A 144,179-nucleotide genomic window follows, 5' to 3' on the forward strand; every position below is an offset into this window, starting at 1 on the left:
ATCTGCGTTCATGCCTGCGAGAGATGCCACCGTGGTTTTTAATGGTCAGCGCGCTGACCAATCTCGTGTTGCCGAGTTCCTTGAACCTCCCTCGCCTACTGACCGATTGACGCCACCCCATGGGCTCTGATGATGCAGCTACTGCGCCACTTGCAGGAGGCTCACGCCGATGCCACACTGAGCAGTCGTGACCCGCGCCAGCCAAACATGAAAGAGCCGACGCTCTGTGTGATGTCGAATGTGCCACGTAATGAGCACGCGCGCGCACGCCCGTGAGGACATCTGGTGCCATTTCTATTACGGTATTGCCCGTTCCAAACTGGCAGTTTGTGAGAGCCCTTTGAAGCCACCTTGTTAGTGTTTTATTTTATATATATATATATTTTTATTTTCGTCATCAAATATTCGATTTAGAGTCTTAATAATCACAAAACCATGAGCCCCCAGCCTCCGACGAAAAAAAAGTAAGTTGAGAGCAATATGAAGAAAATCGATGCTCGCCAGACTTGGCTTCCAGTCACTTCCTCGCATTCCCACAGTCTGTATGTTGAGCTTCTTTCGCACCGTACGTAGCCAACCTTGCTAAGCGGGGGGGGGGGACAACAACTCCAAACAAAAGCAGTTATAAATCCGTTTTCAACATCGATTTAAAAGTGCCGAGCTCCAGTGGCTTCCCAATATCGAAAGGAAGAGCATCTGAAAGCGCGCGATGCGGTGACCGTCTTTGTTCGATGTACAGCAAAAAAAAGACAATCACCTGTGGGGTACGGTGATGATAGTGTGGGACGTGCGAATGAGTGGTTTGAAGGGCGAGACGAAGGGTTCTTTCACGCAATTCTCGTAACATCGACCAACCAAGTGCATTGCGCTTCAAGGTAACGGTGCAGAAAAACAACAGTTTTTATTTATCAAGGTCACTTTAATTGAGGCCCTGAGACATCCAAACAGGGATGGGATCTTAAAGAATGGGCCTCGTGCCGACCTTTGCTTCTAAGCCTGTGCCATTAAATGTCATCCTTACCTCACCCGGTCACCTGTAAGACATCGACCAAGGTCACCAGCACAGCTGTACCGGATATTCGTAATGGGAAGATACATCAATGGCTCTGCAGGGGGGAGCTTGGAAAAAGGATGCAATGGGCTGCTGCAGGCTGGATTATTGTGCGGTGCAAGACAGCGGCAGTGTTTTTCATTAGGCAGCCTTCTCAGCGGATGCCACATTTGTGTGACTTTGCAGCGCACGGTTTTGCATTACGCCCGACGCAGCAGACACAAGGGCACGGAATGTCACGTGGCTCAATTAAGTGCAAAACGTGTGCGCAGCGTACAAGATGCCGCCGAGGTGTGATGGTCGGCACACTGGGCTTGCAATACAGAGGTTGGGTACCGCAGAGGCAATTGTCAGGCCGTGTGTGATGGGGTAAAATGTGTGTACTCCAACCCTTTTTCAATATTTTTGGCCAGCGTGGAAGAGTAGGCCAAACACCCACTACACGGCTTTGTATGTATGTATGTTGAACTTCTTTCGCACCGTACATAGCCAACTCGGGTAATCGGAGGTGCGATTAGCATGGTTGGTGGAGGGCTTTCTGCTAGGAGTGGCACGAGAAGGCAATTGCAGAACTGCACCTTTACCTTGTAGATATGCGTGCCGACTCTGTTGATGGGGTGGCACTCATCTCTGGCTTCGAGCCTTGTGCCACTGTCAGAACAATCAACATTCATATGGCGGGGGCCAGTCTCACTTGAGAACAACTCCTGTTGACTTTCCAGTGAGTGGTGCTCATCTTATTGACTTCAAAATAACATCTCAATGCCCGTGTTACTCAATGATTTTAAAACACCCATGTAGTCAAACCAATATATCATACTCTCACATAAAGTGCCCCGCAACGTATGTTTCTAGTCGAGCGTTGGAATATTTTGCTATTTCTCATTACAGTATTTCACAATTGTACGATTAACTTAAAATCCCAGTCAGGGACTGACTTTGTGCCTAGGAAACGGACGTTCAATTAAGTAGTTTCTGCTATAGGAATGTGGAATTTCCAGAGAGATTAGCAATGCCGCAAAGGCTAATTCAAGCATGAATACAATTTGCTTTTCAGATAATCCGAACAGGTCCCCTTACATTTACTTTATTAATGTAAGGGGACTACTTTCTTTAGAACTGCTTTTTGCATTCTCCCGTACCTCCGATTAGCACGGTTGGCTACGTATGGTACGAAAGAAGTTCAACATACATACTGTGCATGAAAAAATCCCCCCGTTTATGTGGTTCTCATTAACCTTCCATTGAGCTGGCCGGGTATTATGCAATTAGCTGCCAGTATGACTCTCCAAGTCTCAGGTGGCATGGGTGTGTGCGTGTCGCCGCACCCATATGATGCAGACGGGTTGGCCAGCCAGATTACCCTGAAAATCCGCTGTCTGTCCGGGCATGCTTGGGACACGCAGACACAGTCCTGGCAGTTACACTGCATTGGTGTTGCTGGGGGCAGAGGATGGTTGGTGATCTTTAGAAAACAGTAGTTCATGGATCTCCATCGATTATGTAATGTTAATAGGAGCAGGGAATATGTGGTGGATATAGGAATGCCCAGAAACTCAAACAAGCCTGGTTTTATTTCATTGCCTTTGAAGTGCAATTTTCTATTCATACGTTGCAGAGTTAGTATTTTCGCTATGTTTAGACTGGGTCCCATCATAGAAATGGCGAATTTTCACCAATGGCTGCAAACTACAATTGTCACCGTTTCCACAGAGCAAACCCGGATATATTCCTCAGTCAGCCGAGTGTTATCAAAACTGTGCAGTGCGCTGTTTATAAACCTCAACACAATACCAACAAATCTTAGCACAAATCAATTCCTGCCACCCAGACAAAGGTGACACTTCCCATTCTGTCCGGGACAGGTGGCAACCCGACTACCGATGAAGATAAGTTCAATCCCACTGCTCATATGAGCAGGGAGCCATTCACCTGTGTCACTAGAAGTTGGGATTGTACCCACATGGGCACACTCGGCAGTTGCCTGGGCAAGATATCACAGGCCAGCATTATGCATTTTGAAATGTCAAGGGTGTAACCTGTAGCTCACTGATTATTCGTTAAATTAAGGGAATTACAGCTTGCAATTTTGGCTCATGAGAAGAGACTGTGTCATTCCACAGCAGAGAAATTACCACGGTTTAAACATATTTCTGTGATGTTTCCAACACAGTATATTCCAACGGTGGAAATGGTGCCATGCCCTATGATGAAGAATCCGTTGGGAAATATCATGGGGCAGTGCACCCTTGTGTTGGAAGATACGTCTCAAATAAATAAAAACAAAATCATTCAAGTGGCTTTTTAATCCTTTACACAGTAGGCGAGACAGTCAAACGAATATTTATGACCACTACACTATTTTCATTGTCAGGGCTGCAATTTATCCAACTTTAGTGCAGAAGCAGCTGAGATGAGATAATCAAATCACCAAAGTTGAGAACCCAATTTAACCATGAGTCACAACCTGGATTTCAAACCAGGAACTCGGCAGTGCCAACTCAGCTCTCTGACTTTCGAGCTGCATGACCGCCTCAAACTGCTCTGCGTTTTGCATGAACCCCATTCTCATACGCAGGCCTAAACACTCGGGACTCAAGATTACGAAGTATTCACGACCAGCGTCGCTGATATCACCCAGCACTACTCGCCATTCATTCGTCTCTTCTGTCAGACTGCAATTTTTGTGCAGTTGCCACCAAATCTCCAAGGACTGCTTCCGTAGCATCCCCACCAATCAGGTTTTGGCTGCCAACCTCTGGATGTCCGCGGCGTTGCCTCTTTCAATCGAGATTTTTTTCGCTTCAGAACATCGCTTGTTTGATGAATAGCCTTGCCCATTGTTTCACTTTCTGTGCCGGAAGATAGAGTCGAACCAGCGAATTCAATATTGTAAGTCCATTAGGATAACCATTCATGGATGGACTCGCTTTGTCACAGAAATGTAGATATTCCGCTTTTATCGCCGAGTTTTCCAATGGAAATGAGCACCACTTCACAGTTGTTTGAGCAGGGAGATTTGTATGAACCTATTTAAGGATCCTTTAATCATGACAAAAAAATGTTCAGCCGTTTCTAAATCCACTGCTAGATGAAGTCCTCTCCACATTGAGGGGTTGTTTGAATATACAGTACTTCATTTTACAGGTCAGTGCGGGTTTGATTTAGCTTTAAACTGCTTAATGATTGTGAAATCATTACAGACATTATGCTTTACTGTTTCCCATTGAGTCTCATCAGGTAATAATTACGTTACAGTATAGAACAAAAGCGTATTGCATTCGTCTTGTATTTGTATAATAATAACACATACGTGCTTGTTTTATGGTTCAGTGGCGCCACCGGCTGGCTCCACGTCAGTGGTGTAGGCATCCCACAATGAAATGAACTTCGCATTGAATGCGCGCGGGGTTCTCGCCTCTCGGTCACACTTCCAGGGCGACGTGAAGCCAGATTCACGTTCAACGACAGCACAGCACTCATTAATTAACTGCAGTACTCACAACATAACCACCACAGACATCTCAAGTCGACACGCATCTGGTGTACGGTGATTTTTTTCTGGAATTTTTGCTGGGTTTTTTCCTGGATTTTCAGTTTTGCACATAGTCACATCGTCACTTTAAGATGTTTTCTTGTTCATGTTTTTTGTTTGTTGCGGTTGCACCCGATTCAAGAGCCGAATGGCTCACAGGGCTATGCCTAATAAATGAACTTGAACTTGAACAGTTCCCCAGCTCTGGTTGAGATCTGACTGCTGGAGAGAGACTGAGTGAGTTGCCTTGAACGAAAGCCGTTGACATGATGCACTCCCAGATGGCCGCGTGGCTTTTGGGATGTGCACGAAATATAAAAAAAACTATTTTATTTTGTACGTGGAGGGACAGACGCGATTAGGCTGAACGATTAATCGATTTCAAATCGAAATCGCAATTTGAAACAATGCGATTAGCAATTCGCAAAGGCTTCGATTTTTAGCGATTTGAAAAGTCCTGTTACTTTGTTATTGGAATTTTAATTTGTTTTATTATTATAACATTATTTATTTAACATAACAATTGTTCTACGTTTGATTGTTTTATTTCAACTAAAACATTTTAGTAAATACTTGTTGGAAGCAATTAATATATTTTAAGTTCTCATCCTTGCATTAGAATATATCGAGCAGTTCATATTTTGATGGTATCATGTGTTAATGCTCCATCACATGTTTTAAATCTATTACACGGCGAATATTGAACTGAAGCTTGACTTAAAAAAATGTAATCGCAAATCAAATCAAATCGCAACATCTGTCAGAAAAATCGCTATTAGATCCCCCAAAATCGTTCAGCCCTACACGCGAACGAGTGCGCGTGACCTCCGTGCGCGTGTCACCCACCCCCTCGTCTCTTGTCGTCCAGCACGAAATCGTCCCGCGCGCGTGCGGCGCTTGGAGCGTGGAGCTCGGCGCCACTTGGCGAGGAGCCGACTCAGGGGGCTTTGCTGTCTTGTGCAGAGCCGGGCCGGGCCCAGTGGTCAGTGCCGGATTATCGTGGTAGCAAAAGTAGCTACGGGCCACGCCCTTTCAAGGGCCCCGCGCTAAATGCTTTCAAGCTATCAATTCCGTTGCCTCCGAAACGTCGTGATTTTTTATTTTACTTTTATTAATTTTTTACCTACGTGACTTTATCGGAAAAAACCTAAGAATATAACTATTAATTCCGGTTCAGTGAATCTGCACTTGCTCTATTACTATACTACTATACTGCCTTCAACTTTTACGAACGACTGAGTGTTTAAGGTTAGAGATTTGTCGTAGTGTCTGGCGGTATAGCAAATGATAAAATACAATTAATTTACTGTGCAAGTAAAAAAAAAGTGTTTTCATATGTATGTGTTTTTTTTTTTTAATTTAGGGCCCCTTTAGAACATCTGCTACAGGCCCCGAACGAGCTCCATCCGGCACTGGTAGTGGTGGTGGCAGCGCCACTCAGGCTTAGGGTCCCAATCAGCTAAAGTGCCCCTCCCCCCTCCCACGGATTCATTAAAGGGTGGAGAAAATATCAGCTCAAATTTAAATCCTCATCAAATTGAAACGTGAATGCATGGAACGTAAACAGGGAATGCGTCTTTCTCGTCCCAATGTTGTTTCAATCTCTCTTCTGTCACCCAACTCAAACCTCTTGTCTGCATATGAGGAGCTGCTATGATCAGGGCTGGCTAAAAAAAAAACTCCATTTAAGCCCAAGAGCTTTTGGGAACCATCTCCCCGTGGTGGGGATTGGTCTCTCTTTAGGCAAACCATATACAATATTGATATGTTTCAAATACTGGACATCTGTGAAAACTACTGCACGTCTCTGAAAAATATCTTTACAGCTAATCGGATTCCTGCTGCAGGAAACAGAAGCTCCAAATTAAGTTTAAACAGATTCTGAACATCACAGGGGAGAGGGGGGAGGGGCTGTGGCGTGACGTCATCTCACAACTCATCCACGCCCACTGTTTACAATCCCCAGCGCGGACAGGTGTCACCCGCCTAAATGACCGAACGCGATTGGTCAACTCCGACAAGGTGGGAGGGGGGAGAGGGAAGAGTGGTGAGGGCGGGGCCAAAGGCGCCTCTGCGCTCGGCTTATCAAGCGTGGGAAATACAACGGAAGCGGGCTGACGTCACGAGGCGCACAGCTGTGCCCCACGAGAGGGGGTCCCGTTAGGTCCCAGGGCGTTCACCACCATCACCACCCCCCTTGTTCAGTCACGCTCACTACTACTTCTTCTGCTGCTGCTGTTGTTGTTGTTGTTAGCAAGTCGTCGTCGACACTTTGCCTCCCTCAGGCCGCGTAAAGAAGTCGCGTGAAGTTGACGGTCCCCAGGAGCCACCCACGGGCCCCGCCTGACGGGGGGGAGGGGGGTCGCAGACTCCGGATTCTAAGACGCGCACCGGAAAGTAAGACGCACCCCCCATGCGCTTGTAGCCGTGCTCCGGTCGTGTGTCTCGACGTCTTACACCACGGCCCTTGATCTGTTACAACCACGATGGTGCTGGCGGTTGCTGGACGCGCGGCGTTTTGGTGCCCGATGATCGTACGCGCCGGATGAGAGCGAGACGCGACTCTGGGACTGCCGCTTTGAAACTACCCCGGGGGGTGGGGGGCAGGAACGGAAGTGCCCCCCGTTATAATGATGATGATGATGGTGATGATAACGCGTGGAGTTGTGTGGAGTTGTGAAGGTAATGAAGCCGGCGGGTGTCACACGGACCGGGGCTTGCGCGTTGCACGCGCTGGGTCTGTGCGCAACAACGCGAGTTGATGCGCAACAAAAACACATCTAAGACTCTTATTCTTGGTTCTTTCGGCAAAGTCGCGTCGAAGGGAAATAATAAAAATAAAGCAATAAAATTATTAGAATTGAATTGTATTATTTTTATTATTCTGAGAATTTTATTGTTTTATTTGTATTATTTTATTATTTCCCTTCTACGTGACTTTTCCGAAAGAACCAAGAATATGAATCCCTGCAGTCACGAAAGCTTTAAATCGACACATCTAGACTCTTATGATTAAAGTTGGTCGGTATGGCACTTCCGTGACTGCTGTGATATTTCAGTGGTGGAGGGATGGGGGGGGGCACTTGAGTGGCTGAACAACAGCGTTCGAGCCACGTTGCGTTGTTCGTGTTTCGAGCATCTGACGTTGTTTTTGTTGCAAACTTTTCACGACGAGAAGCTGAACGCCGGGATTTCGGGGTTTGTTTAAACGGCGCGGTTTGTAACAACGGGCAGGGAAGGACAATACTCGTGCACGTGCGGTCCGTGGGTTCTGCCATTACTTTGTTCATCCCTCACTCACTTCACGCTGCAGTGCAGATCCGTACAGGTGGGAAGCACAGCGTTTGGGCCAGAATACAGTCCAACAATGGATGTTGGTGCACTGACCTCCGGTGCCCATGTAAACCGTGCTCCTAATTAGACCACACGCATAGGTCGCCTGGTCACTTGGTGGGTGGTGGTGGTGGACTGCTTTGAAAGTCGACGTCCTTCAGTGCGCAAACAGGCGCCTCTGCTGCTTGCCGCAACCCAGTCTGCTTCCGACTGCTCGTGCCGCTGCTGTGTAGTGGACCCATCCTGCTGCTGTGTGGTGCACATCTGCTGCAAGTGCTGCTAGTGCTGCTGCTAGTGTACAGTGGGAGTTGCTGTCCACTCTCAAGGTGAGCGTGGAGAAGTGGCCGCTGTAGCATCCAGCAGACGAAGGGGGTCTGCTGTATGGAACGGCTGGAGGGTGGCCATGAGCATGCCAATGTTTGGCACCTGTGTGCCAACCAGACCAGAGCATGACGGACCTAAGTCTCTGGGTGCTCGTTTTCCTGTGCCTGGGCAACAATGGTTACAGCGAAAGTATTGCTGTGTGTGTGTGTGTGCACATGACGGGTTTGCATAGGGACTATGTGTGTGTGTGTACATGTGTAAGCCAAGGCGTGGTGCCTCTGCTTCTTAGCGAGGATGTGGCAGTGATTACGAATTACCCCACCACCCTTTTAACCTGGCTGAACCTAAAATAAATTGTTCAAGCCACAACATTTACAATCTGAGTACGACGTTTCGCCAGTAATTACAACTAGCTTCATCAGGCAACAGCCACATCTGGCCAAATCTGGCTGTGTCGGGTGGTGGCGGGTTTTAACGACACATTTCTATATTTACGCGATCTAACCGAAAAAAAACCTCTTATGGAGGGTAATCCACCGTCACGTAGCCTGCGATAGGAATACAATGTTCACACCCACGAATTCTGGCTCCGTTGTGAGCTTCTCGCTGCTAGGCTATGTGGCCACCTGTCATCTCTACGCACCAAAAACGATATATTATTCCTGAAACACTTAAGAAAATGAACCGGCTTCATATGACACGTTTCTAGGTGGCGATGTTATTTACAGCAACCTGTGCCAAGCATTATTGACTGGTAATGCGCCACAGAAAGGAAAAAAAAACACATCTTGATTGCTCTAGTAGGATTACCCTGCTGATCCTAATGATAAGTCACACTAAGCCGCCTATGTCACAGAAGCACTGCCTCTAGCCCTCTAGAAGAGCACCGATCTTGCCAGGTGAAGAAGCTAAGCCATTTAATCGAGTTATTTGGACCCGCGCACCATTTCGCACAAGTAGATAATAAACTGGTTGTATGCTGAAATCTTATTCTGTGCAGTCGGCTCGTATTGCTGAATACATAGACACACATAAATGAGCTCTTTGGTAAGTAAAATGTTAATCAGATAATGTCAAATAAATTGACTTAGGTTGCACAGAATTATGGGAATACCAACAATAGTCTTCCACCATTGTGATGAGGTTAGACGTGCACTGTATTGTGTGCCATAGCCTGATCTGCTTACCAGGTTCAGCTGAGAATGTGGTTGTTTAAAGTATTGCGGCAGAACATATTCCAATGTTATACTGCTTGAACTTGTATTGGGTATCGTCAGTATTAAAATATCGAGCATATTTCAAGCTTGCGAGTTTTAAATCTCACTTGAGAATAAACTAATCATATTACAGTATCTCTGGAGCTGATAAAACAAGATCAGTATTCAACATTGTCACGGATTAACCAGTGCCCAGCATACGAATGTGGAATTCCTACCAGTGGTTTAGACCCAACAATGGTGATGAGCAGCGCTCAACACAAAGCTGAGCGCTTCGCCACAGCAACACAGTACGATGTGTGTCAATGGCAACGCTAGAGCAACACTTACATGCCACATGTGCTTACACGATGTACTTCAAACAATTTGCATTAATATGAATGAACAATACAGCCTCAGACATTAGACCAAAGCAAGTCATGTCTAAACTCATGTGATGGCCTGAACTCCATTAACATTTCACATTGCTCAACCGGGTGAGTTTACGTGAAGGAAATGGTCCGTGTTCGAGTGACTCAGAAAGTGACTGCTCACAGCAAGACATTGAGCCGCCAGCATTGCTGAGGGATGGGGTTCACATCCTATAGCACCTGCACGGTGTGGCCAGGTGACATCCTGGCAGAGCACTTTTACTCTCAGAAGGTCACAAGTTCAAAGCCCTGGTTGGAGGTCGACTTGGCCTATGACTCCTTGGAAGTTGCTAAAATTACTGCTACTTTGTGGAAATCCAATACTTATTATATGGGTAGACTGATGCCTCACATAGGAATGTTGAAGTTCCATTCCTGGCTCGACACGAACAGTCTACGTATATGAACACTGTCTTGTGTTCCTTTGAGATTATAAAAAGTTTGACCTCATTTTGATGCCCGTCCAAGTGAATGGTCCTATGTACAGTAAGAGTAATTAATGCTCTCAGCCAGCTCACCACTAAATGCACACGTGAATAATATTCTGTATATTATAGTTCACACTTATGTTTATATTATTTTTTTATTTTACGTGAATAAATTAAAGATCATAATTGGCAAAGCTTTATGAGCTCTCAGCCCAGTCTTCAATGACCACTCAACATTTGTATATACTGCTTGACTTTTCACTTAGTTCAATATATTCTACTTATAATGAATGAACACCTTATGTTTTACTTCCATACAACAAACATGCCTGGGTATATAAGAGTATGCCGCTGAGTGTGTATGAGTGGGCTGAAGAGAGATTTTAGAAATAATCATGACATTCTGGTACCATTCTCTAACAGGTGATGTTACATGTCCTGGCGTTAGAGCTCTGAATTGCATTGCGTTATCATCTCGTGGCAACACAGCTAGGGAACAATTAAAATGTGTATCAAAACTCGAGATTTTTTCAGATGAGTAATGGGGCAAAACTCATCTCCATCGGCAGTTTCATGCCAGAAATGAGACTACCGCATTCCCATAGCAGGGGCCAGCCTCCCCATCGGAAGACCACTGATAGCTTCCCACAAAGTGGTGATATTTTTCTTGCCCACAGAGGCCTGACACACTGATTAATCCCATTACCTGGATTTGAGTGCGACTCTAGCACTCTCACGACATGGCCACCCGGCTGAGTAAATTGCAAAATAATGATGACAAAAGGGGGTCTGGTCTCTCTTTAATTAGAGCTGTTAAGGATGCTTATGCATGAGCGAGCAAAGCCAGTGATTGCTAAGGCAAAGATGGCTTTGGCACGCAATAAACTCGTCCCTTCTGCCAGCAGCGTACTACATACTCGCCAGAGCTTTTGTTCTACGATCGCTGGGGCTTCCACCACGTGCCCAACCGGACGGATAATGTCAGTGTCTCTGTTGCACGTCCCCTTGGCATGGCAGATGCACCCGTGCTCACTGAACACATGTCCGCACTTGTCTGTTACTCTGTGACTCATGGCAGTGCACAAGCGTGGTCTCTGGTCAGTTGAAACTTGCATGTGTGGTGGTGAAAGTAACACGTGTGTGTGTGTCTTTCAATATGCGCAGGGATGTGTTCCAGTCAAGTAAGCAATCCATAATACAGGTTTTTTTTTGGGTTAGATCTCGTAAATATATAAATGTGTTGTTAAACCCGCCATCACCCGACACAGCCAACTAGTAAGGTTTGTCACGTAAACAGAACGTGCCAATTCGTCACTAGTACAGCACGCCGGTGTGTTGGAGATTTAAGCCACAACGTTTACAATCTCAGTACGACGTTTCGCCAATAATTACAACTAGCTTCATTAGGCAACAGCCAGATTTGTGGAAAAGTCCACCTGTTTCATTCCTAAAATAGAGGCGTAGATGGGATGTTCGCGAAAGCCTGCGTGGTAAACCAAGTAACCAATCATTGCATTGTATTGTATACATTTTGGCCTGTTTGCAATTCATAGCCCTTTTCCAAGTGCGTTATGGATAAACCATAGATTTACAAAAACTGCTGAGCAGCAGGCACATTGGCCCTGCTTTATAACGTATACACAGCATGGCTATGGTTGCTAAATAATACATAATCACACAATGGCATATACAATGCAGTAGTGTTGGATCGTTCGTTTTAATCCGCCATCTTCTATTGGACCATGCTGGTTGGTCACATTGCATTGGGCCACACGTGTGACACGGCAACACCTAGGAACCTCTTACCCAGTCTGCTGGAAGGAAAGGGGGCATTGTGTTGTTTTCTCTACGCTCTTGTTGACCAATGTTTCCATTTTGTGGTATGCTGCGTGTCACACGTCTAATTTCTCTCGCCTCTGCAGCGCAAGTGCAGGAAACAAAACGCCACACCCTGTTCCTGTGCAACCGCAAGCAGTGAAGCAGCAGCAGAAGCCAAGGTAAGTCTGGACATAGGCAGCGGTGGCGTCTCGCCATTGGGAGCCAGTGGGGCCAGCGGCGACGGTGGGACCGGGCCCCCAACTCGTGACGAAATAATTTTAACAAACTTGAACGACACATACCTGCTTATGATAAACATTTACATGCCCCTTTCTCAATCCCCAACCTCCGTTCTCCCCCTATCCCCTTCCCTGCCCTGCCAATATATTTATCAACTGGTCACCACTGATAACCAGATGCATATTCAGTTATCTCAAATGGTTATGAGTAACTTAAGACATGCAGAGCAACGTTTTTAACATTCATAATATTTCTCATAAGTATACTGTATGTGTTTTTTGATAGAGGCAAAGACAATTTGAAGTGTGCACAACTTTCCTTAGTTCTGAGCCAGTGGTGGAAATTCTCCCTATAATTCCACCACTCTTGACTGCCCACATATTGGGGACGTTAATAGTATCAAGCCTGGAGTAACGGTGCGCCGAGTTGACTCTAGACTGAGATTAGTATTCACAAACCTGGATTGAGAGGTTTCCACTTTGCCGCGGCTATCACCTGGCCGGGTAATGTTAATGGTTATATAATACTGCTGAACAACATATTGACATATTTCCACATTTATTTTGAAGACTGTCATAGTTTCTCTTGGCAACGAGGACATTTCCGTAATAACACAATGAGGAAGTTCGTCACGATTACACCTCTGTTTCCAGTGCTGTCACGGTATACAGGGGGTGATGGATAGGTCCATTTCGTGATATAGAAAGTGGTGACCGACTTTCATGAAACTTTGTAAATGCTCTCCAGAACGCCCTTCGAGTGCTGTGCACTTGGCCCATTGATGTAACGTTGATCCCTGCTCAGGATTACTGTTTCATTTTATTCTTCAAACCACTCATGTTGCTGATACAAAATTGCTTTCACCTCAATTGACTTTCACTGTGGTCAAATGTGCAAGTCACTTGGGGCCAGGTTTAGTTCGTGAGTATGGATTTTCTCAGGATTGTTGTATTGTTCAGATTTATAAAAAAAAATTCAGTTTACACACAAGCCATGTGTTTTAAACAGTTTTAAAATGTGTTTATCAATGCCTATAGTAATTGGTAACCCTTAAACATTCTGTACCTTTAAACTTAGTTGTTTTTCTCGGTGTTGTGGCACCACTTCTTGTATGTTAAGCCATATATTTGTGCTCGCCCCCAGTATATTTGTGGGATTTCCCCAGATACTCTCACACAAAAAACCCCAACACTCCTTAAAATGGCATTGGCTAAGCATTCCAGTGCAGGACCCTCCTGAAAAGCTTTTTTGAGACTCGGCAAGGCTTTCCTGGATAAACAAAGGACATGAATAATATTATCAGCCACACAGCTGGTCATGTACACCGGAATTCGGAAGGCCTCGTGTTCACTGGACCTTGGTAGTACATTGTAAGTCGTGTCGAGGACGCTCGAGGTAGGGGTGTAGTTTTGGCAAGATTGTTGGCTGACATTATGGTAAATTTGGCTTGTGACTGTGACGGTAAAACTGTGTAGGGCTCTTCGTTTGGCAGCCATCATTTTGGCATTTTCCATCTCTGTAAAAACAAAGGTCGTTGTTAACCTCTTTTTCGGTCTGTTTGTCTGTTTTCTATCCGTTTATGCATTTAGTTGCTTTGATATTTTAAACTACTGTATTGTGTATGCCATGTCTCTTGTATTGGCGTAACTGTCATTTATAATGCCCCCTGCCATGCATCCGATGCATTGTTTTTCAAAAAATAATGTTTGAATATTCTTTAAGTGATTTTGTGTGCGCCTCATTGCTACAATCTTTTACGTGAGTTTGGCCACATTCTGCCAACAGCGGCTATGAAGCTTGGACTTGTTCTTTAGGTCGCAGCATGTGTTCTTGGCCTCTGTTACTGTCCTGTGACAGTGATGTTGATGCCGAGTTGCCAAAACAATACTTAAGCAACTCGGTCACCATGCTGACCTGGCTGAATGATAGTGCTTCAATCAATCATGCCTGAAACGCACAGACATAGACAGATACCCACACACAGATGTGCACACACACAAAGATAAAGACACACCGTATAGTCATGCAGACTGTTGGGGCAAGTGCTGTTAGCAAGCACTTCTGCAGCCGAGTATGGCACACGAGGTGTTGGCGTAGCTAGCACCATGCCTGGCCGCCTTTGCTCAGTGCTGATGTTTACATAAGTCACCTGGTACTCGTTTAAGGTTGAGTTGACCTAGGGGAGGCCCAGAACCGGTTCTGATAATAGCCACTGATGTTGGCTGGGTCTGAAAATCAAGCTCAGGTCACTGAGTTTGTAACGCAATGTACTCACCACGATGCCACCACACATACAAAGACAAAGATCCTCGCATAGTCTTAACAGACTGTAAGAGCAAGTGCTGTTAGCGAGCACCTATGAAGGCCGGAACGGTACACGAGGGAGTGGGTGGCCAGCACCACGCCCGACCGCCTTTGTCTCCCCAGTGGTGATGTCTACACACCACACCAGGCTGAGGCTGAGTTGACCGAGGGGAGGCCCTGGGCCGATTCAGATAATCGTCACTGGTGTTGGCCGTGAGCCAGAATCAACTCGGGTCGCCGGGTTCGTAGCGTGGCTTAGCGCTAACCAATCCATTACCACTCCATTACCACTTACACACGCGCACACACACACACGTAAAGACAAAGATATATACTTAAGCGCTTGAGGTGCACATTAGTTAATGCCAGCACATCACACAAGGTCAATGCATTGCGGGCGCCATGTCTGACCAAAATAGCCACCCCCACGGTGTGTGTATACATACCAAACGAGGTACTCATTTTGGAAAAGAGTCAACCTAAGTGAGGTCTAAGACATGTTTGGATTCCAACTCTCACTGGTGTTGTGCAACTTTTTGAAAAAATTTTACTAAAAAAACTCAGATATAAGTTGAGTTGCACAATGTACATCATCTTCTCATATACTGTTCATGCATTGCCGGTTATTGCATTGCATACATAAAAAATGTATTTTTTTAAATTCATGCATTAATTCATATTACTCCACAAACATTTTAATAATGGACACTTCCCAATGAACAATTCTCACAAAGACACATATTGAGCAAATGTATTCACAGTAATTTTCATGCAAAAGGAAAAATGTACCAAACCACATGATTTGCCCCATGTGTGTTGAACTTTTTCTATATATATTAAACAAATCCCTCTTGCCAAGATCCTTGCTTCCATTTACAGAGTTGTATCCGTTACTCACGTCCTGTCCTAGTGAAACAGAATCAATCGGCAAAAATAACTTGAGTTTATCCCCAGAACCATAACATTTGCTCCAGCCCTCGTCTACTTGGAGGTCTGAACTCCTGCCGGCTGTGTTGTTTCTTTTATTAACAGCGTTATCAGAATGCTCGGTTGCTGGAGCAGAGGGAGATAAATGGGGAAGAGGAAGGTGGGGTCAAGTCTTTGGGACATCTGGAACAACGGTGAGGGCGATGTGGTCTCAGGAGCCAATGGAGAGATCTGAGTTAGTTAGTTTAACACGAAGGCTTTCGCGACCACTATTATCCATAATGGAGGGTTTTTTTGGGGTGATGTGGTTTCGTACGAACGACACGTTTAGCGACAGCATTCTGCATCATCAAGGGTATGTACGTGAGCAATATAGGGAGGCTATCGAGGAGAGATTTGCAGTAGTCAATTGGCGGCAGATGTGGTGACGACAACATTCAAAGGTCTGCATGAATTAAATTCATGATCCCGATTGATGCACTGCTATCATATGGACACCTGACAGCTCTGTGAGTTTGGGAGTTTTACTAATCAACAACAACTGCAGGCCTTTACCTGCAAAGTTATAGATTACATAAATACCACTTCAAGGTTAGTCTGTAGTATTTAGGTGATGGGTATGGCTCCTGCCATCATAACGTGGAATTTCCACTGCCGGGGATGACAGCTCATCCGCAGTGATGAGTGCCATCCGGTGGCTGCGTTGAGCAGAGGGACACTGACTTGGACTTTTGGGTCTGCAATGCAGACTTGATTTAACTGTCCTGGCAGAAGTTATCTCGCTATTGCAATTTTTCGAGCGCCAGGCCAGAGCGTGATATTAATAGGCTGAGTTATCAAGCTGTGCACGCTGGCTATCTACCGATGACCTCGTTTCTGTTGCAAAGAGGTAAACGGCGAGAGCGGTGACCGGCGTAGAGAAGCGGTGTCATGAGTTCGCCGAATTGTTCTGCGGACGACACGCGACACGTTCGCTCCCAGCCACTGTAAGTATCCCAGTGTTATGTTTCACCTGCTGCTTAGCAGTGGTCCCGCTCAGCCGTTGTGTGTACAGTTTTGAAGTTCCTGCTGTATTCAGTATTGAATGTGCTCCGTACGCTTGGCTTGTGTGTGTGTGTGGAGACTGGGCGTTTCCTAGGTCGACTCAGCGTCAAATGAGTACCTGATGCGGTGTGTAAACATCGCCACTGGGGAGACAAAGGGGCCCGGGTGTGATGCTGGCCACCCACCCCCTCGTGTGCCATGCAGGCTTTCATAGATGCTCGCTAACAAGACTTGCCCCAACAGTCTGTTAAGGCTATCCGGGGGATTTTTGTCTTTGTGGAGACTGGGTGACCGGTCGTGTATTGCACTAAGACCTCCGGGGACCTGGGTTTGATTCCGTGTCTCCTTGCTCGAGTGAATATGGTGGGGTGCTCGTATATGTTGTCAATTGTAAACATTCCGTGATACTATGACAGGACAACCACAGTTGGCTTCCTACCAAGTGGTACTCATTTAGTTGACCCCAGAGAACTTTTGATTTAAAGCTTTCGTGACTGCAGGGATTCATCTTCTTGGTTCTTTCGGTAAAGTCACTTAGAAGGGGAGTAATAAAAGAATAAAAATAAAACAATAAAATAATTCTCACGACGTTTCGGCCACAACGCAAGCAGCCGTCCTCAGGTGAAGACCAGGTCTGTCGGCTGCTTGCGTTGTGGCCGAAACGTCGTGAGAATTATTTTATTATGTTTTATTTTTATTATTTTATTACTTCCCTTCTACGTGACTTTACCGAAAGAACCACGAAAATGAAACCCAGAGAACTTATTCGGTTAATAAAATGAGTGTCACTTTGTGGGAAGCAACAGTGGTTGTCATCCTGACGGATAGACTCGCCCCGACTATAATCACGTGGAATTTCCACCTTGTGCTCGGCACCATCAATGCAGAGGAGTAGTTGCTCAAAGCTAGTTTTAGCAGGGACACTTTTTTTTACTTTTAAAAATAAAATCTCCGCATGGCTGCTGTTAGCCAGGCAATAAAAATAACCTGGATGTCATCTTCCCTGGTTAAATTTAGATCATTTCCCAGATTTATTTACGCATTCTGTGATGACTGCCGTTTTGTATGTATGTTGAACTTCTTTCGCACAGTACGTAGCCAACCTTGCTTATCGGAGGTGCGGGGGAAGGACGACAAATTATGGAGTGTGCATGTGTAGTGGTTTACTGTGACTGGTTATTCCAGCAGTGTTCAACTTACAAGTGCATAGTGAGTGGAATTGATTGAGGATGTAAGTGGATGTTAGTGCCCCAGCAATAGCTTTCTGTAATTCTCAAGTCAGAATTTAGTGTGAATGTTTACCAAGTTTGCTTTATGCCCTCTCTGTATATCAAGTTTCTTGCCAATCCGATTGTTAAAAGTAAAAGTGTCTCCCTGCTCGAATGTGCGTTGGATGATGCTCATCAATATTGGTGGCACTGAACCAGCGGTAGAAATTACAGATTCCCATACCAAGGGAATCGCTTCCGATCAAGATTTCACCTCGCAACATTTCGATGGCACGTCACACACTCTAACCAGAGTGGCCCCACCATAGCAATGAGCACAAATGCAATTTCATACCACCACAAGAGAGAGGGCAAAACTGCTAAATCTCTGTTGTTAAAATGAATAAATCCTTAAGATTGGGAACACTTATAAGCTTACTGGTAATATACATGGCCATTGTCATTATACTCATTTTATATAAAATGTGGAGGGGTTTTAAACGTATGCTTATGGATTTTTTCATGCATTCTCATCATATATTAGATGCGCCTTCTGCTCACACAACTACATTATGTGATCATAACCACCACCACCATTGCCGTCATCATTAAAAACAAGCGGTCACGAGGCTGACGGAGACGTGGTGAGAGCGCGCACAAGTCCGAATGCAAGTGTCCAATTTTAGCAGCATCACCGTCCACCCACTAACGCTTCTTCCATGTTCGTTGCCAAGGGTCTGGGGAATGCGGCAGAGGGGATGAAAAGGAACAAAACGCGGCGCAAAAAATCTGCAGCTCCAAAACGGCTCGAGTCAAGTTCATGCAGCAGCAGTGGTTTTTTCTCCCGCCCCCCCTCTCTCTGTCTCCCCCCCCCCTCTCTCCCCCCCCCCCTCTCTCTGTCTCCCCCCCCCTCTCTGTGCTGCGTGCGCGTGTGCAAACCCGCACGTAAGCACGGGCCGCACGATTTGCATGAAAAGTACTTCGGTGCGCCGAGACCCCATTGGCCGAGAGCGGAATAATTAGCGGAGTGATGTGGAAGCCCTCTTCACAGCGGTGCCCACTTTGCCTTCGGAGCGCAGCTGCTGCGGAGACCATTTAAATCGCGCGTCCCAGACGCACGTGGCAGGGAGCCGCACACTCGGCCTCCGATGCTCGGAAGGGGCTCGCGCTGATTCGGGAATCGCCGCGGGGATTAATCATGCTCTACTCCTCTCTCAGGTCGGTGTGTCCACGCAGTGGTTGGCGCGCTGCGCGCTGCTCCGGTGAGGATATCAAGCACCTAGACGGATGTTTTGAAGTAAATGATGACATTTTCTATTGTTGATAAGTCGTACGGCGTTTTGGGAATCGGCGATCATCAATATTCGTCACTTTTTTTCCCCAATCGACAAACAAGCCCAAGGATATCCCAGCTCAAATGTGCATTGTCCTTTGCTCATCTCCACCGGTGACTCTGGCACAGACCGTTTCCGCATAATACAACCCCTTGTTAACTTTACATAAAGTGGTTGTGCTGCTGTTACGAGGGGTGATGTAAAAAGCGTACGGTCTCACATAGCAAACAATGACGACTGTGATGGCGATGCGTTGTGCTTTTGCAAGGTCCCCTTGCAGTGCGTTGCGCTTTGTCCATCGGCGTTCTGGGGTTTTAAACCCTCCCTGGAAGAACTCTTTGTCTTGTTCCTCAAACCACTCCTCAAATCAAACCACACGTCACGGTCGAGGGTAAACTTAATTCCCCCGCGATGCATTTTTCTTCCTGTGGAAACATGTGGAAGGAACTAAGAACATGGTTTCTCGAGAATTGGCCTCCTCCAGTTAAAGTTTACGTGATTTTTTGGTCCACGTCACAACGATGTTGTGCCTTTGTCTAGTATTTTGCAACATATATGAAGCAAAAACATAGATTTTTTTTTACAAAGGCACTTTGATGCACGTGTCACGAGTTTAGGAATAATAACTAAATCAGTGAATTAATCCAGCAATATATCAACATCAGAATCTTTATTAACACTGGGGGAATCCGATGACCTATGAAGCCCTTTTCCCAGATGTCCAGTAGGTTTTCACAGATACATATATGGTTATTCCAGAGAGCTAAAATGTTAACGACCACTCTGTAGCTTCTTATAACCTGAATAAAAATTATTCTCGTGCTTATTGTTAGTAGCAGCAATAATTTGCAGCTCTTGGTCAATCCACTGCTGGATGAAGGCACCCCATGCTTTGCTGATCTTGGGTGTTGTTTGACCATACTTCGATATGTCCTTTAGCTCGGGTATGTGAAATGTTGGGACCAGTTTCAATAACACTCGACATTGATGTTAGCCGTGGCTGGAGAATTTCGCTCGGGTAACCGAGTTCATGACACACAGGACAACAGCGTTTTAATTTGCACAAAGTGAAAGTCACTTTATCGACCCTGAATGAACAATGGGCCGAGTAAACTCTCTAGTAGTGTGATAATCGGTTTTTTACCCTTTTATCTGGCAACAAAACTGACACCTTTTTTACGAGGAGTCATGTTTGCATAGACCACAATACCTGCAGTCATAATGCAAACAAATAACATAGATGCTTACCCCGAGCTCTCATACTCTGATGGTGCATTGTCTTTGAGTTGTGCGCCCTTTGGCGTCATCTGTTCCACCACCATGTGAGACTAGGCTCTAAAGAAAGCTGTCTCGGGTGTGGACCAATCAACTTCAAGGACAGTGCACATTATCAGAGTTAAACATAACTCTTATGACTGCAGGTATTGTGGTCTATGCAAACATGACTCCTCGTAAAAAAGGTGTCAGTTTTGTTGCCAGATAAAAGGGTAAAAAAACAATTATCATATTTTGTTACTGGCAAATGAGGTTCCAATGGTCTCTAGTAGTGTGTCAAATTAGTGACAGCTCGTTCGATCGCGAGCTGGGCGTCCCCAATCAGAGGGGGCCCGCAGATGAATTTTGCGTCTCATAAACACGACGTTCAAAAAGCGCCTCTGGTAATTCTGGGCCCATGTCGAGGTGGCATAAGGTACCTTTCGTCAAACGCTTTGCAGCGGATGTGAGTGTGGTGGGGGAGCAGGCTTGTGTGTGGCATTTTGATTAGGCAGCCCTTTCTCTCCATCCTGCTGGCAGTCTGCCAAGCAGCCCCACCCCCCCGCCCACTGTGTATGCAATACGTACTTCACCAGCCTCCACATCTCGGCTCCAGCCTCCCTTCGTTTGTTCTCAGCAGCTATAGGCAAGCGGAGGCTGCAGTTGCTGTCATGGGCTTCGTAAGTACGTATGCACGCTGAACTTCTTGCGCACCGTACGTAGATAACCGTGCTAATCGGAGGTGTGGAAGAAGGGCAATTAACTAAATACAAAAAGCAGTTCTGTGTGCGTGTTGAAATTCGTTCACACTGTACGAAGCCAACTGTGCTGAGCGGATTTATAAAGAAATGAGTTTTCAATTGTCTGCACGTGTGCCAGGAAGGGACCAATACTCAGGTCATATAACACGAGGCCGACAGTGATTCTTAGTAACTAGGTTCGAAACCGGGTTTGAATCTACCATAGTTAAACGTGGTTCTGAAGTGCCGTGAGTTGGTGGCATCAGCCCAGCCACCAAAGATCGCACGAGAAAATCCTTGATGCTGCAGTTTGATTTTTACTTAATTCGGCAATTTCTAACATGGAGAGTTGAAAATGATTGGTTTAATCACCGTGCACTAAATGCAATTAGCAGGGCACATCAAAAGATCGAGTGAACGAGCGGCTTGTTTAAGTTACTTCAGAAGTAGTTCTGGAAGTCCTCTTTTGGCCTGCGCTATCGGCACGATGCACTGCACTGCCACTGCTCATAATCCCTATGACACAAGTGGAATATAATTGTGGGATTTAAAATAATGTGCACAGCAGTGCAGTTTGTGCGTGCAGCAGCTTGGGATTACCTTGTTTTGCTTGAAGGAGCACATTTTCTTTATCCAATTTATTTCCATTTGTTTAACTGATGCTAGTTGTAATTACTGGCGAAACGTCGTACTCAGATTGTAAATGTTGTGGCTTGGCTCTCCAACACATCGGTTTGTTGTACTAGTGACGAATTGGCCACGTTCTGTTTACGTGACAAACCTTACTAGTTGGCTGTATCGGGTGGTGGCGGGTTTAACAACACATTTATATATTTTAATTTGAAGCTTTCGTGACTGCAGGAATCCATACTATTTGGTTCTTTTGATAAAGTCCCATAGGTATAGAATATAATAAATCACGACGTTTCGGGCGCAACACAAGCGTCCGTCGTGCTTTCCCACCTGATGACGGACGCTTGTGTTGCGCCCGAAATGTCGTGATTTATTTTATTTTATACCTACGTGACTTTACCGAAAGAACCAAGGAGTATTTATATATTTACACGATCTAACCTAAAAAAAACTTTATTATGGATTATTTCCTTTTGTTCAGAGGCAATCATCTCTGTTGAAGGCCCTAACCATTGGTGTAAATTCCACGTTCCTGTGGCAAGTTCCATGAGAAAACTACATGTTAAATATTCACAAAGCACAACATGGTATTCGTATTGATTTATTTTTCAGGTTGTGAGTGCATTATTCAGTCACAGTGCCACTCTGCAGGATATTATAGTGGTTATCTTTTAACCTGGAAAAGCCTCAACTAAGTCATAGCAATGCTTTTCAGGAGGTCCTCCTACTTGGAATGTTTGGACAATTTCCTTTATGTAGTCGTGCGTGTGGGAATAAACCAGAAATCCCAGAGAAAACCGATGTATATGATGGAATACCGCTCAAAATAACCATCGATATGTTGGCAACCCACTTACCATATTTCTTGCTACATCTCTGCAAGTGGGTAGCACAGTCATCTCTGCACAATGCAGCAGCCTCATATTCAAAGCACTGTCATTAAATTGTGCCCCAAGTTCCCCAGCATGCTATACATATTTCAGCATGACCAGAGGGCAGTACAGCAAATATCAATTGTAGTGTACTATGCTGCAACATCTTTGCTCCCTACCTTCGCCAACCCGCACTGACCAGCGTGGTGAAGTATGGTACAATGAAAACCCCCACAATCTGCGCGGTGTGGGCGAGGGCCTCATCCAACAGGGGATTGACAAAAAGGCCCGCACGTGTACAGACGAGTGATGCTGTAGAAGGTTAAACGATCAACACATTTTTACACCGGTACTCTGTAGCTAAATGATAGCTTTTTTTGCATGCTTACAGTTTTGTTTAAACCACTTTTATACCATGGTCGATGTCAAATCCACACCGCATGACCACGTGACCGAATGTCAGTCTCTTGCCTGGAATTCAAACCCAGGGCCTCGGCGTTCCTGGCTTGGCACTCTGACACGAATATAGAAAAGCAATCCAGAGCCACCCAACCTCCTCACTTTTAGTAAAAAAAAATTGTTTTTGCCGTTGCTAAATAACGTTGTGACTTTTAAGGCATTTCTGCACACAATCAGTCATGGCTTGTTTAGAACTTGCAGTTATGACTGTCCCGTGGAATGTTCACAGTGGTGTTCCGTGGTCTGCCTGCCTCTATATATGGCCTGGTAACCGTCGTAGGAACAAGTCCTCTCATGCACCGTGTTTATAGAATGCACTGCGTTTTGATAATCAAACAAAAACATACGTTTGTCATAAAATAACAGGTTAATAAAAACAACATTTTGTTGTAAATATTTTTGTATTGATCCAACCACGGGGGGGGGGGGGGGTTGTACAACTTCCGCGACAGGTGAGTGATGCATAGCGGGATAGACAGCTCGTACAGACAACCAACGCGGACGTGTAGGACCAGAGCGTTATGTGGTACGTGCGTCAGATCCCTTCGGGAAAGGAAGGGGGGAAAGGGGGGAGGGGGGTCAGTGACATTTCAAGTTCAGTCAAGTAAACTGAGGGTCTCTGGAGTGGAATTCACGAGGGAGCCCCAGATTTGGGTGAACTCCCCTTCCCTATTCTTCCGTTTCAGGCTCAGGTGTTCTAAAGCTGCAAGGGCGATTCGGGAGTTATGCCAGAGGGTGAATGAGTGGGCCCCATGATTCTTCCATGAGCTCAGCATGGTCTTTCTAACCGAAATGTTAAATGCTTGGAGAAGGGCATGTTGGTGCCTGGTGATACCTTGGGGTTTAATGCCCAGGACGGAGGATTCAATGCTAGGTAGTATCTCTGTGCCAGACATCACCACGTTGTACAGATCGATTATTTTATCAACGAATGTCCTGATGGTGGGACAGTCCTAGAAGGCGTGAATGTACGTTTGGATGGTGAACAGTTTTCTTTTTACTGTCACTCAGAGAAAAGGCAAGATCTCAACATGTCAGCTGAAAGGCCTTTTTTTCCAAAATATTGACATTTACAACAAAGTCTGAAAAAATCCTGGTCGATGAGGTCCGTAATGCTTGGTGATGGAACTCACTTGGAAGCAATAGGATAACTTGTATAGTTCTCAAAACATCAAGATTACTAATTAATTGAATTATACAACTTTAATATTGTACATTTTGTGCATATATCCGTGACTGCAAAAGTGATCATTTCATTTCACCAGAGATCCTGGTTTAATCACAGGTGGCTAAAACCTGGATTTAACCCTAGAACCTCGGCAGGGCCAACCCACCATTCTGGCATGTGCATTAGTCCACTGAACCACCACTGGTCATGAATACCACTTGACCTTGACATTAATAAGAATTATGGTATTGTAGTGGCATCCAGAGGTTGGTGACCAAGGCGACAGACAATGTGATACTGTGAGAACAGAGCTAGGGGGTCAGTTGTCAATTGTCCAGTGGCGACTTGATCTCGCAGAAGAATGCAAAAGCGGGGTGTGCTGGCTTCAGTCGCATTCCGTGTGATGACCTCTTGACCTTGACTGACGACGACGATAATGGCGATAACAGCGATGACCACCTGTCTTGCAGGTGCCCTGATGAGCAGCTGACCGGCGGCGAGCTCTGTCCTCCTGGTCGGCTCTTCTGCCTGCCCGACAGTCCGCCCAGGTCCTGTGCGACCCATGGGCTGTGCCCCAGCGGTGGTGGCGGCGCGGTGACGCAGGGCAAGCTGGAGTGCCCCGCCGAGACGCCGAGCAGAGGAGAGGGCGCGTGGTGCGAGCCGGAGCGGCGCTATGGCACGCTCGTGGGGAATGAGCCGCGACGGACGACGCTCAGAGATGCCAGCACCATCACGGGTAAAGCCCTCCTCCCACCCCCCCCCCTCTTGTTTTTGGGGTCGTGCGATCGGGCGAGGTCACCCCGCAACGATTGGTCCAGCTTCTGTACGGTTACATTGATGGCGTATGTTTAAATTGGTATCATTATAGGTAATGGCATGATGTTACATTTGTTACACGTGCAATGCCAATTGTCATTATGAACAAAAATATAGGGCAAGCGATGTTCATTTAACAATGTAATGGTTCACCATCACCAATTGTCTTGATTAGAGGTTTTGTTTTAATTCAAGAATGCACTTTTATATGCTGACAATGAATGTAGTGCCTCTTATTGGCTGCTGTGTTTACATGAACCCTTTACAAAGAACATATTTGAATTTTTGAAAAAATCCATTCGCACACTTACAATTCAATACATGTATCGATCTAATGATTTAAATATGCTTAGAAAGCATCTTGGAATTTTGGTTTAGAATGACACGGGAATGCCTCGCAGATGTGATCATATAAAATGAGGTTGTGCAGGGGAGGGAGACACAGGAGGGAAAGTTAGAGAGACAGCCAGTGGATTGGTGCCCAGAGTTCAGAGAGCACGGGAAATAGCTAAAGCCAGATGTTGGGATACCGTGAGGGGGTGCAATGGAGGTTTGGTGTTCACTGTGCGACGGTCGTGGGCTTTGGCAGACAGAAGGCCGTGAGAGCTCGGTGCGATAGGATCGGTTGCGTTGATCTTTACAGCCTTTCTCACCTTTAGCAATTTATATTGTTTCACAATGTTACCGAACAGATCTGACTTTCATATTGACCACTGGCTTCTATGTCGTAATGTTCGAGTGACAAGTACGCAACTCGCATGCGCAACATGCCAAGTGTTGAGGAGTTTCTTTGCTGAGATACAAGTTTTATAACCACTCCCCCCCCCCCATTTGATGTTGTTTACACAGAGCAAAGCTGTGTTGTGTTGTTCTGCACTCTGGCTATATCCTGTAACTGTAGTGGTACACTCGTTTGATGATGTTACAGCAGTGGTTGCATTACCTGGTGTTTGGCAGGCTTGCTGCAGTTCCATTTTAGACTATCATATATTCAACCTCGCATCTATCATCCCTCATACGTCCAAATGAGAATGGGGAATTTCTCATCTACCATTCACAGCTCTGAGCCAGTGGTGGACATTCCTCGTTACTATAGTTGTTGAGAGTTCATCCATACGACCATGGCTATCGACTTCCTACCAAGTACTTATATTGCCGCCGTAATTAGCTTACTTGGCTGAACGTCTTGAGTCAATGTCTGGCCAAATTTTAACTCGCAACCTGATTGCGAGCTGCGTGCTCTAACCCTAGCGCCAACCAGTCACATCTGATCCTTGTATCTGATATGATTAGCCATTATAAGTTTATATCCCTGTGGATCTTTGACAGCAGGATAGCGCAAGGCTGCTCGTAGCGATTAAACTGGTACGCACATACGATGGTGTTCTAGCAGTGAAAAATGTGAACGACTATACTTTCACAATTTACATTGTTGTCTGGCTATCGTGTATATGTGTTTATTTTTGTGAGACTAATTTTCTTTTTCCTGCATGATGCTGTAGAGGTTTAACATATGAAATCTCTGTGTATTGCTCGTGATTGCAGTTAACATTCTCTGCCACTGTGTGGCACCATTGCTACGCGTTTGGAAAGGCATTTGTCAGAAATGGCAGATAGGTGGTGCTAACATGGACCGAATCATTCAACATCTAGAACATTTGCTATTTACAATAAGCACAGTAATAATGGTTATTATTCAGACATGTGACACGTGCAGTTTTCCCTCCCTCTCAAACGGAGAGAACGACTCAGGTGTGAGGAAAAACAGACACATGGAAAGGCTGCCAGGTGGTGAGTGTGTTAAGATGTTGTTTCCATGGAAGTCACCATCATGCTCCATCCAGTTGATCACCATTGATCTCCATCCTGTGCCAGACGCTTCACAATACATTTCCACGTTGATAAGCCACTTCGTTCAGCTATCATATTTGGCCAGGTCGCTTCTGAAAATGAGCTACAGAGCTCAGTGGGCCTTAGCTGGTAATAAAAATGGTTAAAAGTCAATCAAAAGTGTTGACAGATCAGTCCCTTGGGGCCGGGTGGGAGACCCGGCCCCCTCATCCCCCACGGGGAAGTGGTGGTGCCGGGAACCGCCAGACCCACGGAGTCCCTCCGCACCATTTAGTTTGGAGTGTAAAACGTTTATGACTGCTGGGCCAATGGGGTCCAGGATGTCGTGTTTTGTATGCAAAGGGTAAATCGCAATGCGAGGTTGTGGGGATACTGTAACAGTCAGTGGACCATGGTGGCTGGGTCAGCAAGTTTGCAGATCAGGTAGGCACTTGAACAAATGGAAGCACGGATCACATTGCAGACGTCAATTAGAAGTTGTGATAGTGAAGTTACCTATGCAGGATTGAGCATGGCAGGTTACCAACACTGGCACTGGAGTGGCACCTAGAGGACTGCAACCAGGGAGAAGACCAAAAGCCAGATGGTGGGGTGGGACACTGCCAGCTGAATCAGAGCCATTTATGATTTAAACCAGCAGATGGCAGACTCTGAGAGCCAGATTGTTCTGGTGGTGTGCGTGGTATAAGCCAATGATCTCATTCTTGCCTCAAATACAAAGGCGAGCGTCTTCTGACCTTGTACATTTATGTCAATCTGCATGTAAGTGCCCATTTGAAGACTTGTGACCTTGTTCGCGAGCGAGACTTTGGAACCTATTTTTACCCACATTTATATTTATTAATTCGTATAACACCTAAAACCAGGTGGTGGGATCCTGTAAGAGCAGACCTTGGAAACTCGGAGATGAACTGGCACAAGGGAAGGGAATGACGGTGGCGTATGTTGCCATCGGTGGCATTGTCTGATGCTCCCTTGACCTTGACCACGTACAACTGCTCGGTGCCAACACGGTTGACGGTTTGGCCCAGTGTTGTTCACTGATTTTCAGAGGGGGGCCACTTACATTAATAAGACATCGTCAGTGTGAGGGCTGCCACACATTTGAAGCCATTGGGGTTCGACATCACGATGGGGGGTATTTTCACATTTGTCTATTGTCCGGGGCCGCACAAAAGGCCACCAGGGGCCCCGCCAGTGGCCAGCGGGGCCTTGCTGTGAAGAACACTGACCCGGCCGATGCCGTCGCAGACGTGTGCAGCAGCGAGGAGCTGGCCGAGGTGGAGATCGTGAGCCTGATCGAGGAGCAGCTGCCTCTGTACCGGCTGCGGGCGGACACGGCGCTCGGCTACGACCACGACGATTGGCTCCACACACCGCTGCTGCAGGAGCCGGCAGATGCCGACCTCGAGCTGAGCCTGGAGCTCATCGAGGAGACGCTCAAGTACATGCGTGAGTCACGGCCGCCGTGCGCGGGCGCACGGACACGCAGACACGCAGGGCTTGGGCGAATGTTGCCACCGGCTCGCCGCCGCCTGGCTGCCTTTCCGCCGCTTGTCTGTTTGTCCTCGCGCACCTCTGAGTCCTCTTTCATTTTTTTGGTTTCAAGCTTTGTTTTTGAGAATATGGACTTGAATGTGGGAGTGATATCGTGTGACGTCGCTCCCGTCGTTTGTAATGCAACGCCGCTGCAAAAGTGCTATGGCGCTGAGTCTGGAATTACATTTAAAGATACGTTTCTCAAAAACGAAGCTTTACGCCCGTGTTTTACAGCCCCGGTATACACAGCGCGGGTATTTACCGACAAGATGGACACTTTTTTTGCATTTTTTTTTCAAGGTAAAGGCATTGTCCCCTTTAAGAGAGCTATAGCGTGGCATTCATCTCCTTTAGGCCCTCAGCCAAGAGTCACAATTCCACATTCCTATGGTAGGAGTAATTTTTCCCCCCACTCTTAGGAATTTCAATGAGTTGCTTTTATTGGGCTGATTCAGTTCGAATGCACATTGAATCTTGAGATGTCTAACATGATCCTGGTTTGACTTGGAAAACTTGCAGCCATCAGAGTTCAATTTCCGGACGTTGGCCACCTCCCCCCCCTTCACCAACCACCACGGCCTAGTAGGGTGAAGCATGGGAACTAACACACAACTGCCATGCCATTCTAGATTTGAAGTTTTCGTGACTGCAAGGATCCATACTTTTTGGTTCTTTCGGTAAAGTAACGTAGGTGGAAAAATATGATTTAAAAAAATACATTTAATCACGACGTTTCGATTGCAACACAAGCAATCATCATCAGGTGTGACAACCACAGCAAGATTTTTTTTTTTGCCATGTCATGTGTTGGAAGGCTTTTATCATGCGTGGATTGACAGACGGCTGTAAACTATTGATCACAATTTAACTGGGGGTAACACACATACATACGCATGTACAGACAATATAATAAATACGCACGGATACAAAGTACACATACTCCCTCCCCTGGACTTGGCAACAGATGGGCGGTGGTTGCCATGGCTACCGAAAACTGCGTGCTTTTAACTACTCGTGTAGTGTATTCAATTACCCCTACGTCGACTCGGCCTCAAATGAGTAACTGGTGTGGTATGTATGCATTGCCACTCGGGAGACAAAGACGGCCGGGCGTGGTGCTGGCCACCCACCCCCTCGTGTGCCGCACCGACCTTCATAGGTTCCTGCGAATTGCACTTGCCCCAAAAGTATGCTAAGGCTATACGGGGGATCTTTGACTTTGGCCCCAAAATTAGTAGTTCCCCATATTGCTGAGAAAAGTTCAACCTATTCCCGCCCAGTAGATGAATGATATAACCACAAGAAGGAAAGTTATATGTTACGCTTTATTTGCAATGCAATAAACTACGGTGTAATGCACTACAAATGGTGACAGTGTCACTGCTGTGACTCTATACGGGTAGTCCTCTTCTTACAATGGAGATGCATTACGACGACCCCATCGTAAGTCGAAAATATCGTAAGTCGAAGATGGCCTTGCCTACCCAGGAGTCTTAAAGAATGGTGATAATTTAGCAAAACAGAGCAATTTACAGTAGCGTACTGTATAAACTATATACTGTATGTATTTATTAATTACAATACTGTATTGCGCAGTAAAATGTAAAGTAAAAAAACAAGGTCAATTCTTAGCCTACCTATATGAACTGCAATTTAATAGAAAGTTTTTTCAGGAAACAATCCTATCTGCTATAAATAATTTTAACATACATCTTGTCGTATCACTATCGCCATCGTAAGATCGAAATATCGTAAATCGGACCATCGTAACTCGGGGACTATCTGTACCTGATCGCTAGAGTAACATGTAGAATTTCGTTTTGCTTGTGAACAATTTGAAAAATTTGCAACGATACTTAAGAGTGTGATTTAGGGTGTAACATCAGCGGTGAAACCGATGTCTTTCACGTGGGTCATTCTATTCTTGTGTATGGCAATATATTCGCATGAGTCGTCACTTTCCCAATTAAGTGGCAGCCTTCACACGTGTTCAAGTTTCACTCTTCAACGTGCGGTTTTCTCGATTGGCGATGACTATTTCATCCTTGCCTATCACATAACCCAGCCAATATAGCCCCGCACATAGCGACACATAGTGCTGCTACACGGGAGTCACATGTACTAAAGAAGCCCAGTGAACATGCTTTGCTCAGATATATCTGTAGAATACCCGTGTGAGTGTATGCTGACATCTATCCAGCTTACCCAAAGGGTGTATTGTAGATAGGTGAGCCGGAGTGCCCATGCCCATTCAAGGTGTTTGCACTGCAGCATTATACGCAGCGCAATGCTTGAGTATATTTGATCTGTTGGAGTTGTGACCAAAAACAACGTAATCACTCTGATCGTGTAGAGCAGCACATCTGTCGCGTGTCCCAGGCTGACCTGAAGGAGTTTGAAGGTTATTCAATGGGAAACTAAAACAACAGTCTTTAAAGCACACAAACACAGTCCATGATGCAATTTCAGCACTTTTGTGGCATCACTTTGAATCATTGCAATACATTATTAATAAAACATCAGTGCAGTGACAACCCTTGAGTGTTATGACCAAAGCATTTGACCATGATTTTAAAGTGTTTTTTTATTAGTAACTTTGCCTTCATGTCAGACAACCTCAAACATTCAGCATAGGCATACAGCCAATGTGTATTTTTTGGGTTCGATCTGACTTGAAACACCGAGGTTTGTATGGTATGTTGATCTTCTTTCGCATCGTACGTGCTAATCGGAGGTTTGTGTGTGTGTGGAGTTCATGCGGGGGCAGTGGCAGTGTTGCGGTTAGTGCTGCGCTGCCCTACGAACCCGACTACTCGAGTTTGATTCACGCTCATGGAAAACACCAGTATCTGAACCGGCCTTGGGCCCCCCCTATTTCCACTCAGCCTCCAATGAGTACCTTGTGGCTTGCGTAAACATCGCCACTGGGGAGACAATGGCGGCCGGGCGTGGTGCTGGCCACCCACCCCCTCGTGTGCTGTGCCGGTCTTCATAGGTGCTCGCTTAACAGCACTTGCTTCGACAGTCTGTTAAGGCTACACGGGGGATCTTTGTCTTTGGAGTTGATGCCACAGGATCCACCACGTGGCTGCTGGGATGAAAAACCCCCACTCGCCGCGTCTTTATTTAAGGGACAGCCTCGAGACCACAGAGATTACACGCCTGACAGAGTCTCCCAGCTCAGCGATATTCACCTGCACGTTCATCCCGTGCTTCCTGCTCCGCAGTGATACATTCACAATCTGGCACTGATTTTGAAGCTGACAATGTACAATGAAAGCTGCCATCTCAAGCAGCAGCATTGGATACAGTGGTTTGAACTGTGGTCACCCACCAGAGATGAAACAATTGTGAAAAATCATCGAGTCAAAGTGTCTGTCTGCTCAAAGCAATGCGTGGGGTCCTGAGCCAGTGGAAGCAATTTTACATTCTGTTGACAAGAGCCACTTTCTCTTGGCTAACCTTTGATTGTACTGACCTTAGAGCAGTGGTTCTTAACCTTTACTGCAGCCTTGCACCCCTTTGGTTCTCAATCGAGAATTTGTTTTTAATGTTAATAAATACATAGGTTCGATAAAAACAAAGTAGTTGTACTTACGTTTTGTATGTTTTTTATTATTTACCTTCTAAAGAAATGTGGCCATGTCTCGCACCCCCAGAAAGGGCATCTCACACCCCCAGGGGGTGCAGCGTGCACCCCAGGTGAAGAACCAGTGCCTGAGAGGGATGGTGGGCTGAGTCGACTTCCAAGCAAGATCATATATATTCTTGATTCTTTCGGTAAAATCACGTAGAAGGGAAATAATAAAATAATATTTTTAAAAATAAAACAATTCAATTCTCACGACGTTTCGATTGCAACACAAGCAATCATCATCAGGTGTGAAAACCACAGCACGAATTTTTTTTAAAAAGTGACACTTTATATGAATCTCTGCAGTCACGAAAGCTTTAAATCGAAATTCAAGATCATATAACCTACTCTTTGGGTCTTTTGGTATAGTCACGGTAAAGTCACGTGACTTTACCGAAAGACCCAAAGAGTGTGAATTCCTGCAGTCACGAAAGCTTTAAGTCAAGATCATATAACCTTCCTATTGTTTGTTGAGCACTTTCACTTAGCATGATCTTACCATATGGCGGTGAAATTGTGATATTTTTCAAATAAGTAATGCATGTTCAAGGAATGAAAAAACCATCCCAAGCAGGAACCTCCTGAAAAACAGCTTGAGACGTGGGCTGGGGCTTTCCTGCATAACATAAAATATTTGCTGGAGAAAAAAGGAGTAATGGCGTATTGGACTTACCACTATTTACAGGGTGTGCCTTTGCATTGTGCAGGGGGGTAAGCAGTTTTCCAGTTGCTATGTTTGCAGAGTAAATAAGATGCATTTTGAAGGGCTCTATTTTGACAAAAGCAAACGAAGTGCTGTGGAGGCAAAGATCGGTAGATAATGTTGAACTGTAAAGCACGTACACTCGCTGGGCTGTGAGATGTTCAGGATTTGGCAGGTCAGAAGAGGTGTTTCTGGGCCTGTATGTGTGCATCTTTGACTTATTTATTTTCATGTGTGGGTTTTCCCATAGTTCTTTGGTTTTCTCTCAAATTGAATGTTCCCTGAAATGTGAGCGCTACGTTGGAGACATGTTAACTACCTCACTTGGTATACAGGAGGTCGTGGGTTCGATCTCGACCCTGATGCCTGTATATTTGTGGTTTGCACGTTGTCCCCGTGGTCGCATGGATTTTTCTCCAGGTCCTCCAGTTTTTACCTCCATATTTTGAATCAACATGTGTTTTATAATGTTTGGCTGCTCTAATTTCCACGTGATAAGCCACTTCGTTGAGCTATCATTTGTAGCCAGGTCGCTTCTGAAAAAGAGCTATATAGGTCAGTGGGCCTTAGCTGGTAATTGTTTTTTTTCCCAATGCATGACTTTCCTGAAAGAGTATTGTAGATGCATGCAACCCCAGATTGGTAAATGCAATGCATTTTTGACTGGGAAAATCGGACTGCACACTCTTGAAGTCGACATTTAACTCTGCTTACAAAGTGGCAGAATGTGGTGCGGTGTATGCAATAAATGATTTGGTATTCATTATCAGAGCTCTGCTTGGTAAACATTCGTTGGGTGCAAGATCCCTTCGTGAACTTGACTGGGTCATAAAATGAGACCTTACCTGTCTGATAATGCCCAAGAATGCGGTTATTCGTTCAAATGGGAAAATAATTCACAGCACAAATGATACAAGAGTTACGGTTCTATTTTGTAAGGATTCTCTATTCACGAGTCAGATCAATTGTATTTGTCATCTGAGGTACAAGCAAGGATAGTACTTCCGATGACATTTGCATCTGTGTGAATGAACTTAGGTTGGTCGGAATTGCACGAGGTAGTACACTGCTTGCTGTGAGCATATCTGTCAACTGGGTCATAAAATGAGAGATTGAGTAAAACATAATAATTGTGTGTTTCTGCCTTGCGATGGGACTTTGTAGGATGAACGTTGATATTTATAAGGGCACGGGGTGACCACTAAGGTCCGAATTGGTCTGTAATAAGGCAGGGCATTCATCAGGGGTTGACAGGCATGTGTGAGTGTTTGGAAAGATGACAGTGATGGCTAAATCACAGCTCCAAACTAATTAAACAGGTGAAAACGAACACCGACAGTTAAATGTGCATCAAGAACAGTGCACTCGGACTCTTGGCTTACGTACGTGACAATAACTATGGTGAAACGTTTTTGCATTTAGGGTTAAGTGTATCATATTAGTCATGAATGGCATTTGAATAGTCGCTTATTCATAATTATTCATTGACGAGGTGTTGTTGATCGGAGCACTTTATGGATGCTTACAAGATCGACAGTTGAACTCCGATCAAAGGTTGTGAGTTTCAGTGTTTTGTGTTTGCTGGAGTTGATGAGTACTCTGTCATGTGAATTCCATACTTCTTGCGCTATGGAATGACTGCCCTCATCAAACGCAAGTTCGAGTGTTGGCTCTTGTCGAGCAACGCAGTTGAGTGCTCGTTTAGCACGGAGACGGTGACATTAGCTTGATCGACACCACGGGTAAACTGAAGAAGAATTCCAATGTGGGCAGGCAATGTTTGGTTTTGGGTCATTTATTAAAATATGGCTACGTACGGGGGGGGGGGCTACCCCCCCCCCCACCTCGTAGAGTTCTGCTCAAAGTACAGCGGCAGTCCCACAGCTCTAGCGACACCAATGTTGGCCCAGAGTGCCGGCTATTAATAGCCCGTCAACAGGGCGCAGTGTCGATGCCGCGCCTGGCCGTACCTTGCCCTGTGAATGCTGCCGCTCGCCGCCATTGGGGATGCGGCACTCGCCACGTAGTGGCCCCGAGCTGCTGACAGATTGGCAGAGCCGTGACCCGAGCGCGTCGAGGCTGGGGCGTGGAGCGGCGACAGCGGCGCTGGAAAACAAAAACCCCGGGCCGCCCCCTCAAGCCGCCCCGATTTGCCCTTTCCATCGGAGTTATGATCATCGCCTGTTTGTGAAAGTGGCACTGTGGGGGATTTAGACAACTGTCGAGTTTGACGAGAGTATAGAATGTAATTGGGCGGTTACACAGGAATGCAATTATGTGAATAATGAAGGCATGTCCGACCTCAGCGTCAAATGGGCTGTTTTATTTGTTGTAACCACTTGGTGTTTAAGAATAATTCTACTCCAGAAAACACAACGTTATTCGTCTGGTGTGTTTTAGTCCGAGAAATGTATTTGTGATGCTGTCTTTTTGATATCGAGGAGTTGACCCATTTGCACAAAGTAAAAATTCAGATGGGTTAAACGACGAGCGTAGGGCAGTTCCACGCAAGAGTTTCCATCTCAAACCCACGCAGCAAGCAGTGCGCAACCACCTTGTCTCAGATTGGCCATGGAAGAGGACATCGATACTTCTGAAGCCCCTCCACTCGGCAGGCCTCTAGCCATCTAAACCGTTTTACATGCCTTGAAATGAGTGTTCGTCACATTTTACCTGTTGGTTTATTTTGCGCACAGGTAACACTCATTGGGCAATGAATGCCCATTGGGGACCTGCTTATAGACAATACAAATCCTGGTTGCAGTGAAATGTGTAACCGCGTTACACTTGCCAATGTTCAAATATTCATATCTAAGAAATGTTTCAAATATAGTGCACACCCACATTTATTGCGGTGTATTATTGCGTAGTCGTTGGTAACCAGGCTGAGATGATCCGCTATCTCAACTTGAGAACCAGGTTTATCGATGCATGGCTGGAACCTGGATTAGAATTCAGGGTTTAAACGCCGCTGGCTCAGCATGCTGATGCAGCATTATCCCTCTTAGCCAGCCCGTTGTCTCCAAGTGAACCTGTCCTCACGTGTGACAGATGGGAACAAATCTCAGCAGATTTGGCAGACTATAACTAACCATTGGGTTCAAGGTTCAATAGTTTTACATCCACAATAGTTGTTTTAAATACACCAAGCTCGTTGGCCTTTGAAGGAAGAAGCTATGCACCCTGCAAACATAGCTCAAGGCAATACAGATGTCACAATACGTGGCAAGGTGAGACTATTTGCTGTTGTTGTGATGCCAAGTGCAGAACAAGCTCTAAAGCCCAAATTAATGAATAATGAGACCGCGCGTACACACCTGGCCATAAATATGGGCAAGTACACGTAGCAGGTGTCTTTGATTTATGCCAACGTAATAAGAAAAATGACAAGCATTGTTCATTTCACTTTAACACGTTGGCTTTTGCAACCAATATTGTGGGTTTACTCTCAAACACACCGATGTGCTGTACTAGTAACGAATTGGCATGTAGTATCCAGCCCAGCGGCGCTGTGCTTAAAGCACTTGTCTCAAAATCGAGAGATTGAGAGTTCATATCTCAGTTCGCACCTACGTTTTAGCACGGTTGGCCACGCATGATGCGAAATAAGTTCAGCGTACATACAAAGGCTGACTCAGCCCATCGTTATCACTCCTACAGAGCTGATAAAATGACTGGCACTTTCTGGGACGTCAGCACTGGTCATCCCTCGTACAGAGAGACAAGGACCCTGCCCGAAGTCTGTGCTATCTCCAGATTTCCATCACTAGCTTATGGCCACCTGCAATTATGAGCATTTACTTTAAAGTTAATCAACAACCCTCTTGATTTTGACTGTGGGAAACATTTGTGTACTTTGTATTTATTTTGTTTGGATATGCACGTCCAACATGGATAGTGCTCCTTGTTGGAAAACGGGTGTTTGTCTCTAGAGGTGTATTTGCCTGTCCTGTATTACTACCATTGCTGTGTTGGTGTACCATACTCACCGTGTCCTGTTTTCTCATCTGACCTCTGTTGGCCGCGCTAAGCGGGGATTGAGACGGAAGCTTCGCTGTAATCCGCCGCTTGTGAGCAACATGTGGGCTAGACAGCTGGCCGGGGCCGGATACAGACAGCTCAGCAGTGTGCCCTACTCAGAACAGAGCCTTTTGAATGGGAAACAAACACATTGTGCATCGTCGTCTTGTGAGGACATGAGGATTTTTGGTTTTCCATCGATCAAAGCAAAGATCAACATGTTATCACGGCCAGTGCAGCTAATGGCATCACACGTCGCCGCTCTTGCACAGTCAACAGCTGACCTGCAAGGTCTGTAGTTACTGGTGTCTCACCGTCTGATCTTTCTCTTCGTCAAGGACCTCGAGGTGCCACTCCATTGCCTGTCTCAGTCACCTGCTCTCTTTCTTCTTGAACTTGTGTTCTACCTATCACAGCTTTATCATGTTTGCTTTGCCTTTTCTGCCTCATTCTATCCTTAATATTAAGTTTTATAACCTCTATTGCTGAAGAATTCCTAGAATCTGACTACAGCCATACTCTGAGCCCAAACGTTTTATTTTATGTCAAGTCTTGCTTACTGGCCTATAAAGAGACAGTTTATGGATTTCGTGTCACGAGAATGTGTCTTGTCCTGCAGAAAACAAATGAAGCTTTCTGTCTCGTCACATGCGGCCAACGAACCTTCAGTGGTCTTAGTAAAGGTGCAAGGTTATATTCTGGCACATTGTGACCAATCTACAACCGCACACCCTGCTATGCACGTGACATGTCTGTGCCGCTAATCCTGGGTTGACGTGCTGGGTGAGTTGGTAGTAGCCTCATCTTGCAAGTGATGTTACAGTCTCAAATAAAAACAGTGCACTGCCCTTATCAAATGAGCTAAGGGGCAGTGCCCATTTGTCTACGTCATTGCCGCGGTCCACGGGATTTTTTTTTATCCTATGCATTGGTATATTCCCACGAGGCCACGAACGTGTACCTGAGCCGTTAGTGAAAAAACCTCGTTCGCGTTTTGGGGGCCAGTTTAGCCACAAGGTGGCCACTGTTGGCTTTCCACAAAGTGATACCCATTCATTGGCTTTGGAGTAATGATGGCGTGAATTGACCTTTGACAAGGGAGTTGTATCCACAGCCTTCCAAATGTGATTCCTTCACAAAACCACAGCCGCATTGCACTGAATCATCCTCCGCTAAGTTTTAAAGAGCCACACTTTCACAATTTGTAAACTAGTGGGTAGATAGATGAACAGTACACACACATGTACAGTAAATACACAGTGTAAAAAAGTATAAACTAAAACGACTTTTACTATGAATGACGATGATGACGATGGCGTGCGTATTCTTCCGCGGCAGCATCATTGCGAGCAGTTAAGAAGAAAGAGTCCTGAATGATGCGTACTCTACAGGAATCTCTCTTTTGGTATATACCCTATGTACTGTACTGTTGTGTGGTTTGCAAGGTATTGTGGGTGTTATCCCAAATGCCATGCAGCTTATACTCCATTGTGGATGTATATCTTTGCCTCTGCGTCTATATTTTATTATCCGATGGGCAATGTTATCCTCTGAAGGGGCCTTGTCCTGTTGAGTTTGAGCGGTAGTTTTAACACTCCCTGGAGATGCACGAACTGCTGAGTCATGTGCAGCGGTGCACCTCCGTTCACTTCCAAGGTTTACTGTTGTAGCTTGAGGTGTTGTTTATGTCCTCGGTGAAAGAGTATTTTTTTACCGTTCATTTTACAATCGCACACAGCAAGCCTTTGGCACATTTTTAAACGGTGTTTTTGATTTTAGTTTCGCAAAAGAATGTCAGTGATGCTTAACCTTTAGGATGTTTTTTTTATTTTGGAATACATGCAAGTTGACTTCTGAGCTGGTTTACAGTCAAGCAGCCTTTAGTTCATGATCAGAAGTGCATATTTGTGGTTGGGTCAGAGTGCGTGCATGTGTGTACGTACACAACATACGTAATATATTTTTGGGTTGGGCCACCTAAAAGATCTGACCAAATAATTGCCGTGAAACTCTTCACCCACCACGACGACCCAGCCAAACAAGTTAAATTGTCACGTGGTGTACCAGCGCTGTTAATCGGCAATTGTTATCGTTTCAGCTCACCGGCAAGCTGAAAAGCAACATTCTCACCAACAATTTTAGTATTCGAGGTGGCGTTTTGTTTGGAAATATGCCAAAGGGTCATCAGGGATGCAAAATTCCAGGCCTCAAAATGAGAAACCTTGTGACAGATATATGACAGTTGACCTAATGTTTAGGATTTAAAAGTGTCTCTCTACTCAATTGATCAGTGCTGTATTTATGTTGGTGGTCCTGAGCCAGGGCTGGAAATTCGGTCTATATGAAAAGTGTTTCGGGATTCACCAGTGGTGGAATTTCAACATTCCTGCCATGGAGACCAGTTTCTCTCTGGAGGTCAACTACTCTTGGTTTTTCCAAAAAGTTTTGCTGGTGTGCATGGGTGGTTGGAGTTCACCCATAATCTGGATTTAAACTCATGAGACTCCAATTGTGAGTCAACCACTTTGCCACTGTGTCGGCTGGCTTGATGACTCGTGCTGAGTTAATGAGTGCAGATTACTCATTGTTATCAGTGTTGTCACTTTCTCAGTTTTACTGTGTTTTTTCAGTAGTTTGTATAATCATTTCAGCGAACTGAATTTGCCATAGCAGCAGCAAAATGTTTAATAGCATTTTCATCTCGGGTTACATCATTGGCTTTGTCAGATTATATTTTTTTCTCAGCTGATTTTTTATATCAAATTCAACATCCAATTCCTGATTGACTGCAGTCTTTTGTTGGCACATTGCATATTGCAATTTTTAGTTTGCAGCGAATTACATTTAATTGCATACATGCATATTGCAAAGCGCCCAAATGTAGGAATGCGCAATTTATATCGCTCTGCTTTGAACATTTTCATTACTGCAAAAAATGCAAAGCCCCAGTGGCTCTGAAAGGGAAAAAAAACTGTAGCCGCAGTATTTATAATGATGTAGCCGTGCCGTATTGCATGCCGGAATCTCAACGACGCGTACACTTTCACGTACAAAGACGGGTGATTTATTTTGTACTGCTCGTCGTATCGTGGCGTTGATGGCCTCTAAAGGAATGTCCAGGAAAATCCACATCAGCGTAGTAATAATAATGGCCAATAATCTCAAGGCTCTCTCCACCTACGCTGCATGTTCTGCTGCCTTGTTGCTAGGATACCGTTTCCATGGCAATGCACCCGTCCCATCGATTCAGGGCGGGTTTTGTTCTTTCATTCTTTGCATTCACTGGCTGCAGAGAAGGGAAAAAAATTAAACGGTCCCACGCGGGATTTTGACGTCAGCAGGAACGGATGTTGGAGTCTCTGATGCCAGATCAGGGATTTTACCTTTTGGTGTCGAGAGTATATTTTAAAATTGACACAATGAGCTAGTTTAAATGCTCCGAGCATCACACAGCATTAATCACGTACAGATTCACTGATTCCCAAATTCAGCTTAAGAAGGAATTGTTGCGGACATGTTTTTCTGGCCAGAAGAATCAAAACTTACAAACGAGATTTTACCTGTAAAGAAAAATACTTGCTCACGAATTACCTTAATTAAAACGTTTTAATACGTGACAAAACATGCATCTTTGTTTTAATCTTATTAATAATGGAATATGATGAAATAAATAATATGTCTTAACGTAAGTATATTCATAATTTGCAAGCTCGTGTATTATAATGCTGGGTTGGGGTTTGGACAGCTGACCTTGGATTTTTTTTATATACATTGAAAAAAATAGGAATCTTACATTAAAGAAAGCATCAACCTAACAGTCTCTTGGGGTAATTTCTTAATAAAAAAAACCACGAAAGGTTTTCATCCATTGGTTTACACGATTTCCCCCCACCCGTGGGGTCTGGTGGGGCTGCTTTCCTCAGTGGCTGAGACCAGCACAGGCGATGCTCACGTGCCTCGTGCGCCCGCGTGTGCCCACGGCTGCGCCCCCACGTACCAGCGTCCGCCCGCGCTCCCAGCAGCAGCTATGCCCAGCGGCACAGCGGTCCCGGCGTCCCATCCGCCCCTAGGCTAGCGGATCTCGACGGCGCTTTGTGGGAACGGTGCAAAATCGTTGCGGCCGCCAGCCACACCCTCCCGCCTCTACCCCCTCCCTCGAAGCCCGGGCGCGCATCCCACGTCGTCGCATCCCGCATCATCTCGCATCCCTGCCTTGCCTGCCCTCGCCGCGGCTCTTGTGTTTCGTGCAATTGCCGTGCCGTGCGTGGCGAGGTGCCCCCCGCTCCCCCCCCGCGCTGGCAGCGCCACGGTACCGGGTGGCGTGCGGGAAGATGACCATGCAGGATGGAGAGGACGATGAGCCGTGGGAGGTGGAGGACCTTGACTACTACTACGAATATTTGGAGGGTAAATGCAGCGCGCGATCGCGTGTGCCGCATCGTGGCGGCGCTCGTTATTATTTTAACGATAATTAAAATTGCTAGTCGTGGAAAATGTCAACAGTTCGTGCGTGGAGTGAAATGAAGCATGTCATAGGAATGTGGAATTTCCACCATTAGCTCGGTTATGAGCACTGTACCACGCTCAAGATAGGGACAACATGTGACTTAAAGAAATCGTATTATTGGTTTTTGACTGGGTGGTGCTCGGCTCAATCTGAAGGGAATGAGTTCAAATCCTTAGTTGGTTGGCATTTCAGCCCTGTCATCCCTGCATTGTGAATACAATCAGTACCACTAGGAATTCAACAGTCGCCGATCTATGTGGAGATTTGCCCATACCACAGTAATGTGGAATTTCCACCATGTGCCGAGGGCCATCATCAGGTTTATTTCACCATGGGGGCACACCTCGTCACGTTTGAATATTGCTACATTTTGGCGTTTCGAGTTATATTGTTATTTGCCGCGGTAATTTGATCTTGGATTTTGTTAGATTAAGCTCGTACGTGCACGCACGGACATCCGATTGGGATGTGAAGTGGAGGAGGCAGTGAATAATCACGTGGCTGTGTTGGAATGTGGCGATCAGTGTCCTGCAGTGAAAGGGTTGTGGATGACGCAATCCTTAAGACACAGTCTGTTCGGTGGTTATGTATGATATAAGTAATACTTGCAATGAGTCATAGGTTTAAATAACCTTTCACTTTATGCAGATGCTCATTTTAAAATGTACAAAATATAGCGCTAAGAACAATGAGCCTTCATGAACTGAACCTGCCAAACGTTGCAACAGCTGTTGTCATGCCCGTGGTTGTTGTATTTATTATTAAATGTTAATGTAAAAATGTAAAAATTAAGTGCATGTCATTTTACATCAACTTTCACAGTAAAAAAATACCTCATTAAGTTTGTCCTAAAAATAAAAATTGCGTCAGTAAAGCCTTCGTGATTGTCAATATCCAAAATTCTCTGACACCTCAAATTCTGAGATTCAGAACACCAGACTTCAGTTATTTTATGATTCTTGGGGTTTGGTGATAATGCCCGAGGCTCAAAGCACCAGACTGACTAATACTGCCGTCGGAATCTGTCCTGCAGAGTCATTTCTAAGACTGACCTTGCCAGAAGAAACACAATTTACGACATTCATAATGTTACTTTTAATAACCGAGCTTTGGATATCCAGTCCTGGGCTTCTTTTGAATTTGTAGAGTCCAAGGTCACATCTGGACTAAAGTACCAATGCATGACTATATTTCTGTGTTAATTTCCGAAGCTTATTGAGGTCGCGTGAATTTGTTTGGCTCACTGTTCATGTGCTTATTGAGAAATCCACTTGCAATGTTGATGGAATAGATTGAACCTGCATCCATAGTCTCAGACGCGTCTAACTTTAACTGTAGTGTTATCAATAGGCTGCCTGTAATTTAATCTGAACCAAATCGGTCATGCTGCTCGGCATATTATTGATGTTTGCCGCTTTTTCACGAGTAGACGTGGCATTGTTCTGCCATTGATGTAGCTACGTGACGGTGCTCTTTAATCGCAGACCTACTTTAAACAGCGAAAGGAAGCCTGGATTATACCCATGAAATATTGCATTTATTAATGATTTTTACCCCATGTATGTTTAATGAGTTCATTATTATCGTATCTACATGCATGCATGTGTTTCTATCATTTATAATACAGCATTGGGTTTTATAGCGTAGTGTGGAAAATGTTGAAATTGATCATGTATAATTTAAGCGGATTGGTGCACTGTACTGTGATGACGGTCACCCAGGGTTCTGTAAATTGGTGCCTGAGCTGATCGTGGGGTATATCTAGGTCATCTCAGCTGTAAATTAGGACATGGTGCAGTGCGTGAGCGTCTCAGCAGTGGGCAGACTGGGTGTGGCGCGAGGCGTGGTCCTGGCCACAGTCGCCTTCCTCACCTCTGCGAGCTCGAGGTGATTCTCACAAACAGAACTTGCGCTGACATTTCATGAGCCCATGTGGGGGGAGAATCTTTGTACGTTTGCTGATTATAATTGATCTGCTATCCTCAATAACTCGCTAGGTGCCACTCGGCTCATAACGATTCAGTTTTGGAAAGTCACGGGGTTCAAATCGTGGTCGTGAGTCACAGCTCGGCTTATCTTCAACAGGGTTGCGTCTGGCCTTCTCTGTAGGAATGTGGATTTCCACTTCTTGCTCAGGGCTGCCTATGAGACAAAGCCTGCACATTTGAGCCAAGGTGACATTGAAATTTGACATTTCAGATTTGATTCATGTTTAATATCCATCTCCTTTTTTAAACAATGGTTGTTTACACGGTTAATTGTCTCGTGCTTTAAATTTGTATCGGTGATAGTTAATGCATTTAATCTATTTCATCATCAGCCATGGTCAACCCACTGCTGGATAAAGACCTCCCGAAGCCACCACCGACTCTTACTTTCCTACGCTGGAATAATCCACCTGGCACCTACACACGGAATTATTCAAATAGATTTAGAACACTCTATTTTTACAGCATTTTCTCTGTGGACCACAACTTGATTTAAAGTAATCCCTCCGAGAATGCATTGTTTCAGCCATTGGATGGCCATTAGTGCAGCGACATGCACAGGGGCTTGCGCAAGGCACGTGACCATGACACGTGGGTTTTAGCTGCATTGTCACGCGCTGGGAGCAGGCAGGACGGGCCTTATCCTTTTAGAGATTGTCAGCCGGCACAGGTTTATAATGGTGTGCGAGAATAGACTTGAGTTGGGGCTTTCAGCGCAGTGATTTCTTGGATAGGTTTGAATTTGGCTTTTTCTGGTTCTTTTTAGACGAGGCAATTTCAAGAATTGTCTTGTATTGTCGACTTTGCCGAGTCAGCGAATGAATCCTTGCGATGGAAGGCACAAAAGCGGAGATTTGTCCAAATGTATTATAAAGTATGATTCTCTGCCTCATGTGACACACCATTTCACCTTTTGTCTTCCTTTATTCTCCAGCATTGGAGACCAATATTGCTTCTCGCGTTGGGGTTACAGTATTGCCACACATTAGTGAAATTATATTACGAAATCACATATTATTCCTCCTCTTTTTTTAATATACAAGATTACTGGTACCGACCTAACAGCTTGTCACTGCTTTTTTCATTATGTATTCAAATTATGTTTTACAAAAACACTGAGATGGCCAAGGGAGGGCAGTACAGCAAGTCGATTGTCACCCATATATACAGACCAATTCGCGGTTTCCCCTCCAGTGAGGGAAAAAAGTATTTGATCCCCTACTGATTTTGTACGTTTGCCCATTGACAAAGAAATGATCAGTCTATAATTTTAATGGTAGGTTTATTTGAACAGTGAGAGACAGAATAACAACTAAAACATCCAGAAAAACGCATGTCAAAAATGTTATAAATTGATTTGCATTTTAATGAGGGAAATAAGTATTTGACCCCTCTGCAAAACATGACTTAGTACTTGGTGGCAAAACCCTTTTTGGCAATCACAGAGGTCAGGTACGTAGATGTTTATGGGTACGCTGCTTTCCCCCCACAAATTAAATTCTCCCTTCACATGGAATTGCCGGACCCTCCTGAAAAAGATTGCAGAGACTCAGTGACGTGTTCTTGACGTCATAAATATAATTATTATTCACAAGGACTCTCGATTTAGAGCTGTGATTAGGGGATAGCACCTCAAGCCGACCTTGACCGCAGTGCAGGTGAAGGGGGTTTATTTTGTGCATTCCCTTGGACCAGGCAGGGTGGCGCGACCACTACGAGCAGTGAGAGCTGGAATTCTCTGGTCTATCTGGCCTCTAAGAAGCCATGGTGGCTTATCATAAGTAACCCCCCCCACCCCACCTCCTACCTTACTACAGCAGTCACATGTGCCCAAACAGCTGTGCATGTGGGCCACTGACCACAGCTGACCCCAAGCCGCTAGTTCTAGACCAGACAGGAGGTTATCCGGATCCACGTTGCTCACTCGCCGGTCCTACGGGTTCGCTCGACTCCGATTTAGGGCATTTTGCAAGGAAGCATCTTGCTTGCGTGCTCTGCATGGCGGCGTTGGAGCAGGGCTGCCAAGGTGAACATAGGCGACAAGTGCGAAGCGAAAGTGGTCGACGCGCCCGTCACTCGTTCTGGTGTTTATCGTGGCTGTCAGTAACACACTGATAGGATGATTATATCGCACGCCATGGATTAATTAAAGGGGGTCTACGTTTGAAAGTACAGTAAAATAATTGACGCAACCATTTTGGCGTAACCTATCACGAGTCAAAGTGGTCCGACTGCTCAAGCAGCTGTGTGGGATTGTGCTCATTTCCACTGGGGTTCACCATATAGCCCTGTCTGACTACCAACGAGAATTTTAACTGCATTGTATTTTGAATACGAGTCAAGGCGTCTGCTGCAGTAGTGCCCTGCCTAGCGTTCGGGTTACGTTTTGGGCATTGAAGGTTGGTGTTCACCCTTGGACCTTGACGAGCATCAGGCCGAGAACACGCAGTTAGGGTTACGGATAGTGGTAAGGTTACCATTGGTTTAGGGTTAGTGCTAAGGTTACCATTGATTTAGTGTTTTATTGCACGATATAAGGTCCCCAGCAATCGTACCGTCCGGTCTCTGCCATGGCAACGTGGAGTTGCTGCTGCTGGCTCAGGTGCTGTGACCTCTTGCTGGTTTTGAGCAGAGAGACACTCGGACGTTTTTGGCTCTCTGTGGTGCCGTAGCTGCCGTACAACCGACGGAGGAACGCGTTTCATTTCGGAATGCGACACCGTGTTCTCGCAGCCGATGGTGCCACCTCTCCTGGTGTCACATGACTTTCAGATGTGTCGAGCACGGTTGTTATTCTTGTACCGCCAGGCCTGCACTTCTTGGTAGGGTTGCTTCTCGCGCTATATACCCTTAATGGGGGTTGTAAGTTAACCACTTTGCTAAAATATGGTGTAGTTAAAGATAGCCTTCAAGTTGTAAGCTTGGACGTGGCTAATCTACTTTCTGCAGAGTAGATCAGTTCAAGGCCGTGGCCATGGAGTCAACATTGGGGGGGGGGGGCAAATGCTCCAGGGGTCTAGGGGTCCCCCCCCAGAAAAAATATCTAAATTTGAAAACTAATTTCCTACCTAAAATATTTAAAAATTCACTAACACAAAAGATGGACTTTTTATTTATTTTTTACAATAATGTCTAATGGTGTATTGTATTACATTGCTCAGTTTTTTTTTTACCTTTTCTTGTTTAATTGTATGTAATGGCAGAGATTAGGGATTAATAAAGTACAACCATAACCACAATCGTATCAACAGAAATCTATTTTATAGCAATATATTCGGGGGGATATTTTGAGCATATTTGAATATTGGGGGGGGGGTGGAATGTGTCCCCCCCAATATATATTATAATTACAGCCTTGGATCAGTTTCACATTTTTGGCATTTTGCGGTGGTTGTGTTTTTTTTGAGAGGCTGCACCCACCAATGAAGATCAGCGCCAACCTGGGTTTGTACAGGTGGACATTTGTCTGTAAATGAATGTAAACCATTCCATTTAAAAAGTGTATACTTTCACAATAATTTCTCGACAGTGCACCACGATTGTGTTCATCTATTGCATGTTAACATTAGAAAAGAAGGGAAGTGAGTGCTAAACCATTTATATAAAAAATATTTTTATGACAGCAGCATTCGTTAGACATTAACACCACAACACGTTGCATTCCTTAATGTGCACCTAATTTGTAAATATCTATACATGCAACACTCAAATAGCACTCTCATATCGGAAACCCTTCCTAAAGCGGATGCTTGATAAACATTCATCAATTTAAAGCTTTCGTGACTGCAGGGATTCATCTTCTTGGTTCTTTCGGTAAAGTCACGTAGAAGGGAAATAATAAAGTAATACAATTTAAACATAATAAAATAAAATAAAAATAAAAAAATCTAATGTATTTTATTATGTTTTATTTTTATTATTTTATTATTTCCCTTCTACGTGACTTTACCGAAAGAACCAAGAAGATGAAACAATCATCATTCCATAATCTTTCATTCTTTCATAATACCACCAAATAGTCTCGCTCGTACCAAGTGGTACGACCCATTCAGTGTCAGAGCAAGTCTACCCGCTCCCCACCCACGCCCTAACCAGCGAGATGGATTCTTCCAGGTGTAACCTCAGCAGCCGGCAGTTCCACTGACGCTCATTAGAAGTGCACGGTCGGTTTGCATCGCCGCGACGAAGGGTTACCGCCGATCGGGGTTAGGCTGTAATCCGCACCTTCTTCGTTGCTGCGTGTGTAGGGTTAAAAGCCCAGGCTCGGCCGGGTGTCGTGCTCCCAATGTGGCCAGCAGTTCGTCAGCCTCCACAACGCACGCACGCTGCTCAGTACGTGCGTGTGGCCGGGAATGCAGCGCTCGCTTGCTCTTACCGAGCAAGCGGACGCCTTCCTCGCGCGCTGCTTTCTTTTAGCAGAGCGAGCTGGCGCGGCGTGGGTGGCACAGGCTAAGAGCACGCGGGCGGTGTTTTCTCAAGGCATACAAACTTGGCCGCACGCGGACATACACGCTGGACCTGTGTATTTCGCATGATACGGAGCACCGTTCTTCTTGCCATTGAGCGACATCGCCCGGGCACCTGGACAGCTCGCGGCTAAATCGGCGATAACGCGCGCGCCCGGCACGAGCAGCGTCGTGAGACTCAGCGCGTGCGCCGGGCTGGCTAGGGGCTGGCATGAGCCTCTCTGCGGAGTCGCCATGCAGCACGTCTCCTCGGCCGAGTGGTCCGACACAGCGTCGTACGAGAGCGAAGGAGAGGGGGCGGCTGATGGCGGTGGCGGTGGCGGCAAGCGTTGGGGTCACGTGTTTGACCCGAGTGACAGCGGAGACGAGGGCACCCTAACTGAGGTGCGCAGCTCCCCGTGCCCAGCCGACGAAGGGTGCCGCGAAGCCGCTGAAAATGACGAAATTCCATTGCATCTGCTAAACGAAGGTGAGGGCCTCTCTCCCATTTCAACCGTTGGGGATGTCGTCGTCGTCGTCGTCATCGTCTTCGGCAACAGCGTTAAGCATCTGACGATGATGCTTAACGATGTTTCTTTTGGCTGGCCGTCGAACAAAGGCAGTCACCGCATCGTGCGCCTTCAGATGCACTTCTGCGCCGTCTGGAATGCTGTTCTGATTTTAGGAAGTCACTGGAGGTCTGCACTTGTAATTGTAGATTGAAAAGTTATTTATTTGGGACTGCTTTTTGTGTTTAGTTTATTGTCCTTCCCCGCACCACCGATTAGCATGTTTGGCTACGTACGGTGCGAAAGAATACTCTTTGGTTTTTTCGGTAAAGTCACGTAGGTAAAAAATCTAATGAAATAAATAAAAACAACTAAATTAAATCACGACGTTTCGGGCGCAACACAAGCGTCCTTCTTCAGGTGGGGACAATGTAGCGAAAGCACAACCGCTTAAGTGTGTCTAAGAGATGGCTTCTGTTAGACACACTGTGTGTGTATGAATCCTTGCAGTCACGAAAGCTTAAAATTTAGGTGCGAAAGAAGTTCAACATGCGTATCGGATTTCAGATTTCAGATTTTAGATTTTTTGAACATCTTAGCAAGAAGGGCCCAGTGTCATGTAAGGCTCTTTTTCATGGGTGTCCTGCGATGGTACAGATGTTATACAGTCCAGATCTTAGTTAAAGCCACATTATCATAGGTCACGATACAAATTGTAAGTATCGGTATGTGCTTTGCATGTTATGTAAATGGTAAACAGGTCTTAAAAAACATGAAAACATTCTTTCATGAAAAATAAAAGTCACGTAACAAAGCAAAGGCAACAACCGAAAACTTAAAGTATGATCCACGTAGACTTGAGCTTACACTTCTTTGCCAATGTATTTACTACCACTACATCTACGAAGGAACTGGAGCTCCAGGAGTCAACAGAGGTATCTCCTGGTTGGCAACGATTCAGGTCCCAAGTGTAATCCAGCAGCATTCCAAAATGAGGGAGCAGTCACCAAGAAGACCGTTTTTCAGCAGACTGCATCAGACCGAGTGATTATTGAAATGTCGTTGGAGGAGCTTTGAAGGCTTTGTGTATTTTCTTTTGGGGTCAGCATCAGTGTTAACTGTAGCTTCGGTGGCAGATGTCGCAGATGAATCGTAAGCTGCAGCAGTAATCTTGTTCACGCCATCAGCGGCTTCGTGAGCATCATCGTTGTCAGAATCAGAATCATCACCTTCGTCATCAATCGAAGTGGTATCATTAGCAGCAGCAGTACCATCAATGTCATCGTCAATGCGGAAAGCAGCATCAGGATTGTTTTAAACTTTTTCACACGGCGTAATTCCTGTATGAATGTTAAAGTGTTCCACTCAACCTAGGGGAGATATGTACAAAGCCAAGCTAGAACATCTAGGCAGCAACAGGTCATCATGGACATTCTCATATAAACCACCAGAACTTGCCACCCCTCCTTCTGCTCATGCTGCAACTGTTGAACAGTCGATACTCGGACCTCCAAGATCTACTCTTACAAGATCGACCATCTGGCTTCGTCTTCCTCTTTATCACCGACTTCTGCCTGCCAGTCCAATGCCTGTCTCCAATTACTTTCTTCCCTCAATTCGGAACCAGTGTCTCACCCATGACAATCTCATTTTCCTGATTACCATTTCGACGACATTCTATTTCTATGACTTTCTGTTTTCATGGCATTCTATTCCCAACTTCCTAGTTGTTTATTCATCCGGTAATTATCGATGAAAACACAAATTAACGCTCACGATTCATGCAACAAATTATTTGTGTGTGAGAATCCATTATGGCGAATGGTTCCTGTAAATCCTGGTAGCATGCAGAATTATTAACCAAAATAATATTCTTTAGATATAACCGTACTTATATATTGACCAAAATATAATGTTAAATCAGATTTAATATATTGGATACTACTAGCCCCGTTAATTGTTGTTTGGTATTCTGTAATTCTCACATTATCTGGCAGGGGTGACGCTGTGCTTAGGGTGCTCAACTTTTGATCCTGATGCTGGCTTCTTAACTCGGCCCCACCGTTCCCCTGCGAGTGATGACACGAGGGTCGCACCTTGTGAGAGGTGAACACTTGGGGGTGTCCCTTCGGAGTGACCGCCGGCGACCGCAACCAGCGGCGTGGAATTTCCTCCGCCGGCTGGCGATTAGCGCTGGCCACGGTTGCTGAGCACGCAGACGCTTCTGCGATGCGAATATGACGTGAAGCTGGTGCCATCGGCCTGACCTGAGTAAAATCGACGTGAGCTTCAGCGCGCATAAAACGCGCAAGGCTCACCGGCTCCAAACTATGAACTAAACATTTTTTTTATTTCACCAGGGAAGGCCCACTGAGCTAGACAGCTCTTTTTCAGAAGCGACCTGGCCACAAATTATAGCTCAACGAAGTGGCTTATGTGGAAATGTATAGCAGCCAAATACTCTAAACACATGATGCTAAATGTGGAGGGAAAAACTGGAGGACCCGGAGAAAACATTCACGCGACCACGGGGAGAGAAAGAGAGAGAGACACGCAAACTCCAAATATATAGCAGGTGTCAGGGTTGGAATCGAACTCACGATCTCCTGCATACGAGGAGAGGTAGTTAACATCTTGCCACCGTGACTCAGTCCGACAGCGAGCAGCCCCTTGGTGAACACGAGGAAGTGGACAGCTTGTGAATGGTCGTGGATCTATTGTGTGGCATTGCAACGTGCTGTTGCACACGTGTACAACTATGCAATACAGCACGAACAATGTGAACAGAGTTATTCAATTTGTTTGTAATTTCCAGAAAGAGGGACACAGCGTTCCCTGATTATCCTTTTCTACTTAACATTTTTACTTTGTATACACACGGGTAACATACACTACAGTACATTGTGAAAACACGACAATACCTTGCTTGGTTGTGTGTGTGAACACAATAGTTGACGTGTAAATAGTTGTTAGATAACGGGGGGGGGGGGGGGTCTGCCTGTAGTCGTAATTGGTTGTGACAGCCTGCAGCACATTGTGTCATCTCCGAGCAAAGCCCCCCCAGTGTCTACCGGACACCATAGCCACCACCGTGATTTGTAAACACACCCCCCCCCCCCCCTGTGAGTCCACACGGCACCAGTTTGTATCAATGTGCCAGGATTAACCCCGGCTTCCGTGACTGCGGAGAGGATGGGGTGATGTGGGTCTAACGATGCAGGGTTCGCCGGTCCAAGGTTCATAGCAGCCGTGAGTGTCGCCCCGTCTCCACCCTCCATCGTGACGCCGTTGTTTGCGTCGTCGGCGTCACGAAGGGGCGCTGCTGGACACAGCCCGTTACTCTTGAGTTGTTCGTGTGAGGTGGGGCGAGACGATTTCGGGGTGTGTCTGTGTCGGTGAATTGGCAAGACGGTAACTGTTTAATCGGTAAAGTCACGTAGGTAAAAATGTTTAAATAAATTAAATCACGACGTTTCGGGCACAACACAAGCGTCCTTCTTCAGGTGGGGACAACGTAGCGAAAGCACAACCGCTTAAGTGTGTGCTTGTGTTGCGCCCGAAACGTCGTGATTTAATTTATTTGAATTTTTTACCTACGTGACTTTACCGAACAAAAACCAAAGAGTATGAATCCTTGCAGTCACGAAAACTTCAAATTTAGAAATGTTTAATCGTGGTGGAAATGTTAACGTGCGGCATGCGAAGCCATCACAGATGTTGGTAACCACCAGGGTAATATGGCAATCTCAGACTTTAGTCACATTTGTCAATGCGGGCAAGTTCAGTTGCTTCACACGGTCATCCTTACCACATTGTCTTGTGGTTCGTTTGGTACATTTTATTACCAGTTGGGAAAACCGGAAATCTTACCATTTAGTGCACTGCAGGCCGTTTGTTAACATCTCATAGGCTGCATATCTCACACAGCATTGCTTTAGTCTGTGGTTTCTCAATGAGCTGCCCTCCTTTTCGAAGTGTGAACAGTTTTTTTTTTCATTCAGGAAACTGAAGCAGGCTGTTTGTTGAACTCGTGTTAATGTTTGTCTAGTTTAACTGTACATGTTGTTTTCTTGCTGCGTAAGAATTGTCAACACAACTTTCGCAAATGTCGTGCGTTCTATTCAATGCCACTGTGAGACTGTGCAAGAACGCATGATACCGCTGCGACTTGCCGATCGATTAACTGGCGTCCTCGGTTATACCGCCACTGAAATGGTAACATGTTTAAATACTCATGGAGCACATTCACAAATATTTCCTCGAAAAATTGTGTTTGGTTTTCCAAAGGATTCCTGAGACTCTTGAGTGTGTGTCGACCTATAACAATGGGAACGGAATTTCTCTCTTCATTTTCGTCCCCAATTATTTTGATATTCCTTGCTTCATTGCACAGTGGTAGCAGTTGATTGTGCCACAGCATGGACCCCTCCGATTAATGAGGCAGGCAGCATTCGCGCTTGCTCCCACTGCCAATTGAGCTGCCGCTTACACTACCGTGTGTCCGCAAGTCTGTTCGTGCAGATGGGCATGTGGTGTATAAATTTATAATGAATGGCACGAGACGTCTGCAAGTTGCGGGGTGGGTGTCCCATTCACCGCTGAATCTCGGAACGCGCAAACGGCTCAGCGTTAAATAATTAATAGAGGCGTAGCGCCGCTGTTTATAAAGACGCTGTAATCACCGCGGAGAACTGTAGCGACACGACCACACTCTACGATAGTTGACGACAAACTGTGCCATACGCCCTCCCCCGCGTGACCTTGTGGAAGCCTCGGTACGTCTTCCGACCTGATTGATGATGTACGCGTACGTCATTGGGATTAGAAAGGGTTAATCGGGCATCTTTACATGGCTGAATAGCCTGGTGGTCAGTGTGCTTATAGCTTACCCATTTAGAATGGAATTGACAGCTTGATTTCGACGAGTGTGAGCAGCCTGGTGATGTTTGCAGAAGACTACCTGAATTTCCCGTGTGGTTGTAAGTGGATTAATGAAGACCCTGTGATGTAACACGCAAGAGTAGAACACTCTTGCCAGCTTTATAGAACAAAATCCAAAAAGATTATAAATCACACACAGCTGTAAATATGCAGTTAGAACGGTGGTCTCTGTGCAAAATGGTTATTTAAATAATGAGCGGGCTTTGAGCTGCTCATGTTAAGATACCAATTCGCACCTCCGATTAGCATGGCTGGCAACGAACGGTGCGAAAGAAGTTCAACATACATACGATACGGATTTAATTCATTCGTTACAGTTAAGAGAAACGTGGTTATTCAGGAATATAACATGTAATTCCTAGTGAAAGGGCCCACTACAATGCCGTTTAGTGAGCACAGAATGTGATTATTCACTCGCTCATTGCAGGAGTGTGAGCTAGCGGCGATGACATAGGAAGTATTTTAAGCTGCACCCTGACGAAATTACAGTCGGGAAGACCACGGAGTAAACCACTGTAGTCTTTGCTCCTTCATCGAAGGAGGAATAGCAAAACGACACCAACTCTCTGTTGAAGCCTTCACGTGGCTAAGCAGACCACGTTGACATTTAGCTCCCGAAATTGTTGCCATATGCAAGACCAAAGTCGAAGAAGACGTTGAACCTGAAAAGACAAAATATTACCATTCATGCTGTCGATGTTGTAAGAGACAGAATGTGTGGTGTATTGGTGCGATCGGTAGAATCTTTTTCCAAGGCATATGCTTTTTTGTGTTTGTGATATAATTTCCATGACATAACAGCATTCTTGTCTTTGAGTTACTCAGATAAAAATCGGCTACTTAAATCTAGTTTTTGCAGAAAACTACCTGTATGAGATTTTGGAATCTACATCGCTTATATTTATAGAGCTAAGGTGCCCTATAAATATAAAATAAGATAAGGTGAAATGTTCACAAAACACCAGTTGGCGAGGTGCGCTTACGATGCTGGGAAGCATTTACGTCATTAAGTATGGCGATTAAACCAGAATGGGCTTAGCCTTGAACACAGCGTAACATCTCGTCTCTAATCCTGTCTGTCGTGATTTGCGTGACGGCGTTGCTTTGAAGGCAAACGCAGCCCGTGAACGCACATTTAGTAGCTGTCATCGTGTACATTAAAGCTCTGTTCATGAGAAAACAAATGTCCGTAGTGTCAAAACATGAGTTATCGGAGCATTGCCAAATTGCTTCCTCGTGGTGTGATTGGGATGCACTTGTCATCCGAGTGTCACAAACAAAATCCTGCCATTCTCAATCCGCCAGTGGAGGCCTGCCCACGCAATATCGGTCATGAGGTTTTTAACAAAAAAAAACATCCTGTTCTTCACCACACTGGTCAGTATGGGCTGGTGAAGCGAGGCGAGGGTAGGACCGGTTCTAATATCATCTGCCCCTGATGTCAGCCGTTGCCAGGAATCAAAATGAGATGACCGGGTCCATCGCGCAACGTGCAAACGCACTGTTTTGTTCCACTGCTCCACCGTATTTAATTAGTCTGCCGTTATTAGTATTCGGTCTGGCTTTATTAGTATTCGGTGCACATACGGTTGACTGCCGCTTGGATATTCTTGGCACCATGCCCCCCTGATTAATTTACACGTATTATCGTCAATTCGACTTCATTGTAATCCCGTTTAATTACACCGCATCACACAGCTGCACAGTGAAGCGTCCTCACAGGCCGAGCGTGAGTCCAGAGCCAGGCTGGCAGCCCCTCGCCCACACGTCCAGCGTGAGGATCCCGTCACCCCGACTTAAGCCTCGTGCCATTGAAGCGTACGAAGGTGATGCACTTGACCGTGAGGTTGTTGCTGTTGACGCACTGCATTGGCTATCTTTCGACACGTCAAATCTTGGAATGATGATAAGGTTTACACCGAGCCTTGTGTTTACCAGACCTTGTTACGTTACCTGCCTTGTTAAACATTTCCTGACACACCGTCACCCGACAGTCCACAGTGTACAATGACCCCCAGGCTCTGAGGTCATCCGTGTGGCCTTCCAGCACGTACACTCCAGTCACGCTGAATAAAACGTCCTCCACCAAAGGCCTCTTCACATCCATATACTCTAAAGAGCATTCACGCATTATAATCACTCAACCCTCGGTCTATTATACACATTCACTACCTTTCATATCGTTCACATTTACTCCCTTTGTGAATGTTTTAATAGTGTACACATTTTGCACGTTTGTCAATATTCGTGCTTGTGATTGCTGAGGAAGACGACGACCCGGCAAGCGTGTCGCAAGCTCGGCACGTGCGCCGAGAGCCGTTCGTGTTGCGCGTGCACAGAGCGGGGTTCAAAATCCTGCGATGGCGACATTGGCTTCCGGTTTGCTGAACGAGTACATGAAGACGCCGCGCTCACTACACGCAAAGTGCTTGCCGCAAATGAGCCACGACACCTCGCTGATCTCGTTGAGGAGCAGAAACCATCGCGCGGACTCCGGTGGTGGTCATCCACGCAGCAGCGGCGTTTGGCTGGCGATCGAACAAAGACGGTGGTGGTCACCGCATCGCGCGCTTTCCAGAAGCGCTTCTGCGGCCGTCTGGAACGTTCTTCCTTCCGATATGAGGAAGCCACTGGAGCTATGCACTTTGAAATCTAGTTTGAAAACTTATTTAATTAAAACTGCTATGTGTTTAGTTCGTTGTCCTTCCCCCGTACCTACGATTAGCGCGGTTGGCTACGTACGGTGCGAAAGAAGTTTGACGTACACACATACACACCAGCAGCTGTGAGCCACTTTCTCTCTGACGTGTACCATAATTATTTATTTTAATTTTATTCACAGCATAAGATGTTTAACTGCAGCAATGTTGTCCACGAATCTTTGGTTGGGTAACACAAATTAAATTAAATAAGCACCCAGTTAGTTTTTTGTGTCTTTAAATGTACAGTCGGTATTATTCTCAGCTTTCGATTTGTATTGATTTTCTCTGACAAAAAAAGTACATTTCTCTTTAGATTTAAATAATTTGATTCTCACCCTCTTGTCACGTGCCATGGCAGCCTAAGCAGGTGCTTCCTAGAGCATCCATACGCCCAGGGATCAGTGTAATTAGAACATGCCAGTCGGCGAGATTTGAAATCACGGTCAGGGACCAGATCAGCCCATCGTTACTCTCGTCAACAGGGGCTGTTCTGTGTATCCTGTTGCTTGTGTCTTGGGAATGTGTCATTTTCACCACTTGCCCAGGGCTGCCAGTGGAGATGAGTGATGAGTTGTTGCTTGTTTTGAACTGGGAGGCACTTTGACCTGACCAGCGTTTGACCTGACAGTCTTCAGGGCTAAGCTGAACTGTTCTGTCTTTGTGTGTGTGTGTGTGCCTGTGCATAGGTGGGGAGCGCTAGTGTAGCGGTTAGCGCGCTGTGCTACGAAGCTGGCAACACGAGTTTGATTCCCGCTCACGGTCAACACCGGTGACGATTATCTAAACCGGTCTTGGGCCTCCCCTAGGTCGACTCAGCCTCAAACGGGCGTGGTGTTGGCCACCCACCCCATCGTGTGCCGTTCTGGCCTTCGTAGGTGCTCGCTTACAGCACTTGCCCCAACAGTCTCTGAAGGCTATACGGTGATGGGGGGGGGGGGTTTGTCTTTTTTTTGTACATAGGTGAACGCAACGTTTTCACGTTGGGTGATGATTTTGAAACAGCAGGCTGTCTGAAGGATGCCTCAAGGTTACTCTTTCCATTGCTTGGCTCAGTTCCTCTGTCACCCTACGCTCACGAGCAGATTGCCCTTCGTGGCTGGGCTCGTGGCTACAAACTGCCCCTTGTCAATGCAATCAGTGCAATCAGCCCAGGATTAATCCTGTACACAGGACTTGCCTACATTACAAAAATCTATTATTTGCCGCAAGGGACTGGGGATCTGCATAAGGGACATGTGTCACCGTGGCTTCTCCTAGCACACACTGCATGCAATGTTGCTTGATAGTGCAAGGCCTGGAATAGGGGTTTAGGGTTAGAGATTTGGTGTTGGGGTTGTATTAGCGCTTCGGAGTTATGGATTAGGAATAGGGATTAGGGTTAGGTTCTAAGAATTCGGTGAAGTGTTGGGGATTGAGGATAGGTTACGGTTGTAATCGTGGTATGTTCCTAAATATCTCGTCGTGTTTTCAAATCGCTGTCAATTTCACGTGATGACTAAAAATGCGATTCCGAGCTTATTTAAAAGTCCACACACTATACTTCTGTGACCATGTGTTCGAATCCCAAGCTTCCAAGACCAAAGCAGTTTTTAGGTGTGGCAGTATTTAGAAGCACACCCCAGTCCCCCATGACAGCACACGCGTAAAACACCTGGTGAATTGTATTGATCGCTTCGGTGAAGACGCAGCTCCTGGCTGTCCCGAATGAGTTTGGAGCTTTGATAATGAGGACCACTTATATTATTGGTTCTTTCGATAAAGTCACGTATAATGGAAATAATAAAATAATAAAAACAAAACAGTAACATTTTTTATTATTATTTTCTTATTTCCCTTCTACGTGATTTTACCGAAAGAACCAAGAATATGAATCCCTGCAGTCACGAAAGCTTTAAATCGAAAAACAATGAGGACCACCATCAGGCACTCTGTCACCCTGCTGTGGTGACGTCACTGCATTTAGAGTCGTTGTTGAAATGTACGGGAGTGATGTTACAGTGATTTCACAGGAGTGCCATAATCATCCGCTTTCCTCTTTACTTGTAAATTGGTTTATGTTCACCATTAACATAGCTTTGAAAGTCGACCGTCATGCATTCACGTTCACTTATATTTGAACCGTGCCGAACTATGAACAAAGACTCAACACGCTCGTCAACAACACCGCCAATAAAGAGGTGTGACGTGTTGGGGAATGGCCATTCTCAGACATCCATTTGTCTATGAACCTCCACTACTGTTCGTCAGGTAAGCATATCTAAGTGTGAACGCTTGTTACGAATGTTCTCTGATTCCACAGGCGTGTGATTAAATCCTTTATATTAAGTTCACTTGCTTGCTTGCTTGCGCGCTTACGACCGTGCAAATCTTTCGGTCGTTTTTTAACCCACTTCCCGTGATCCAATCGAGCTGACATTTTCCACACAGACTCGTTGTGCGTGACAATTAATTTTCGTGAAAATGTTTTTCCAAAATTTTACACTTTTTAGGAATTTTTTAAAATATTTAATTACCAATTGCTTAATGGTGCCAGGCAATCATCTGACCCATAGGTGGCAGCCATCTCAAGCCAGAGGACGAGAGGACTCTAGCCGACACGCATATAAAGGATTTATAGTGAAAAACTTTGTTTTTACGGGTTAATTTTTTTTCTGCTCGAGGTCCTGGCTGACATGCGCGGTATGCTGCTGCTGCTGCTGTTTTTTCTCCTTCAGTGCTGTGTTCCGAGAGGGTGGGGCAGATGACCAAGACCTACAGCGATATCGACGCAGTGACGCGCTTGCTGGAGGAGGTAGGCACGTCCGCACCAACACCGCCTCGCTTCAACGGCCATCCACTCTGCGGATTGCGCAAAACTCTCCTATCAGGTCCTACACGGCCACACCTTGAATGTCTCATCATCCTTCTGGGTTTCATAAAATGTTTACCGTCTTGTGGAAAGTCAACAGCGGCAATCGTATAAAGAGGACTGGTCCTCGTAGTGGGAATGTGGAAATAGCCACCAGTTTGCTCACGCGTTCGCCTTTGGATATGAGGTCTGCTGCGGTGCTTCTGCATGGTTACATTTTTTGCGTGGTTATGAATTTTAAATAAATTAAAAGCAATGCGCCGGTACTGTGACGGTGGCTGCTAAGGTGTGATATATACGTGGTGAAGTATGGTCATATAACACCTTGAACCCCAAGGAGGTAAAGAAGTCTTCATCCAGCAATGTATTGACAAAGGGCTGTATGATTCAGTACAAACTAGTGGTAAACATTTAGTTTAATTAGGTTTTTTCAGTAATAACTGATTTTTTGTGTTTATTATTTGCTCTTCCTTCCCCTGCACCTCCAATTAGCACTGTTGGCTTAGTTATAATGCAAAAAAGAAGTCCAACATACATAACACACAATATGCACAGCATTCAGTTTCCCACTGCATTGATGTTTTCCACTATTGGTTGTAAATCAATAGGCCTCAAAGTCCCTCTGCCCAAACAAGCAGTGAGACGGTGCTCATTTCTTTAGAACAATAACCTCTCCTGGAAATTCCACAGTCCCCTGGCAAGGCTCAGTCTCTCCAAGAGGACAACCGCGATAGGACAGCATCCCACATTGATTCTCGCTTTATTGAACTTCAAGGAATGACGAACTAAGTTTACCACTGGCCAGAGTTTTGAACTTGCGACATTGCAATTGTGAGTCAAGCACTCCGACTGCAGCAGCGTCCTGCTGGATGTGGGTATGATGTAATGTACGCGATACCCTGTGATGTCATTCATAAGAGTAAGCTGCTGTGTGGGTGTCCAAATATTGCTGACATCTGAATCGGCGCTCTAAATGTATGAATTTAAGGCACTTTGATATTTCCTGCAATCATGATCCTCTTATCCACTCTTGCTGATACTTGTTCCACCAATCAATCTCTAGAAGTGGTCCCTTGAAGTCCTAAATGCAGACTATTATTTCTGGGGGTTGTTGTAGATCATGGCAGTGGAGCGAGGAATGTATTATATTGTTCGTGCTATCCGTAGTTTGGAAGTGGTCTCCTGGAAGCATTAGAGTCACGCAATTCTTGACTAGTAGATAAGAGGAGTCACCCAGTGATGGATAATAACCTCGAGGATTTGTGGTCCGGCAGTAGCTTACCACAATGCAAAGTGCACCGTTTAGGAAGCAAATCTGTCACGAGTTGAATATTTGGTATATTCCGTGAGATGGCTAATGATGATAACCGTGTATTTTTATGAATACAAATTGCCTCGTTTACCCGCACATTAAAGATGTGACACCTTGACTCTATTCCTGAGTGTGAGTGTTCGTCACAGCGGTTACGAAATGCCCGAGTCTGTTTTTGGTTAAACACTCTGCTTGTTTCTATAAACAGTTTTGCTTCAGCGCATTGGAACATTAAATTCCCTCTATAAATGTATACGGCTCGTGATACTATTGTGCTGGTAACATCCACCCAAGTGGCACTGGTTGGAGCGTCCCACTGAAATATAAAGGCCACGACTTGAGACCCAAGTCACGGTCGACTTGGCCCTTCATCCTTTTGTGGTCGTTGTTATTGGTACCACTCTGTGCGAACTCGCTCGTGGGTGTCCATTGATCACGCTCGTCCAAGCCATAAGAATGTGCAATTTATATCACTGACTCTGGGAGGTAAAATATTACTGGCTTGTTTGAGCAAGTAAATAATTAGTTTTTCATTCATTTTATATGTAAGTGTGGGTTTGCGTGTGCGCACACACGTATATGAGTTCGCACATTTATATCGTTTCGCAATATTTGTACAGTGTCTTGAGGCGCATTGACAATTAGATACATTATACATGTGCATGTGCGTGTTTGCACGTATGTCTGTATTTGCGAGAGTGTGTGGCGTTGTGACATTGGTAGAAGAGTGGTTAGCGCACTGTGCTACAAACCAGGTGACCTGAGTCCGACTCCTGTTCACGGCCAACACCAGTGACGTTTATCTAAACCTATCCTGGGCCTCCCCTAGGTCGACTTAGCCTCAAATTAGTACCTGGTGTGGTGTATAAACATCGCCACCGTGGAGACCAAGGCAGCTGGGCGTGGTGCTAACCACCCAACTCCTCATGTACCGTGCCATCTTTCATAGGTGCTTGCTAACATCACTTGCCTCAAATGTGTGTAAATTCCATACAGGGGATTTTTGTGTGTGTTTTCTGCCGTTGTGGCACAGTAGTTGCACGATGCGCTACAGTCCGAGTGACATGCGCTCAAGTGTAGCGGTAAATCTGGCTGTCGCCTGATGATGCTAGATGTAGTTACTGGCGAAACGTCGTACTCAGATTGTAAATGTTGTGGCTTGGCTCTCCAACACACCGGTTAGTGCTGTACTAGTGACAAATTGGCCACGTTCTGTTTACGTGACAACCCTTACAAGTTGGCTGTGTCGGGTGGTGGCGGGTTTAACGACACATTTCTATTTACACGATCTAACCCAAAAAAAACTCTATTATGAGAGGTATTGATCGTTGCACGACAAAAATGTTGTCCCATTAAGATCCCTTTGCCTCAGTGAGTGTCAGCCAATACTACCAAATTAAACGTTGCCACTAAGTTATCCTTAATGCGTCGACTTTCTGCAGATATTCCAGATTTTTCCTGTATGGAAAATTGATAAGTAATTGGCAAACATTTTTTTTATTATCGTTATTTGTCTTCGCAGCTGTTTGGGAGTTTGCAAGACAGATCTTAATGTTCCTGTAACTTGGTTTTTACAGGGGTGTTTGTATACCAATACTGTAACGCATCTCATATTGCATCTCGCTGCTATTTCCCTAAATGACGATAGCTGACACTGCAATGGATACGATGAGGAACATTGATCATGCTGCATAATGAAAATAATTGGAATATTCTGTTGAAGTGCAGAATTATTATAATCATTCATCTCTAAAGTCACCCCAGAGGGTGCATGTGTGTGTGTGGGTTTTTGTGTGCATGTCAATGGGTTTGTTTGTGTGTGAACGCATGTTACCGTACGCATACTTTTGTGCATGTGCGTACATTGGAAGGCATTTGTGTTTGTGCATTGATGTATGTGTGCGTATTTGTGTGTGCGTGTATGTACGTGTTAGTTGGTGTGAGTGTGTGTGTGATGCTTTGGATAGAGACCGGACTTCGAACCCAGTTATATGGCTTAAATTCCCAGCCTTGGATATCATCAGTACCAAGTGTTATCTGAACCTGCCCTGGGTCTCCCCTCATTTGACTTAACCTTGAAGCAGTACCTGCTGTGTTGTATAAACGTCAGTACGGCACTTGGGAAACAAAGTAGGTGGGTCGTGGTCTTGGCTACACGGCTCCCTCTTCGTTAATTCCATGCCTTAGCACGGCGGTCTTCATCGCAAGGCCCCGCGGGCCATTGGTGGCCCCCGGTGGCCTTTCGTGCGGCCCCTGACGTGCCCCTCCCCCCCCGGCAATACACAAATGGTGAGAACAAAACCCCTCGCACTGATGATGTCTCATCGGCGTAAGTGGACTCCCTACCCCTGAAAATTTGTGAAGAACACCGCCTTATAATAGATGCTCTCTGACAGCACTTTGGTTAATAGTCTCTCAGGCTGTATTGGGGATCTGGATTGCGTGTGTGTTTGTATTTTTGCTCGTGCCAATGTGTTTGAACACACACCGGCCTTAGGAAGACAAAAGCAGCTGGCGTGGTACTGACCCTACCACATGCTCATGGAATTGAGAGGTAATTGCCCAACATGCTTATTTAACCAAACCAACAAGGGCATCTCGTGTTTGTGTGTGAGCACACATTATGGGCACGTGTGTGTGTGTGTGGCTGAGTGGCAGTGAAGCGGTAAGGGCGCTACGCTTCGAACCTGGCGACCCGAGTTTGATTTTCCCCACACGGCCAACACCAGTGACGATTATCTGAACCGGTCCTGGGACTCCCCTAGGTCGACTCAGCCTCAAGTGAGTACCTGGTGTGGTGTGTAAACATCGCCAGTGGGAAGACAAAGGCGGCCGGGCGTGGTGTTGGGTACCCACCCCCTCGGGTGCCGTGCCGGCCTTCACAGGTGCTCGCTAACAGCACTTGCCCCAACAGTCTTTTACAGGCTATATGGGGGATCTTTGTCTTTAGACATGCATGTGTATTGTGTAAACAGTCCGCATCATTAGGGCCGCTTACGTCATGGCAGAATGTGTGCTTCATGGCGATTGTGTTGAATCCATGAAACACGACACAGCCAGGCTTGACAGTCCACACAGCAGCAGCATGCCACTGAGGGTTGTTGTCCACCGTGTATGTGTTGTGTGTGTGTACACTGTATTAACACAGTGTACACACACATAACATGGTGCACGTGGGTTGTGTAAACTGGTGATTGCCATGTCCTATGATGAGTGTTTTAAGAAAAAGTACATTTGTTAGCTCACTTTATTTAAAGAGATATCACCGAGTCCGCTTCAGTCTCCTCCTGGTGTGGCAGGTGACCCAGTGGGAACATTTCTTCAATTCTCCTACCTCTGTCCACCCATGGGCACTCTGCGGGCACTTTAGTACATCGGTACGTCGAGTGCGGTGGGGTAAAGTGTGGGTACCCTCACCTCTGTTAAAGACCGTCGAACTAGCATAGAAGAACTGGCCAAAAATTGTCCTCCTGAGGTCCTTCTACCAGTAGTGGCACGAGGAGGACATTGCAGGACTGCACCTTTACCTTTTGGTGATGCGGGGTGTGGTGGTGGTGGCGCGCGACCATTGTTGCCGTGCAGAAAGAGCGTGACCTGGAGCTGGCAGCGCGCATCGGGCAGTCGCTCCTCAAGAAGATCAAAGTGCTCACGGAGCGCAATGAGATCCTGGAGGAGCAGATCGAGCACACCACGGAGGAGGTAAGGGGGCGCCCCCCCCCCACCCCCCTACGACGAGCGACCTCGATAACGGCAGCCAACTTTCCACCAAGCGGCGGTGGCGGTCACCACGTTGGCTTGTGCCAAACTAGGTGCACTCTGAGGCTGCGTGAAGTGTGGATTGCTCGCCGACAGGAGGTCGCGTGACAGGACCAGGAATCAGAATCTTTATTTCGACTGGAAGAGGAATCCGATGAGCTATGAAGCTCTTTTTCACAGGTATTGTGGGTTAACAGACAGCGGTGACCGTAAAGTGTTCCACCTGCGCCCCCAAATGTGCCGAATCACGTGGTTTTAGTTGCTCCGTCACCTCCTGTTGTTGTTGCTGGAGCCTGCTGCCTCCTCCTCCACGGAGGGCTATCTTGAGATTGTCTGTACCCACTTTTGGCAAGTCCAATTAGTGTCATGTCCTCCAGTACCACACATCTGCCCATCTGTTCTCGAGCCCATGCCGAGTATGCAGTGTATTTATCTATTTGCCGCAGCTCAACTCCGTTGATTAAAATGCATACGTATATCTGATGAATGGTATTTTACAAGCTAAACTTTAGATATCAAGATGGAGTAGTTCTGTCCCGTGTTAGGCAATAGGTACTCATTTAAGTGACTCTATAAATACAGACGTCCCTTGCTTTATGCCGGTTCCATCGTTAAGACGAAGGTGGAACTTCCACCACTGGATCACGATCAACAGCGACCACACTTGGCCTACTCCGGTTTGGACTTTTCCGTTTGACTTTGACTGCGTGGGTAATTGCGAGCGCGCGACTTAGCCAGAACCCTGCCTCCCCAGGTGGCGCAGCTGCGCCACGACTTGGCCTTGAAGGAGGAGCTCCTGCACATCTACACGAGCACGGCCGACGAGAATGACAACGACACGGAGGAGTCCTCGCCGCCGCCGTAAGCACTCAACTATTCAACCATATTGGTCTTTTTCAGAAGCGACCTGGCCACAGTTGATACCTCAACAAAGTGGCTCATCACTTAGAAATGTATTGCAGCCAAATACTCGAAGGGCATGTTTCTAAATGTGGAGGGGAAAACTGGAGGACCCAGAGAAAAATCCACGTGACAACGGGGAGAGAGACGGAAAAACTCTAAATATACAGGCGTCGGGGTCGGAATCGAACCAACGACCTCCTGCGTACCAGGCAAGGGAGTTAACATCTCGCCACCCTGACGGAACGCACGTGCTGTGGCGTGGGAGCGCGTGCGTGGTGCATGCAAGACTCGAAACGGGAAGGAATCGGAATCTGTATTTATACTGCGAAAGGAATCTGATGAGCTCTAAAGCTCTTTTCCACAGATGTTCAGTCGGGGCAGGTCAGAGAGCTTTTACCAACGACGATATAAAAATACGATAGGAGTGCACATTAAAGGAAAGGTAAGCAAATCACACCAAAAATCATAATCTGCTGGGAAACGTGATTCCAGAATGTTCTAGATTTAATTGAATATGCAACCCCAAAACAAACCAAATGTATTTTTTGTTATTTCCTTTTCAAATCAACATTGTCCCACAGCCGTTTGCCAAACCACCTCGAATGAAACACCGTCTAATCGTCTAATCGACTAAATCTCTGGCACATCCCGATTGACTTCACGTGGCGGGCTCGCAGCATACACTGTGCGCGTGCCAAGTGTCCTCGCATTCAGAGTTCAATCAGTAATTTCTTCTTTGTCGCTTGTGTTACACAATCTGGGGAACCCAGGAGAGGTTTGCAGGCTAGAAATAAAACCTGTCCGCTCTATCGGGGTTGTGTCTTTAAAAGGTGGTGTGTTTCACTGTTTGGCATTTATTTTTTATATCCACTTGACAATGATGTTTGGTTGTGGAGTTAATTTGTTTTAATCTGCTTCAATTGTCACTGAGAGCTCATGTTGACGGTGTGGTAGTTGGTGCCTGGTCAGACACTTAGCAACGGCCAACCCGTCTACAATTTAAGTCTTTTTCATGGATGCCATTGACCTACTCGATGGCAATCGAGTGGCACCCATAGATTGGTGACCAAAGAGAATACCTAAAGCCAGATGTGGGTAGTTTAGGTGTGCTCCAGGGAGATCACTTGTTGGCTGTGCAACAGCTCGGGGATTTGGTAGAAGGAAGCAAGCGATGGTCACGTGTGGTGGCAGCACCAGCATTGCCAGTGATGACCTTTGACCTTGTCATCATGGACACAAACCTTGCTGAGAACTCTTTGATTTTTTTTCATCGTGTAAACGGCCGCTGGTTAATTCTTCGTTAAATGTATTCTCAAGTCTGTTGCTACCACCTTATGTCGTAAACATAAGGGTTATAGCACAAAGCAAGTATCCTCATTGGCTCATGATGTGTGCACAAGTGTGTGGTTTAGTAGGTTTAAAAGCTGGGGGTAAAACCTTCTCGGACCTGGCAAACTTCCCTGTTGTGGTTGTGGCATTTAGTTGGGCGGCAAGGTTGCGCAGCGGTCACACTGGGGCCTCGCAGCAATCACGGGCTGGGTTCGATTCCCACTTGAGTGCCTTTCTGTGTGGAGTTTGTATATTCTCCCCGTGTTATGCAGGGGTTTCCTCCCATTGCTAAAAACAATCAAATACAATGTAACTGGTATTGGCCAAACATCCCAATGCTACCAAAATATATATCTGAAAACTAGTCGATTAGGATTATCCATCGCAACATTGCCCCCCTACTGCAAACAAAAATTGACACTACCCTATTGAAAAATAATTTTGAGACTCAATGAGGCTTTCCTGGGTAAACACGTGTAATAACAACAACAACAAAACAATAATAACAACCTGTGTGTGTGGGTGGTGCAGGATGGAGAGCTCTGGCTGCTCGCTGTCCATCGGTCAGAATGTTCTGCACATGGACAGCTTCCACCGCAAGCTCAAGGAGCTGGAGGATGAGAACTTTTCACTGCTCTCAGAGGTGGGAGGGGGGGTGCCTTACAATCGCCGTCACTCATCCTCTCTTCCGCTGGCAAGGAAGCCTGGCTTCGTTCCATTGCGTGACACTCACAACGTGAGGACCCGGAGGTCCTACCATGCATATGCGACTTGCTGCATTAATTACAAACGTTTTCTGTGATGGAACAAAAAAAATAAGGAAACAAAATAGACAATTGGATTACCACGTGGTTTGCAAATTGTAAATGGGCTCTGATGGAAAAAATTACGGTAACGAAATGAATAGTCGGATAACTGTGTGGTTTGCAACACTTGCCATTGAGTCACTTTAGCTCAGCTGCACAGTTTTGCAGGGGCCACCGGTCAAGACAAGTTTATTTGTTTGTTCATCTGAGAACTCAAGTGACGCGCCGAGTTGTCATGCCACTGATGTGCCATCGTGCTCTCCCTGCTCATTTTAACATTCTGCCACACTAATCCCCATTGCGGCCTTGAGCCGGTGGTTGAAATTAAACATTCTTATCGAGGGCCAGTCCCTCTAAATGGTACAGATTTGATACCTTAGTGCACTTCTACACGGAATATCAGTTTAGTTAAACAATTTTTACTGAGTACTCCTCCCACACAAGGATAACACTTCATAAAAAATGAATTACCCAAACATTCCAATTCAGTACGCTCTAGATAGTGAGTCTTGAGACCTGAGGGTGACTTTCCCCTATACAATACATGATGCCACTTTTCGTTGTTGTTTAATAGGCCTCTCATTTGAAGAATGAGACTCTGGACTACGAGGAGAAAGAGCAGCAGCTGGTGACGGACTGTGTGCGGGAACTAAGTATGTTCCAGGAGGAAATGCGTGAGTGTGTCATCCTGCGTGCCCATTGCATGCTGCCTTTTGGTTTTTTTGGCTTTTTTCTCATTTATTCATTTGCTGAGGTTCACTAAACCATCCGTATTCCCATCGTAGCACCCTGGTTGTCCCAAGGAAACTCACGATCCTGCTCTAGTTGTGTACAACAGCTGTAGAATCAAGTCAATTTAATGAATATGGTAAATGTACTATTTGGTTTTTTCGGTAAAGTCACGTAGGTAAAAAATAAATAAATGAAAAACAACTTAATTATTTATCGACGTGACTTTACTGAAAAAACCAAAGAGTATGAATCCTTGCAGTCATGAAAACTTCAAATCTAGAATGGTAAATGTATTCAGAGGAATTTACTTGTAAATCATTATATGAATTACACTTATCTGCCTGTCTATAATTTATCTTCCTGGCTTTCTCTTTTTATTTGCATTGCTTCGTGGGTTATATCTGCTGAGACTGCTGATGATAACAAAAACAATCTTACCAACGTATTGTTAGGCTTAGGACCAACATACACTGAGAATACCAATGCACACCCATCCACCTGCTGTTAGGTTTATGGTGTCGATCAGGAGGTAATAGCGGCCAATGCTGTGGTTGCCGCTAAACACCGCCACCATCACTTCCTTTCCCTCTGACACGTGCCACGGCAGTCGGCAGCCCGACCGTGCGTTGCGTCCCGGCTTGAGCGCTCACGGCGCTGCTTGCGCGTGCGTCCGCAACCCCTGCAGGAGCGTCGAGCGCGCACATCGCGCAGCTCACAGAGGATCTGTCACGGCGCAGCGAGGACGCGCTGAGGCAGCAGGAGGAAATCACTCAGCTGCTCTCCCAGATCGTCGACCTGCAGAAGAAGGTCAAAACGGTGAGTGGCACCGGGAATGAAGAGGCGGCCGGCTGGTTCGCCGGAACTGATGTCGTCCAAGGGCGTTGAAGCCGCCACTTGTGAAGCCGAGGGTTGGAATCCTGGCGGCGGTTTCGGTTGGTGGTGTGAAGCCCCGTCCACTGATCGCTGCACACACGATGTTTTGATTTTTAAAGCTTTCGTGACTTCAGGGATTCATATTCTTGGTTCTTTCGGTAAAGTCACGTATATTAATACTATTTTATTATTTCCCTTCTACGTGACTTTACCGAAAGAACCAAGAATACACAATGTTTTGTTAAAGTCACTTTTTGCGGCATATTCCAGCTCTGTAGATTGAAATATTCAGTTGAACTTCTGTTTGGGACCTTTAAGAGGAGAGCCGCCTCGTGTGGAAGGCACTTCAGAAGTGGTTCCGTGATGCCATCTTGTGGTGGCTGTGGTACAACACAGGACCATGGCTGCGAGAGTTTTGAATGGAAAGTATCCACCTCGTGACAGCATGGCAACAGCGCGAGTACAATTGCTGAAGAGCGAAACAAAAAAGTGACGAGTGGGATGGCACGTGAGCGGAATGGGACTCTTCTTTTAGACTGGAGGAAGCAAGTTGCCATGTCAACCAGGAAAGGCAGCAGCGGGGGCATCCAAAAGTCGAAGACCGAGGAGAAGACTGAGCAACAGATGGTGGTGATGAGACCCTGAAGCAAATCTTGGTGGTCTAGAATTGACTTAGCAACAGTTTGGAGGATCTGGCAGGGAAATGGCACAAGCGCTCGTACACACCTTCATTATTTTCTTGTCTTTACGGTATCCTTAAACGTCATATCATAGTGTTATGCAGAATGGTAACTAGATAATTGTTTTTTTATGAAAGCAGTTTACAGATTAAATGAGTGTGGGGTGGAAGCCACCTCCTCTTTACAGCCGTCTGAGGTATTGGTGCGAAGTCCACAGTGATATGGCTGGGGCGAGTTTTTCCTTCCTACAACATATTTATTATATCAGCCATGTAGAGACGATGGGCTTGGTGGACTCCTAACGGGGAATTGAACTCCATTCTGTTGGGCTTTCAACCAACAGCGACGGAATTCCCGATTGACAAATATCTACTGAAATTTTATTCTCATCTCAACGTATTTGCCAAATCATCTCTTGACCCTTCGCTGAGTACCACTTGGTGTAAATTCAGCAGTGGTCGTCTTGAAATGGTAGTCGTTGGCTCTGCATTGGCATCAACCACACCGCTCTGCGGTCAGGTATTCTCTATCCTGTTTGTGTTATTGCACTGCATTGCAGCCTGCTGGTTTGTGTCGTTGCAGTACTCGGCCGAAAATGAGGAGTTGTCACAGCATCTGGGAGCAGCTAAGGACGCTCAGAGACAGCTCACAGCTGAGGTCTGTACCTTCTGCACACACAGCGAACGTCCCCTTAACCACACTTAGACATTGCTTTTGCACGTGCATTTTATACACAAGTTGTATTCAAAGTTTCTTATTCGTTTCAGAGTCATAGCGAGCAGTGTACACATCACGTCATACCGAGGAATGGCCTCTGGAAGATGTGACAACTACTTCTGAAATAACTTCAATTGGTCTCTTTATCCACACCATGTGACACAGTAATCTCTGATGGTAACATTTAAAAATATATTATTTTCAAAGGCAGAATATGTAAAACCAAGCAAAACACCAAATGTTAAATGTGATGTTTTTTTGTGCATTGGAAACCAGGCAGAGACCATCACCTCTGCGCATTTGGATCCTCAGTTCTTAGTTATCAATGTTGGAGCCTGCACAGGGTAGATGACCTGGATGTGTAGCGCCTTCCCACGGTGGCAGCCGCCCTCTGCAGAGAGGACAACGCCAAAACGAGGGCGCGCTCCCAGGCGAGGTGCCCTGTCATGTGACCATGCTACCGCCACCACCGCCACTTTCTCTCTGCGCGAGCCGTAGAGCAACCCTTCGCGTGAGCCGGTTCTCCAGATTGTGCACCATGCTCGTAGCACAAAGGATATCACGAAGGGAAGTGAAATGCTATGTGTGCCTGTGTGCGTACGTGAGTCTTATACACATGTGTGTGTCTGCATCTGCCAGTTATCTCGGTCTGTCAACCCCTAACACCTGGGCCTGTCCCATGATCTCCTGTCAGCACGCCTTCGATACCTCCCGTGGCCTCAAAGTGCATCTAGCCTAGCAAACAGACACCCTGATGTATTAGTCCACTCAATGTCAATTTGTTGTGATACCAGCACTTGCCCCAACACCCTGTTAAAGGTGTACGGGGGGTTTTATCTTCGTCTTTGTAAACGTGTGTGTGTGTGTGCGCGTTTGTCGCCCAGGTGCGGGAGCTGCAGGAGAAGCTGGCGGAGTGCACGGACATGCTGCACGAGGCGCAGGAGGACGCGAAAAATCTGCGCAACCAGATCGCCCCGAGCACCACCCCGTACCGCTGGTTCCACCCGCTCGCTCAGTTCCCCCGGGTAACGGCATCGCAGAGAAACAACACGCCTCTCTCTCCCCCTTCAGCTCCTTCGCTGTGGCCCCGTCTAGCTATTCACGTGAGACAGGTTCCGTTAAGATTGTGGTCTTGAAGTGGGCACGGACGCAGCCCCATCATCGCTCGGAGTAGATAAAATTGGCTACAGTTTTGTGAGAATTCGACAACGATTCTATAATCTACCATTGGAATATGGAATTTGCACAGCTGGTTGTAAGCTGTAAAGAGAGCCGCAGGCACCCCATGTTTATTTGAGCGGGAAAGCACTGACTTTGATATTGATCAGGGTTTTTCCCCTGGTGGAATGGCCGCATCGAGCCATGCAGATCGGTGCGATGAAAGAGAGATTCACAAGGGATAGAGACGAGAGATCTGCAGACAAGGGATGATGATTGGTGATCACCCGTACAGCCGTCATGGCATTACAATGCCACGTGAATTATTGTTCCTGTGCATGTGACATGCGACGTCACGTGGCCTGCCAGCAGACGCTCACATTATTTTGTGGCATAGATGAGGAATTCAGATGTAATAATAGTAGTCATAATCAAAATGTTCCCATGGGTAGTGTTTATCTATACTTTAGACCCTGAGCCAGTGTAGAAAATTGTTCATTCCCATTGCGATGGACCCTTTACTCTCAGTAAAACCACTCTGAACTTCCTACAAAGTGGTACGAATATTGAGAAGGAATGATTGGCTGCGTCGATCTGAACCGGGATTTTGACTCTACAAATCGAGGTTTAACTTTAAAGAAGCTGCTTTATAAACATGGAATTATTAAAGGAGCATCATTTTATTTGGTTCAACGCTGATTGTATTTTGGAGAGACTTTGCCTTGTCATAGAAAGGTAGAATTTCCACTACTAGCTTTGAGCATCAATCGAGTAAGGACCACCCATTGCTCATTCGAGCATGGAGACATTATGATTGATGCTTTTTCTGCTTAGTGATGTTGTTGTTGCTGATGATGCTGTCTGCTGTAGACTCGTCTGTCGATATTAAATCTGGTCTTTGCGCCATTTCTAATGCTTGTGTTGATGACAATGATGGTGCTGTCACTGATACTAAAGAGGCTCATGCTGACGGTGATGATTTTTTTCTCGTGAATTTGTACTGATGCTTCGGGTTTGTCTGCTACATGCGGTGTTGATGATGATGATGGAGCTGTTGATGATGATGATGGAGCTGTTGATGATGATGATGGAGCTGTTGATGATGATGATGGAGCTGTTGATGATGATGATGATGGAGCTGTTGATGATGATGATGGAGCTGTTGATGATGATGATGATGATGGAGCTGTTGATGATGATGATGGAGCTGTTGATGATGATGGAGCTGTTGATGATGATGGAGCTGTTGATGATGATGGAGCTGATGATGATGATGGAGCTGTTGATGATGATGATGGAGCTGATGATGATGATGATGGAGCTGATGATGATGATGATGATGGAGCTGTTGATGATGATGGAGCTGTTGATGATGATGATGGAGCTGTTGATGATGATGATGGAGCTGATGATGATGATGGAGCTGTTGATGATGATGGAGCTGTTGATGATGATGGAGCTGTTGATGATGATGATGATGGAGCTGATGATGATGATGGAGCTGATGATGATGATGATGGAGCTGATGATGATGGAGCTGATGATGATGATGATGATGGAGCTGTTGATGATGATGGAGCTGTTGATGATGCTGCAGGACTCGTTGGCGGCTGAAATCGAGGGCACCATGAGAAAGGAGTTGCGATGGGACGAGCTGGGTCACAAGTACGCACCCCGCAGCCATTCTACATCGCTGACTGCATGCACACCAGCATCAACTTGGCACTAACAGCTGCACCACCAGCGCCTAATTTCCAGAGGCTTGTTGAGAGAGCTTTTGACTTACAATGAGAAATGTTCTACTCTGGTTTTGGCTGAATTATTAATTCCCTCAGGGTCCATAGAATGACTCTGTCGAAGGCTCGGCTTGGTGGCACGTGCCTTTGATCGAGTGCTATGGATGCAACAGCTGGGGGCTCATGCAGATTTATGAACTTTATTTCAAGAATATCCCTGCAGCGGAAATTTTGCCAATCCATTGTTAAGGTGCATTTAAAAATTAGCAGGTAATGTGCGTACCCACGGAAACCAACGCACGCCAGGGAAAGAAACTCTGTGTTCACACGGGGTATGAGCTCTTTCGCTGTACTGACACCTCCTGGCCACATCGCGGTGCAGCAGTTTGCGAGTATCATAGCTCACGCTGGGCTCGGCTCTCAAAGTGCTGCTGTAGAGTTGCGTGCCAGTTCAGTTCATATTTACTTGGTGACACGGCCAAGTAACATTCAGCCAAAGGCTGCTTTGCAAGAGAGACCCGCGTGCCAGCAGACTTGCCCATATCAATGCCATTGATAGGAGAAGGTTTTATTTTTTGCTCCATATCATATTCAGGTTAAACTAATGGTGTAATTTTATAATGAGACATTGTAATTTTAGCATGGAAACCTCAAAGTGAACGTTGATGTCCAGCGTAACAAGAAAAAAGGCCCCTGGAAGGTGACGTTACAGAACTACTCCTGCAGTGGCTTCACTAGGCCTCTTTTCCACGCTCGGTGCTCCGTATTATTAAATGTCTGGCACATTGTGCTTGCCACATTGAGATTAACCCGGTTTTTTTTTACTTGTTAGAGGTGTAATATATCGACATAATTGACATGTTAAAATTAATACAATGCCATTTTTAGGAGTCCTTCTGTGACCAGACTGAGACTGTCAACTGGCTACTCTTGAGAACCCAAGTTTATTGTGGATGTCTGAAACCGGCATGATAAAGCCAGGATCTATTTGGAGCTGGGTCATTGCTATGAGATGATGAACCTTTATGCCAAACCGAACCCTTCCCAAAGAGTAATTTAAGCACTGGCTGCAACTTGGGATCTAGGCAGCAGGATTAGACTTGGCTGCCGGGCAACCAAACATTTGACCCACAAGCCAATCTTGCGGCTAGTCTTATCACGCACGTTTCGCAACATAAACGTCAGCTTTAGTCAGCCGGCAAATGATTTAAATCCGAATGTGTGGTGAGTCAACTCAACGACTGGCTTGCGGGCAAAATGCCTGGTTGCCAAAACTTCCAGTTCGGTGCCAAACCCTGGCTCGTCGCTCTCTCGCAGGGGCCACCAGAAGCGCGTGTTCGACACGGTGCGCATCGTCAACCAGACGGCGCGGCGCTCCGCCTCGTGCTGCCTCTCTCCGCTCCCCATCCCGGGCTCGAACCAGACTTCGGCGCGAGCGTCGCGGCCCCACAGCGGCACGGCGTCGCCGCGGTCCGGCCTCTACGGCTCGGACTTCTCCTCCGCGGCGCTGCTCGACAACCGCATGCGCAGCCTCCTTCTGGACGTCGACGCCCTCAACCACAAGTCAGTGCTGCCCCTCGTCAGCCTCCTGCGCCCGCCTCTGCCGCCCCCTTCCCCCGAGCTTCTTTCAGCGTTCACACAGAACCTTCCGCCAGCAGCAGTCATGGGTTCCAAAAAGCAGTATCGTTTCGTTCATGCACGTGTTCTTTCGTACGTTCATTGATTGCTGGAGGTTTGTCTTTTTTTATCTTTTAACGAAGCTTCGATATTGCATCTCGCAGCTTGGCACGCTCCCTTGGAGCTCGTATTTTTTGTTCGGGTCATTCCCCTCGAGCGTAGCGAGTCGCGTGCCCACACCTCCCTCCCCCTCCCCCCCTCCTTCCCTCCCTCCCTCCCCCCCGCCCAGCGACGACAGGCGGCCGGGCCAGCCGGGCACGCCAGGCTCGCACGACCTGGAGACTGCTCTGCACCGCCTGTCGTTGCGGCGCGAGGCCTACCTGAGCGAGCGGCGCTTCATGGAGGAGGAGTGGGAGCGCCGTCTCGCCGAGCTGGCCTCGGGCCGCGACGGCGCCGGCAGCGCCGGTGGCGGAAGCGGTCGCCCCCCGACGCCGGGCTGCGGCAGCGGCAACGACGGCGACGGCGGTCGACTGTCGGACGGCGCTCACTCGTCGTCCGCCTCGTCGGCGTCGGTCGACTCGCACTCGTCCATGTCGCTGGCGTTCCGCTCGTACCTGCCGGACAAGCTGCAGATCGTCAAGCCGCTGGAAGGTGACGCGCCGCGCGCGGGGCGACGCTCCCTCCTGTCCTTCCTGCTGCTCCGGCTGCGGCCGCCCCCCCTTAGCCGGCCCGCGCGCGCCACGCACGGCCTCCCCACGCACCGCACGTTCTTCTTTAAGGACAGCACGCTCGGCTGCCTCTTTGAGATCCTCTGACGCGGCGCGTTGGTACCGGGGCTCCGTCTCCGTGGGCCACGAGCGGCGCTCGCTGTCAGCTTTAGAGACAGGAGGTGGTGCCCCCCCCCCCTCCAGTTTGAAGAGTCAACGAAATTCTGCCTCGGTTTTTCCAGTTCCAGATGAATCGTGTACATGCAGCCGTTGATGTTTGGAGTGCGCAAGCGTAAGACATGTGCAACTCCTCTCGTCTGCGCTCCCAAATACCAGCTTATCGATTCGCTAAAATCTATCCGTGGAGATTCGAATTATCCACGCATCGCTTCTTTATATTATTCACGATCTTGCACAGATAAGGTAACTCTGACGTAGCTGCCAATGCATCCTATTTATCCGCGTTTGTCCGTGCTTCCTCGTGCGGGTCAGACGAGTAATCACCGCACCTCCCGCCCTCGCGTCAGTGCGAGTTTCGATGCGTTTGTTTTGTTGGTTACCCATGACCTGCCAAGACGGTGCAAAATGATAATTATGTATCTGGCTGGCAGAGAAACCTCGATGACGCAACCATCCCACGTACTTGCACGTTGCCTGAGACTAGAAAAACTGAGGTGGAGTTTGTTCATTCCGGGAAATAGGAATGTGGAATTTCCACCACTGGACGAGCGGTGGAGAGATGAGTGTTTCCCCAGTGCTCGTGTGTGCTCGGAGACACTTTGACTCTCTAAGCCAGTGTCCAGCTCACTCATCGCTGAGCTGTGCTCATGAAGTCAACTGTTCAATGAACGCAGCCGCACAGTAAATTATGAGTTACTAAATGACTGCTCGAGACCCTTTTGTATCATTCACATGATGAGTAGACCATCACCCGTACGTATTGCCTGAGCACTAATCATGATTCACACATGTAAGGAGTTTAAACAGAAGCGTCTTCTTGCTCAATTATGCATAGGGCATTGCTCCTCTGCATCGGCTTCTCTGAGCCAGTGGTTGCCATTACTATGGCAAGGGCAGTCTATCCATGGCACAACTGCTGTTGACTTCATACACATGAGCACTTGAAATTTCTCATCAACTCTTCTAAACAAGCCAAGGTTTCGTATGCCAAACAGGAACATGCAAAATTACAAATTAGAACAATATATTTATATCGTAAACATCTTTTTTGTTATGAAGATGGTTTAAAATGTACCTGTATATATTACGGCTGTTTTAAAATGATACGACCGTTTTTGCACTAAAATTGGTAAAGGAATCACATTGGTCAGTGAAAGCTTTTGCTGCTGATGATTGCGTCTGATGTGCTTGTGTGTCGTTCGTCGCTGTCACATGAATATGTGAAGCTTTTTTGTTGTTCACCAATCACGTTTGAAACCACTCGCCACGTCCATCTGTAAATGCATTCTTCATCTCTTGTTTTTCTCTTTAAATCGTCTTTGGATTTTATTAGCAATGTGATTTTGTCTTTCTTGCCTATCGCTTGAACTTCTTTGAGTGTCTTTTGTTGCATTGTTTTATTTTAATATTATTTAATCACCTATTTGTAGCTGCCAACTGTTTTGAATTGACGGTGCATTATTTGATATATAGATTAATGCTTTGAGCTCTATATATGTTTTGATATATGTATATCGTGCATTGAAGAAAATTGGAGATAATTCGTTATTTTTTTACCATGAGAATAGAGCAGTAGTGCTCATCTCCATTGGTGACCCCGAGCCTCTCAAGGAAATTCCACATTCTCAAGATGACGGCCAGGAAAACCGCTCTTGACTATAAAAGAGCGGTTGTCGGCATGGGAGGATGGTGTCCCAAGTCGATCCCCAACCAGGAGTTGAACTTATTGCATTTTGGTTGTGAGTTGGATGATGGAACCAAAGTGCCAACCTGGCTGGATGAGTCTGGCACCTTCCTCGAATATTAAATTTTCGATCGTGATCTCGGTTTAGTCGCAGAATCACTGAGGCTCAGTGTCTGCTCCTTTGCCGTCCCCTCTTCTATGAACATTCGCTCACTCATTGGTCTGAGACAAAATTCAACAAAATTAAGAGTGCTATTATGGCCAAAAATCAGTGTTGCCTTTGACTTTTGAAAGTTGGAAGCTATGTAATATTACACATCCTGAAAGGCCTTGGCTATGGATTATTTTGTTTACATTTTGCAATCAAAATTATGACATTTCAGTTGCTGATAAACATTTTTGAATCATACATCTTGTAAAGATGTTAAGATATGTCCTTTTCAGCCTGAAAGCATTCTTTGTTTAATTTGTGTGTTTTTGATTTCTGTACCTTATTTTTGGCTTCTTTATCATTAATTTCTTATTAAACATTATGCCTCAGCCACTGTCTGGTACTCTATACATTTTGTCCATCTCCAATCAATAGCGTTATATGTGAGACATGATTTTTACGTGCTGCTTTTTCTCAGAAATCTCACTGTTTTAATACGCAAAGAAAATTTTATTTACAAAAACTGGAAATATTCAGTTGGGGGGGGGGCAATCCTCTTGAATCATGCAAACATCATTGTCTGAGTAACCTGCAGAGATGTGGATATTCACAGTTCCAGCGGCAGTGTCTGATCTCTCTCCATATGTTCACATTTCACAAAGCGATTCCCATTTCATCTACACCAGAGGGAAGTTGGGCTGAGTTGACCTCCAATGGATCTTACAGCCCTCCTTTTGTGAATTAAACACACGACCACAATGCCACCTGACCAGGCATTACATATGAACACGTGTGTGTGTGTGTGTGTATGTCCAGAACAAAACCTTGGTAAGAGATCGACTGTCGTGAGCTTGACTGCCTGCATTACTTCCTGCCCTCCACATCCAACACGACTGGTTACGTGAAGCGTTAACTTTACACAAAGTTCATAACAGGCACTTTCACCACATCGTTTTTGTGGCCCAGCTTGACTCTGCACCGGTAGTTTTTTTTGTTAGTCCATCTGACGACACACGTGTGTGCATGTGTGGTCCATGTGGGAAGCGGTGGTGCAGTGGCTAGTGCAATCTGCAACAAACCCAATGACCTCGTTGGAGTTCCCGGCTATGGCCTACGTCACGGGCGAGGACAGTTCCTCCGTACACGAGTGCTTGGTGCGACGTGTAAACATCGACAGTGGGGAGACGATGGTGGGCAGGCATGACGCTGGCTACACTCATGCACTGTGCTGGTCCTAATAGGTGCTTCACTCAATTCCGTCTGTTAAACTATTTGTCCCAACAGTTTGTTAAAGGCTACACAAGGGGGGGGGTGGAATATTTGTAATTTGTGTGTGCTTGGGGAGCAGTGGTATTGTGGTATGAACCTGGAAATGTCGATTCAATTTCATAAATGGCAGATGGTGTCCGAACCTGTCTTGGTCGTTTTATAGGTCAACTTAGCCCGGTTCAGTGCGACCCGTGGCACTGTGGAGACAAAGGCTTGTGGTGCTGGCCACACAACCACTCAATTTCCATGCAAGCATTCATAGGTGTCGACCAACACCATTTGCTCTTACAGTCATTTGCACGTGTATTGTGTGTGAATACATCTGTATGCCAACTGGAGGTTTGAGTTCAACACTGTAATCCCAGCCGCCCTGATTCAGCCGTGGGTAACACACGCGGCAATCCATATCTGAACGTGGTCTGGGTCAGCGTCATCCCAAACAAATGAATACTTTCCGCAGTATTTCCACCGTCGGCGCCGGGCAGACGAACGTGGCCACCGTTTTGCTGTGCCCACCCTCGATGGGTGGGGGTCGTGGGGGGGGCGGCGGGGTCTGTGCGGCGACTCTCCAGCAGCGCTTGCTCTGGCAGGGCGGCGTCCCGCGGGGCTAAGCGGGGGATTCCGCGTGCGTGTCGCCCTTTGCCGTGCTCGAGCAGGCTCCATGACGCTGCAGCAGTGGCAGCAGCTGGCCCAGCCGCACCTGGGCGGGATCCTGGACGCACGCCCTGGCGTCATCACCAAGGACTCGTGGCCTACCCTCCCCCCGCCCTCGTGGGGTCATCCCATCTACCGGATGAGCGACTACGAGGAGGACGAGCCAGGTGAGGCCGCTTTGTGGCCACCTCACCGACCGCCCGTCCCCCCTGCCGCGGTGCATCCGCTTGCGGAGGCCCGTGTCCTCTCGCCTTGGATACCGCAAATCTCTCCCCTGCGACCTCGTCCCCCACCCAAAAACTCCAGATGACTCAGAAGTGCTGCTGCCAGACTTCTTGCTCGTGTCCTCGAGCACAGACCACATCGCTCCAGTCCTCACGTCTCTCCACTGGTGACAGGATCGCCCCCGCGCCGTCTTCAAGATCCTCCAATGAATTGCCATTATTCAGTGCCACGAGTCTATTCATGACTCAATTCTTATTTTGGCAGCTTAAAATAAAACAACTTCTACATGTATATGAGTAAAAAAAAAAATAGATGTTTACATGCACTGTTCGATGCATGTATCGTGTGCGTAACGATTGACTTCAGCCGGTGAATTGCTCAATTTCTTCTCCCGTCCACGTGTCAGTGGCTCCAACAACCAACCTGTCAAATCCCCTGGGCAATCTCAATTGAAATATCTTTCCATCTGCCGGTCTCTTGCCCTTGTAGTTCAAGTTCAAGGCCAAGACGTTCCCCTCCTCCTCATCCATTTTCTTTTCATTTACACGCTACGATGGTGTTCTTTACTTGGTGCCTGGTACCATCATACTCTACACCTTCCTTCCCACTTAACAGTCCCTTTCAAACATTGTCTCTTTCCTTACCTTGCCTACTCCACATTGCCCTTCGTTATGCCGTCTTAAGACGTGTTTGTGTATAAACACTTTACGAGTGCACATGCCCGTAGCCCAAGTTCCATTTTACTTTGTCCTGCCGTGATGTCAACCCCTGGTCTCATCAAATCCCTCGCGTATCCTTCATCATCTCGGGTGACACAGATCCACTTTACGTGTGCGGGGAAAAATAGGCAGTTTTATTCCAGGAACCCACTTCAAGAGGGTGACTTGGAAAGTAAGCATTCTCAAAGTCATCAACCAGTCTCTGACAGCTGATTACGTGGTTGGTATTTTAAAAAAAGTATTGCAATCTGATTTCTGGTGGTGACACCGAGAGGCTGACGACCCAGGAGGGGATGTGAAGCTGGATGGCGGGATGCTGAAAGAACAGTGAAGAGGTGTCATCTCACGTCTATGCAACAGAAGTGAGATCTAGCATGAGGAATCAAGTTATGACAAGGTTGGCCATAATAATTAACATAGACCCTAACGACCTCTGCACCGTGACCTTCAGTGTAGCGATTGATGGTAACCAGGGGCTGCCTGGCACATTTCCCCACCATTGTCCAATGCTTGCGTGAGGTCCCGGGTGAGCACAATTAATGTGTTTCACACCCACTGCTATCCCTTACCTCCCGTCCCTGACCTTCCCCCCCCCTCCCCCCACCGTTTGTTCCCCCCGTTCTGCCCCCAGTGTACTTCCCCAGCAAGTGCGTGTCCCAGACCAACTACACGTATACGCTCACCACGTGTCGAATCATGCACCCCTCGGATGTGACGGCCATCACCACCAGGTGAGCCCTTGCACTCGCCATGATGCTCGGGACTTGGTGTCGGATGATGCTGCTGTTGTGCCGTCCCAAAGATGCCTCGCCGCTCTTGCATTTGCCATTGTGAATGAGCCTGCGGCCTGGTATAGAGAGGGATGGCTGGCAATGTAACCGTGTTGTTGTTGTGGTGTTGTTGTTGTTCTGCATAGTCCCCTTGTAGTGCGGTGCTCTTGACCGTGTGGCATGTTGAACAAGAAGAGGACGCTATGAAGCGTCGGTGTAGAAACATCAGCCACGAATGTTAAATTCACCTTCTGTAATTTAGAAACTGTCACAATTGTCAATACGTTACTGCGGTCACCTACACTTCCATTGCAAACTTGCTCGTGTGTGTCAATAGGCTGTCACTTAGTTAACTCGATGACATTAAAGTCATTTTAGAGTGCTCAACAAAAGCCACGAAGATCGTTAATTCAAATCGGAGTCCGCATTTCACAAACCGTAATGCATGTTCTCATGTTTAGTGAGTTTGATGGCCTCAGTGAGGTCACCAACGTCTGCACAAAAGCACATTAATAATTGAGTCTTAACGCCATTTCACGAGGTGTACAACCAAAGAGAGAGCACAGCTGTAGTGGCTCTGCGATGTGGATCATGAAGGATGACAGCTAGAAGCCAGTGATGTCACCTCTAGGAAAAAGGCTTTACTTTGAGGGAGCTTCTCATGGAATATCTTTTAATTTGCAAATAGGAATAAATATAGGAATATAATTTCGATCAAATGGGCTCCAATTAAATTAAATAAATCGGTTTAAATAAGATGAATATTTCAAATGAATGTATTATATCTCACAAACGTAAATAGTAATTATAAAAAATAATAACATGAAATTGTGTTTTCCTGCTCAAATTGTCAGGAAGACCTTTTAGGTGGCCTTGAACCAGTGGTGCAAATTCCACATTCCCATGGTGGGGGCCAGTCTTGTTGTACCATCACCACCATGGACTTCCCACAAAGTAGTCTCACAATACTGACTTAATGAGTATGATGGGCTGAGTGAAGCCACAATGATGAAACCCACCCCTACCACACACGGCAACCCACCTCTAGGGGTCAGTGTTATTCCAGTTCAGTCGTTGATGAAGACGCCTCGACCTCTGCTTATTGGTGAAGATTTGGTCAAGCGTCAATTCTCCAAGACACAATTACAGATTTGATAATGGGACATTTGGACATTACGTGGAGTTCTTAAAATTAGTAGATATATAAAGGTATGTAAAAAAATTCCATTAATGGCAATGAGTACAATTGGCTGCAAATGAATATTTCTGTAATAGATAAGTAAGCTGACATGCACAGCATACGTGTCTACAGGATATGTACTAAGAATGTAAAAAATCATAAAAATCGAGTATTTTCCTCGTCATATCTGTCTCAATTGCATGCGAAACATTGAATAATTCAATATTCTATTAATGTGTATTGTTTGTGGTAGGTTTGCCCATGAGCCACAAGGACAACACAAATAATCAGTTAATCACGAGTTTAAATGTGACACCACATATTGTGACAATTCATTGAGATGGTGAATCATTATTCGCCTAATTTACACCTAACTGTGCAAAGTGTTCCGTTATCACCACATTCTTCAAGTGCAAGCTCTCCGTTAGTAGAGCACATGCAAATCAGCACGTCACTGTGTGAGATGCTCACTTACTAAAGTTTTTTGGGAAGAGTACAACACAACTTTGGGATGTATTGGTTTCATGATTTAATATCTGAGGTTCAGAGAAGCACAATTAACACTTTAAGAACCTTAGTGTTCTTTATTAATGGCTTTATAGCTGCATGAAACACTCCGGTATATTCCATAAACTAAATTACGGGTCTTTTGAAAAACGATTTGTTTCTGCAATGAGCACTGTTCTGGTTATACAGGGTGTGTGTGTGTTTTGTATATATTTATGTGCAGTGGTTATTATATGAACTGGCCCTGGGCCTCTCTCGAGGTCGATTGAACATTAAATGAGTACCCGGCACCATGTGTGAACATCAACGCCGGAGAAACAAAAGCAGCCGGGCATGGTGTTAGCCACCCACCCACGCCATGCTGAGCTTCCACTGATGCTTGCTAACAGCACTTACTCCAACAGTCTATTCATGGGTATACACGCGATGTTTGGCTTTGTCACATATGCATGTATCTGTCTGACGAACAACGTTGCAGTGGTTAATCCACTAAACTAAGATCTCAGCGAATGCTGCCTCCTGTGATGCACATTGCCTTTAACAGTTGTAATACGAGCCTGCCGGAGGCCTACCCCCGATTGACTCAACCGGAGTTGAATTCCTGGCAAAGGGCATGGTCCATGGCCACCCTTCCCCATCGTGTGCCATGCCGGCCATTATCACGTGCTCACTAACAGCACTTGCTGCTAACGCTGGATGGGGGAATTGTCATCTTCGTGTGTTAAGGAAGGTCACACTTTATTTTATTTACCACTGACTGTGCGTCGTCTTGTAGCCTTTTCTGCACGACGTTATCTTTGATGCGCTTCACTGTTTTGTTATACTCAGGCTTTGGCTGAAATGTTTCATGAAGCCGTCTAAATTATAAACGGTCAACAACGAACAGTAAGACACTGCTACATTCAACTCCGCCCGAGCGTAGCTTTAGAACAAGCAATTATAACCCTTCCTGTAGTGTGTGCTGTCGGTAGACCTCTACTAACACGGTTATGGAAACAATCCTGTTTAAATATGCCTTTAGATCTTCTGCTTTTAAAAATCTACGCTCATTAATGCTGATTTTTATGGACTGTAATTCTTTGGTGCCGTGATTTGCAATGAATTAACTCCACTTCTCTCGCAAGTAGAGGTCAGCTTGGTTGAAAATGACCGTCTCTGATCTTGGGCTCAGGGTGCCAGAGCAATCTGCTTCACTTATTGCGGCACAACTCTGTGGATGATGAAAAATCATTGCAATCTTTTTCTTTCTAGATTTGAAGCTTTCGCGACTGTAAGGATTCATACTCTTTGGTTTTTTCGGTAAAGTCACGTAGGTAAAAAATAAAATAAAATAAATGAAAACAAATAAATTAAATCACGACGTTTCGGGCGCAACACAAGCGTCCTTTTTCAGGTGGGGCCAACGTAGCGAAAGCACAACCGCTTAAGTGTGCCTAAGAGATGGCTGTGACGAGACATTATATAGACGCGACACACTTAAGCGGTTGTGCTTTCACTACGTTGTCCCCACCTGAAGAAGGACGCTTGTGTTGCGCCCGAAACGTCGTGATTTAATGGAGTTGTTTTCTTTTATTGTATTTTTTACCTACGTGACTTTACCGAAACAACCAAAGAGTATGAATCTTTTTCTTGGAGGACAATGCTCAATTAAATGTGTATATACGTGTGGATGTGCGCCTATGGTGAGTCTAGCCAATGAAGCCGGTGTCTCTGCTCACGCGAGAAATGGGGCAGCAATAATCTCCTTCCAATTCCAAGCCAGTCATGGAAAGTCTACATTCCCTTGGCAGGGGGACCAGTTTTTTCCCCCCATAATATAATCACCGTTGACTTCCCACAAAATGGTACTCAGGTTTATTGAACGCGGAGGGATGATATGTTAAGTGAAGCCACAATTGGGATGATAACACGCAACTTTCTGGTTGTGAGTCTCTTATTACCAGACCAATTAATGGACATTTATGATTATTACTCAGATCCAGCTGTGTGGCGATATTTAATCAGGGATAAAATCAGCCCTTCATCCCTCTAGGCTTGATAAAAAATTAGTGCTACATCGTTCACAGAGGTCCACGGTGGTTGTTCTGTGGAAAGACTTGCCCCCTGTTATCAGCGAGTGACATTTCCATGACTGGCTCAGGGTTGAAACAGGAGATGAGCGTCACCCCATGCTCATGCGAGTGAGAAACCACGTCGTCTTGACGTTGTTAACCACACAATGCGCTCTCTCTCTGGCTCAGTGGCATTGTGCGTGTAGCGCTCGACTCGCTATGTTTCGGGCATGCAGACAATTTGAGCTTGACTCCCTTGGCTGCACAACTACAGAATCAGAATATTTATACCGGAGGAATCCGATGAACTTTAAAGCTCTTTTTCTCAGATGTCCAGTAGGGGCGGGTCAGAACGTTACAACAGCTGGTAAGATAAACTATTTTTATCTCACAAGATAAAGCCCTTTGAACTATGAACTTATTTTTCAGAAGTGACCCGGCCAGAAATGATAGCTCAACAAAGTGGCTTACCACGTGGAAATTTCTAAAAGTAAAATAATCTAAATAATCTTAATAGCAACTCCTGGCTGCCCATCGTATCACGGGCTTTGCTTCCCGCATTGATCTTGTCGCGCGCTCCTCTTCCCCGCAGCGGATCTGGCAGCCCCGCCACGAGGCTGTTTGACAGCGTAGCGTCCAGCCCTGTGCCGTCCCGCCGTGCCAGCCTCGCCGAGTCCTTCACCAACGCCCGCGAGTCGACCCGGACCTGCAGCGCCACCCTGCGCCTGCCGGAGCTGCTCCAGGAGCGCGGCATCTCTGCCGCGTCGCCGCCGCCGCCACCGCTGGCAGAGCAGCGGCAGCAGTTGGCCGCCGCGCACGGCATGACGAGCCGCCCCCGAACGTTGCCCCTGGCCACGGCGACACCGCCCAACTCGCCTTTGCGTGCCGACTTGCCCTCTCCGCTCTTGTCGCCGCTCGCTTTCCCGCCGCTGGGACAGCCGGCCGAGGTGTTCCTGGCCTCCAAGCCGGCCACGGCCGTCCTCAAGGAGGTCATGGGTCAACAGAGGCTGACGAGCAACACGGGAAGCCAGACGGAGCTCAGTGCCAACCACTTCACTCTGGTGCAGAGGCTGAGGAAGCTGGGCATCGGCTCGTCGAACGTGGGCGTGCGCGGCGGTGGTAGCGCAAGCAGTGGTGGCGATGACGGTGGTGATGCCGACAGCGGTCGTAGTCGTGATGGCGATGGCTGCGATGGTGCTGCCGCTGCTACATCAGCATCAGCGGTTGCCAAGCCCTTGGCTGCAAAGTACGTGCAGATGCTGGAGCGACTCACGCAGTCATTCGCCGGACGGCTGCGACCTGCTCTTGCGGGCATGACGGATTCGATTCGCGGAGCTGGCGAGAGCAAGTGCGGACATCATCACAGCAGCGGAGACCACGATAGTTGCACGGGCAGGGAAATTATGGATCCCGACGCCTGCCGTCGTGTCATCAGCCCCGAAGTGCCGTGCGGTGGCCTCAAGAGGTCCGCTGTCCGACCCGACGAAGTTGAATTGCGCGAGTCAAAGGTGGCAGCCGTTGGACTGGCCTGCGCACTGGGGTTCACGGATAGCAGCGAGCCTGGACGGGTCCACTTGCGCGGGGCTTTTGGAGATGACGACCGAGCCGACCGTTGGAACGTTGAGTGTGACTTGGTGAACAGCAAGTCGGCCGAAAAGCCAGTGTCTAGGCACGGGATGAAGCGGTCTCTGAGCCTGAACAGCGCGGTGTTGATAGGGGGAAGGTCTCCCCCGCAGACCAGCCCTCCAGGGCTGGCTGGGATCATGGAACTCTAACAAGCGATCTCGGCGATGCGAGCAACTGAAGTGTGCGTAATGACCCACGCAGAATGCACTGTGTAAATATATCGTGTGCCTCACTGTATTATAATGAAACGCAATTGGTATATTGCATGGATGAAAACGGCCTTTGATTGGTGCATTGTTACGGCAGTTGTTGTGTAGTTAACACAGTTAACAAGTGTGTTCGGATTGCATTTAAATACCAAAAGTTAAGAACAAAACAAGGACGACTGCGATTTTCATGTACATCGTTTGTTCCTTATTGCACTTGAATATGTATAGCGGGTGTGGTTGTACAGGTGTATGTCTTCGTTTTGCTTGTATATATGTACATTTTTTTTATAACTTTTATTTTCTCATCTGGTAGAGTTACACAAAGCACGTTTTTATAATCACCCTGGATACACTATTTGAGTTTACAGAGCTTCCATAAACACCGTCAGCTTATGTGCATCGCTATAGTTGTAAGCAGAAGACACCTTTAACATCAGCACTTTAACATATCATTACTTTCAACATCACAGCCACCTTAAAAATCAATGTTATTTTTCTGCGATGCACAGAAAACATGCAGCGCATTACATCTATAAATTATCCACCACACATGTTAAACCAGGAACTATTTTAACACCCAACACCGTGCATCCCAAACTGTAGAAGACGGTGTGGTTTTAAGCTGAATGCAACATGCAAAGAACAAAGGACACCATTGACTCCGAGTGCCATCCAGCCAAGGTTATGGATTATTGCCAGGATAAGTGCTCGCATGGGAAATGGAACTAGGATGAGGCCAGGAAAATCATACAATCTAAGGTTTGAAGAACTCGAGATACAAAAAGAGACAGCGAGGAAGAGTATGATGGAGAAAAAGCATTTTAATAGTTGGTCAAACAGAGCAGTGTTCATGGGAGGGGAAAACAAGAATGAGCTGTCCTGCATATGCGAGACAGCGTGACAGCAGGAAATGCGAGTGAGACTAAGATAACGCAGAGGTGTTGAATCAGCAGATAATTAACACCTTGCTACGACCAGTTTTAAACTGACACACTTCACACTGGTTTAGGCTTCCTTGAACTGTGCAGCCTGTTGGTGTCAATTCCCCAATCCCTTTGGTGGGAAAGATTTTGTGAGGTTAGGTGCGGTGATGTATGGCGGGTTGTCGTTTTGCAAGTAATTCCTTAATTAGGTCTAAACCTTACACTATGAACTAAGACAAAAAAAAACTTTCTCATATATTAAGGTTGAGTTTACAATTTTAAAATCTAAATTTTTTTTCTCCATTTGTTGCCGTTTTAAAAGAAATGTGGTTATTGAACGACGTGGTAAACTTGTGCTTCTCACCTAGTAAATACAAACACAACTTTGCCTACCATTCGAATAACCCACGCTGGTGCTGTTCGGGTAAACAGCCAAGGTGACCCATTTTTAATTGGCTGCCTAAAACTGGTCATGGGAATGAGTCGGAAGTGACCACTCGTGGTTGTCACTGGGGCTTGTGGCCTGGCCCGGCTGCAGGACATCGAGTGCGCGTGAAATATCACCATCCTTGGTCTGAAGCGGACGGACGAGCCATGCTCCCTCGTCTCGAGAAGCCCGTGGAAAGTGTCTGCGGCAGAGCTTTTCGACCGGACGTGACTCGGCGTCGTTAGGGAGGATGGGGTAAGCGGCGGCCTCCCTCGGTCCTCCGTCGTCCTGCGCGCGTCATCCCCTGGTGTCACATTGGTCCACTCATCATCGCATTGTCGCCCCCCCCGCCTGCTGCCCCCCTGCCCGTGAGCCCTGCATGCTGTCTCTGGTGTTGTCAACCGTCGCCGTGGCGGCACCTCTGCCCCATTGGCCCCGCACCAGTCTCCCAGTCCCGAGCCAGGGACGTGGCTTTGTCATTGTCGGCGACTTGTTCGGCGGTTTCCATCCCAAGTTCAACGTCCTTGGACAGAACCCTGCCCCTTGGCCTCATCTCCCTTTCCCTGCCCCTTGGGATCCTCCTCCTTCTCACCCTTGGCCTTCTGCTTTCCTGTGCATGGCCCCGCTGGTCTCCCGAGTCCCACAGCCGGCATGAGCGCCACAGCGACATCGTTGCCCGCCGTGCTCTACGTCGACGCTCACGTCAGTACCAAGAGGGCCCAGCATGGCCACCACGTTCTCTCCGATTTTCTGCAGGAAGTCCGCTGCAGGGTTTTGGCTGCTCTCCTTCAGCACCTGGTTCTCCAGCCTGGGTGGCTCCAATTTTTTTTTAGCTTGTTTGCATAGAGGTTCCCAAAGCTTGTAGAGGCCCCAACACTTGTGTTAAATCCCCCCATGGGATAGCACAACCCCCAACATGCATGGCAGCCAAAATTAAAGGAATGCGAGGACCCATGGGAGCCACTGCATCCGTGTCGTCCATGTGGCCCAGAGGCACCATGTGGCCAAGGGGCACCATGCCACCCTGAGGCGCGAACCCACCCCCAGGCGCGAGGCCCTTGCTGCTGCCAGTTAGGGAACGGGATGCCCTCCGTGCCCTCCGTTCCGTCCGTGCTCGCTGTGCCCACCGTGCCCACGCCGTGCACCCTGATCGAGTTTGATGTACACGCGGAACACATCCTCGGAAAGGTTTCCCAGAGCTTCCGTAACCTCCTGGTCATTGGAGAATGCGATGAATGTCATCATCGAAATCCTTGTAATGCATGGTGAAGCCTGCATCGGCCGAGGATGGGAAAGCCTGGGCAATGTTCCCCTTGAGGTAGATGAAGCTGCTGCTTGCATCCACGTCCATGGCCACGTGGCGAGTCTCCGGACGAGACACGTGCTGGTGCAGCAAAATTAGCGTTCACGGTGAAGGCCATCGTTGATATCGGTCGGCGAAGGGGCCGCCTCGCTACACTCGACAAGGGACAGCTTGTTACGGTCAGCCGAGAGAGACCAAGGTGGGAGCGAGAGGATCAGAGACTTCTCAGCGAGCTTGCTAAAGGCCCTCTGTTTATGTGCGATGCGCCACTAACATGGTGCCATCCCCCCCGTGTACGTTGTATAAAGTGTATATAATATGTACATATTTAACAATGTATATGTGCTCAAAAGGAATTTAAAGCTTTATTGCCAGTTGTGCTTATAACATTGAATCCTTTGTCGCTTGGTGTTAAATGATGCCACTCAACATGTTTTTACTTTGATAAAAGCGAAGGGAATGTTTATGATGGCAGATGCAGACAGTTGGTATAGTACAGTATGCACTTTTTGAAACAATGAGGCCGAATTGTGAATATTAAAATGAACTGAAAGCGTACTTGAAAAGTGGACTCACTATGCACTTGGAGTATACATTGGGAAGCTGCGTATGTATTCATGCACACGGGTTAAGCCTCAAGTGTCGGCATTGAAACCTGCGTTCCTGTGAATCTGTTTTCCAGTCCTTACCTGTGGGGAAACCGCAATTCACGTGTTTCAATGGGAATTCTAAATGATACTGGGCTACTGAATGTGACATGGGAACACTTTCAAAAATAAAATAGAAGTGTCTCCCTGCTGAAGTGAGCATGGGGTGATGGTCATATCCATTGGCGCGACCCTGACCACGCGGATTAAATTCCACATGTTATGGGGGGGGGGGGGGGGGGCATCAACACATGTTACGTTACCCTTAAATCGTTTAACAGATTAAAGGCCTGATGCAAGAAGGGGTGAATTGAAGGTTTAACTAATCATCACAGCATCCATTACCAGCCTCCTGCTGAATGAAGGCCTCAACCACATTGTGACCATCCGTCACGGCCTTGCGAGTGATACACCTCGCTGCTACCTGCCGTACACGGGCTTGGCTCATCGCCCCCATCCCTGCGGCGTTCGTGTCCCATGCGCGTGTCCCTTCTGTTGGCTGCCAATGCATCACCAGCCTCCTCCATTGGCCATCATCCTTTCTGTCCATCTCTCCTGCTCGAGGCCACTTAAGCTTCTTAGCAGTCAATACGATATCTCAGTAATTTGCATCGATTTTCTGGTTATTGAGTTCCACTACTTGCCCGCTCACATCCCTCCATGCACTTTTCAATTTCTTTTTCAGCGTCCACCTTTTCGATTCGTATGTCTATCGTGCGTTAAAATACTCAAATGTCAGCTTGCTCGATTGAGCGTGGGGTGGCGCTCCTCACCGTGGAAATTCGACATTCCTGTGGCAGGGGCCAGGCTGTCCATAGGAAGGAGAGTTGGGCACTGACTGCACATAGAACTTTCAAGCTGCCGAGTCGTTCGCTCTGCCACAGTGCCATTCAGCCAGATTAATAATACGCATGCTTATTAATAACATTTCATATTTTTTCCTGTGTAGACTGAATACAATTGGAAGTGGGTAAATTTGGGAGAGATTTGGGTTAGATAACATTTCTGAGTTAAAATCCCAGTTTGGGTCAAGTTGTCCGCATCTATCACCAGCAGCTGTCCTCTGGACTTCAGTACCCTGTTCAAAGCCACGTGGAATTTTTTCCACTGGCTCAGCACTAACAATTGAGATCAACAAGCATCGCTCCAAAAAACAAGGATATTGACGTTTGAAACGCAGCGTTAATGTGCCAGGATACTTACATATTCTGCATATAATAATTTGTATTATCAACAATCGAAGATACTGTGTATGCAAATTCGAAGTCAAAAATAGTTTGAGAACATCAATGGTGTTCTAGAAATACCGAGCCAATTCTGGAGTGGGGTACCGAGATAATTCTACGAAGACCAAATGTAGCCCCTTTAGAGCTAGTAATATTATTTATATAGACTTTTATAGTATAACAACATAATAAAGTGATAAAAAGGATGAAGCCACTGAAATTCACAATCCAATTTCGAAACGAACGTCCAACGCTTCCTGTGGAGTCGCAGTCGTAACCACCACGATGCATGGGGAAACTTCCCCCGGCACCTTGCACGCGGATCCAACGTCGAAGTCCATTGCCAGTGAGTTCCCTTGACCGTGCGTGTGGGACGCGGTCCACCCAGCCACGTTGTTACGAAGACACCGCCTGTTTCTGTGCCGACGTGTTCGCAGTGGTGCAAGTTTATTTAACACACCTTGACTACTTGCATCTTCCTTCATGAAGTTAGTTGCGTTATATGATGTATATAATCAAGTACGTATTATTGTATACATTGTGCACTAACTTGTGTACAGTTTTATATATATTGCTGTATATTGCTGCGATACTGTGTATACAAACCAAAATATTGTATATATATGTGGTAAACGGTAGACATATTTGCGTGCCACCATACCATGTATAAAATAGTCTTTACAGTACTGTAAATAATGTATCAAACAATTACAAAGGTCCCCCATGTAGCCGTCTAGCCCGATGGGGCGAGTGCTGTTTTTCAGACATCTGAGAGTGCCGGCAGAGCACCGGGGAGGCTTGCAGTGGGCAGCAACACGCAGCACGTCTGGCCAGCTTTGTCTCCCCATCACGAGATTGACACTCCGCACGAGGTATTCATTTTTAAGGCTTACCTACCGCGAGTCAATCTGGGGAGTTGAAGCCAAGTTGCACTATAACAGAGCACTTAACTGAAATTGGGTCAATCCGAGTTAAAATCTTGGTGGGAGGTTGATACACTCCCCCTCCCGCCATCATCCCTCTGCTGCCGAAACAAAGTGCCACTTTATGGAAAGTCAAAACGACGACTTTGTATCAATCGGCTGGTCCCCGCGATAGGAATATGGAATTGCCACCACTGGCTTGAATTTCAAGCCCCTCGAGAGAAGAGGACTGTCCAGTGCACTTTTAATGGAGAGACATTGAGGCCCTGGCCATAAGCCGGTTTAGACACCAATTTACACTGGCGCTGTATTGAACCAAAGCGTGAACACTGGTCCTCGACAAAGGTCAGTGTGCGAACCCCCCCCACCACAAGCCCAGATCTACACCAGAAAAACCAACGCCCGCTTTGGTCATCAGAGTTGCGAAAATGCAATAAACACAAATCACGAGCTGCAGTTTATATTTTATGCGATGTTTTGAAATGCAACCCATATATCGTTCAATTGATTCACACACACACACGTGTTTTCATGCTTTTTCGCTGGACTTAAACTGACGGAGCGCTTTGGCATCTGTGAGCTTTGTTCATTGACGCAAGTTGTACATATTGTCTCTACTTTTGCAAATGCATAACGTTAATTTTTTGTGGGTTTTTTAAAAATAAAATTCTCAGCTTCGTTAAATACGTTTTTTTCCCCTCCAAGTCGTGCAATAAACATGTCAGTCCGTCAGTTGACATGAACGGCTGGGGTTCATTGCATTCATCCACATTGATCTCTGCTGCATATGCCCTCAGTAGTAGCCAATTCATTGATGCTTTCATAGCATTCTCAGGGAACAGAGTAACATGGCATATGCAGTGGCTTTACTTAGAGACACACACTAACTCAGGAGGCAATATGCTTATTCTATAGACCACAACGGGATAACGACATAAACTGGGTCAGGACAGTCGGCACACTGCCTGACCCACGATGCCGAGCACGAAGACCGAACACCGAAGAACCAGGGGAGGACTGCATTCCAGCAGACAGCCCCGACCCAGCCTTGGGACCTCCCTTTTTTGCCGCCCAGCGTGGCCTGGCTCCGCCCTCGGCCACACCCCCTTCTGGACCACCAGAAGGTTCTGGGCCATACCCCACGTGTCCCTTCTGTCACCTTTGGCCCACATCCTTACCCTGGCCTATCACGTGCCCTTGCCAGCCAACCGGGCTGCTACGTCCTCAGATGCCCCCCTCTCTGCCAGCCACTAGCACTACGCCCCCTAGGGACCCGTTCCGTGAAATTGCATGCCCTACTGGCAGAGAGGGCTACTACACTCCCAGTTCCCATCTTGATCAGTAACTGGCGCTAGGCGCCGTAGTGACCTATTCTATCTCACTAGACATAGTATCAGATAATTGCTCCTGAACGGTGTTACAGAACTACAACCAAATGACTCTAAATGTGGCCGATCTCGTCTGATCTTGGAAGCTAAGGAGAATTGGCCCTGGTTAATGTTTGGATGAGAGACTGCCAGGGTATATAGGTTGCTGTAGGCTTAGGCTGCAAGGTGTCCCGGAGATGCGGTACAGCAATGGCTGGAAACTGTGTGGAACTTTGCGTGTTATAAGAATAGGTTTCATCCCAGTATTCTGGTTTCCTCCCACATTCCAAATACTCACGAATTAAGAATGTCTTCAGACTAAATAAGGACATTAACTCTGTCTCAAGAAAAATCTTCACTACTTGTCTACATGTAAACCCATCATTCTATAAGACCGTGCTTGGTTCTTGCAATGTGCTGAGATTAATCGCAAAAACAAATGTGAAGTATGTTTTCTTGTACTCTGAAATGATGTGATGTATTGCCTGCTGTGAGAGGTATGAAAGGAATTGGCTTACAATCTGGCAGTGCTGCAGTGGCAGAGTGCTCACACCATTATTGGAGTGTCGTGGGTTCTTGGTTCAAATGCCAGTCGGGGGGTGTTCTTGGCCCATCATCTTTAAGGGGCCGATAAAATGATGAATACTTTGTGGGAGGATGTCCTTGATTGTCCGATTGAGAGGCAAGCTTCTGTCAGAAAGGAAAGTGGAACTTTACACCAATTTTCAATCATCAATTGAAATGAGCACTACTCCATGTTCGTTTACATTCTGATGCATTCATTGCTGACAGGTTGGGAAAATCATCTCCCGATACTTGAGAACCCTATTAAATCACAAGTGGTTATAACGTGGATTTGATTCCAAGTTCTTAATGGGCATTGCTCTGACTTCACCATCACGCTGAGCCACCTTGCCTTTTAAGGTGTATCTTCTTGGTTCTTTCGGTAAAGTCACGTAGAATGGAAATAATAAAATAAAACAATAATATAATTCTCACGACGTTTCGGCCGCAACGCAAGCAGCCGTCCTCAGGTGAAGACCAGGTCTGTCGGGGAGACGCTGTCTTCACCTGAGGACGGCTGCTTGCGTTGTGGCCGAAACGTCGTGAGAATTATCTTAAGTAATATTTTATTATTTCCATTCTACGTGACTTTACCGAAAGAACCAAGAAGATGAATCCCTGCAGTCACGAAAGCTTTAAATCGAAATTTTAAGGTGTAATTTATTATTAGTAGACACAATGCGGAATTACTTTCATGACGGTGATAACATTGGGGTTACACATTTGGTGGTTCAAATCAAGGTCACTGATAACTGCAAGCGATGTATTTCATGGTGAGCACACACGATTTGCAATGCAGAGGTTACCGGCTCGATCCAACCTCGTGGCGTGGCGGCTGAAACAATGGGAACTTTACTTGCACCCTCCGGCCTCTGTCCACCCAACGGTGAGAATGGGCACCCCGTGGGCACTGTCGTCTATTAGTACGTGTGGTGGGGTAGAGAGTGGTGGGGTAGAGAGTGGTGGGGTAGAGTGTGGTGGGGTAGAGTGTGGTGGGGTAGAGCGTGGTGGGGTAGAGCGTGGTGGGGTAGAGCGTGGTGGGGTAGAGCGTGGTGGGGTAGAGCGTGGTGGGGTAGAGCGTGGTGGGGTAGAGCGTGGTGGGGTAGAGCGTGGTGGGGTAGAGCGTGGTGGGGTAGAGCGCGGTGGGGTAGAGCGCGGTGGGGTAGAGCGCGGTGGGGTAGAGCGCGGTGGGGTAGAGCGCGGTGGGGTAGAGCGCGGTGGGGTAGAGCGCGGTGGGGTAGAGCGCGGTGGGGTAGAGCGCGGTGGGGTAGAGCGCGGTGGGGTAGAGCGCGGTGGGGTAGAGCGCGGTGGGGTAGAGCGCGGTGGGGTAGAGCGCGGTGGGGTAGAGCGCGGTGGGGTAGAGCGCGGTGGGGTAGAGCGCGGTGGGGTAGAGCGCGGTGGGGTAGAGCGCGGTGGGGTAGAGCGCGGTGGGGTAGAGCGCGGTGGGGTAGAGCGCGGTGGGGTAGAGCGCGGTGGGGTAGAGCGCGGTGGGGTAGAGCGCGGTGGGGTAGAGCGCGGTGGGGTAGAGCGCGGTGGGGTAGAGCGCGGTGGGGTAGAGCGCGGTGGGGTAGAGCGCGGTGGGGTAGAGCGCGGTGGGGTAGAGCGCGGTGGGGTAGAGCGCGGTGGGGTAGAGCGCGGTGGGGTAGAGCGCGGTGGGGTAGAGCGCGGTGGGGTAGAGCGCGGTGGGGTAGAGCGCGGTGGGGTAGAGCGCGGTGGGGTAGAGCGCGGTGGGGTAGAGCGCGGTGGGGTAGAGCGCGGTGGGGTAGAGCGCGGTGGGGTAGAGAGCGGTGGGGTAGAGAGCGGTGGGGTAGAGCGCGGTGGGGTAGAGCGCGGTGGGGTAGAGCGCGGTGGGGTAGAGAGTGGTGGGGTAGAGCGTGGTGGGGTAGAGCGTGGTGGGGTAGAGCGTGGTGGGGTAGAGAGTGGTGGGGTAGAGCGTGGTGGGGTAGAGCGTGGTGGGGTAGAGAGTGGTGGGGTAGAGAGTGGTGGGGTAGAGTGTGGTGGGGTAGAGTGTGTTGGGGTAGAGCGTGGTGGGGTAGAGCGTGGTGGGGTAGAGCGTGGTGGGGTAGAGAGTGGTGGGGTAGAGTGTGGTGGGGTAGAGTGTGGTGGGGTAGAGTGTGGTGGGGTAGAGCGTGGTGGGGTAGAGCGTGGTGGGGTGAAGCGTGGTGGGGTAGAGCGTGGTGGGTAGAGCGTGGTGGGGTAGAGCGTGGTGGGGTAGAGCGTGGTGGGTATAGCGCGGTGGGGTAGAGTGTGGTGGGGTAGAGCGTGGTGGGGTGAAGCGTGGTGGGGTAGAGTGTGGTGGGGTAGAGTGTGGTGGGGTAGAGTGTGGTGGGGTAGAGCGTGGTGGGGTAGAGCGTGGTGGGGTAGAGCGTGGTGGGGTAGAGCGTGGTGGGTATAGCGCGGTGGGGTAGAGTGCGGTGGGGTAGAGCGCGGTGGGGTGAAGCGTGGTGGGGTAGAGCGTGGTGGGGTAGAGCGTGGTGGGGTAGAGCGTGGTGGGGTAGAGCGTGGTGGGGTAGAGCGTGGTGGGGTAGAGCGTGGTGGGTATAGCGCGGTGGGGTAGAGTGTGGTGGGGTAGAGCGTGGTGGGTATAGCGCGGTGGGGTAGAGTGTGGTGGGGTAGAGCGTGGTGGGGTGAAGCGTGGTGGGGTAGAGTGTGGTGGGGTAGAGTGTGGTGGGGTAGAGTGTGGTGGGGTAGAGCGTGGTGGGGTGAAGCGTGGTGGGGTAGAGCGTGGTGGGGTAGAGCGTGGTGGGGTAGAGCGTGCTGGGGTAGAGAGTGGTGGGGTAGAGTGGTGGGGTAGAGTGTGGTGGGGTAGAGTGTGCTGGGGTAGAGAGTGGTGGGGTAGAGAGTGGTGGGGTAGAGTGTGGTGGGGTAGAGTGTGGTGGGGTAGAGTGTGGTGGGGTAGAGTGTGGTGGGGTAGAGAGTGGTGGGGTAGAGCGTGGTGGGGTATAGCGTGGTGGGGTAGAGCGTGGTGGGGTAGAGAGTGGTGGGGTAGAGCGTGGTGGGGTAGAGCGTGGTGGGGTAGACCGTGGTGGGGTAGAGAGTGGTGGGGTAGAGTGGTGGGGTAGAGTGTGGTGGGGTAGAGTGTGCTGGGGTAGAGAGTGGTGGGGTAGAGAGTGGTGGGGTAGAGAGTGGTGGGGTAGAGTGTGGTGGGGTAGAGTGTGGTGGGGTAGAGTGTGGTGGGGTAGAGTGTGGTGGGGTAGAGTGTGGTGGGGTAGAGAGTGGTGGGGTAGAGCGTGGTGGGGTATAGCGTGGTGGGGTAGAGCGTGGTGGGGTAGAGAGTGGTGGGGTAGAGCGTGGTGGGGTAGAGCGTGGTGGGGTAGAGCGTGGTGGGGTAGAGAGTGGTGGGGTAGAGTGTGGTGGGGTAGAGTGTGTTGGGGTAGAGCGTGGTGGGGTAGAGCGTGGTGGGGTAGAGCGTGGTGGGGTAGAGAGTGGTGGGGTAGAGTGTGGTGGGGTAGAGTGTGGTGGGGTAGAGCTTGGTGGGGTAGAGCGTGGTGGGGTAGAGCGTGGTGGGGTAGAGCGTGGTAGGGTAGAGCGTGGTGGGGTAGAGCGTGGTGGGGTAGAGCGTGGTGGGGTAGAGAGTGGTGGGGTAGAGTGTGGGTGGGGTAGAGTGTGGTGGGGTAGAGTGTGGTGGGGTAGAGTGTGGGTGGGGTAGAGCGTGGTGGGGTAGAGCGTGGTGGGGTAGAGCGTGGTGGGGTAGAGCGTGGTGGGGTAGAGCGCGGTGGGGTAGAGAGCGGTGGGGTAGAGCGCGGTGGGGTAGAGCGCGGTGGGGTAGAGCGCGGTGGGGTAGAGCGCGGTGGGGTAGAGTGTGGGTGGGGTGAAGCGTGGTGGGGTAGAGTGTGGTGGGGTAGAGCGCGGTGGGGTAGAGCGCGGTGGGGTAGAGCGTGGTGGGGTGAAATGTGGTGGCGTAGAGCGTGGGTGGGGTAGAGCGTGGGCACTCTCGCCTCTTCCCAGATGTCTGCCCATTGTGGCAGAGCAGGCAGAACAACCTCTTGGAGCAGCTCTTCAGTGGGAGGTCTCTCCATCAGCAGTGGTGCGAGCAAAGGAATTGCACGGGCTGCAACCCTTACTTTGTTTTGTTAGCATACACATCCGCTAATGTGTGGGCATCCGGTGCGTACCGTGTTGTTTGTTAAGCTGGGCCACCACCGCCGCCGCGTGTTTCCGCCTTGCTGAAAGCCCCCGTCACTTGGACAGCGCCCATGGCGTCACGTGCGCGAGTTTCCAGCCGAGCGGCACGCGCCCGTTATTGTTACCTTCATTGGCGCTGCTGCTGCTGCACGTCAACCTTTAAATAAACCTACTTGGACTGTAATAACGAAGCAAATTAGAAAATAAAGACAGATGGTTCAGCTGCCAGAGGTAATTAAATGTAACGACGTGTAATGTGTGTTTTAGAACGCTGCGCGGTTTTCTTCGTGCGGTTGTCCAAACTGAAGCAGCAAGACCTGCCCGCGTTGTCAAGAGCACTTAGGGGACAGGCGATCCTCTGCTTGTAAAGGACACCGCTATGAAATTAGTTAAATAGCCTCGGCAACTTCCGTCTCGCGAGAGAATTGACGCGCGGTGCCCCCTGGGCCAGACGTGGAAATTCCACGTTCATATGATGGGCTGCGAGTTTAACGGGGGGGGGGGGGGGGGGTGGGTCGTCTATCCCACAAAAATTGAGTTTGACTCCCAGAGGGATCGTGGTTTGCGTCAACCTCCCCCCGCCCCCCCCCCCCCCCAGGTTTTGAACTCGCGACCTTCCGATCCAAGCGCGGAGCCACCTGGCTGAACGACGGGGAAGCCAGGGGCTCCACGGTGGCTAGGAGATGTTGACTACCTCGCCTGGTACACAGGAGGTCGTGGGTTCGATCCCAACCCTGACGCCTGCTGCTGTATATTTGGAGTTTGCGTGTCTCTCTGTCATCATCATCACGGTGACTAGGAGATGTTAACTACCTCACCTGGTACACAGGAGGTCGTGGGTTCGATACCAACCCTGACGCCTGCTGCTGTATATTTGGAGTTGGCATGTCTCTCTCTCTCCCCGTGGTCGTGTGGATTTTTACCCGGGTCCTCCAGTTTTCCCCTCAACATTTATAAACGCGTTTATAGTATTTGGCTGCTTTACATCTACACATGATAAGCCACTTCGGTGAGCTATCATTTGCGACCAGGTCGCTTCTAAAAAAGAGCTATATATCATTAGAACTCCTTTGTCAGTACCGAAATATAATAATAGGGGTTTCCCCCTTTTTTCTGGCAACAAAACTTAAACATTTTTACAAGGAATCATGTGTGCATTAACCATATATTATCAGAGTGTGTTTCTTGTTTGCATTTTGACCACAAGCATTGTGGTTAATGCAGACATGATTCCTTGTAACAAGGTTTCAGTTTTGTTGCCAGAAAAAAGGGGGAAAACCCTATTATATAGTTTAGTGGGTCTAAAATAACAAGATGTTTATAATGCTCTGAAGACCAGCAGGAGGAAGGTAGTACCGCGTATTAACAATGTTTAATATGAATAGTAATCAGCCTGACTACTTATTCATGAAAACATATATGGAAATAAATACATTTCATGTTAGGTATGTAAAAGTTAAATACTGTAATGTGATGTCTTCATTACTTTTATGCGTCTTAAATTTTGCACTGATGGAGTCAATTTGTCCTTGGGACTGAAGGCATCAATGTCAACCTGTGCCGTGGTGCATTGCTCTGCAGCATGAACAATTCGACATGAGAGGCACACAGGTTTGTATATTTTTTACGTGTATTATATTACTAATTAATTACTGTTTACAGGACCGTTTACAGTCATTATTGTTACAGTTTACAGTAATGATTGTTTACAGTGCTTCATGCTTTCTAATCGCAATGCTATTAAATATTCACATATATTTACATTTACATAGATTGTGTGTTGCTTACAAATTGGAATCTGCTGTTTTGCTTTACTTATTAATAACCCAGGTCTCTCTCAGATCATAAACTTCTGGTCAAAACTTTAATGCGGCCCCCGACAAGACACCACATGTGAAAACAACCATCTGCAGGCAGTGTGGCGGCCCTCACACCGTGATGTCCTATTGGCGAAAGTGGCCCCCACTTCTGAAAATGAGTGAAGAACACTGTCCGAGAGGAAACCAGGGAGAGAACACACACACTCCACACATGAAGGAGTCAGGGATCGAACCCAGGAGAGTATTGCTGTGAGGCACAAGTGTCACGACTGTGCTGCCACACAAGCTGAGCTCCCAACACTGTCGTTTACCACACTTATGAAAACAAAAAAAAACATCCTTTTCACATTTAAATCCATAAATATTATCAACTGATACATGGCCAATGTACTATAAATACTTACACATCTAAAAGCGAGCCGTAATCCTGAAAGCATCACAGATTCCTAGCTCCTGCTTTTAATAACCCAACTGTAGCAACTCATTATTTGTAACTCATTACTCATCTGAACTGTGTGGGTTTTGGTACAATACAACCTTGAAGGATGTCAGACAGAAATACATTATTGTATTAAGTAGTTGCTGTTCAGGTTTCCTTTAAGAAAGTTCCACTTAGCATTCCAGCTGTGATACAAATGGCAAGAGACGCGAGTGGAATTTTCTGCAAATTTACCCGTTTCATCAGAATTCGTGCCTCAAAAAATTATCTTATTACTCCTAAATTGATTTACCTGATATGTGTTTTCTCCGAGTGGGGATTCAACTTTATGGGTTTTTAGTTTGTGTGTGCGCCGGCTGGCGCGACTGGGTTTTGTTATCCCAGCTTGCAGAACATTTGGAGCCGGTCGCGATCGGAGCGCTCCCCGCGTCCACGTTAACTTACGGGGGGCGTGCGGCGGTGGTGGCGGTGGGAGAAAAAAAACTCCACAAATTTCAAGAAATTTCCAAAAAATATTTTCACTTTAAGAATTGTGCCCGACGTGGTTTGGAACTTTGGACTGCAGTAAGTTTCCCCTGCATTTCCTGCGTACGATCTGTTTTAAAACGTCGACTATTTCTACTGCAGCACAGCGGCGGTTTGCGTAGTTGTGCTGTGCAGCGCTCCGATGTGCCTTTTTGTGTTGTTAGGTTGGGGGGGGGGGGGGTGTTGTTCGGCACGATGTCCGACGTTTTGCCCCACGTGCCGGGAGCTTCAGGAAGGGTCCCAGAACGTGACGCGAGGTGTCATGCTGCGAGTGGAACGTTGGACTCCGTGCCCGAGCAACACGCGGTTCAACCCGAACAACGCACGGGAGAGATGTCCTACCAATGTAGAAACGTGGCTGTTGAATCTTCCTGCATCCATCTGTGGCCCCACACCAAGCCGTCTCCTCTGCAAGGTGGCCAGGTGGTGGCGGCACACCAAATGGGTCGATGACCCATCTGTCGTTATCCCCTCTCAGAAAGCTTCGGGTTTCCCCTGGCACTCCACGTTCCTCCCACATATTAAAAAAAACAATTCCATAACAATGCAGCTGCCCAAAACACCAATGTAGGAAAAAAAACTATTTTGAGGCTTTCCTGGGTAAATAAAGGTCTGTTATTATTTCGGGTAACACGGTATGTGTACATCTATATCCAAGGGGTCATTGACAAGTCTGCGGACTGAGATGGAAAGCACTGGGGGACCGCGAGGAATGCGATGCTTGTCTACGGAGTCCCATGCCAGTGCATCGGGACCCTTTCATGCTGCCGGCTCTTGTTCTCTGGCCCAGAAGAATTCTGTTTCGCTTCTCAAACCCCCTGCTCAGAGCCCCCATCATCGCTCGCCTTCGTTATCACTCAGAACGCTGCTCCTTTCGCCACAAGTGCTGCTCTTTAAATGTGGAAACACGTGGGAGCCGCAGAGTGTGGCTATTGACGCCCAGACTTCTTCTGTTTATTTCGTGTATCCATGTTTTAGTTAACACACAATCATCATTCTTTTTTGTACCCATTCAAAATAAATTAATTCATTGCCTTAATCCGTTGCTATGAAATTTGGTCATTGTTATTCAAAAACTGCTGGCAAGCACTACTCCTTATATCAATCAATAGACTGTTTGACCCTTGTACATAGGCCTACGTGTGAACATAGACACGGGAGCATAGAAGCACAGTGCAACCTCGTGTGGCCTTACGGCCAGCACAGAGTTCACCGGGGTGGAGGCTTCTCCAGCCGTAAGACCTGCAGCCGCTTACCGGCGGCAAATGCTCGTGGTCCATCCTCGAGTCTGAGCCAGTTTTGCAACGGACTTTAAAGCAGTGCTGTTTCAAAGAGCTCACTGTGATTTCGATTTAAAGCTTTCGTGACTGCAGGGATTCATCTTCTTGGTTCTTTCGGTAAAGTCACGTAGAAGGGAAATAATAAAATAATAAAAATAAAACATTATAAAATAATTCTCACGACGTTTCGGCCACAACGCAATCAGCCGTCCTCAGGTGAAGACCAGGTCTGTTTTATTTTTATTATTTTATTATTTCCCTTCTACGTGACTTTACCGAAAGAACCAAGAAGATGAGCTCACTGCAAGTTGAGCATCACGGCGCATTTCGTGATGGACTGGACCTCACAAGGGTGCCCGATAACACGTGTTCTGACTTACTTGCCGAGACGAGATATCTCCGACTCTTCCACAAGTTGGAAGAGTTGGAAGTTTCCGCGGTTTACCCCGCCACGCGAAACGTGTCGATCGACTAACTGCTGTACCCATTGGTTCTGCAAATGGTTACAGGAACTTGCCCCATTGTTTCGACTGCTCTACGTGGAGAGCAAACCTGGGACCTTTCGGTTTCAAGTCCAGTATGCAAACCATTACACCATGGTAGCATTATACATAGTGTATATATATATGTACTTGCCATGCATGTGTAAAATGTCACTATTCTCCAAATGCCCACATTAATTTAAGCAAACACAACCACGTCGTTCTTTGTGAGTATATTTAGTTTTCATTAAGGTATTACTTTTCAGCCAAAATTATTCTGAGACGACAGTTCAAAATTGTGACATTTATTCCGCCTACCTTTTTTTCTGTTGCGGCTGTGAATATTTCCGAAATTATTTGTTTCCACAAAATAGGTGCACGACTGCCAAGTTGAAATATCGCTGCTACTGTAACTACTGGGAGGGAAAAATTGTGTGCCAGTGAAAATGAAGCACCGGTATATGCCTATTGATGTTTCGAGTGTGGTTGTCATTTTTGGGAATTTTTAAGTGAAATCTTTTTTTTCAGCATAGCACAGACACGGACGTAATTTTTTGAATAAGTGGTCGCAACTTCTATATAATTAGAATCAGATTCTTTGGTTGGTGTGATGAGATCATTTTAGTCCAGACACCCTTGTAAAACTATGTACCCATTACACTTTGATGCACCAGGAGGGGTAGTTATGGCATTGGGATATCTTCATCCAGCAGTGGACAGCCATGATGATGACATTGTACCGTCTCCTTTGTGCACACAATTGTCAATGGTCTTTGGAGACATTTATGGGATTTCCACATTCTCATAACGGGGACCAATATCTCCACATGGCAATCACCGTTGACTTCTCACAAAATATTACTTATTTTCATAGTTCCCTTGCATGGGATTAGAACTGGGACTCTATGCTGTAATAGCCGAGCCGTTTGCCAGCGTTGTAACAAGAGGAATACGCAACACGTATCCTTACCAGCTGCTACTTATCGGAGATCGTTTTTTTAAAAAAGAAATTCGAGCTCCGTGACCAATACCGCCTTACCTTTACGCAATGCATGCGTGCGCGTGTGCCCATTTCTCCGGCGCTGCTGGGATATTTTGGACGGAAAACTTGTGTATGTCGTCGTGCGGTGTGACATCATTTCCAGTTTGTGACCGAGGGGGTCGCGTTGATGTCTATTCGCTCCCGACAGCGGTAGACATGTGCGGGCCTGGACGATGATGTAATGTTTTTGTTTCACGAGGCTCTCCTCACTCTGGAAGTCAGAGCCTTGCATTGCGGTTCTCTCAGCTTGGAGGCGCTGCAGTTCGTGCACGCGACCAAGATCGAGAAAGTCACGAGTTGAAATCCTGTTCCTCGGTCAACTCTGCTCATCATCCTTGTGGGGTGGATGATTAAAGTGAGTACCACTTTGTGGAAAAGCAACAATGCTTGTGCCTTCGGAAATGTTTGATTTCTGCAGCTGGCTCAAGGGGGCCAACGTTGATGATGGTAACTGCCACCACAATGACGATTACATTAAACTAAAACTATATCTTATTTCATCAGGTAAGGTCCACTGAACTATGTAGCTCTTTTCAGAAGCGACCTGGCAAAAAATGATGGCTCAACTAAGTGGTCTTATCACGTGGAAATATATTGCAGCCAAACACTCTGAACGTTTCTAAATGTGGAGGGAAAAACCCGAAGGCCCCGGAGAAAAATCCACGCGACCACGGGGAGAGCATGCAAACTCCAAATATACAGCAGGTGTCAGGGTCGGGGTCGAACCCACGACTTCCTATATACCAGGCGAGGTAGGCAACATCTCGCCACCGTGGCGTCCGCTGACATGTGGGGAGAGGCTGACTCAGTCTGGTAGTGAGCTCACGTTGTAGCGCAGTCCTACGAAGGGCCTGGACTCTGCCAAATTAATGTGGAATTTCCATCACTGGCTCAGGACCGTCGGTGGAACTTAACAACAACAAACGCTCGTTTGGAGCGTAAAGACACGTTGTCTTTGATTTGGCAGATTGCAGGCATAACCAGCATCTTTTAAATTCCAAACGACCATGCACACGTTCCGCTTTGACTGTGTGCACAGGTGCATCTATGATATTTGAAGTGGGAGTTGTCATCAAGGGCTGCCAGATGCTTCATTCGTACACATTTGGCCAGGCATGATACGCAAAACCTGGAAAGTTGGCACTGCACCTGACTGGCAGTTCTAAGAGGCAAACTCGTGTATTTTAAATGCCAGAATATAATATTGTCTCTCGATTCTAACGGGATGACATATCTCCGCCATGAGTGATATATCCTAAAGAAGTTAAAAACTTTTTTTTAATGCTGTCCTGTAAAAGTGGTTCATCACCGAATGTAATGCTGTGTATAGTCTGCACTTAAGTGCACACCACACAACTGCCAAGGAAGACTTAGTCCAAAGAATAAGCAGCTGTTATGCTGTGGTTATGTACCTAAGCTGAGCATCAAGATGCTATCCAACATAAATATTAGTCTTTGTTAATGAGGAAATATATTTCTTTCATGAAATTTTGACTCCCAGGATCATTGCCATATTTTTTCTCGTGCCATTCATTCATTCAAATTACTTTTTGAGTAAAAACTCACCCCCCCTAAAGTGTGAATTAAAGCAAGGTAATCCTACCTCTGAAATCAAGACACATATAAAAATATCAAAATAAAGGGAACATACTCGAGGAAAAGCTAAAAGGAAAAACTAAAATAAACTTGCAAAGTTTCCTGAACTGTTCGGTGCTCGGAGGCAATCTGAGGGCCTGTGGATGAGAGTTGCAGATCTTCGGCACCACACTGGAGACGGCCCCTACTACCACCACCCGGCGTAGAATGCAGATGTCGAGGTTGAGCTAGCAGGGCCTCGCCTGAGCAGTGCAAGGTGTGTATCTATCTACCAGACGTCTGGGGGGGGACAGACAGGACTGCAGGTACTGAGGACCAAGGCCGTTTTGAGCTTTTTAAGTCATTATCAGCAAGCTTAAATTGCACGCGATATCTGACTGGTAGCCAGTGCATATCACAGAGGATGGGTTTTATGCGCTCGAGACGGCGAACGCGTCTCCGCATGCGGGGCTGCCGCATTCTGCACCAGCCGCAGTTTCAGGACCAGTCCACGAGGCAGCTCGGCACACAAAACATTCCCGCAATCCGGACGCGTTGACACAAAGACGAGATCACTCGTAAGAAGAGCCGCAGCCCTAGGAGCACTCTTCGGCGAGAGAACCTCGCTCTGGCCACAGCTGCAACGCAAGGGGGCATGGTCAAGCTACGATTGAACAATCACACCCAGGTAGTGCGCCACTGTTACAGATGAGAGGGCGTAACTCAATTAATTAATGGAGGCTCAAGCTCCCCCTAACCCATCCTCAACCGTCAGCTCCGTCTTGTCAGGATTCAGCCTCAGCCAGTTCTGTTGCATCCACGCAGGCTCGCTCTGCCAGGCAGTCTGCTAAGCAGGCGAGAGCTGCGTCTGGGTCACCTGAGAAGGGGGCTTGTGTCTGGGTGTCATCGGCGTACTGATGACGCTGTAAACCGTCCCTCCGGATGATAACCTTAGACTTGCTTATGTCCCGGTCTCCATCCACAGCCTCAACACTAACCCACACACTCATCACTAACCCACACACTCAACACTAACCCACACACTCAACACTAACCCACACACTCAACACTAACCCACACACTCAACACTAACCCACACATTCAACACTAACCCACACACTCATCACTAACCCACAGAGGTGGGACAAAGTCATTGTTATGCAAGTCCAAGTCGAGTCGCAAGTCATCAAATTCATGACTCGAGTCTGACTCGAGTCCAAGTCACATGACTCGAGTCCACATCTCATAGGTGGGACAAAGTCATTGTTATGCAAGTCCAAGTCGAGTCGCAAGTCATCAAATTCATGACTCGAGTCTGACTCGAGTCCAAGTCACATGACTCGAGTCCACACCTCTGCTAACCCACACACTCAACACTAACCCACAGCCTCAACACTAACCCACACACTCAACACTAACCCACACACTCAACACTAACCCACAAACTCAACACTAACCCACGCACTCATCACTAACCCACACACTCAACACTAACCCACACACTCATCACTAACCCACACACTAAACACTAACCCACACACTCAACACTAACCCACAGCCTCAACACTAACCCACAGCCTCAACAGTATTGATACTAAACCTAAATCATGTTGGTGGATAGTTCAACCCATCATCACTCTGGGGTTCTAAAGATGAGCACCAGATTGTTCGAATTCAATATTGGTTCTCTTTTCATGAAATAGTCCCTGGCATAGGAATGTGGAATTGTCTCCAACTCATCACCACAGAGATTGAGAGGGAGACTGATATTTAGACTTAATATTGATATTTTGTTGAAATTCCCACGGTTATGTATTTATTTGTAAAATACGTGTTATATATTCTGAAATTAAAGGTGGTAAATATATATTTGATATGAAAATTAGAAAAGAAGTTGAAGTCATTTTCTTCAATTCTATATTTATACAATTTCCCATTTGCTTCTTGCAAGCACTCGCAGGAATGAATGACGCACTCCATTAAATATATATTTTTACAGGCTTGCATGCGAATATTATGACGTTACTCATTCTAAAATTAACTGCTAATTACAATTGGAACTTAAAGAACGTGTACATATTTTTTTAAACAAATGCAAGGTTGCGTGTTTCCTTCCTTGGGTTCTGAAGCACAATATTAATTGTTTTTTCTTGAAAACAAACAAAAAGCTAATTTCTTCACCACCCCCCCTCCATTGCATTGGAGTTGTTTCCCTTCACACCGCATTTCAATTGAGAAAAGGCAGTGCTTGTTGACTGTGCACAGACACACCGTGTGTAACGTGCGCGTGTGCGAGACATTACGGCGCTTTGGGGTCAGTTGCACAGCGCGAGTTCTGGGTCTCACAAGTACAGCACTGGAACGTCATAGGTGGGTGGAGGTGGGTGCAGCAATAAGGTGGCCACTTCCTAACCTCACGTCATCTCTCTCTCGCTCTCTCCAGGGTTTTGCAGGTGCAGCGGTTAATCGCAAATTAAAAGTGCTCAATTTGAGGAAACAGGAGCTAACCCTTGAGACACTATTGCCCGTGAGGCTGGATTGAGGCATTTCGCAGACCTTGGCAAGAGTTTAAAACGCTGCCCCTACGAGGAACTGCCTCGTAGTAGGCCAAGGCACGAGGTCAAGAGACTTGAGGATGTTGGGGAGACCATACTCAAGTACAAGAAGCCTGCCCTTGAAACCTAGGCCAAAGGTTTCAAAGCAATCGTGTTAAGGAGGCTCGTTGGAGGGAGTTTTGAGGCCCAAGGAGAACCAGGAGGCCTGGGCACGAGGTCAGGTGATGTGCAGTAGGCCACATGGACAAAGAGCGAGGTTTTGAGGAGCAAGTTGGTGGTTGAATGACCCGTGGAGGTCAAGAGGTTCCGGCGTGATTGCGGTTGAGAAGCCCAGATACCAGGTCCGAGAATTAGCCGGCCTTACCTGTCTCTCTCCCGCCATGATCAGAATGAGAGAACAAGCCGGCAAAAAAAAAACATTCGATGGACTTTTGATGCAAAGTAGCATTTTGTTTTTCAGTGCCTTTCCGTATCACACGGCTGGTTGAGATGACTGCACGACAAAGCATGAACACAAGCGAGGCACGTGTAGGGTTGACAACCTGCCTTGATTGGCTGGGAATCTTTACCGGCATTGGCATCGATTTTCCGGTGACTATTGAAAGCAATCCTAGAGATGTTAATGTTAGCATGTATTCATAATGAAGGATTTTTGGGATAGATCGCGGAAATATAAATGTGTCGTTAACCCACCACCACCACCCGACACAGCCAATTAGTAAGGTTTCTTACGTAAACAATACTTGCCAATTAGTTACTACTTCAACACACCGCTTGTGTGTTGGAGAGTAAACCCACAACATTTATCATTTGAGTATCACCGTGACGTTTCGCTGGTAACTCCATCCAGCATCATCGGGCGATTGTTGCCTGATGATTTAACCCAACAAAACATTTATTATGGACAATATTGTTTGCGGAATCCTACGTGTATGCGTGCGTGTTGAACTTCTTTCTTACCGTACGTAGCCAACCGTGCTAATCGGAGGTGTGGTGGGGGGGGAAGGACAACAAACTAAACACGAAAAGCAGTGGGGAAAAAAATACGTCTCCCGGAATAGCTTCAGTCAGAGTTGGCAACCCAGTCACGTGACGGCAAGACTCTTGAAAAGTGCTCTCCTGGGCGGCTGTCGTAACTCTGCGAAAGGGACGAAGAGGCACTGCGGCAGCACAAACCCCCACAACACCGCCCTGCTACTCAATGCCCCAGTCTTCACTTTTGCAAGCTCTGAACATAACACATTAATCATACTTGAATAAATAAATAAAATACCTCTATATTTACAGATATAATTTGAGCCAACATTTCCTATTTTCTACGGTGATTATACGTGACATTAACAATATTTACCTGTAGTAATAGCAATAAAACTATTGTTTTTAATTACTAATTATATTAGTAACATATACATGGTGCAAAGCATATTTCACTCATCATAATTACATTTAAAAGTACACGTTTTCTCCCTACCTGAATCAACAATTTAAGTAATCTTCCAAAACTCTGCTGACACCAACACACCTAGAACTCGATGGGCGAATGTTGTCTGCGTTTTACCCGTCAACAATGGCAAGGTTAAACACCGTGCAGTTGAACCCCTCCAAACGACCACTCCTGTTAACGACATCGAAAAAACTATCTTCAAATAGTTGGGACTACGAAGCAGTTGACTGCTTTGCTTTTCAAAAGCCACGCCGAGTGATGCTTGGATTCTACGGACACATTTGTTATGGGGAAAACAGCTACAGTGCAGTGTAACAATTGCTGTTATTTGTCAAAGAATCTGCCTTTCAAATATAGACACGTTGAACAATCGGTAACATTCACCAGAGCCACATTTGATAGCCACTGGGTGATGGCTGCGTAGACACTGGCGATCTGACCTAGACCACCAACTAACTGCACATTGTAACTCGATTTTATTTTCATCTCTTGACAGCTGACTTGACTTTAAACCGAGGAACCCAACGGAGTTGGCGTTCTGCCCTGACACAGCCAGCCACCGCATTGGCCTCCTGCGCTACGAGATCACAGATCACACCGCATCCAAACATCTCCCTGTTGTGTGATCGCAGTACTAATGCAGGGAGATGAAATGTCATTCTGGAACTTCTTCAGTCAGCAGAGCACCACATGGCGTCAGGGAATGCCTCCGGAGAACCACACCGCATAACCGCCGCTGAAGTCGATTCAATCGGCTTCTCATAAAGAGTGGCCCGCCACAGCTCAATCATTCAACGTGTTTCTTCTTTCATTGACAATAAATGTTCCCAATTTCCTTCTCACTGTGCTACGAATAATGCAGTCGGATCTCTCACGGAGCAGTGCAACCCTTTGTGTTTGGGAACAGCCCACAGAAGTGGATATTGCAGAGCTACCTCTCAGACCTATTTAAGTGACCCTCATTCCACTCAATAGTGAGCAACACTTTCCCACCGACTCCGAACACGAGATCCATCTTCACTCCTCACAGAGTGTGACGAATTTTATTGGTCCCCGGGGAATGGTTCGGCCAGAGACCACCGCCGACTGGGATTTGAACTCTCAACCTTCCGACTGTGAGTCGAGCACACGAGCCACAGTGCCACTTGGCAGAGTCAAGAGCAGCAGGTTGATTCACATGGGTGGATGCCTGGGATTCGCACCCAGCCCAGACCTTCAAACCTCACTTGCTCAGCGTTCCGACGCAGCCAAAGCTTTCGACCACCAAACCCCGTGGCCTGCACCGCACTTGACGCTTCTTCGGAAAAAAAGAAAGCGCCGAGGCAGGCATAATCTGTTGTCTGCACGTTACGTTTGTGTTTCTGACACCAGCCCTCCGTAATGTTCCCGATCTGTCAAAATTAAAGTCACTTGGCCCGTGACGTGCGCAGCGGTTATTGAAGCAAGATGTGAACGTGGCAGGAAGCTGCAGTCTGGAAATGGCCGAAGAGACGCTCTGTCATGGGGGCTGCGCGTGTCGGAGTCGAGCGGGGGACGCGGAGCCGCCGAGGGGCTTCGTGAGTTCGTGTGGCGCACGCAGGGAACGGCGAGCCGCTCGCTCATCGCGGCGTTGTGCTCCGTATCTCCCACTGCTCCTTGCACTGCATGCGTCATTTTAGTTATTTACATTCACGGCTCATGTGGATGCGTGTCTGCACGAGTGTGGGGAGCGGTGGTGCGGCGGTTAGCGCTACGCTGCGCTAGGAACCCGCTAACCCGAGTTCGAATCCCACTCACGGCCAATACCCGGCGATGATTATCTGAAACTCGACTCGGTCTCAAATGAGAGAGACACCGCTAGAGACACCGCTAGAGACACCGCTAGACAGAGACACAGGTGGAAAACGTGGAGCATTGAGATGTGGAGTGCCGCTAATCAGCGGTCATTGGTCAAGGCTGTTGATAATGATGGTAAACCGCAAACTTAACATTTGGCAACAAATGTAGTGAAATCTATGCTCATAACTAAAGTGAAATCCTATTTTGAAATTGTGGGCATCGAATTATGATACGCGATCGTAGTCATCGGTGAAGTCACTGATTCAACGCCCACAGATTGTGTAACTGATTCCAATGGAGTTCCGTCGTCGTCATCAGCATCAGCCATGTTCAATCTACTGCTGAATGAAGGCCTCTCCCAGCCATCGCCCTGTGCCATGGGCTGCGCACGAGCTCATTGCATCGCTCTGCCTCCACTGTGGACATCCTTGCGGAAGCATTCCCTCTTTTCTTTGGCCATGGGTTCCAAAATTAAGTGTATGAATAAGTGTACCGTACATTGTGCACATGGCTTCCAACAGTAAGTGTATCTATAGGTGTATTGTACCCTGTGTACATGGGTTCCAAAAGTAAGTGTATCAATAAGTATGCCGTACATTGTGTACATGGCTTCCAACAGTAAGTGTATCTATAGGTTTATTGTACCCTGTGTACATGGGTTCCAACGGTAAGTGTATCTATCAGTAAGTGTATCTATAGGTTTATTGTACCCTGTGTACATGGGTTCCAACGGTAAGTGTATCTATCAGTAAGTGTATCTATAGCTTTATTGTACACTGTGTACATGGGTTCCAACGGTAAGTGTATCTATAGGTAGACCATACCCTGTGTACATGGGTTCCAACAGCAAGTTAATCTATAGGCATACCGTACACTGTGTACATGGGTTCCCACTTTGACCGTGGTTCCTCGCGGCTCTGAGTCATTCTCTCTACTGGTGTGCGTTACATGTTGAAAATCGTATTAAGATTATTCCATGTATAATTGAATCATGATATGATCTCCAACTGGAAAATTCGCAGTTTTTCCGTGTGATAATCCCGATGATGGCCCGGCACAGACCGTCCCTGCCACTGACACGGGGAATTTCCACGGCTGGCTCAGGAAGGCAAACGATGCAGCACATTCATTGGAGTTTGGAGTCACTTTCACAAGGGCATTATTGTTTGGAATAAATAATGACATAGCTTAGGAAGAGAGAAAAAAAACACACACACGTACACCTTGGGCCAAAGATAATAGCAGTAACGTTTCACAAAGTTTACAGAGAGCTCGTTAAAGGCACTGCCATGTGCTTTTGCTTATTCTCATTGTCAGTAGCGGCTGAGTGGAAACATGTCTCTTAGTGACTTGCCTGCAGGTTTGCACGGGGTTTTGTCAGTTTCTTCGTATGAAGATCTTTAAGGACTTCAAATTAGCTATTGTAGACAATATAGCACCATCGGCACCATATAGCCTATAATGTACCACGTTTGTGATTCACAGACGTACTTCTAAACGTGCCTGGGTATGTAAGTCAGCACCACTGAGATCCTGTATTTAAACGTAGACAACCAGCAGAGACTCTCGTTCCCTCGTGTGCTGAGTCGGTGGTCTCGGCCTCGCCTCCTGGACGTCTGTGGGAAAGAACTTCACAGCCCCGTTGGATTCAGCCAGGATAAAGATGCCGATTCTGAGAGCCACCAATGCCTGCGCAAAAATAAAGTTGCCAAACCTTTAAAATCTCTCCACGCTCAAACAGGAATACGGCAATCTTGATTTGAAGCTTTGGCGACTGCAGGAATCCATACTCTTTGGTTCTTTCGGTAAAGTCACGCAGGTGATCTATTTTATTTTATACCTACGTGAACCATAGATTATAAGAATACGGCAGCAGAGTTCTCATTTGGCGTTAGCGACCGTCATGCAGGGGTAGAAATTCCACATTTCTATGCCAGGGGCCCATTTTACCCCAACCTCTTGGTGCCTTTCCAATATGTGACGAATGTTTTTATCTACGCCAGACTGATGTTGAACTTTGTCGACCCCTGGCTGGAATTTGAACTCGTGCCCTTTTTGGTTTTGCTGCGTCGGTTTTCGCCGCTGTGCTGCGCGCCTCTGCCGTGTGATTTCGGGTTGCGCCGCGCGTTGTTCGGCACGTGCGTCACACGTGTCCCGGTGTCACGCGCCTTTGCAGGAACAAGCTCACGAGCACATGGGCCGAAACGTCGGACACCATGCCGGACGTCAGAATCAGACTCTTTATTCGTACTGGAGGAATCCTATGAGCTCTAAAGCTTGTTTCTCTTTAACAGCTGACCAGTAAGGGTGGGGGGCAGCAAGTTGCAACAACAAACAATGCCGGAAAGAAAAACCGAGAGGAATGCAAAATAGAGAAGATGTAAGCAAGTTACGAAAACGAAATAAATAAAGCTAATACAGAATATAAATCCAAATAGCGTAAGTACAGACATGCCTGCTGATGTTTCAACGCTAAATGCAAGCTTGGGGCAAAGCAGCAAAACAACAGCAACAACAGTCCCAGACCACACCAAGACAACGCGCACTAAAGTGCCCGAATAGAATTGCAGATTAAAATAGACCTCTCGACACACGGGGCAAGGCTCAAAGTTCTGCGTCACAGCAACGCCAGGCAGCCCGAATAGCAACGGTGGGCCACTCATTCACTCACTCATTCACTCATTCATTCACTCATTCATTCATTTATTCACTCACTCACTCATTAATTAACACATTCATTCACTCATTTATTCACTCATTTATTCACTCATTCACTCACTCAGTCATTCATTCACTCATGTATTCACTCATTAATTCACTCACTCACTCATTCACTCATTAATACACTCACTGATTCACTCATTCATTCACTCATTCATTCATTCACTCACTCATTCACTCATTCGTCCATTCATTCATTCACTCATGTATTCACTCATTCGTTCACTTACTCACTCATTCACTCATTCATTCACTCACTCTTTCATTCATTCATTCACTCACTCACTCTTTTCCTTCAGATCGTGAGGTGAGTGATTTGTTTCCACCTCACTTTGGCCTTTGCAGAATCGGAGAGAGCCCGCATTGTACCTTCACTCAAATTGAAACGTTCGTTTTTGAATTGCATATTAATGCTGTAATATAGCGGAGGTTTCAGGCTCGCTACACGGTTAGCACTTATTAGATTTTTTCTCTGAGCTCTCAAGTTTCCTTTGAGCATCTTTAAAACACAATTCGCATGTTTCACAGATGGAAAACTCTGACATCTGCATTGGCAATGGTCAATCCCTTTTACAAAACACAGGTCTGGAAAGTCTGACTCTCATTTAGGCTCCTTTCTCTGCGAAACGCATCACATCTGTTACGAGATTACTCACTTGATAAATATTAGCTGAGATTTAGGCACGGTGAAGGAAAAAAAAAACGGAAAGTTAAATTATCCCGTTTAAGGAAATGAATAATATTTCGCGTCGCCCCATTACACAGATACTGCCTTTGTCCCCGTCACTTGAAGGCAGGCAGACGCTAATGGGATGTTTGAGCAGTCATTGCGTTGGAATGTGTACGGCACATTTAAAAAAAAAACATGTACAGAGTCTCTTACGCATTGCATTCTATTGCCGAAGCAATGGAATATAGTTTTAAGTGGTGCCGTGGGATTGTCTGCCGAACCTGTAGTCTGCCGTGTATATTTCTGGAATGAGAATGTGTAGGGGAAACGAAGATGTTTTTTTTCTTTGAGGTGGCTGGGGGGTGGGGACGCTCATATTACGATGTCAGTTCCCCGAGTCGGATCCGCTAAAATCATCGGTTCTACGCTGGGGTATCAGCCACGAGTGATTGTACAGCTTCGCGACTGCAGTGGGTTGATGGTCTCACTCCAGTCACCAATGACCTCACAAACAAACAAACAAAAAATAATCCATCTGGATAAGTTTGACTGATCACATAACTTGGCCGGTTCCCGCACCGAGGACTTGTTATTTTGGTTTTATTGCCATACGTCAAACCACATTTTGTGGGGGCATTTACGAGGTGTACTGGCATGCAGAAGCAGTCCTCTGAAGTCATCTTCAGTTGCTGTTCCCCGACACAGGGTGGTTATTACACTGCTCGCCGGCCTTATAAAAGTTTATGCGTGTCATGACATGACACCAAACGTACAATTGTAATTGCAGTGTAAACGAATGAAGGTGGTATGATTTCATGCAGTGATGTGATTTACGAATTTGGGTTCAGCGGTGACTGCGCACGCGATGGTTAGCACGCCGCACAGTGAACCAGGCCACATGAGTTCAATTCCCAGCCATGGCTAACGACATCTGAACCGTTCTCGGTCCTGAGCACCTCCCACTTCAACAAGCCACGCCGACCAGCGTGGTGAAGTATGGTCCCCTTGACCAACAAGACATGGGGGGGGGGAGGCCTTCATCCAGCAGTGGATATACAAAGGGCTGCACTTCGCATTACCTTGGTGCAGGCTTGTTATTTAGAAATGCATCATTTACAAATGAGCCACATATGACATTGGGGCATGACCTCTAAGTGATAATGCAGGTGTACGTCTGACATCATGCAAGAATCCGTCTTCCCACAACAACAAGATCGTGTCTCCACATCCTCTAAATCCCCTCTGGCATAGGATCCAAATATTGTGACCAAATCCTCACACTGAGATGTCAGATACACGGATAAATTGCTTTATTTATTGGCTCGAATGATCGATTTTTCACAATCCAGCACTGACCAGCGCGGTGAAGTATGGTCAAACAACCACGTGACCGGCACGACATTTGGGAACTCTTCATCAATCAGTGGGTTGCCAAAGCGCTGTGTAGAAGAACACAACATCGGAAGATGATGTCTGAACGCCAATGCAAAACACCTGAACTGACAAATGTGTGGATCTGTCACGAGAAGGGGTACAAAGGGCAACTGATGTGCCTTTAAAATGATGCAGATTCACACTTAAAGATTCACACTTAAAGTGTGAATCTTCATCACTTTAAAGTGTGAATGTTATCGTCGTTCTCTAACAAGGTCACTTCCACTCCGGCAAAGTGGACTTGCAGCTCTTTGGCTCAGTGCCTTAAGCGCATTTGAGTATGGAGACAGAATGGAGCTGTGCTCTTCAATAACACTTTGACATGATGAACGTCTGTAAACAATAGTTGGTCCTTGCAAGCGGTTTAAATTTGAAGTGTAACCACGGACCTGGGTCGTGTGTGTAAATGCCATGATACGTCTCAATGACAGTGCATTAGTTGGCTCAGAGGAGCAATGCTACGTAACGCTCGGTGTCACTGTGCTTTGAGTGCTCAACTCACGGCCAGAAGGTTAAAGGTTCGAATCCTGGGAAAGCCAATCATACCTCAGATAAAATGGATACCACTTTATGGAAAGTCAACGGTAGTTATTTCATGGAGAGACTCCCCCCCCCCCCTGACATAATATCGTAGACTTCCCAACGCCGGCTGAGGGCCTGCAGCAGAGATTAGCAGTGTCCCATGATTGTTTTTACCGATTAATGAAATAGTTGTGTTTTTGTTGTCGACGAACGATTGCCACAGCCACGTGCTTCTCAATGGTCAAATTATTCTTACCAATCAGCATTGGTACAAATATGTCTATGAAGTAGAAGTTGGTAATCTTACTGAAGATAAATAAGGCCCTGCCTTTGACAACTCCGTGGATATTTTTTTTTTACGTATCCTGTAGAAAAGACATTAAGCGGAACAGCGACTGGATTAGCAGACAAACGAATTTACAGAAAATGGAAAATATTCCGCAATGGTCTATGCCAGTGCTTTGCTGGAAGTTCACGGTGGCTTAGTGGAAATTTTGTTCATGCCCGTGTGTTTTGGAATGGCTCTCCTCTGGGCTGTTTGAACGGCTGTCTCACATTCTTGGTAAGTGCCCAATAACATTTACTGGGCTTTCATGGGCCGTTAAGAGCCAGGACTACCGCTGTGAATTCAAACCTGGTCTTTTGCACATTGGCAACGGATTGCCCGCGGCATTTGGTTTCGAGAGTCAGGAAAGCAGGAAGGGTGACTGTCTGTCATCACGCTCAAGCGAACGTGAGGCGATGCGAACCTCCCACTTTCAGCCCTGAGCCAGCAATAGTAAATTCCACATTTCTATGGCTGGGGTAAGACACTCCAAACAACAACAACAACAACTAATGATGACATCCAACAAAGAGGTACTCAGGCTATTAGTCCATGGGCCAGCGCAGAAATTGTTACGACTTTAGTCACGCTGATTTATTTGCGAGGCTAATTATTTGATATTCCATTCATTCCAAACGATTATCGCACAATTCACTGTTATTGGCCACATATAGAAATTGCAATCACGAAAGTTGTGCCACCTTCGTTGGGACCGACAAGTGAAATATCTGGTCCGGGCTCGTGAAGCATATCTTGTGGTCTGGGGCTAATAAAAGGAGTGAACCCAAACTCGGTTTTAACCACAGCAGCGCTTGGCCAGATAGAGAAACGGGAGGATTTAACTGCATTCGCAGTTGAGCTGAACAAAAAAAAATAGATCTGTTTTTGAACGTTTCACTGTTGGGCATTTTCCATGTCTGCGTAATGAAATGGAAGGATACTAATGAAAATTAAATGCTTTAAGAAAAACACAGCATTCCAATTGTGTGACTTATTGTGTCAAATCACATGGCGCACAATCAGGCGAATACGTCTGTCTGTGACGTGCAGTGTTTCGGTGTTAATTATAACCAGAATGACAACATTGTAATGGAAATATGGACATGAATTATTAGAATTATAGAGGTAATGTGTGTTTTTTATTGTGTTTGTGAGACTCCCAAACTGTGCTCAGAGGTGGTAGTAGAGCAAATACACAAGTCGTATAAAGTTGAACTGCTATCCCCTTGTCTTGCGTAGGCTTTCTCTCGGGACTTATGTTTCATGCGATTCAGGGAGAATGCTCCGTTTGGCCAAGTTAAGACAAATAGCCTCTCTGCTCAAATGAGGAATGGAAATTTCTTCACCACATGACACGACACCGATAGGACAAATAGGAACACAATTTGGAAGGGTAAAACGTTATTTTGTAAAAAAGAAAAAATAGATGTATTGATCGCAAAGTGAGGACATACAGAAATAGCGCTGCCGGTTCATTATGATTACTCAAAGTTTGTTTATAAAACCCAGGATAACCCAGTCGTGCAGACGCTTGGGACCATAATTCCGCTTCGGCAAGACAAACACACTTCGTACCAGAGGGAGAGAAATGGGGGGGGGGGGGGGGGGGAGACATACGCACACATAGTGGTCACTACACCTGGACAAACACAAGGCAACATGAACAGGTGTTGTGCGCTACACCTGGACAAACACGAGGCAACATGAACAGGTGTTGTGCGTTACACCTGGACAAACACAAGGCGACATGGGCAGGTGTTGTGCGCTACACCTGGACAAACACAAGGCAACATGAACAAGCGTTGTGCGTTACACCTGGACAAACACAATGCGACATGAACAGGTGTTGTGCGCTACACCTGGACAACCACGAGGTAACATGAACAGGTGTTGTGCGCTACACCTGGACAAACACAAGGCAACATGAACAAGCGTTGTGCGTTACACCTGGACAAACACAATGCGACATGAACAGGTGTTGTGCGCTACACCTGGACAACCACGAGGCAACACGAACAGGTGTTGTGCGCTATACCTGGGCAAACACAAGGCGACATGGGCAGATGTTGTGCGCTACACCTGGACAAACACAAGACGACATGAACAGGTGTTGTGCACTACACCTGGACAAACACAAGGCGACATGAACAGGCGTTGTGCGCTACACCTGGACAAACACAAGGCGACATGCACAGGTGTTGTGAGCTACACCAGAACAAACACGAGGTGACATGAACAGGTGTTGTGCGCTACACCTGGGCAAACACAAGGCGACATGAGCAGGTGTTGTGCGCTACACATAGACAAACATAAGGCGACATGAACAGGTGTTGTGCGCTACACCTGGACAAACACAAGGCGACATGAACAGGTGTTGTGTGCTACACCTGGACAAACATAAGGCGACATGAACAGGTGTTGTGCGCTACACCTGGACAAACACAAGGCGACATGAGCAGGTGTTGTGCGCTACACCTGAACAAACACAAGGCGACATGAGCAGGTGTTGTGTGCTACACCTGGACAAACATAAGGCGACATGAACAGGTGTTGTGCGCTACACCTGGACAAACACAAGGCGACATGAACAGGTGTTGTGTGCTACACCTGGACAAAAACAAGGCGACATGAACAGGTGTTGTGCGCTACACCTGGACAAACACAAGGCGACATGAGCAGGTGTTGTGCGCTACACCTGAACAAACACAAGGCGACATGAGCAGGTGTTGTGCACTACACCTGGACAAACACAAGGCGACATGAACAGGTGTTGTGCTCTACACCTGAACAAACACAAGGCGACATGAACAGGTGTTGTGCGCTACACCTGAACAAACACAGGGCGACATGAGCAGGTGTTGTGCGCTACACCTGGACAAACACAAGGCGACATGAACAGGTGTTGTGCTCTACACCTGAACAAACACAAGGCGACATGAACAGGTGTTGTGCGCTACACCTGAACAAACACAAGGCGACATGAACAGGTGTTGTGCGCTACACCTGGACAAACACAAGGCGACATGAACAAGTGTTGTGTGCTACACCTGGACAAAAACAAGGCGACATGAACAGGTGTTGTGCGCTACACCTGGACAAACACAAGGCGACATGGGCAGGTGCTGTGCGCTACACCTGGATAAACACAATGCGACATGAACAGGCGCTGTGCACTACACCTGGACAAACACAAGGCGACATGAACACGTGTTGTGCGCTACACCTGAACAAACACGAGGCGACATGTACAGGTGTTGTGTGCTACACCTGGATAAACACAATGCGACATGAACACGTGTTGTGCGCTACACCTGAACAAACACGAGGCGACATGTACAGGTGTTGTGTGCTACACCTGTGCGCTAGGCAGGTGGCGGAGCGAGCGTGAAGTCAAACGCACCACCAGAGAGAGACGTCTTCAACGCCGCCGCGTCGGAGTCGGCGCCATGGCGTCTCCCTGGCGGCAACAAAACAGATCGTCTCGGGCACCACGACGCCTCCGCTGGCGACTTGGGGAAGACCACAGCCAAGGGGCGACGCAATCCCCCCCACCCCCCACCCCCCACCCCCCATCCCCAACCCCCCCCCCATTCCACCCCCCAACTATAGGTCAGATCAGTCCTATAGGTCTGAAAATTCCTGTGGGTCTGATCAATGCTATAGGTCTGAGAAATTCTATATGTTTGAGCAGTCCTATAGGTCTGAGCAGTCCTATAGGTCTGAGCAATGTCTGAGCAATCCTATAGGTCTGAGCAGTCCTATAGGTCTGAGCAATCCTATAGGTTTGAGCAGTCCTATAGGTTTCAGCAGTCCTATATGTTTGAGCAGTCCTATAGGTTTGAGCAGTTCTATAGGTTTGAGGAGTCCTATAGGTTTGAGCAGTCCTATAGGTTTGAGAAGTCCTATAGGTCTGAGCAGTCCTATAGATTTGAACAGTCCTATAGGTCTGAGCAGTCCTATAGGTTTGAGCAGTCCTATAGGTCTGAGCAGTCCTATAGGTTTGAGAAGTCCTATAGGTCTGAGCAGTCCTATAGGTTTGAGCAGTCCTATAGGTCTGAGCAGTCCTATAGGTTTGAGCAGTCCTATAGGTCTGAGCAGTCCTATAGGTTTGAGCAGTCCTATAGGTCTGAGCAGTCCTATAGGTTTGGGCAGTCCTATAGGTCTGAGCAGTCCTATAGGTTTGAGCAGTTCTATAGGTCTGAGCAGTCCTATAGGTTTGAGCAGTCCTATAGGTTTGAGCAGTCCTATAGGTTTGAGCAGTCCTATAGGTTTGAGCAGTCCCATAGGTCTGAGCAGTCCACTGTAGTGGACAGGATGCACACCGGGTCTAAGTTGACCGAAGACGTCTTTAACAGTCGCCACCAAACCACGCTCACGCACGCGCAGCCCCGAGGTAGCGACGGACATTCCACATTGCCGTGTCAGGGGCCAACCCACCCCTCGCACTTATTGTATTGATCCCAATGGATGAGTCGAGTAAACTCGGACCAGGGTTTGAATTCATGCGAAGGAGTGGAGTGCTCTAACAGCATCGAACAAAGGCGGCGGTCACCGCATCGCGCGCCGCTTTCAGATGCGCTTCTGTGGCCGTCTGGAACGCTCTTCCTTCCGATATTAGGAAGCTAATGGCATTTCCGTAGAACTGTTTTAATGTGTTTAGTTCGTTGTCCTTCCCCCACACCTCTGATTAACACGGTTGGCTATGTTAGTGGAAAAAGAAGTTCAACACACATGCGCACATGCTGGATTTCGATCAACCACAGATCTGCGAATGGCAGGGGTGCTGATGTGGTTGTGATAGTGTGCACGCTGGACTTTTACCCCAGAGGTTTTCCACTTCATTCCCCTGGCGTGGCAGTTAAAGCGACGATGCAAGTTTCTTCACTCCCCATCCTCCCCCCCCCCCCCCCCGTTCTCATCTGCCTCCCTCTGTCCGCCCAGCATTATAAATAGGTACACATCACGGTTTAACACCTAGTCGGCTTTCGCGACCAATATCATCCATAAGAGGGCTTTTTTGTGGTTAGATCGCGTAAATATGTAAATGTGTCACGTGACAACCCTTACTAGTTGGCTGTGTCGGGTGGTGGCGGGTTTTTAACGACAAAACATTAATATATTTACGAGATCTAAACCAAAAAAAAACTCGATTGGGGTATATTACAATTAGCCAATCGCCAGTCACGTGTGGGTGGTGAAAAATGTGGGTGTTTCCCACCCCTTTCAAGATTTCTAGCCAGAGTGGAAGAGTAGGCCAAAGCACCATCTAGAGGGGCTCTCTCTGAGAGCTCCATCTAGTCGAGGCCCTTCCGGCAGCAGTGGCGTGAGCAAGCGGTTGCAGGGCTGCTCCTTTTGCATCCACCTGTTTTATGAACAATCGAATGATTGAATGAACGAATGGCCCTCAAGTAACTATTGTTTCCTGGGTCACCTGTACAATGAACGCAGTGGTCCCTCACCTGTTTAAATAGAGGGCATATAATGACATTGACTTTAACGGCTTTTTTTTTGTCGAAGTGCATTACTTTGTTATCCGACGTGCGTGCACGGCGTTTTACACGCTTTGGGGGGGGGGGGGGGCAAGAAATGGAGCTGTGAGTTTGATTGTAATTATTCCATAGATTGTACCACGGAATAATTGCTATACAGCTGCACATTGTGTTTTATAGCCAGCTTAGCCAACCATTGTTAATCTGAAAAGGGCAACTCATTTAGAACACATGTTAATAAGTATGAAATAATAGCAGCAATTAGAAATCAGCTCAAACACAATGACACTGATTGATTTAGTCCAGATGTACCATTAACAGTTTTTACCATTCACTCCACTTACTTAATTTCATGTTCTTTCTTTTTTTTATATTTTGTTTTTATTATTTTGCAAAGGAAACCTGGGACTGAGTATAATTACTGCACGTAGCAACATTCCTTAGAACAATAATTTCGACTGAAAGTGTGCCGTCTGCTGTGCAGTGGCTTGTTCAGGGATTCCTGCGATATCATGCGCAGGAGTCCGTCTCGTTGTGTTCCATAGCCACAACTCAAAACGTAGCATTACCAACGACAAACAAATTAGCCGCTAACTAATCAGGAACAAAACATGCCGACGGATACGAGGTCCTCGCGTTTACGTTCCCAAAGACACAATGCGTCCCCGATGGGATTGGGAATACCTTCTTTAATTAAGGGGCATTGAGGCTACTGCATTCCCATGCAAGTTGCATTAGACAGACGGACGGAGGGAGGAGTGGGAGGCTCTGCACGGATTGATGGCCATGCTTCCAGAAAAGGATTAATAGCAGTGAATGGTTGAACGGTATCTGATGTAGACAATCATAACGGGGTGGCTACCGTGCATTGTAGCGATGTTCTAGAAGGTACAGAAAACTGAAATTGGACGTATGTTGATCTTCTTTCACACCGTACGTAGCCAACCGTGCTCATCGGAGGTGCTGGGGAAGGACATAAAAAACTAAATCCCAGATAATTTTAATGTGAGCTCTCCAAAATGTTGGCAGAATTTTTTCAACATTTTTTTTGCTTTGAAGTTATTCCTTCAAAGCATCTCCAGCTGGAAGTGCTGGATGAAGAACGGCAAAATCAACGAGTGAATTACATTTCCGATCATTTTGGCGGCTTCCCTGTTAAAGAGCGCCACTCCGTTGCTGGTTTCTCGTACCATATACGGGACCGTATTCGTTACAATGTGAACGTGTTCGCATACCCCAACAAAGCGCGAGGTAGCTTCTCGTCTCTGTCAGTGACCCCGATCGGGTCGCGTGCCTTGCACATTCCTATTGCGTGGATCATATTCTCCACAGGACAAACCCCGTGTTGACTGCCCATCGAGTGGGTGCTAAAGGTGGAAAATGTGCAGCCCTGTATTGTTTTTGCTCACTGCGCTGCATTTCCGTAAAGGCCCCTCCACAACCACGCGTGGCCTGTCAACCGACGAACTGGCGGTGTTCACATGAATGCTGCTGTTGGGTGGAGAGACGCCAGAGGGATTTAAGAAACTCGCCGATTGTTTCAGCCACCGCGCCGGGAGATGGAAGTGGCGAACCTTGGATTGCAACTCCAGCGCGCCACCGCCCGTGACGTCACGGCAGCAGAACAACGCAGGGTACGACGGGGATAAGTTGACCTCGAGCCGGGAATGTAACTCATGACCCTTCTGATTGTGAGTCGATCACTCTGCCACTGCACCACCTAGTCAGACTGAATAAAACAAATTCTTTCTTGCGGTATTGTCGTTGCAAATCAGGCCTCTATTCCGAATCTTGCTGGCCTAGATGCTATTCCTGTAGATCGAAGCCCCACGTGTGTACGCTCGGGTGGCCTCTGGCAGCACCAGTGCATAGGCGTCATTCCCAAATTCCGCTGCCAACTGCGTCGGCTTAACCGTTGGTAGTTTGTAAATCAGTACGAAATTAATAATGTATGTGGCAGTGTATGTACGCAGTACATTTGTAGCAGTCGGGTGTGCTGCTGTGGTAAAGTGCTTCTGAGTTTAAATTCCAGTTAAGGGTCAACTCAGCCAATCGCTCCTCTGGGGCTTGATAAAAAAATAAGTTCCAAATTTATATGCAAATCAAGAGTGGTTGTTTCGACTGATAAGTCTGGCTCCTGCCATGGGATTGTGACATTTACAGTGCAAGGCTCATTGCCACTGATACAAATATTCGCGTGGGCATGCAGACACTTTCACATTAACCCGTTGTATTTGAGTACTGCATACGTATTCATGGCTTTCTGAATTAATTGCAATCGTCACCGTTGACTTAACCGGGTGAGACCATGTGCCTAATTCATTGAATACCCAGTAGTGGCACGTGTGCCAGAGCGCTGCACATATGTATCCTTATTGTCATAACTCTTAAAGTCAGATGGTGGAACACCTTGAACGCGGAGTTTGAAGGTTAAATATTGAACGTGATGAATGGAAGGGGTGGGCAAAGTGTGGTGGCATTAAGGGGTGCCACGGTGGCGAGATGTTAACTCCCTCGCCTGGTATTCAGCAGGTTGTGGGTTCGATCCCGACCATGACTCCTGTTTAGAGTATTTGGCTGCTATAAATGTCCACGTGATAAGCCACTTCGTTGAGCTATCATTTGTGATAGCCAGGTCGCTTCTGAAACAAGAGCTGTACAGCTCAGTGTGGCCTTAACTGGTCAAATAAAACAAGTAGTTTAAACCGTGAATACTTGAGTTTAAGTGCAGGGGCTTTGGTTCCCTCTACTACCCTGCTCTAGGTTTTCCCTTCGCTTCTTGGTGAACACATCAGCAAGGGAGGGCCTGTGTTTCTCTGCTGTTTGACTTGAGGACGTCACCTTTGCCGGTGCTTGGACCGGGAGGCGCATCAATCAGCGATGGCGTGCCGCGTGAAGGTTTCCATCTTCCTCAGCCAACATCCGATGAAGACCGCTGCCAAGGCATCGACTTGGGAACGGCAATCCATCAGAGAAAGCAAGAGCCGCCTTGGATTACTATCTTCTCGGCAGGTGAATATTACGTGGTCACGTGGGCGGCGTCGTGCAACTGACGAATCTCTCCGGCGTGGGATCAGCGCCGGGGACCTTTTTGGAATCGTCGCGGGAGTGCTGAGGCCATCGTCTCGCAACGCGCCGTGCAATTAAAAGAGGGGAGCGCTCAAAAGAGACATCACGACTCTCGGCAAAGAAAGAAAGGGCGAGCGGCGGAGACTGTGTGGGGAGACTCATGAGCTGACCACAGACAATACAGACCAGACCACGTGGCTACATGTCACGAAACCGTCACTTGGCGGTGAAATCGCATCGGGGACCCTCCACGTGGCCAAATCGGGGCATTGATCTTGAAATGTTGCTCGTCAAGTTTGCTCAATGAAAGCAGAAGATCACCTCTGGGTGCCGCTCATTATATCTGTCTCAGTAACCTGCCCCCCTTCCATATATCCACACGTAAATAAGCAGCCCCTGAACAAATCACCCAGAATGCATATCTCGGAAATAGGCAGAATTCAGCCTGGAGAGTGCTCGGATGGGTAACCACCATGTGGCAAACACAGGTGTGGTAGGCGCTGTGGGCAGTAGAGGGCAGTGAAGCAACATACACTAAGTCGCACTGACCAGAGTGGTGAAGTATGGTTGAACACCCTTCACATAGGCGTGGGGAGGCCCTTAATCCCAGCAACTGCATTGACAAAGCGGACTGGACATGCACCCAAAGCGTCAACCGACGGATGTTCCACGGATTAAAAACAAACAAACACAAAAGTTACGTCTGGTTTTATTTTGGTGCGGGGAGGGGATTCCTATATTGGATCTAAATGACCGCAGCCTCGCTAGACCAAGAGCACGTGTTGCTGGGGTGAGCAACGTCGCGTGAGCCATGCATGGTTTGTTATCGTAGCGATGGCCGACGGAAGTCACTCAAGCCGACGATGCTCGTCTTTTCGAGAGGCCGTCCTGGACAAACAAACACAAGCGAAACAAGGTAACGCAACCACCCAACAACTAAAAAAAGGGATTCTAAAAGCGGCCCCCGGTTCGCAAGAGCGCAATGAGTAATGGCCCCGTTTTATTTTCCTTGCTTGACTAATTGCGGAATGGTAATTGCTCCATTATCGGAGGCTGAGGTTGAGGAGGAGGACTGATTGATAGCCCTCACCTCCAAGCCTCCGGCGAGGGCTCCCCGCCGCAGCGAGGCACCGGGGGGAGGGGACTGTGTTCCCACAGCGGCACGTTGAGTCATGCCCCCCCCCTGCCCCCCCTTGCCCCCCCTGCCCCCCCCTGCCCCCCTCTCTGGTTCACCTGTGACGCTTCCCTGGGGGAAAGCAGCTCAAGTGCATAAATCGGGGGAAGGAATATTTCACTCGGCAGGCCAAATGCCCCACGATTGCTCTTTGCACCTGGGTCGGCAGCCATTTCTGACAATTCGATTTATGAACGCGCGTTGATGTTTTCTGCCGGGCGTTACAGGTGGTGGTCGCGCGGTAGTTGTCGAGCACTCGACTCTCAGCCAGGAAGAGTGCAAGTTCGATCCCATGTGGGGGTCCTCCGTCCCATAGAGGGATCTGGACATCTGTGAAAAAGAGCTTCATAACTCATCGGATTCCTCCAGTCTAAATCAAGATTCTGATCTCCAGAGAGCCCTCTCTCTCGAGGGTATTGTGACCTATGCTTCCACGGTGGCCAAATATTCACAAAGAAGTGAGAGTACCCACGCCTTACCCCACCATCACGTGAGCTGCCGATAGATTATCTGGTACATACCCATTTGTACTGCTGTGTGAACAGAGGCGTTGGGTGGAGGAGGCGAGGGGGGGGGGAGACTGTAGAAACTTGGCCATCCATTGTTTCAACTGCCGCGGCAGGGTGCTGATTCGGCGACCTCCGTGAATTCTTAAAGGGGTCGACGTTGTGGCAGTTCGTGCGGCGTGACTGACACACACGATGAGAACATGGAACCCCTCCCCTCCCCCCCCTCCCCCCTTCCCCCCTTCCCCCCTCCCCCGCCGCCAATGGGCCTCCAGGGCTGCCAATGGGAAGAGTTTCGGCACCGAGACGCTGACGTTTGACTTTTACATTTCCATGGCAAGGGTTGCAATGCCTCTGCAAGGCACACCTTCATTTGCTGTGACAATTTCTCCTCGTTGTTATTATTATTATTATTTTGCAGCGAAAAACATAGATATTGGTTAACATATGAAAATGCACACCCGGTTACATAACACTCCGTTATATACCCATGATCCCCGCAGTCCACACACACACACATGCCCGTGTTGACACACCCAACAGTCGTTGCACACACACACACGAGCGCATAATCGCGTTGTTTACCAAAGTGACTTTGGGAGCAACTAGAAACAAAAATGTGCTTCTGCAATAGATTAACCTTCGTAATGAAAAAATGAATTGAGCTGATGTTGTAGGAAAAACATTCTAACGCGCCCCACATGTGCGTTGCGAGCGTGCGCGCGTGTAACACCAGTAAGCACTGTGTGCACCAGCCACGTCGCTCGCCACGAACACGGCCTCGTTAGACCACGTGCCAAACACAATGACGGCACTGTCCAGACCCTGTCACCTCCAGAAATGTTCCGCCGGCTTTAATTGAAAGTGACAAACCGTTCGTGGCGAAGGGTCGGAGTGCTTCGCGTGGTGTCACGGCTGGGGTTTCCACGCTCGACACAACTGAACACATCCCCTTTCTTTCAAACGCCCGTCTCACAAACACTTTTCGCCTTTGCTGTGTGAATGCAATGAATGGATGGATGAATGATTTAAATAACGAATGCATTCAAAGGTCGCACTCACTGCACACTAAGTGCTTGCCACAAATGAACCACGATACCTCGTTGATCTCATCAGGGAGTATAAAGCATCACGCGGACTCCGGTCCTTCTCGCAGCATCGGCTTTTGGCTACTGCCGTCGAACAAATACGGTCACCGCATCGCGCGGCGCTTTCAGATGCGCTTCTGCGGCAGTCTGGAACGCTCTTCCTTCCGATATCAGTAAGCCATTGGAGCTATGCGCTTTGATATCTACATTGAAAACTAATTTCTTTAGAACTGCATTTTGTATTTAGTTTGTTGTCCTTCCCCCGCACCTTTGATTAGCGCGATTGCCTACGTACGGTGCGAAAGAGGTTCAACATACAAACAACGAATGGATAGATGAATCCCAACATGCCTTTAATTATCTTGATGTATAATAATCAGCCCGACGCGCGCACACACACACGGCGATCCGGAGCCATGTCTGATGGCACGGAGGGAATTTCATGACGGCATTAACACGTTGGGGGCATCAACTAGGATGTAGCACCATTGGAACCTCATTTGCCAGTAACAAAATATGATAATTGTTTTTTTACCCTTTTAACTGGCAACAAAACTGACACTTTTTTTTACAAGGAGTCATGTTTGCATTGACCACAATACCTGCAGTCGGAATGCAGGTATGTGGTCAATGCAAACATGACTCCTTGTAAAAAAAAGTTGTCAGTTTTGTTGCCATTTAATAGGGTAAAAAACCAATTATCACAGGATGTAGCAATCAAGCATCGTCGAGGTGAACAGGAGGAGGAGGAGGATGTGATGGGGGCACCTGGGCAGGGTGGAGGTGGGCAGCCGACAGAGTTTCACCCACAGGTCGGTCTCCTCGGGGGAGGCCCGACGCCAGATGGTGAGACGCCGTCACGGCGAGCCTGGGGGGTCAGGAGTCAGCTGTGCAACAGCGACGGGATACAGCAGAAGGAAGGAAGCCACGGCAAGCGGTGGTGGCATCAACACAATTGACTGATGACCTCTTGACCTTGGTACGATGTTGGTAGGTGTTAAATAAAGATGACACCAATCATGATGCGTATTGGATTCAAAAGCATGGCTAGAATCGTATTTAAACGATTAAAGAGCGATGTTTCAATGAAACAATAACGAAAATTATATTGGCAGCGATCTTCATGGCTTTTATCAGCGTTGGCCAACAATTGACCAATGTTTCTCTTAGCATTTGTCCGATAAAGACCGAATGCCGCCATCAAAATATGGAATTTCCACCACCCTTTCGAAGTTTACAGCAATCGTGAAGGGCACTTTGAGGAATAGTTTCTACAGCAAAACTTAGAATTGCAAGACACCGCCGCTGTAAATTATTTTACTCTGCCGCTGTAAGTCACCCTTTCCGCTCTGAACAGGAACCGTTGCCCGAAGCCTTGGCCTCATGCGCACGTCATTTACGCAGCGTTATCCGCAAAAAGGTGTTGAGCAACTTTTTCACCGTCCATCTCATCGCCGTGAAATGCGTCTGTTGATTTAATTTTTCTTTAAATCGTCGACACTTGCACGACCATCATCGGGGCATTTTTGTTCCTTTTGACGCGCAACAAAATCGACCGTTGTTGGGAAATCATTTGGGGAAAAGTGCCCGCAGCTCAGATGGCAGTCACGCGGCCACGACTGCCGCCATCGAGCGAGGAATGCACCGCCGTGTGAATGCAATTTGAAAATTCTCCACAACTCGAATGAGTACGCACAATTGTGGGCCCCCCCCCCTCCTTGCACCAAATTACATTCCGTTTGCAAAAAAAAAAACACACACAGTAACTATTGTTCGCGAAGCTACGTACAAAAAAAACCGGGGCTAAGATTTGTCGTCGAGTTTTTTTGTTTGTTATTGTTGCATATGTATGCGCATAATTTAATACTCTGAAATTATGTGTACTATTGAACGGTGTGGGCCTTTTCTTGGTTTGTTTTATTTTGGCCTTATTCTCGCGCACGTGTTCAACGTTTTCATTGTAACATTACTTGGGAGCGAGCAACGCAAGCAGAAAAGCGGCTAATTTAAAACAAAAAAATGTGCAAGATAGGCGGTGCCGGATTAAGCTAGTGCGGGGCCTGTAGCATGATGTTATCAAGGGGCCCTAAATAAAAACACGTAAATATTAAAACACATTTTTTTTTTACTTGCATAGTAAAGTAATTGTATTTTTCATTTTCTATACAGCCAGATAATACGACAAATCGCTAACCTTAAACACCCTGTCGTTCATAAAAGTTGAAGGCGGTATAGTACTATAGTAATAGAGCAAGTGCAGAATCACTGAACCGGAATTTATAGTTTGGAAGCGTTTAGCGCGGGGCCCTTGAAAGTGCGGAGCCCGTAGCAAATGCTCCTCGTGCTTCTGGGATAATCCGGCACTGAAAATAGGTGGAGTGCTGCTTGAACCGCTTAACGAGAAATGGTAAAATACATACTCGTTAAGAAAACTGAAACGAGGCACCGTTTGCACCGTTCTACACGCACGTGTGTGTGTGCCGCAGTTATAACATTTATTTGAACAATATTCTCCATTGATCCCTGCTCCCAAGGAGTAATTTAACTTATTTCCTGCAGCTTTGCCGGTGTTGTGCGTTGTGGCGGTGGATTGTGGCCTCTACTGCTGCTCCGAGCCGAGGAGACCTGTTCTTGTGATTCCCACGATTCATCATCATCAACATCATCATCGTAATCATCAGCAGCAGCAGCAGCCACTGTCTGGTTGAAAACCTTTCCCACTCCATAACCACATCCTTCACCATCACGCGATGTCACGATCCATCTCCCTCCTGAGCACGAATTCCATCGCATCAGTCCACGATCGTTCTCGTGGGCTCGCTCACTCCGCTGAACTCCGGTGAGCCGCTGTCCACGATTGTTGCAATCGATTTAGAACAATGAGCTTTGTTCAGAAATACCGTGCGGAGGAATTGCATTTTAAGAGGGATTTAAAATAAATAAGAATAATGACTCAATCATTCAAAACAAAAAACGAAGACGAAGGGTATCCATACACAAACAATCAATGGATATTGCTCATCTCCATTGGCCGCAGTGAGTCAGTGCAAGATATTCCACATTTCTCTGGCAGGGGGCCGTTCTGTTTGTAAAGACAGTCGCCGTTGACATGTGTAAGTGAAAAACAAGCGAAATGTATGCTACTAATACATTGTGGCGTGCAAGTCTTACCTTTTACATCTCAATAAAATCAGGTTAATAAAAAGTACATTCATTACATTAAAAAGTAAGCTATGCTGCACCTGTACCTGTCAGATAAAATATTCAGCAAGGTGAAAGCACTGTTACTGCCGGTGTATTAATACACTTATTTTACGAGACGGGATGCCGAGTCCCACCCGACTTATTTCGCTTATTAATACACGAAAATACATTTTAGATCAATGTCAAATCGAGTCCAATTTATATGCATTGTGTAACGTGCAGTGGAAAATATCTTGTTTTTGCCGTGTTTCCAAGTATGTCTTTATTCAACCCATCTCATCGTATACACATCATAGAGGGGCACATTAAATATGTCATTTATTATTCTTACTACGACTACTACCATGCTTTGAAAAAATCTAAGTGCCCTGGGCGGGAGCAAATGCACCCTGAGAGGTGCTCACTGCTGCTCCGGGCTCTGCACGATAGATGCGGTGGCGATTGGACACTTCTCACCGCAGACCAAATCTCGACACAGTACAACGGACTGTTGAAAATAATCTGCGCAAAAGACACATCCATTCAAACTTGCCATCCCGTTAAATTTAAAAAAACAAAAACAGTTTCTTTAATCGCGATTTGTTGCATGTATTTGTTTGTTTGTTTGTACTACGTACCTCTTTACGCTATTCGTCCACCACGGTTGAACTTTATTTTGCTCACGGTTTTAATTTACGTTGCTCAGCCGGTGCCAACCGCTGAGGCCGTGGCCCGTTTAATCGCCTCATGCCGGTTGCTCTGTGGCCCCTGCACCGCTCCCGTTCTGCCGTTCTGCCGTGCACTCTTGACGACTTTATTGAGGGCGAAATTGGCACGTCAAATAAAGATTGATCGATATTGCATCTCAACCTAAAACTGTTCAAACACAATTAACGAGCCAATGTTGCTGGTAATGAAAGAGTCTGCTTTAGAGCAAACCTGCAGCATTCGGGGAAATAACGCAAGACGCAATCATTCGAGCTGACCAAATTGCTAAAGAGTACGACAACAAACGACTGAACAAGATAACAAATTACGAAATAAGACCGAAAGCTGTTATCATACTTTATTACTGTTCATGTAAAAAAGAAAACTACCCATGGTAAAAGTGGCCAGTTGAGCTGGTGAAGAGCCGCTCCTTTTGACACTTCGGGACGAAGGGTCCACGTGGAGACAAGTGTCTGCGGTGTTCGCAAAATGCGTGAACGCGGTCAGTCGTTCCGGTTCACGCCCGACGGTGTCAGACACCTCTCTGCGTGACCCTCAACCACACCGGCTCTGGCTCCTCCAGCCTCGCCACCCACCACCCATTGGGTCAGTTTCAGTTTTATTTATTTGGTATAGCCCTGTGAGCCATTTGGCTCTTGAATCGGGTGCAACCGCAACAAACAAAAAACAAAAACATGAACAAGAAAACATCTTAAAGTGACTATGTGACTGAGTGCAAACAGAAAATCCAAGAAAAGACAGCAAAATATTGCAGAAGAAGCACCGTACACCAACGCTGTGTGCAAATATCCGAGTGGGATGCAAGTCAAACAACAACACCAAGAACCACAAGACAACTTAGATTAAGGCCATCAGTCTAGCTCCGTCAATTTAACACGTGGCAGGCTTTCGCGACCAATATTATTCATAATATAGGTTTTTGGGTCAGATCGCGAGATTAATAAATGTGTCGCAACCCTCCACCACCCGACACGGCCAAACAGTAAAAAATGTGTCACGTTTTCCTAAGGACAACATAATTCTCTCTTCAGCACACCGGTGGGCTAAAGAAGTGAATTATTTTGTCCTTTTAAAAACGTGACACATTTTTTACTGTTTGGCCGTATCGGGTGGTGGAGGGTTACGACACATTTATAAATAACGCGATCTGACCCAAAAACCTATATTATGAGTCTAACTCCGTACTACAACTACAACCTCTGACTGTCACGCGAGTGCTGGTGTGTCACTCAGCTGTCCCACGTGACCTACCCATCACTAAAGAGTCTCATGGATTCTAGATTTGAAGCTTTCGTGACTGCAATGATTCATATTCTTAGCTTTTTTCCGGTAAAGTCACGTAGGTAAAACATTAAAATTAATGAAAGTAAAATAAAACAAAATAAAAATAAAAATCACGACGTTTCGGAGGCAACACAAGTCTCCGTCATCAGGTGGGACCGTCACAGCCGAATTAGCTGCATCAAGTGAAGCAATGATTCAAGATGTAATCCCTTATAAGCAAGTTGAAGGGAGGTGGAGAGGGGGGGTTTGGAGAGCTTATCAGACTGTGGTAGCCAATGAATGGAAACGTATTGGGAGGGAGGAGGAGCGGTGATCAAAGACTGCACGTAGTGCTCAACACAATGAATGGACACGTGTCGGGAGGGAGGAGGAGCGGTGATCAAAGACTGCACGTAGTGTTCAACACAATGAATGGAGACGTGTCGGGACGGAGGGTGAGCGGTGATCAAAGACTGCACGTAGTGCTCAACACAATGAATGGAGACGTGTCGGGACGGAGGGTGAGCGGTGATCAAAGACATCACGTAGTGCTCAACACAATGAATGGAAACGTGTCGGGACGGAGGGTGAGCGGTGATCAAAGACTGCACGTAGTGCTAAACACAATGAATGGAGACGTGTCGGGACGGAGGGTGAGCGGTGATCAAAGAACAATGAAGAGATTACTGTTAAACACTGGGGATGTTAACACTCGGTGAAGTAAATTAAAATAGTGCCTGTCAGATAAGATGGTCCAAAAAGTGTAATTAAGTCTTTTTTGCGTGGTTAATAACATCTTTCCAGTGATTACTAAGTTTGTACCCATCATCACGGTTGAAATTGTGTCTGTGTTTGTATATTTGTATGGCTTCGTGTACAAACCTTTGATGGTAGCCAGTAGGTTTGCAGAGAACCTTGGTATCGGAAAAGACAATTTCATGAGAGCCCACAGAGTTGTAGCAATGATCGGCAACGGCCGAAGAATCAGTTCTGCCGTGTTTCAGATCTGACTTGTGCTCGCGGACACGATCAGAAACATGACGTTTCGTTTCTCCAATGTAGCAATCACCACAAATGCAACTCAATTTGTAGACTCCAGGATACTGTAAGTCAGGAACGACATCCTTCACAGATGGAATCAGATCACGGATTTTATGCACTGTACTGAATCGGACTTGGATCTTAATTCTAAACAAACATAAGATCCAAGTCCGATTCAGTACAGTGCATAAAATCCGTGATCTGATTCCATCTGTGAAGGATGTCGTTCCTGACTTACAGTATCCTGGAGTCTACAAATTGAGTTGCATTTGTGGTGATTGCTACATTGGAGAAACGAAACGTCATGTTTCTGATCGTGTCCGCGAGCACAAGTCAGATCTGAAACACGGCAGAACTGATTCTTCGGCCGTTGCCGATCATTGCTACAACTCTGTGGGCTCTCATGAAATTGTCTTTTCCGATACCAAGGTTCTCTGCAAACCTACTGGCTACCATCAAAGGTTTGTACACGAAGCCATACAAATATACAAACACAGACACAATTTCAACCGTGATGATGGGTACAAACTTAGTAATCACTGGAAAGATGTTATTAACCACGCAAAAAAGACTTAATTACACTTTTTGGACCATCTTATCTGACAGGCACTATTTTAATTTACTTCACCGAGTGTTAACATCCCCAGTGTTTAACAGTAATCTCTTCATTGTTCTTTGATCACCGCTCACCCTCCGTCCCGACACGTCTCCATTCATTGTGTTTAGCACTACGTGCAGTCTTTGATCACCGCTCACCCTCCGTCCCGACACGTCTCCATTCATTGTGTTGAGCACTACGTGCAGTCTTTGATCACCGCTCACCCTCCGTCCCGACACGTCTCCATTCATTGTGTTGAACACTACGTGCAGTCTTTGATCACCGCTCCTCCTCCCTCCCGACACGTGTCCATTCATTGTGTTGAGCACTACGTGCAGTCTTTGATCACCGCTCCTCCTCCCTCCCAATACGTTTCCATTCATTGGCTACCACAGTCTGATAAGCTCTCCAAACCCCCCCTCTCCACCTCCCTTCAACTTGCTTATAAGGGATTACATCTTGAATCATTGCTTCACTTGATGCAGCTAATTCGGCTGTGACGGTCCCACCTGATGACGGAGACTTGTGTTGCCTCCGAAACGTCGTGATTTTTATTTTTATTTTGTTTTATTTTACTTTCATTAATTTTAATGTTTTACCTACGTGACTTTACCGAAAAAACCTAAGAATAAGTCTCATGGATGACATCTGCAGTGCTTGTTCTATTCCTTTCTGTCCTGAACTTACGAGTTGTTTACTTTACCCAAGCGGGCATAATTTATTTTCGTATTTATTACTTTTCTCTGTATTTTTTTTTGCCGAATATATATATTTTAAAAAGTAATTTTCGTTGGTTTTGAAACGTGGTTTTAACATTCTGGCAAAAATATTCGAGGTGTGTTTTTCTTTCTGTTGCCTACATCAATATAAATATTGTAAATAATTCACGGCAGTGAAGCGATTTGAAAATATTTTTAAATGTTAACTTTCCACTCTGAGAATGCTTGAAAAGGTACACATTTGTTCAGGATATTTCCTCCTTTTTATTTTCTCAATGAAAATATTCCGTAATGGTTTACCTTCATAATAAACAAACCAAACAAAATGTAATCCCACTTAGATTTTTTTTCTATTTGCAAACGTCATGCAGTATTTTCTGGAAGAAAAAAAAAATTAAATAAAAAGAAACGTTATGGGAAACTAATTCAAGGTGCATGCAGGGATGCACAATAACCTGCACGGTAAAAACATACCACAAAAGCCGCTGCTCACAAACGGCGCTGTTGCAGACTTCTCGTCTGAATGTTTTTCTTTTCTCTGTTCAAGCGAAACTCAACTGGCTCTATGTTAACACAAACATCTGCTCAGCTCGAACACCATAATTTAACGTGTCGTTTGGGATTTTTCAGCATTAATAAAACACCAAAGAGACGTTGTGTGTGCGCGTGTGTGCCATGCGTGGGTTTTTCGAGCCGTGTTTTTCTCTTTGCGCGCGTACCAAAAAAAAAATATTCTGAGTAAGCAAAAAATCTTTGCAAATTTTTACGTGATTAATTTCACAGCCAGTATATTGGCTAAGAAATTAGGCTTGTCTGTAAATGTAAAAAGTATAACAGTGTGTTCATTCACCACAGATATATATACACACATACATACACACACGCCGAATGTGAAATAAACCCGCGTTTCTAAAACCTTTTTCAGAACCCATACACTCTTGGCGCAGAAGTTTAATACTTGATCAGCTGGTACGTGTTTCCTAGGGTGCTCGTATATCAGTCATCATCTTTTGACTACACATTATATAACACTGGGATGTTACTGGGGTGTAAATGGATGACACGTTGGACTCACAATCCAGAGACCTCCGATTCAATCTCCCGGCGTGGCAGTGTAAAGACCGGGACGAGTTTCTGAAATTCGCTCCTCTCACCGCACCTCTGTCCACCCAGCAGCAGTACAGAGACGGCTTCACCGCAGCCAGTCGATGGGCAGGTCACGTGCGGCGGTGTAAAGTGAGGGTACTCTCTCTCAGGGCCGTCCAGAGGAGGCGACTCACACCATGTGCCCCCCCCCCCCCCCCCCGGATGCCTTCAAACTAAACCGAAGCGCGGGGAGCCCCCCAAAGCGCGGGGCCCGGGGCGGTCGCTCCGATTTGCCTTTACCCTGAGCGACGGCTCTGCTCCCCCTTGTTGAGTTGTCGCCAGTGGAAGAGTTTGCCAAATAGTCCCTGGAGGCCTTCCCACAAAGCAGTGGCATGAGCAAGTCGTTGCACAGGGCTGCATTTGTACACTTGACACTGAAAATATGACATAATGTACGAAACACCATCTGCTCAGGTGTTGCTGTGGTTAGCGTAAGTTGGGTGACCATTGGACTGAATTTCAATTTGAGAGGAAGTTTAACTCAGCCCAAGGGTCAATTAAGTGAGGACAGTGCCATGTCATCGTACGGTAAAGATGAGATCTTGCCCGAGGAATGTGGAATTGGCCCAAGGTCACCCGTGTAGATAATCAATTCCCAAAGCTCAATGCTGCATCTTACCCATATCATCATCGGCCATTTATCGATCCACTGCTGGATGAAAGCGATTCCTTCTTGACATGAGTCACAATGTGTTTACCTCTGAGGATTAGTTATAATTTCTAACATTATTCTGCAAAGCAAAACCCTGAGTATAACATTTGTGACTTTACCTCATCAAGAATATTGCTAGAATTTGCATTTCTAAATCAATCACAAACTATTGGTTGTGCTATATAGGTGTGATGTAAAAATGTAATACTGGCAATCCTCATCAATGCACGTCAGTTGTCAACATTGGCACTTTGTGCCAAACCAATGTGTAACAAGTGAGTGACAACGACTCGTTAGCAGGCCGCCAAGCACAACAAGCAGTCAGCCCATCAAGTGGAGAGTTTAATGAATTTGACACGAATGCTCACTGAGCCGGTGGCTGTCAGGGATAGCGATACCCACATCTCAGGGTGCTCATCATTTGGTGGGGGGGGGGGGGGCAGGGCAGGGCGCTGACACTTGTACCTCACAGGAAGAAGAACCTGGGTTCGATGCCTGACTCGGGCACCTTTCCTCGTCCAGTGTGAATGCTCTCGCCTGCTCTGCTTGGTGTTCCTGCTGCAGGTTGTCCGGTCTCCTTCCACCTCTACGAGATCACGTGGTGTAACTCGTAGTGGCCAAAACATCCAAATGCTGAAAAATCGCCTGCAACTCAGTTGGGAGTACAACAGCAACAGCCCCTCCTCCTGCGCAAACTTGGCAGGGCCCTCCTGCAAAACAAGTATTGAGACTCAGTGAGGCTCTCCTTGGTAATCCAGCGAAACATGTTTTATAGTGCAACAATAAGGCACTGGGTCAGCATTGACTGCTGATTAAAGGCATCTCCACTCGGCGTCAACCATGGGGGTTGTTTGACCATACTTCACCACGCTGGTCAAGTTAGGTTGGTGGAGGGTGGCCCAGAATCAGTTCAGTTATCACTCATTCATGATGTTGACCGCACCCTGGAATTGAACTCATCATGCAGCATGCTAACAACGGCACCACTCCTACCCCTCACACACACACACCGCGACCCCAGTGATTCTGAAACTCAATTGCAAATGCACGAGATGAATTAAAAATAATAAATGTATTTAAAATCCTATCACTGGGGAGGGACTTGAAGGTGTCAACATTTCAGCTGATGAATCTGCCTCAGGAATCGAATCAGCAGGGAGCTAATTGAGGTTTTGTATCCCATGTACAAGTTTGCTCTTGAGTGTAGATCTGTCGCGCTCTTCATGGCAGATTCGCAATGCCTTATTTTTGCGAATTAAGCATCGTCATTTTCATTTCCTAATGTTTTAGAAGTGTTTTATTTTTCAATCTAAAACGCAATTTTCTCAGGGAGTTAACAGTTACTTTTGATGATGCAACGTTCGTCCCACATTTGTATATAGGCCAAATGTAAATAAAAACATTTTACGACTATTCATAATCTACGTTGGTTCGTGATTACAAGTATTACTTTCATCGGGGTAGCATTTATGGTCCCAAGTTTGTTGTGGAAATCCCACAGTTTCATGTCAGGGATCACTTTCTCCATATGATCACCTCTCCTGACTTATCTCAAGGCGATACTCATTTCATTGTATCAATCCAGGAGAAATTATGGGTTGAGTGGAAACTCCACTGCAATTTAAACCGATGACCTCCACTGTTTATAGAGAAGTAATTATATTCGGTGGATAATGCCAAGAGCTGACCAGGGGGTCCTTAAGATTTTGCCAAATTCCCGGAGCTAAGCGATGCTGTGGTCAGGGCTCTCAGTCCTTCCATGCCTCTGGGTTGTTGACAAAATGAGTATTTCTTTGGGGGGTCGTCAACAGCTGTTGTACTACGGACTGACTTTACAACCGCCGTGGGATTGTGGAATTTCCAACACTTGCTGAGGGCCTCCAACACAAGATTGGCATCGCCCCACGTGAGCTTGACCAGGGAACTCCTCTGACTTTTGGCATGAGCCTGACCCTTTAAAAACACGCACACACATATCAGAACCTAACAATAGAGTGGGGCTTCGTATGGCGATATGCCTTGTTCTTTCCGTTTGCAAAACCCAGACTTTGTTTGGTAGATAATTTGTTTTTTTATGGAACTGGCAGCGCAGGCCAGTGCAGTGGAGTGCGGGACTCCCTACTGTGGGAAATAAAAAAAAAATAAAAAAAAAATAAAAAAAAATAAAGGCCTTTTGTTGTAGATTCTCAGCGGTGTCACGCAGCTACGAAGGACAACGTTTGTTCTCGACAAGCCGGGCGCTCATTCGCTCCTCAATGTTACCCATATATCAGAGGACAAAGTCGCTCTGTCAGATCGCTCGCTGGATGTGCACCGACTCTGACAAGGAATTCCTTTCATGGCTCGGCTGGTGAAAATCTCCCTAAATAAATTTGCTTGCGGTAAGAACAGCGGGAGAGGATTGCATTGTTAACAGACACGTCACTGTTGTCACACATCAGGAGGGGGAGGGGGGCAAACCATGATATGCAGTGATATCCTCTTGTTGTCCACTCGTATTTTTAATACTGATAATACGGCCGGCTCTTATGCATGCTCAGACGTTTAGAAAACAACGCTTGTTATGTCTGAACTTCTTTCGCAACCGCACATAGCCAACCATGCTGACCGCAGGTGCGGCAAGCCACGCGGTGGGGTGAGAGTCGAAGATCCGTGGCGTAGGGCTTGGTGAGATGTTGACTACCTCGCCAGGTATACGGGGGGTCGTGGATTAGATCCCGACCCTGACGCCTGCTGCTGTCTATTTGGAGTTTGCGTGTCTCTCTCTCTCATCATGGTGGCTAGGAGATGTTAACTCCCTCGCCAGGTATACAGGAGATCGTGGATAAGATCCAGACCCTGACACCTGCTGCCGTCTATTTGGAGTTTGCGTGTCTCTCTCTCTCTCATCATGGTGGCGTGTCTCTCTCTCATCATGGTGGCTAGGAGATGTTAACTCCCTCGCCAGGTATATAGGAGATCGTGGATTAGATCCCGACCCTGACACCTGCTGTATATTTGGAGTTTGCATGCCTCTCTCTCCCCGTGGTCACGTGGAATTTTTCTCCGGGTCCTCCCGGTTTTCCCTCCACATTCAGAAACACGCGTTGAGATTATTTTTCTCACACGGTAAGCGACTTAATTGAACTATCACTTGTGGTGACCAGGTCGCTTCTGAAAAAGAGCTATATAGCTCAATGGGTCTAACCAGGTAAAAAAAAACTAAACATTGTTTCGTTCATAGTTTTAAATAGTTTCTTATTGATAGCGGGACTCAGCGATCACCGAGTACACATGCGTGTAGCTGGGCTGCAGCGATGGCGATGATGCGGAGCCGCCCATCCTCATCAACTTGACCTCTGACCGACGTGAAGTGTGAAGGTCAAACAAACCTCCTCATCTTCTTGGTTCTTTCGGTAAAGTCACGTAGAAGGGAAATAATAAAAAAAAACATAATAAAATACAATTCTCACGGTGTTTCGGCCACAACGCAAGCAGCCGTCCTCAGGTGAAGAACAGGTCTGTCGGAAAAACGGCGTCTGAATCTGCATCTGCATTGGACGCTGTCTTTCCGACAGATCTGTTATTCAGAAGATGAATTCATGCAGTCACGAAAGCTTTAAATCGAAAATTAAACCTCCTCATGATCGACACAGCACAGAGGGAGGGAGGCGGGGGTTCATCCAGCAGTGGATTGGCAAAGGGCCGTGCAATTTAATTGTGACTATGTGTGTAGACATCACAACGGGCTCCTGTTGCTTTTACACGTAAGTCTGACTACTGCTTGAAGTTGTAAAAAGGAAGCGGCATGAACGTATTTTTGCATTTTCAAGGCGATGTAATCTGATCACTCGAGCACGCGATGATTACTTGTTCCAAATCACATCAGTTATGCTGCTTTAAACTTGAATACGGCAGCACTGTGATTGCTGGTCATGTATAGCGTGAACTCTGAGCGGTTTCTGCTGCTGCCTGAACCCACCAAATAAAATGTCCAGTGTTTTTGTATTAAAATTGTTTCATTGTTTAATGATAGGACAGTAGGCACACTCGTGTGGTCAACCTGCGATTAGCCCAGCATCAGAAAGGCGACAGTGCGCTGCGAATGGAACTGCGTCTGCGTCTCCTTGCGGTGGCGCTCCACAGCTGCCCAATGCGATGTCGGGTCGTCCCGTGCGTTGTTTGACACGATTGTCCGACGTTTCACTCCACGTGCTAAAGGTGGGGAGGGGGAGCTTCTTCAGGAACGGCTGGATTAATGAATAATCGTGCTTTTTGACAATCCCATCGACTACAATGGGTTGCGCGTGACATCTTTCTCCCCAACAATGATTGGCGGACTCGAACCGACGCCGATGCCCCGCTCCCTCCACCGACCGACAGAGGAATTCCTCCTTCTCGTATGCCGGGAGGTGGGCTGATGGATTTATGAGTGTGGGAGTCGGTTCACGATTGCAGATGCACGCAGCGAAGTAGACTTGAAGAGGACGTCCCTAAGGCACGGCAGTTCTTCACCCAAACACATGTTCCCATCCGACCCTAACCCTTTCCTCCCACGGTCCCACGTGGTGCTCTCATCCAGGAGAATGCCAGCACGTGACCTCGGCCCGCCACTGTGTTACAAGCAGCACGTGTTGGGAATGGCAATTAGAGAACCAGACAGTGCTGTCCTCACATGGAAATATTAATAAATAAGACGCGGCCAAGTGATGGATGAGGTGGGCAGTGTCAATCGGGCCTGCGGAATACGTATTATTCAACAGTTGGGCGTTTTTTGAATATGTCGACACGAGCCTGGAAAATGTTTCGTTAAGAGGGAATCATTTAAAGGGAGATGAAATTACTTTCTTTCCACCGACGATAATTGATACGTAGACATTTAAGTAATCGTATGAGCTCATTGTTGCGAATGAGCTTCGGTTTAAATATAGATGATGTGCAAATTCGGAGACACGTTTATTTTTTTAATATCAACGATGCCTTATTCCAACTGAAAGGGGCAAAGGCACTTCGCCAATACTGCCGAGATCCTGAGTTCTAACTCCGATAGCCAACTCTGATGCCACGATAATATCGAGTGTATAGTCTCTGGCAACAAAACAGGTGTTAAGATGTTAAAACACCAAACTGAAACATTTTACAAGGAATCATGTCTGCATTAACCACAATACTTGTGGTCAGAATGCAAACAAAACACATACTCCGATAATATATGCAGTTTTTGAAACGAATTAGTCCACAACAGAGACAGCTTTTTTTGGAGCCTAGTCTCAAAGGGTGTTAGACCAGAGGACGCCAAAAGGCGTACAGCACAAAAACAACGCACTATCGTGTCGATGTTTAGTTGACTCTGACAAAAATTCCATCGCTGAGAATAAAAAAATCGCGCTGCCTCTTCGCGAGGAATTTGTCTACAGCAGCGCCTGGGGGGAAGTGTATGGGTCAAAAGGGTCACTTGATGGGACCTCAGAAGTAGTTCTATGGTGACTTCTTCCACAGGGCCCGGGGTGACCCTGTGCTTTATGAGAGTTCGGAATGGACACTTCATGTCGTGACGTGACACCCCTGGCACAATTAGAACAGCGTTGTGCAAAACAAGACAAACACATGGAGGTATAATGATTGGAACATCACACACAAGCGTCGTTGTTGTTGTTGTGTTAAGTGTGCGTCAGTAACATCGTGGGAGAACGTGCAACCCATGCCATGGAATTGCCTTGATATATCTGCACGCATTCCAATGTGTTTTTTTAAAATCAACCTTTCACAATACAAAGCTCCATATGCACGTGAAATTCGCATTAGTTTCTGCTTATAACGGGGTCATTAAAACAGGTTTGTCCGTGTATGTACATACAATCTCAAACATTCTGATAGGAAAACCATTAATTCTAATGGTGTCATCTCTGAATTGAGAAATGGAAAAACCGATTAAAATCACGCATTTGCAGACGTGGCAAAAATTGTGTGGCGAATAATATGTTTTTCATCATCAAGTTTCAAGAAACCCGAATGCGAACTTTAATCAATAAAAAAGAATTGAATGCTCCAGAACAAATAAGATCACTTGCGTGCCTATTTGTATTAAAACCCAAACTGTTTTTACAACACACGACATGAATATTGCATTGTGAAGCAAGGGGATTAAAAACAAGTCTGAGGCTGTAGTTTACAAGAGAAAATGTGTAAACTTGGTAAACATTCCAACGAAAAGCACAACAAACATTTGCTCACATATGAAATATGGTTACAAAAATACTGGCATGACGTTCATAAAAAAACAACTTTGTGTTGAAGATGACTATGCAAGATGGTGGATGGCCTACACGCATTGTCTAAAAGTGCATTGTGAATGTTACATCAACGTCCTCTGAAGTAACATGTTCGAGCATGAAGCGTGTTCTTAATGTGTCACATGGGCAGCGTAAAACAACAATTAAGATATGTACAAGACAACCAAAAGTATAAATGTGCTTTCGTTTCAGATGATATAAAAACAAACAGCTGGGAGAACCTCGGTTTAAACCTGGTCAGGCACCCACAACTGAACCGGCTGGTCAGGTGTGGTGAGTCCATTGTCTCAGCTCAGTCGCCAGCGATGGCAAAATAAAAATACTTTCCGTCTTAAACTTTCTCCGGTGGAACTCCAGCTGAGAACGAAATTCGGCGTAAGCGTCACGTGACCTTCTCAGAGCAGAGTGTGGGGGAGAGGGCCGGCCATGCTGTCGATCGGGGAGGGGGGTCACTTGAAGATAATTTCAGAATCCCTCAAACAAATGTCTCCCATAGCCTTTCCCCAACACGTAGGGTGCCTCTGCCCTGTAAGGTCTCAAAATGGATTATCTGTCCCATGACATTGCTGGTGATAGCGCAATTGGAATACATTGGGGGGGCGGGGGGGGACCAAAACATGATTGAAGTTTTGAATAAGAACCAAATGGCTCATAGGTCATTGACTGATTCTATACATCTCATTTATTCCTCTAATGCGGTGATTGCAGCCACTGACAAGGACAATTATGTTATAGTTTGG

General features: G+C 46.8%; 1 protein-coding gene, 1 long non-coding RNA gene and 1 pseudogene across 11 annotated transcripts; 1 reads left to right on the plus strand and 2 right to left on the minus strand.

The window, feature by feature from the left end:
- Window positions 1–12,220: 12,220 nt before the first annotated feature.
- On the plus strand, window positions 12,221–89,564 carry LOC144934608 (trafficking kinesin-binding protein 1-like). 10 transcript variants are annotated; one of them, XM_078860611.1, is made up of 17 exons: window positions 12,221–12,295; window positions 24,770–25,035; window positions 28,218–28,418; window positions 58,669–58,745; window positions 63,697–63,813; window positions 64,625–64,731; window positions 66,634–66,745; window positions 67,483–67,582; window positions 68,326–68,456; window positions 69,776–69,850; window positions 70,795–70,935; window positions 72,666–72,733; window positions 74,122–74,367; window positions 74,711–75,072; window positions 79,069–79,233; window positions 80,642–80,741; window positions 85,111–89,564. In XM_078860611.1, exons 3-17 carry the CDS (start codon window positions 28,415–28,417, stop codon window positions 86,291–86,293), a joined length of 2,988 nt encoding a protein of 995 aa, XP_078716737.1. In that variant the 5' UTR covers window positions 12,221–12,295; window positions 24,770–25,035; window positions 28,218–28,414; the 3' UTR covers window positions 86,294–89,564. The 10 variants fall into 10 exon arrangements, with proteins under 10 accessions (XP_078716737.1, XP_078716741.1, XP_078716736.1 ...); XM_078860615.1 differs by lacking the exon at window positions 12,221–12,295 and adding an exon at window positions 21,079–21,111; XM_078860606.1 differs by lacking the exons at window positions 12,221–12,295; window positions 24,770–25,035; window positions 28,218–28,418 and adding exons at window positions 41,187–41,269; window positions 43,135–43,256; window positions 43,455–43,543.
- On the minus strand, window positions 25,079–30,743 carry LOC144934609 (uncharacterized). Its single transcript, XR_013637179.1, has 3 exons — window positions 30,711–30,743; window positions 28,199–28,291; window positions 25,079–25,120 (listed from the first exon to the last, which is right to left on the minus strand). It is a non-coding gene; the product is annotated as an uncharacterized LOC144934609 (long non-coding RNA).
- Window positions 87,737–88,881, minus strand: LOC144934551 (sequestosome-1-like; annotated as a pseudogene).
- Window positions 89,565–144,179: the final 54,615 nt, after the last annotated feature.

This window comes from Lampetra fluviatilis, chromosome 10 (genome assembly GCF_964198595.1).
Source record: "Lampetra fluviatilis chromosome 10, kcLamFluv1.1, whole genome shotgun sequence".
Lineage (NCBI taxonomy): Eukaryota > Metazoa > Chordata > Hyperoartia > Petromyzontiformes > Petromyzontidae > Lampetra > Lampetra fluviatilis.

Excerpts from the sequence above, each read along its gene's own strand:
- LOC144934608 (XM_078860605.1), top strand. The coding sequence starts at position 48,058 with ATGCAGCACGTCTCCTCGGCCGAGTGGTCCGACACAGCGTCGTACGAG. Across the intron at positions 64,732-66,633 it reads GAGGAGTCCTCGCCGCCGCC|GATGGAGAGCTCTGGCTGCT; the intron begins GTAAGCACTCAA and ends TGGGTGGTGCAG. Across the intron at positions 74,368-74,710 it reads GTCGACGCCCTCAACCACAA|CGACGACAGGCGGCCGGGCC; the intron begins GTCAGTGCTGCC and ends CCCCCCGCCCAG.